The sequence below is a fragment of the Erpetoichthys calabaricus genome, chromosome 1, assembly GCF_900747795.2.
Source record: "Erpetoichthys calabaricus chromosome 1, fErpCal1.3, whole genome shotgun sequence".
Lineage (NCBI taxonomy): Eukaryota > Metazoa > Chordata > Cladistia > Polypteriformes > Polypteridae > Erpetoichthys > Erpetoichthys calabaricus.
The window spans coordinates 276,991,496-277,104,728 of NC_041394.2; the positions used below are offsets into that span (position 1 = coordinate 276,991,496).

The window sequence follows — 113,233 nt, forward strand, 5'->3', positions numbered from 1 at the left end:
CAAAAATAATCACTTTCTCTCTAACTACACCATTCCCAAGCAATATTACACTGTGGCTTTCTGACCTTCAACTGTAAGCAGAGAGTTCAAGTTTACAAAAAGAGAACAGACTACTGTGAATCCAGAAGCAGACAATGCCAGTTGGTTCACAACAGTGAGCAAGTAGCGCAGATCTCTTATGGGTTGGTTGCATACACAGAGATTTTCTATTTTGTTTGCAAACTTCTTGTCACAATCTACTGCAAAAACTGCTGCACAGTGAGAGCTTTGCTAGAATAGGCATGTTTTTACCATTTTAGGCAATCTTTATCTTTCTTTCACTTTGACCCTACAGTGAGCTGAGTTTGTTTCTGTTCTAATCACTCCAATCTTTAGTGTTGTCAAAAGAGTTGACTGAGTTGCTGGCAGAGTAGTAGTCTATGTTCATTTATGTTAAATAATTCACCTTTGTTTTGTATACTATAATTTTATTTTGCGCCAGTATTAAATAATGTCTTCTGAATGCAAGCCAGCTTTTTGGTAAAACAAATAAAAATGGATCAGTCTGTCCCCTTGTCACAATTTTTCTGCTTGCTTGGTTGGTTCTGTTCAACATCAGAAAATAGTCACTGTAAGGCAATACATGTAACGACAGTTGGAGCTGTAGGCAAAAATCTGTAAACATTCTGCATTAATTTTAATGAAAACTATTCTGTCAGTTCATTCGGTGTTTGCTGGTCAGAAGATGACTACTTCATGTAGTGGTTGTCCTTAATTGTCTGGCCCTGGAAAAGGTGGAGCTGGAAACGAAGTGGAAACGACATCAGTTAAATCGGTCCCCATAGGATAATCACCATGCTATCATGGTTGACAGCATACATTCATGCAAACTGCAGTATGCTGATTTTCCTTCACATAGCTTTATGGATGAAACTAAGTATTATTTTAATGGTTCAATGAGAAAATAGCCATGTTTTTTAGCTTGATGATATGTGATCTGTTTCCCTAACCCACACACAATACATTCTCTAGCATTTCCGCTATTTGCAGCCTTCTTAAAAACTACTGAGATCTTCTTTCATTGAGGAGCCACTCTGACCCTTATGCTCTCTTTCTCTTACTCTAGCTTTCATGTTCAAATTCATTCCTCCTGAGTATCAATGACTGGCTCTTCTACATAGTGTCTATTTCTAAACTTGGACTCCCTCAAGCATTCCTGTCTGAATTTAGATTTGCTTTGTAATCTTTCTTTTATTTTGCAGTCTTTCCAATATATTGGCATAATGCAACCTCCATCTCTGCAAATAAATGTAATCACAGGGTTCTCCTGACTTGAGTAAAAAGCAATATGCATATAAGGACTAGGAATGTATTACTTATGTTTTGGACCTGAACAACCTTCAGAACTGGGCAAACTCCAGGAAAATGCAGTTTAATATAGAAAAGTGCAAAGTGGGCAAAAGGAGCATCAATAATAAATATAAGATGGGAGACACTGTCATATAGGAAGCAACCTCTCATAAGGATTTAGGAGTATATGTTGCCACAACATTTTCATGGACTTGGCAATGTGCAGAAGCAATTAAAAAGGTAAATTAAATGTTAGGTTATATCATAAAAACTTGAATGTATGTCAAGGGATGCTATGCTCAAACTACTGTATATAATGCACTAGTAAGACCACATCTGGAGTACTGTGCGCAGTTCTGGTCACCATGTTACAAGAAAGACATAATAACACTTGAAGCTGTGCAGATGAGAGCAACCAAGTGCATCCAAGGACTTAAGGACATGTCCTACTCTGGCTGACTCAGAGAATTAAACCTGTTTATTCTCAGGCAGAGAAGACTGTGTAGGGACCTAATCCAGTCCTCACAGGCATTGACAATTTAGATCCAGCAACATTCTTTCAGCTTAAGATGAATTATGCGCTCGAGGACATAAGTGGAAATTAAGGAGAAGTGCATTTAATACTGAAGCAGGACGCACTTTACTCCTTTACACAATATCACATAGGACTGGATTGACTCATTGGCTGGCTGCCTAGGCTTATGTATGTTTTTTTTTTTATTTTGTTTTTTTTCTTTTTAATTTTGACTTCCTCCATGTTATTTCATCACATTCTCCAAATAATACATTGGACATCCATTAATCTAGAACACAGGTACAGGGCACAAGGGCAAATCAAACTTGAATGGAACATTAGTCCATTATACAGTAGTTAATTAAACATGTAACATAAAAAATTTAAAAATGTGATGGGTGCTCAAAATAATGCTTTGAATCTTTTCTTTAAGCTTTAAATTTAGGGGCCAGAAGTCATTTTTGATTCTTCCCTTTCTTAATCTACCCACATAAACCACATTAAGAAACTTTCTTACTGCCACCTCTGTAACATATCCTGTGTTTGCTCATTCGTCTCTTTTTCCAACATTGGAATACTTGTACATTCTTTTAACACATCCCACTTTGATTATTGTAACTCCATACTGGCAGGTGCCACTTCTAATCTTATATCACAGCTCCAGTTGGTTCAGAATTCTGCTGCAAGAGCACTTACACAGACCCACAATGGTGATCACATAACACCCATCCTGCTCTGCCTTCACTGGCTCCCTGTGTGCTACAGAACAGAGTATGAAATTTGATTAATAATTATAATGATAATTTTAATTGGATTGGCTGGCCCAGCACTGACTCAGCTGTGGAATGACCAATAAGGGGAGGCAGCTTGATGGCCAAGGTCTCCAGGACTCTGAAGAAATCCAAATTGTGTTATGTGATACCATCTACTGTTGAATTCTGCTCTGTACTTGTAATATTTTATTGCACTATTAATATTGTATTGAGGATTACTTGTGTTTTGTTCTGTTTATTGTACAGTAATCCCTCCTCCATCGCGGGGGTTGCGTTCCAGAGCCACCCGCGAAATAAGAAAATCCGTGAAGTAGAAACCATATGTTTATATGGTTATTTTTATATTGTCATGCTTGGGTCACAGATTTGCGCAGAAACACAGGAGGTTGTAGAGAGACAGGAACGTTATTCAAACACTGCAAACAAACATTTGTCTCTTTTTCAAAAGTTTAAACTGTGCTCCATGACAAGACAGAGATGACAGTTCCGTCTCACAATTAAAAGAATGCAAACATATCTTCCTCTTCAAAGGAGTCAGGAGCAGAGACTGTCATAAAGGCAGAGGAAAATCAATAGGGCTGTTTGGCTTTTAAGTATGCGAAGCACCGCGGCACAAAGCTGTTGAAGGCGGCAGCTCACACCCCCTCCGTCAAGAGCACAGAAAGAGAGAGAGAGACAGAGAAAAACAAGCAAGCAAAAATCAATACGTGCCCTTCGAGCTTTTAAGTATGCGAAGCACCTGTGCAGCATGTCGTTTCAGGAAGCAGCTGCACAAAAGATAGCAACGTGAAGATAATCTTTCAGCATTTTTAGACGAGCGTCCATATCGTCTAGGTGTGCGAACAGCCCCCCTGCTCAATCCCCCTACGTCAGGATCAGAGAAAGTCAGCGCAAGAGAGACAGAGAAAAGTAAGTTGGGTAGCTTCTCAGCCATCTGCCAATAGCGTCCCTTGTATGAAATCAACTGGGCAAACCAACTGAGGAAGCATGTACCAGAAATTAAAAGACCCATTGTCCGCAGAAACCTGCGAAGCAGCGAAAAATCCACGATATATATTTAAATATGCTTACATATAAAATCCGTGATGGAGTGAAGCCGCGAAAGGCGAAGCGCGATATAGCGAGGGATTACTGTATTGTATTTACCACCTTATTTTTGACACCCACTGCACACCAAACCTACCTGGAAAGGGGTCTCTCTTTGAACTGTCTTTCCCAAGGTTTCTTCCATTTTTTTTCCCTAAAAGGGTTTTTTTGGGAGTTTTTCCTTGTCTTCTTAGAGAGTCAAGGCTGGGGGGCTGTCAAAAGGCAGGGCCTGTTAAAGCCCATTGCAGCACTTCTTCTGTGATTTTGGGCTATACAAAAATAAATTGTTTGTATTGTAATAACCTGTAAAGCTTTAAATGGCCTTGCATTGGACAACATCAGTAACCTCCTCCATCACTATGCTCCTGTCTGCCCACTAAGGTCCAGTGATTCTGGCAATCTTGTTGTGCCCCATATTGACCTGCTCTCTATAGTGCCCAGACTTTGAAGCAACATCCTGAAATTAATGAGATCAGCCAACTCAATTCATTCTTTTAAAAAACAACTTTAAACTCTTTTGTTCAGAAAAGGCTTTTAACTTACCCTGACATTTTGACTGTTCTTTTAAGTTTACCTCTTCGTCCAGGTGCTCAGGATGATTTGAATTTGATTCACAAATTATTTTATTTTTAGAGCTTTTGAAAATTAGAAACATTTAGACAAGAACAGGCCATTCAGCTCAAAAAAGCTCACTAGTCCTATCTACTGAATTCTTCTAAATTAACATCGGGTCGAGTTTTGAAAGTTCCTTAAGTCCTATTGTCTACCACACTACTTGATATATTTTCTTGTAGTATTTTGGTATTTTATTCTGGTTTATTGCCCTATAGGCTTGTGTTTCTTATATTTATCTTTATTTACTGTTTTATGTAACTTGTATTCATTTACAATGTTCTGTATGCCCTTTTATTCATTTTGAATTTCTGTGAACTGCTTTGAGCATGGGAAAGGTAATATATAAATACATTTTATTATTATCATTATTATTATTATTATTATTACATCCTTGATCAATAGTTTAAAGTTTTATCCAGACAGTATGTATTTGGAGTTTGTTTGTTAGCATCATGTCTTCATGGATTTTAACTTGCCGGATTGTGTTTTTCCCACATCCCAACTTATGCCTTGTTGATTATAAATGAGCTTCTTATGAGGGAGTGTGTCCTGAGTTCTCTTGTAAGATCTGGTCTTGCGCCCAGTGCTGCAGGAGTAAAAGCTTTGAGTTTCTGCAACCCTGTGTTGAAATTAGCATTTGAACAAAATGGGTGAATCGCCTCCAGAGCAGCAGTAGTCATAGTTGTCTTTAAATCAGATGTTTTCTGGCAGACTTCATTGGAATAGGCTGTATTTTACAGCCCAACGTCTACAACGCTTACACAAGACAGGTTATGGACAACACACTCCCAGCGGTTTACATTGTGCTACAGGAAACGCTCCAGGGATTTTATGCTAATCTGTCTTTCCTCCCTTTTGAAAAGATTGCTATGCTGTCCTTCTCAATAAGGTACAGTACATGACAGGAATGTACTGTAATTTTAAAGATTTGTTCAGTATGACTGCACCTATTTAGTAGGAAGATCTGGGCAAATGCTGAGTTATGTTTGCATGACTAGCTTTCACTTCAGATAACGTAGAAGTCTTTAGAGTTGGACGGTAACTTGCTCAAATTCCCATCTGTGTTTTGCAGACAGTATGCTTGTCAGGTCATAGCCACATCTCCAGTGCCCTTATTAATTTGAGAAGTAAAGTCTACTGCATAGTAGGCAGTTTTTTCTGTTTATAATTTAATCTTTATAATTTTATAATCTGTGTTTAACCTGGTAAGTGAGTGGATGACCAATTCTATTTGTAGGGGTGATCTGAAGACATTTGGAGCAACAAACAATTTTTGACAAGCTGAGGATTGCACATAAAACACGGTTATTGCAGAATCCACTCATTATCTTCTAAAAGGATGACACATTGATCTTCCTGGTCAATTATGTTTACAGAACTAAGGTGAAAGGAACTGAACAGATTTCCCCTGAGGAGAAGTAAAGTTCTGTCTATCTAAGATGCATAAAAAGTCCTTTAAAACAACTTTTAAGCTGTCAAACTCCGATCCTGAAGAGCTACAGTGTTTACAAGTTTTCTTTACAGCCAATTTTGTACTTAGTAGCCATTACTGGTGCCCAAGGAACGTGCTTAGTTGAACACCTGGAGGTCTCAAAATCCCATGGAGGATTAACATTTATTGACTGCTTTTAATACAATTCAGCCTTACATTTTAGCTGAAAAGATGACTGGACCCTCACTTGGAGGCTTGGATTCAGGACTTTTTAACTAGTTGAACACAAAAAGTAACTGTGGAGTGCTGTTTACTAAAAGCCTCATATCATCCACTGGATCACTTCAAGGCTGCTGACCATCTCCTCTTCTGTTTATTGATAATAAAAAATAATAATAATTTCTTTATTTGTATAGCACATTTCAAGCCAAGCGGCACAAAGTTATTTTCCTGGAACATGGAAAACACAAAGTAGGTATAAAATATAAAAGGTAAAAAACACATAATACAATGAATAATAATAATAATCATCACAATAATATTAATACCTGGAACACATAAAAAAACTCCATCAATGGATAAGTAAAACTAAAATTAAATAACAAAAGCAGGTAAAATGATTAAAAACAGTAAAATCAAAAACAAAACAAATCTGAACAACTACAGTAATACGTCATTCAGCAACCAGACAAAATTAAGAAGCATGTACGTTATGGAAAGCTATGTAATAAAAATAGGTGACGTCAAATGAGATTTAAAATTGCTACAGAATCAGCTACACTAATTCTTGACGGTAAGCTCTTCCAAAGTCTACAAGCCATCCCAGAAACCTTGAGCTTCAAAATTCAAATTAGAGTTCCTGGACAGTGATTTAATGTTAGGCTGTAAACACTTAAAGGACTGTTTTATGTGAAATGTTTTCTGTTGTGAGATGATTATGATCTCCATTTTCTCAGAGTTCAGTTGTAGAAATGTATAGGACATCTGGTTTCTTATGTCAGTTAGACAGTCTTAAAGACTATATACTAGGGATGTCAAACTCCGGTCCTGGAGGGCCGCAGTGGCTGCAGGTTTTCATTCTAACCATCTTCTTAATTAGTGACCAGTTTCTGCTGCTAATTAACTTTTTTTCTTTAGTTTTAATTCACTTGATTCAGGCCCCTTAGTCGTTTCTTTTTCCTTAATTAGCAACCAAACAATAACGAGACACAAAACAAGCCACCAAATGACCAGCTCACCTGTGCCCATCACATAATATCTGAAAATAAAGAAAGGTGAAGGTCTCAATGAGGTTGATCTCTCATGTCACCAAAACATCTTGATGGTATTCTTGGAAAGAACAGAAAATCAACAGTTTTGGAAATGTCTGCCGTGGCAGAATGAGAGAAGCAACAGGCCAAGGAATTAAATAACGGGTTTAATTAACAGCAAAACTCGTCTTCTCATTAAGAAACTGGTTGAAGTTTGAAGACCCAATTTAGTTGGTCACCTGTTGGCTCGTTTCACATCTCATTACTGTTTGGCTGTCATTTAATGAAGAAAGGAATAATTTCAGAGGACCGAATCCTTAACAACAGGGCTACTAAATTGAAGGGCAAAGAAATTAATTAGTAGTGAAAACTGGTCACTGATTAGGAAAATGGTCCGAATGAAAACGTGCAGCCACTGCGGCCCTCCAGGTATGGAGTTTGACACCCCTGCTATATACGTTTGACAAATTACTAGGATCCAATGAAATATGAAGTTGCAAATCATCAGCATAACAGTGAAAAATTATATTATGTTGCTGAATGACATAGAAAATAAAATAGGGCCTAAAATGAAGGATTGTGGTACCCCACAGCCAAGCACCAAGGATGAGGACATCCATCCATCCATCTATTTTCCAACCCTCTGAATCCGAACACAGGGTCACGGGGGTCTGCTGGAGCCAATCTCAGGGCACAAGGCAGGAACCAATCCTGGGCAGGGTGGCAACCCACCACAGGACACACACAAACACACCCACACACTAGGGCCAATTTAGAATCGCCAATCCACCTAACCTGCATGTCTTTGGACTGTGGGAGGAAACCGGAGTGCCCGGAGGAAACCCACGCAGACACGGGGAGAACATGCAAACTCCACGCAGGGAGGACCCGGGAATTGAACCCAGGTACCCAGATCTCCCAACTGCGAGGCAGCAGCGCTACCCACTGCGCCACCGTGCCGCCCCCTAATAATCCAACCCATTGTTTTAAGCTCCAGGTCACGATGATGTGATTTATAGTGTCAAAAGCTGCACTGAGATCTAAGAACACCAAAATCGAAATGTGCCCATCATCTACACTTATTAAGAGATCAGGGGATGAATTATGAAGAAACAGTGAAAGAGCTGAGCCTTTTCAGTTTAAGCAAAAGAAGATTAAGAGGTGACACTATTGAAGTGTTTAAAATTATGAAGGAAAATTGCACAATGGATTGAGACTGTTACTTTAAAATGAGTCCATCAAGAACAGAGTGACACAGTTGGAAACTTGTTAAGGGTAAATTTCATACAAACATTAAGCAGTTTTTCTTCACACAGAGAACCATAGACACTTGGAATAAGCTACCAAGTAGTGTGGTAGACATTAGGATTTCAGGGACTTTCAAAACTAGACTTGATGTTATTTTGGAAGAATTAAGTGGATAGGACTGGCAAACTTTGTTGGGCTGAATGGCCTGTTCCCATCAAGAAAGTCCTAATTTGTAATCCTCAGATGTGGTGTTTCTGTAATATTTACTATTTTATACACAAATCTCTGTAGGAGATCACAAAAGGAAGAAAAGTGAAAGTCTGAGAAACATTAATTTGCTCTTGATTGTGCTATCACAAAAAAAGAAAATGCACAGTGTGGGAAAACATCTGGTGTGTCAGAAGGAGAGCACCAAGAGGCCACAGAGTTAAATAACACGCTTCATTAATGGTAAGACCTGACCTCTAATTAAGAAACTGAGCAAAAATAATGGCTTTCCAGGAACCAAGTCAGCAGCCGCAGGGGAGTATTCAACGAAGCACACTGATGAAATCGAGACGGAGCTGAATAATTCTCACTTGAATAAGCTTCCTTTTAAATCAGAAAACTGCATTGTTTGCAGATCACAAGCACTGCAAAAAATGTCCACCATGGTTTAGATGAACAATAGCACCCCTATATCAGATCTCAAACAATTATTCGACATTTTCAGAGCAGTTAACCCTGGACAAACAAACAAACTTTGAAAGCCTTTAACAGTTGAGGAACACTTGCATTCCATCATAGAAGTTTCTGTTGATCAGGTCACTTCCAATCACATGAGTTTGTCTTCCATAAGGCTGAGATGGCTGTGGCTGCACAACCTAAACCTACTCAAGAGTGAATTTTTCAAAAATGTGATAAAATGTCCATAGTTCTATCTCAGCTGCATCAATCTATAGGTCAATCTTATAATTCACCTCAGATTTCTGAACAAAAATGTAAAATACGATGGGTCCTGAGGGATCTGTGATGTCCTAACTAGCCCTTTGAACCGCTAAGAAATCAATGTTATAAACATTGACGTCGTTTTATAAATCACTCAAAGTCAAGTACCCATTACTGAGTTTGCAAAAAATATTGTAGTTAAATGCAGAAAACGCTTCATAGTTTGGACTGGGCTAGACGTTTGAGGGACAGAGGCCTATCTAGCAATGAAGGGGGATGTAACCTTTAAATCAGGACAATTCAAGAAAGAAGGCAGAGACTAGCAAACAAATCAGGAGTCTCACATAGGGTTAGTACATACCTGGCTGGGGCATCTTCTTGGTTATTATGTCGGTCCAAAGGGAGAGGTGGAGGGACAGATACACTAGTCTCTAACAACAGGAGATTCACTATTTGCAAGTACAGTACATCACCTTTAGAATATCTCACAATCACTATCTTCTACCCTATTAACATTAATATTTGTTGTTTTTTACCGCCCTTGATATCTGCTAAAGAACGTCCTCGACAAGCTGGGTGTGCTACTCTCCTCTGCTCCAGATGGTGGCAATCCACTTATTTTAATCCTCTGAACATTCACCTGGACAGTCCTTCTTCTACAAATTTTTCTTTTCATTCTTCTTTCAATTTGACCCAGCTTCATACCCCACCAGCTCACTAAGCTAGTAAATTGCTGGAAGTCTTTCTCTTACAAAACTGCATACCCACTAATGCTACTGTCTCTCCACTACATACATCCAATCACTTTTAGTTCATTTAGTTCTCTCTGTTCCCTCTCTCTTTTTCCACTGCCATTCTTTCCACTGTGTCCTACCATGATGTCACCTCCACTCCATCATTGCCACCTACTTCTCTTCCCTATTCTCCTCCTGACCAGTTCTCCTCTCTTGACACAAATGCTGCTACTGTCACCGTATGCTCAGTTTTGTCCTCTTGTCTTGATAATGTGTTGAAGTCTGCACAGGCGTGAGATCTGGGTCTGGACCCAGGGACCCGGCCCTGCCTGACTGGAGCTAGCAAGTCTGAAGCCTGAACCCAACATCATAACATTCTAACTGACCCCGATTTACTTTGCATAACTCAATAAGCTCAGTAAATAAAAATACTGTGCACTTAGAATAGCGGTTAAGCCAAGGCAGTTGGCCCCACAAAAAGCAAAAAGTGCACTTGTTGCTTTAGAATATTTAAAGGAATATTTAAAATTAGCTGTGTAAGCCCATGCTGTAAAAAATTGCAATGTAGAAATGTCAGGTAATTGAAAGGAACTACTCTGGGCATTTCTCTCCTAGGAGGATTCGTTTTGCCGACATGCTCGCATCACTTGTGCATTAGCGACTAAGCGACTGTCTTTCTTTGGAGGTTTTCTTTTGCCAGTGTGCTCGCCTCGCTTGTGTATTAGCGGCAGGAGGAAAAGTAAAAGGGATACCATTTTGCCAATGTGCTCGCCTTGCTTCTGTATTAGCCGCTAAGCGAGTGACTCTTCGGAGGTTTCGTTTTGCCAATGTGCTGGCCTCTCTTGTGTATCCTCAGAGGTGGAGCCCTTACCCCGACTTCACCTCTCACTTCCAGGACGGACAGACACACACACCTCCACACGTAGATGTTTATATATAAGATAAGCACTTTATCACCTTACTTGCACAGTTTTACAATGTGCAGTATTGCATAAGGATAATTACTGTATAAGCTATTTGTCTACCGGTTATCGCTCAGAGTGAACTGGGAACTTTTGTTGGTCTTCCAAATGAACAAAACTGTTGGGCAATCTCAGAACTATTTACAGTCACGATGAAGTCATTAATTTAATAGGAGTTGTGCAGAAACAGAACTGCATCCACCATGGATGGTTTTCTTCTTGTCTATCATTCTAATTGTTGTGTGAAATTCTGCTTACTGCTGCTGCTTCTTGCAGGGATGCTGAACACACTGCGGGTAAGTCTAGCAAACAGAGGGAAAGAAGCCCTATGGCTTTTCCACCAACCCACTACATTCTTCTCATCTTCCACAGTGGGATTACACTTTGTGTAGTCTTGAACGTCATCATCTTAGCAGCATTATAGGTCACATGGCAAAGCAGTGCACTGGGGCCCCTACCTATACAACCACTCAGCAAATCACAACATACATAGATTAGCACAGGGCTCCTATGCTCGTGGGGCCCCCGGGCAACCACCCAGCATGCCAATGTGTTAAGATGGCCCTGTTCATGAGTACATTCATCCATTCCTCAAACTCCGTCACTACAGTTGTTCATCTCTTGGTTGCAAACTCACTAAGTGGTTCTTCACCTGATGTGAGGTAGGCTATCAGACGCCTGGTCTCTTGATGAATATCTTCTCTTTCTTTCGTTCTTTCTCTTTCGTTTATAGTGCCAACTATAATAGCGAGGATAATGTAAATAGTAAGGTGGAAAGATTTAATACTAAAGTGACCGCTGCTGTTGACATAGTTGCACCTGAAAAGACAGTTAAAAAATCTGCTAGCATTGTTATACCATGGAAGACACAAAGAGTGTCTGATTTAAAGAGAGCATGCCGTAGAGCTGAGTGTAAATGGAGGAAGACTAAACTAACTATCCATTATGAAATATTAAAAGTTAAAATAACAGAATACAATAACACAGTCCGTCTTGAGAGGCGCTGTTATTTCTCTAAGATTATAAATAACAATGCTAGTAATCCCAGAGTCTTATTCTCGACGATTGATTGTCTGTTAAACCCAGGTAACTCAAAGGAATGCCTCCTAAGTACTTCCAGTAAAACCTGTGAGGCTATTGCTGTATTTTTCAATCAAAAAATTAATGATATTAGAAATAACATGGTATATCTCCCCAACACTAAGGATCCTCCTAAACCCCAGTATTCCGTTATAAACAAACTAAACTCTTTCACTAGGATAGATTTACCTGATTTACATAAAATAATTTCTCACCTGCATCCTTGACCCAATACCAACAAATTTTTTCAAAGAAGTATCGGGCGTGCTAATTGATAATGTTCTTGACATAGTAAATTCGTCATTAGATACGGGGGTCTTCCCAGACTGTCTTAAGACTGCTGTAGTTAAACCCCTACTTAAGAAAAATAATCTCGACCCCTCGGCTCTTGAAAATTTTAGACCCATCTCTAACCTGCCTTTCTTAAGTAAAATTCTAGAGAAGGCAGTCATTATACAGTTAAATGACCACCTCAATAAACATGCTATCTATACTAATAAAAGGCAAAGCCCTCACTGACTCACTCACTCACTCACTGACCGACTGACTGACTCACTCATCACTAATTCTCCAACTTCCCGTGTAGGTGGAAGGCTGAAATTTGGCAGGCTCATTCCTTACAGCTTACTTACAAAAGTTAGGCAGGTTTCATTTCGAAATTCTACGCGTAATGGTCATAACTGGAACCTCTTTTTTGTCCATATACTGTAATAGAAGTTTCATTTCGAAATTCTACGCGTAACGGTCATAACTGGAACCTCTTTTTTGTCTATATACTATAATAGACTGCAGCTCGATGGCCGTGGGAGGCAGAGTTGCGTATCGCGTCATCATGCCTCCCACGTAATCACGTGAACTGACTGTGAACGCAGTATGTACAAAACAAGGAAGAGCCCCAAAGAGCGCTGAAGAAAACATTCATTACACAATTGAGAAGGCAGCGAAACAATAAGAAGCGAGCAAGTGATGCATACAAGCATATTGATAAGTGCAGCTACTGCGGAAACAAAGCACGGTGTAAACCGTAAGTTTAAATTAAGTTTATAGAAACGCTCCCGCTACCGTTTGCAATACCATATTCGCGACATACAAGTTTAATGAGAAGACACGAGGTATAAACGAGACTTTGGATCACTTTGTAACGGAGTTAAAATTGCTGTAGCGAGAAACTTTTAAGTGCCGGGTCTTAGCTAACATTAAATAAAGCCGTGGACATCACAACATCACACAAGAGAGCGGCTCACGTGAACTGACTGAACGCAGCACAAGTGATCACTTCGATGAATCAAACCTGTTCAAAAAACACATTACACAATTGATAATGTAGGAAAAGAATATGAAGCGACTGACGCATACAGACATATTCACGAGTGCAGGTACTTCGGAAACAAAGCACCATGTAAACCTAAAGTTTAAATTAAGTTCATAGACCTACAAAAGGTTGCCATTGATTTGAGGCAAGATTGCTTTTCTCCTGTACAACTATACGTTGCATTCTCAAGAGTGTGCTTGCACAGCTTGGTCATATTACAACCGGAGTGCTGAACTGACAACGTGATATACAAACAGAACAATCGTAAAAACAGGATTAAATAAAAAGGCTGCTTCCGTTGGCAAAGCAACGAAAAAGGAAGACCTTATATGACATTCGTTTATAAAACAGCGGAGAGGCTGTGTGAAGTCAGCTTCACAAAAAAACAGATCCTTAACAAATTGTTATTGGTAGATTTTCACTCAATTTAAAAAGGTTTTCTTCTTAATAAAAATTTAAAAGCAGTACTTTGCCGCTGCAAAGCACGGGGATGTATATAGATAGATAGATAGATAGATAGATAGATAGATAGATAGATAGATAGATAGATAGATAGATAGATGTGTATGTATGTAGATATTTATATATGTGTATATATATGTAGATATGAAAATATGTATATATATGTGTCTGTCTGTATGTGTATATATATATATATATATATATATATATATATATGTGTGTGTGTGTGTGTGTATGTATGTATGTATGTATGTATGTATATGTATATATATGTTGATACTGTATATGTATATATATGTGGATGTGTATATGTATATATATATGTATATATGTAGATATGTGTATATGTAGATATGTATATATAAGTATATATGTTTATGTATATATATGTTTACATAACCTCTTTAACACACTACTTCTCCGCTGCAAAGCGCGGGTATTTTGCTAGTATGTATATATATGTGGATGTGTATATGTATATATATATATATATATATATATATATATGTGTAGATATGTGTATATGTAGATATGTTTATATATGTATATATGTATATGTACAGTATATATATGTTTACATAACCTCTTTAACACACTACTTCTCTGCTGCGAAGCGCGAGTATTTTGCTAGTTCTTGATAAATTTCAGTCAGGTTTTACAACAAATCACAGCACAGAAACTGCACTCTATTAAAGTAGTAAATGACTTGTGGGTAAATGCAGACAGAGGCTATTTATCTGTTCTCATCCTCTTAGATCTGAGTGCCGCATTTGACACCATTGATCATAATATTCCTAGAAATCGCCTTAGTCAATAGGTGGGCCTCTCTGGCAGTGTCTTAAATTGGTTTGAATCCTACCTGGCAGGGAGAAAATTCTTTGTTAGTTGTGGTAATTACAATTCAACGACACATGATATTCTATATGGTGTTCCACAAGGCTCTATCCTGGGTCTGCTGCTCTTCTCAATCTACATGCTTCCGTTAGGTCAGATTATCTTAGAGCACAACGTGAGCTACCACAGCTATGCTGATGACACACAGCTGTACCTATCAATAGCACCTGATGACCCCGATTCTCTTGATTCACTAGCACAATGTCTGACTTGTATCTCAGAATGGATGAATAGTAACTTTCTCAAGTTAAATACAGAGAAAACTGAAATCTTAGTGATTGGCAATAATGGATACAATGAGGCTATTAGAAGTAAACTGGATACATTAGGATTAAAAGTCAAGGTGGATGTAAAAAGCTTAGGGGTAACTGCTGACTGTAATTTAAATTTTAAATCGCATATTAATCAGATCACTAGGACAGCATTTTTTCACTTAAGAAACATAGCAAAAGTTAGACCTCTTATATCATTGAAAGATGCTGAGAAATTAGTTCACGCTTTTGTTTTCAGTCGACTAGATTACTGTAACGCACTCCTCTCAGGACTACCCAAAAAAGACATAAATCGTTTGCAACTAGTGCAGAATGCAGCTGCTAGAATCCTAACCAGGAAAAGAAAATCTGAGCACATTTCTCCAGTTTTGATGTCACTACACTGGTTACCTGTGTCATTCAGGATTGACTTTAAAATTCTGCTTATGGTTTATAAAGCCTTAAATAATCTCGCCCCATCTTATATATCGGAATGTCTGACATCTTATATTCCAAATCGTAACCTCAGATCCTCAAATGAGTGTCTGCTTAGAATTCCAAGAGCAAAACTTAAAAGAAGTGGTGAGGCGGCCTTCTGCTGTTATGCACCTAAGATCTGGAATAGCCTGCCAATAGGAATTCGCCAGGCTAATACAGTGGAGCACTTTAAAAACTGCTGAAAACACATTATTTTAACATGGCCTTCTCATAACTTCACTGTAATTTAAATCCTGATACTCTGTATATCCAATTCATTATAATAACTATTCATGGTGGCTCTAAAATCTGTACTAACCCCTACTCTCTCTTCTGTTTCCTTTTCCGGTGTCCTTTTGGTGGTGGCTTGCACCACCACCATCTACTCAAAGTACCATGATGTTCCAACAGTGATGGATGGATTAAAAGCCAGAAGTCTGTATGACCATCAGCATCAAGTGACTCCGTGAGAACCCTAACTACAAAAAGGACTATTTCATTTATGTTAGGTAGAATGCCCAGAGGAGACTGGGTGGTCTCGGGGCCTGGGACTCCTTCAGATTTTATTTTTTTCTCCAGCCGTTTGGAGTTTTTTTTTTGTTTTTTCTGTCCACCCTGGCCATCGGACTTTACTCCTTTTCTATGTTAACTAATGTTGTCTTATTTTAATTTCTTGTCTTTTATTTTTCTTTTCTTCATTATGTAAAGCACTTTGAGCTACTTTTTGTATGAAATGTGCTATATAAATAAATGTTGTTGTTGTACTGAGAAACATGCATAACTGTCAGAATTTAGGCCATATGAATATAGTAAATTTGTGTGATGGCTCTATCTTTACCTTTTTGTTTATTCATTCTAGATGTATTTTGTGGATTATTGCTTGATGTGGGCTGCCTGTACCCACAAGTCTACAGCGGCGTTTAAGACACTTATTCCATAATACGACCATATCAATTGTAGGGTACGACTCGCCTTCCATTTCCCTCTGAGCCTGCCAGAATTGGTGAAGAAATTCTAAAAGGAAGTCTAGGACATCCAGGGCTATGTTATCAATTCTTTGGGTTTCAAGCTTTTGTCAAAGCTCGATGTACAGACCCTTGATGGACTGCAAGGTGAGAAAAACTGTACTAAATCTGGTGGCTGACATCTGCCTGTTTTTGTCCTCTGGCTAACTTAGACCTGTTTGGTTCACGTGTTTCACTAATGCCTTCTCTGCTACTAATGTTTCTGCAATTTCTGGGACAATACCTTAAAACTTGTTAACATCTAGTGCATGCTTGAGAATGGTGTTGTATGTATGGACCTGCCAGTTCAGGCGATGATAGGGTGCAAGTGTGGAAATGATGTTTGGTCCTTGATCAGTTAACCAGATGACTTTTTTTGTAACAACATCCTCAAATTCAGCTCATGTGAAATTACAGAGCAAAAATGAAAAAAGTGAGGGGGCCTGTTAAAAGAAAAAAAAAAAAAACCTGAACCCGGCCTAAGCCTGATGTTATATATTGAAAATGGGCAACAAACTTGACCCAAAATCAAATACTGTGTTTCCTCTCTCTATTAAGCCCACACATAAAAAAACCCACCTGCCCATGGCTTTCTGAAGCTCTACACAGTCTACAGACAGAACGTAAAACCACTGAAAGTAAATGTAGAAAGACAAAGGCCCAGGCTGATCTGGATCAGTATCAGTCTCTTCTATCTCGCTCTTTTCTGCTACTATCAATGTTAAGGTAAGTTTCTTTCAAAACAGCAACACTTCTGATACTTGTGAATTGTTTTCTGCTTTTACTTCCCTCCTCAATCTTCTTGATGATTTTGAAACCTTCTGTCAGGAAACATTGTGTGTCATCAGCAGATGGTTTTCATCACCCCTTCTAGCCAGTCTGCTCCGTCTTGATCACACAAATACTTTCTCCTCTTTCTCTATCACTGATGTTTCCAATCTCCTCTCTAGTCACGGCACTACCTGTCCACTTGATCCTATCCCTTCACATTTCCTTAGGGCTCTCCCTCCCTCATTTTTGCAATTACACACATCGTGTAACATCTCACCGAACAAAAGCCCTAATAACACCTCTTCTCAAGAAGCCCACTCTTAACCCATCTCAAGCAAGTAATTACAAACCAATATCATTCATTTCCTTTCAATCCAAAACACTGGAATGTGTGGTTTCTAAACTAGTCTCTTCTTTTCTTCTAAAGAACAATCAGCTTGATCCTAATCAGTCAGGATTGAAGAAGGGCATTCCACTGAAAATGGCTCTGCTTAACACTGTTGACACATTACAGCAGGTTAGAGCTACCAACATGTTATCTGTGCTTATCCTGTTAGATCTCTCCTATGGTTCTAACATGGTCAACCATCAAGCCAACCTCTAAGACCTTGTCAACACTGGGATTTACTGCAGGTGGTTTGAGTCATACCTACTGTGTGTCCAGGTAAGCACCAGTGATATTTCAGTTGTAACATTAATTGTAGTTTTAGTTTTTATTTTATTTTATAAAATTAATTTTTATTTCATTCTAGTTTTCAGTGGAGTCAACCATTTTTATTTAGTTCTGTGTTTAAAATTTTAGTTTTTATTTTATTTAGTTCTGGCTTTTTTACATAATATTAGTACAATTTTTTTTTTTTTCCGTTACAAGACCACAAATGCTGGCCTACACATATTTCAATGCAAGTTATGTTTCAGTCAACAAAATACTCTCACAGTTCATAATGCTGTTAAACACAGCATGACTATCAATGATCAAACAGATTAAGTGGCCTAATGAGTACAGTCAGCAAGATTAAATGTTTCAACCCAAGAAACCAGTCTGTGCAAGCACGTTGCTGTTAAGCTTTGATTTGTTTATGTTGCAACGACGTCCATTGCACAGATAGCCACGCGGTGAAAATATTCTCTCCACGAGTGCCTGTAATGCAGGTGCACAGACAAGATTCTCGGCCACTGGCACCAGCAGACTGTATGTTGCCGATTTCTGCTGCCAGTACTGAAGCAGTGACGTGCGGTGAGGTTCATGACTGGTGAGGCACTGACTCCTTCAGAGTCAGATTTTCAAACATATGAACCCAAAAGAGTAGCTTATTCACTTTTCAATTTGGCAGCATGCACATTGACTACTGGTTATGTTTCATATCGCATCAGCATTCTTGACACACACATAGGTAAGGTACATGTTTGGCTAAGAATGTTACATTTATAGTGGCGAGAGACAGCGAAGATAACGCATTTGCTCTGCACACTCCATATGTTCTAAATTTGCCGTTGCGATTTCACAATTCATACTTATTCAATACAAATGAAAGTATAGAGTGGTGTAAAAAAAAAACAATTTCAATTTTGACCTTAGTTGAAATATTTAGTTGTTTTTAAAAGCTTTTAATTCTGATGCTTTAATCAATTTTACTACAGACAATTCAACAAAAGGATAACAAGAAAAACAAAAGAATATTTTATTTAAGGTCAAAGTGTAGTTTTTAAATATTGGATTTTTTTTTTTCTTAGTCTGATCCCAATTTTTTTTTTTTTTATGAAATTGAAAAACGTTTATGGTCTTACCTTTATTTGTAAATGAAGTTCATGCTCCACGAAAATCTCCTTCAGTTTCTTGTAAAAGTCCTACTTTTTTTCCTTTAGTTTTAAAAGACTTAATCTTCCATTTTGAAAAGTCAGTCAGAATAAAAAATAAAAATAAACAGACCGCTGTAGTGCACTTAACTTTCTTATATCACTAACTTATTGGCGCATTGAGCCTCTGCGTAGAAGAACAGCAGCAACAAGCACCTCACATCCGCCCCTTCAGGGCAGCACGGTACTGTCTGCCTCGCCTTGTGCCATTTCACTGCGGTTTTATGTCCGATCAGAAGACTAAATATGTCAAACACATTCATTAAAGATATTAGTCATACTGTGGAAAGTTGGGGTGTATAATAAACGTGTGTGCAAACATTATATTGGTGACATACAGAGAGACAGCATGCATTAACCCAGTGTGTGAGGGACAGCGCAGTTCGAGGGGAGGCTTGGCTCGTTGCTGCCACACCTCGCATTTCCCCCCTATATTTGTAGTTATTTGTATTTGTATTTACGAGGGCAATCCCAAAAATAAGATCTCCTATTTTTTAGAAATACAAACAACCATTTATTTTCTATAATATTAACATCATTTTAAAGGTTAAATAATTATTTTTCTACATAATCGCCATTTCGGTTGATGCATTTTTGTAAACGCTGTGGTAGTTTTAGAATGCCCATGTCATACCAGCTCACCACCATGTCCTTCAGGAAGCATTGAACCTCATCTTTCAACTCTTCGTCGGAGCAGAATCGCCTTTCCGGACAAATGTTCTTTCAACTTAGGGAACAGGTGGTAGTCATTGGGTGCAGAGAGCATCCAGAGTGATCCGCCGATCTTTACGCATGTTTTCCTCAACCTTCGCGACTGTCTCGTCAGAAATTGACGGGCTCCCGCTCCTTTGTTCGTCGTGAATTTCAGTACGACTGGCTGTAAACTCTCTACACCACTTGCGAATGTTTTTGACATCCATGCACAACTGTCCATACACTTCCGGCAATTGGCGATGAATTTCAACCGGTTTAATGCCTTTTGCGTTCAAAAATTGAGTAACTGCGCGAACTTCACACTTGGCGGTAGCGTTTAACGGGAGCTCCATTTTCAAGGGCTGCCAAGCCAAGACTGAGCATCCCAGCGAAGCCGCGCATGCTTGTTTGGGAGTGGAGGAAACACCAATCACAACAGTGTGGTCAACAGCCGTACGAACAGTTTCTCTACGTCCCCACCGCTTTGGAGACCTTACTTTTGGGATTGCCCTCATATATCAGGAAATGTGCAAATTCAGTGATTTTGACTATAAAAATGATCAAAATTATTGGAATCATACAGAAAACAAATTTATAGTACAGGCCAGTGGACAAATATATTTTATGTTATTAATAGTTTTTTTTTTTTTTTTTTTAGTTCTCATGACAGGTGAGACCACATGTCCCTGTATGAAGTGCAGTCCTAGTGCCAGAGAAGTGCTAGACTTCCACTAAGTACTGATCCAGCTGGTCCTGCACTGAAACTCCATGAATCTTTTCTCATTTTCGCATGCCACATTTGCTTTTATTATCATCTGCGCTGTAATTAAAATATTTCCACACGTTACTTTCTCACTTTCTGCCTACAAACATCTGTGCAAAACTCGGCATCGTCAACCACAAGGGCTTACTGCTACAACCCGACGAGCTCAACAAACAAACAACAGTCCTTTACAGAAGTTGCAGCACGTGACTATAGTAAGCCCAAGTTACAAGATCACCACATAGTAAATGGTGCAATATAACTGAAATCTCAGGGCGACCTACAAACAACCCCCCTGCACAACTGAACCAGACTCAAGGGAAATGCTATTGCGGTTTTGTATTTTCTTTTTTACTCAATTTTAGTTCGTTCAAATATCACTAATTTTTATTTTTATTTAGTTTTAGTTTCTCTGTTAGCCTTAATTTCAGTTCTCGTTCTGTATACCTCCTCACTAGGTCCTATTATCAAGGCTCATGACTTTTCTTATCAGTGCTATACTTGTGATACACAGTTGTACCTGTCAAATCCATGCGACCCTCTGGAGGGAACATCTAGAATCTCTGTATGCCTCACTAGTACTGCAAACTGGATGAAGGAACATCAGCTCACCCTAGCAAAGACATACCTTCTTGTTTCCAAGCTTGTCTGTCTGTTCAGCACCCCATCTCTGTTTAGCTTGGCTCACTATTGCTATCAGCTGCAAAGTCACTACATAGCCTTGGGGTGCTGATCAATGACCAGCTATCTTTCACTCTTGCATGTTCACTCTATACAATGTCCACAAGATCAGACCATATCTGACAGATTAAGCAACATGATAATCTTGTCAGTGGAACTAGTTGCCCTCCTTCATCACTTCCACATAGCCCCTCGCCTTTTAAAGAAAAACCTCTAAACACTCTCCTCTTCAGCAGATTCCCATACTCAATGCAGTTCTGATTTGGGGTTCTGTAATGGAATAAGGCAACAATAGGACATCTGCATTGTACTGTACTTCATCTGGCTGATGGCTTTTATGGGTGAAGCACAAGTATTGTATATATACCAAATTATTACTACAAATATCAATCAAATGTCTTTTTATCCATGCTTAAAATATGTCACACACATACAGTAATTTTGTACAAATGTTGAAATCTAAAACTCAAGGTATCAGGTTTGAACAGGGTAAACTGCCATTCAAAGAGTGGATGCGGTGTAGCAGATTTGTCTATGAAAGTAATAAACCTTTGGTTTCTTTTTGTCATGTAATTACAGGACAATACAGGCATCACTGCAGACAAGATAGCATTTGAGATCTCTTTTAGTAATGACTAGAACCACTCTATTTATGCTGATTTAGCTTACTTACACTTTTTCAACAATAAAATTGCTAAAAATAAAACAGCACAGGCATGTGACATTCCTAGGAGAGCAATATTGTAAGGAACATTTTGCACAATGCAACAAATTACCACATAAAGTTTACATGGATTTCATTGATGAATTGTTCATTCATTCTTTTGGCGATATTCTTCCACGTCATTTCCGTTTCCTTATCTGCTGCTCTTTTGTCAGATTTGCCGATAATCTTCATGCACTGCCATCAGCACCCTCTAGCTTTGATGGCATGAAGGCTGTTTCCACAGTTTCTCAGGCCCTGTCCACACTAATACATTTTCTTTGTTGTGCACAATTATCCCATCATTTTTGTCCTCTGAAAAAGACTTTTAAAAACAGTCTCCAGAGCTGTATACTTCTGAAAACATAATGCCAGCATTTTTCTGTGGACAGGCATAAACAAAACAGTATTTTCCAAAAAAGATATTCTAATCACACTCCGATTGGTTTGTACTTATTTTGTGGCTCTTCCCTGATTTGATCTTGCTCATTACAATGGCTAATTCCCTGACAGGTCACCTTTTCCAGGAAAAAAAAAAAAAAAATTTCCACCATAGCAAAGTATTAAAACGTTGCTTTCTATGCAGTTTGTTGTTCTGCTTACCTGTACACATCGAGTTTTGTACAATATCACTACTGCATACATGGGTAAAAAGCAAATTACTTACCAGCCTCTACAGTTTTACAATAAATCCAAAGGTCAGTGGCGTGATCATTGTAGTGAAAAATTCATAGCCCTGTGAAAATCAATGTAACGGTTGACAACCTCCAATTAACATTTATTACCTAAAATTAATCTATTCAGTAAAGAGAAGTGCATTCAGCAACAAAATTAATAACAAAGTGCTTAATAAAGGGTACAGTTGTAGAATGCAGCCGAGCTTACAAGAATACTGCAGGACAGAGACACAAAAGCATAATGCAGTAAGGCTAAGCTACAGACACACAACACATTTCCTCTATTGCTTATAATCAATTATTGTGGAAATGAATAGGATGCTAAACTTACTGTCGCTTTTAACTTTTGCTTTGTTTTTATTTAATAACAAGACAACCATCACCAGTTTGAAAGACTGTTACTTTATACTGAAATAAGCACATTAACATGACCTGGGGGCAATTCACTCTGGCTCATTAAGCTGTCTTTAGTTTCTATGCTGTGAACACACTATCAAGAGTCCTGTGTGCACCGATAGTTTTGATAGCACATAAAGCACAAGGGAATCCGGTTTTCATAGGCCTCTAAATGTTTCACTACACACAGTCCCTTCAAGGATTTTGCCACCAATGCATACTTGCCCACTGCAAAAGGATTATGTTATGTGTTTTTAGGCATTTCGGTACGGATAGGGATCCTTTTGTAAACAATGCAAAAACTGCAGGGTGGATTGAGATTGTTTTTGTATAACAACTCCATTTTTAAATGAAAATATGGAAGTGTAAATGTCACCTCTGACTCGTGGACCATAGTTGATTGGCTGTTCAGCAAGCGACCCATAAGGGCTTGTAAATTTTGCCAAAAATGCATGTTAATCTGGATCAACCTATTCAGGACTGTATGAGCCAACTGAAATCCGGCATTCTGGCACTAGCTAACCTGCTTTTGCAAAACCACGCTAAACTAGCCAGAAATTGTTCTGAGGTCTACGATGATCTAATCTTGCTTTCTGGAACAGATCCTAAATTGGTAATAGCATGAGACTAGTTGCATCTTGTTCCCAGTTTATCGTTTTTGTGTTTTGGAGGATTTTCTCAGGGCTCTTTAGGTATGGTCCATTAGTACTGTATGATGAATCTGAGGCAGCGCTGGCAAGAAGACTTCAACTCCCATGAAAAAGTCAGCTTGCATGGCTTGTTTAATATTAACTTAAGATTGTTTTAAAATTAATAATTGTTGTAATATAATAACTACACTGAACAACCAAGATAACAGAAATAACTGCAGAATGAAAATTAACGAAGTCTAGCAGTGGCAATCTGAATCAAGCTTCTTAGGGCTTTTGTTGAAAATATCACAACACCAAAACATGAAATAGCTTTAATGGCTTTAAATTATTTAATCAAAAGCCATTAATCATTTAATAAAAATTAAGAGAAAAAAAAAACGACTCCTGAAAAGGTCTTTATTTTTATTAAGATTTAAAGCAGTGGGCCATAAAACAGCATAAACATGTTTAACAATGATGTTCTCTTTGTAAAAGAAAAACAACTAATCCACATATTAAAACCAAATCCAAAGCCCAAACAGTACAATAACAAGGAAAAGGTACAATATTTTGTCTGAGAAATACATGAATATTACTGAACAACATTTGTTTTTTTGTAAATGTAGGTCATTTACGTTGTGCAAAATAAAACAAATAGTGGAATGAACTGGTTATTGTAATGCAATCAAACATAATCAAATTAGACATAACTACGTTTAATTCCAGTGCCCCTTATTTTAGAGTACACTTAAGAATGTTAATTAAATCATATATAAAATCCTTATATTTTGAAAACTTCACCTTACGGCTGAAAAAAAATTAATTTGCATGGCCAAGAACCAATAAATGAAGATAGATGATTTCTTGTATACCTTAATGTATGTGAAGGGTAAAAAAATAATCTGGTCTATTTTGTTGATATTTTCAATAGGACAATGACAAAATTATCAATGAGAAACCATCAACACGTAACATAGCTTTTTACACATTACAGTTTTGGTCCAGAGAGAGAGAAAGAAAGACAAATATGGTTGTAATAATTCCAGAAAAGTAAATACTGTAAACAGTTTTAAAATGAGTACTTAAACATATGTACATAGACACTCAAATATTACCAGTAAAAAACACACTTTATTTTAACTACAAACCAGAGTGTCAACATCCCTCACGTACACTACCATAAAGATTGTGCAACTGACTGGATTTGTGAGACCAAGATATTTGATCAGAATGGCCACTAGATATTGTAGCTGGCTCTTTTAAATTGCTTCTACGCACTGTCTATGTAGGTCTGTCAAGTGCTTTACAACTAATCAGAAACATTTCATAGAATTAGTCCAAATGATTTTTTAATATAACAATTTACTCATATTCTACTGTTTACAGTCCCCACAACCAAACAGACAGAAAAAAAAAAATTAACTTACATGCATATTCTTTGAAAAGTCATGATAGCTCTATCAGTAACATACTGTCAATTTAAGGAAACTGTGATTAAAATATTCTGAAATAAGCACTATGTCTGCAAGGTGGCAAAGGTATAGCTCCTACTGCTGATCATTCTGAGCTGGTCAACCAGAACTACTAACACTTGTTAACTTGAACATACGAGGTCAAAGAGTGCAGGTTTCACAATATAAATAAAATAAAAAAAATTACATTTAACTAAAATTAAGGACTTTCTCATTTTACTTAATGCACAATTTCAGTAACACGTATATGATGTAAAGCTACATGAACTCACAAAGAACTTGACGTTTATTCTTTGTATATCCTAAATAAGTTTCAAAAATGAGAAGGCGCAAAGGTACATAAGTGTCTTCTTTGAAATAATTCTACATATGGAAGGGAGTGTTACTGTGTCAGGAAAACATAAGGACTAACCCAATACATTTTGAGAAATCCCTGTTCCATATTTAATTTGCTCAAGGTTGTGTGTGTTTAAGTGTCAAAACATTCTGAAAACTGAACTGTTTGCCATCTTCTATGTTTTACTACAAAACATTCTAATCACCCCTTTCAACCTAAATCCATATTCTCAAAAGATGGTTCCAAAAAATGTGTTTAAGTCTGGGAGAAAAACTAAAGTTACAGCAATTTAACATGTATTTGAAAAAGTTAAATTTCTGATAAAGTAGACTTGGTTTTAAATATAAGGAAAAGCAAATGACGATTCTTTCAGTATATAGTGATGGGACAGGAAAGTACATTTTCTTGCTTCTCAGGACACAAGATTATCATTGATCTCCTTTACTTTTTATACATAAATACGGCTCAGTTTCTTCTTGTACCACATTTATATTGCTGCATTATTAATGTGCCTCTGCTATAAACTCTGAATTTGAACAGACGGGATAAAAAGAAAAAAACAATTCAAGAAAAACTAAAAATACTCTAAAATCAGTAATCATATTTTAGTTACAGGGCTTTGCCATGTTATCGTATGGCTTTGGGGGCACATGGTTGCTATCAGTTGTTATATATTAGTTTTATCATTCAGCCTCAAAAACAACATTTACAGCTATGTAAGCTCATTGAGGCTTGATTTTTGCAATGCTTGCTGGATATATTTATTTAAAAAAATAAAAATAAAACAAACACACTTTCACACTAGTTCAGACAAACTTTACGGTATGGTTCACTCAATTAATGGCTACGTGACTATTTCAAGGTGTTGTAAAGCAAACATTGCTGCAAATAAAAATGTTACATAAATACTCAGCACTGGCCATTGACTTATACTGATTTTCTATTTATAAATCTATATTAAATATTCCAGTAATTTAAGCAATTTCTAAAATGTCAAAATCCTGGTTATAGCCTATACCACCATTTTCTTCTACTACAGCACCTTTAATCAAAATAACTGATAACTTAGTCTTTTTGGACTTGATTTGGAACAATATGACTGGTCCTAACTATCAAATAATATTTACAGTGCATTAAATAAAGACTATGTGAAACCATATTCTCACTAAATTGGTTCAGAGCAGAGTGATTTGTTTTAATCCATTAGCAATAATAACTTGATCATGAAAATGTTTACATGCAGTGTTTCAAACTGAAGTAGAAGAATTTACAAAAATCATAAGATCTCTTGGGGTTTATTTTTCTAAATATATGTATATATAAATAAAAAAACTTCACACACATATGTATGAATATATGCTATTTAGGGCTTTATGTCTATGTCGGCATCCAATACATTCCACTGAGCTAATGACTGCAAATTTGATAATGCCACACTGCTTTTTCTTATTTTTTTATTTTTTTTTTTTTAAACTTTTTATCCATTTTATTTAAAAACATGCAAATGAAAAATTTACTCTGCTGCAATGAATAAGGGGTGTAAGAAGGGATGATGGGGGAAAAACAACATGACTTTCATTATTACAATGAAGGTAAAAATGAAGGGGAGAAAAAACAAAAAGAAAAAAAAAATCTCAAAAGCAGATTTAAAGTCCATAACTTCAAGTTCTACCAGACAGACAATGACATTTGAAACAGGGTTTAAATGTTGGTAAAATTTTCAGACACACTCGTTCTCTCTCATTCTGGATTGTCCTTTCACATCTTCTCTTAGCGTTTTGACAGCTCATTGGACAACCAGTCCAGTCCTTCGTATAAGCCAGTGCCTTGAGTGGCACAAGTTGCTTGGACGTACCACTGTAGAAAAAGAAGAAAGAAAAAAAAATAGTGGAATAAAACTACAAACAAGAATTGGGTAATTAAAAAGGTGTGACAAATAAATTACATTTAACATCCTAATTCTACTAGTCTTCAATAAAACTCACATGCTGGTTAAAAAATACCAGTAAGGCTTGCATAATAAAAGAGTTATACCAATCAAATATAGAATTTTTAACTACAGATTCTTAAGATTGGCTTTTTGACACTGGTATGAAGCATAGGAAGGTAGCTGAGGAAACTAAATGACATTCTGCTCCACAAAAAGTTCCATTTAAAGTTGAACTCTGCTTACATTTCTGAGCTAGTGGTTTTGGAACACAAACACTGAAAGGAAAAAAGACACTAGTTATCAGAGAAACACTGCTTGTAGCAACAAAAGTCCAAGAATATTATTTTCATTTTGTAATTTTATTGAGTGCAACATAAACAGTGGAACTGTTCACTGGAACAACAACTAAAGACACAAAGTCTGGAAAGTCAGTCAATCATGTGACCATGAATCTGGCTTCTGCACTTCCTTCTCAATCCAACTGAAAATCTGAGATGAAATATACAGAGCTATTCCGAGCATTTTAAGGTGAAATAGTTAATACCAAAAAATATGACATGGTCACACATGATCAAATGATCTTTTCCTTTTGTTTGACCATGTTACTGCATGAGCTAAACATGTATGTACCAATAATGTAACTTATATGCTTTAACTGTATTTCTCTGCTTTTTTCATAACTACTACTGTGCAGAGTTTTGAGGACAGACATTTTAGAAATTACCTATAATTAAAATTAATCAGTTAAGCCGATGTCACACTATGCAACTTTTTTTCATGGGGTGTGAGTTAGGTTTGCTAAACGCAGTCACTGATCTCGTTGCAAAACCATGTCAAATTTCACAACTGCAAGTCAAAGCCCATGACTGAATTACCAATCAAGCACTGATCTTTCAGCACAGTCGTGCATGCCCCATTTTCTGACATCTAATAGCATGCTGTCTGATGGAGCTCGCAATGAACAAAGTGTTAATACATGCAGTGAGTGCAGCTGCAGTCTTGACCCTTTCTTTTTTTCCTATTCTGTTTTACTATGTAAAACACAAGACATGAGTCAGACAAGCTTCTCTTCTATCAGTGAGGTTCAAACCACTCATACTCCTTACTCCTTGTTACTACATTTGCATTGTACTTTCAGATGAGCATTTATTTGTTGACAGCTCTCCTGCACACATAGCATGGCCCTCTGACTAAAGGCAGAACCAGACCTGTTAGATGTTACCATAGTGAGTCGCTGGTTGTCATGTTAGCCGACTGGCTTCACAGAAGTTTGTTGATGACTGCCTCTGACTCACTAAGATTACGTAAATGAAAGCTACGACTGAAAATTGCTGGAAAAGTTGCTCACATGAGCTTTAGTCATCTCTTCTGTAAGACCGATTTTTATTACTCACAAAAATTTAAACAGGCTTCCTCCATTATTATTCCATTAATGTTCAAATCCACATACCTTGTTCAGGGGTGCTGTAAAACTGCACTTAAACTTTATTAATCAATCCCATGTGGAATTTCATCTAACCTAACCCAACCCAGCATTATTAGAAGCCAGGAGCATGGCACACTCACCATGAAGAAATTGGAGCACAGAGGAGGTGAAAATGCAAACTCTGCACAGGGAGACTTCATGTCAGGAACTGAATCTCAGACCATAGGCTACTTTTGCTGTCACTGACATTTTCTTAACCAGCATGCACCATAACGTGGAGTACAGGCAAGACCTGGCATAGCGTTTTGAAATAATGATGTGCGTGTGCGAGAGAGGCAGAGACAGATTCGATCTCATTCATGTGGTTACTGAAATATAAAATTAACACTTTCGCAAAGGTTTAAAGAAACAAATGTGCTTTTATTCAAGAACAAAACTGAACAACAAAAAATTAAAGTGACAACAAGACACTAAGAAGACATGATTCACCAGCGTTTGTGTGTCTGGTTATATCCCTTCAGCGATATCTTTAACAGGTTGTAAAAATTTACACCGGCTGTTACAGACTGAAATCAAAGGCTTCTTTCTTTTGGGTACATACACCGTCAGCACTGTGATGTCAGATCTAAACACTAGCGTAGCAAATTGCTTGTGTACTGAAGTGACTTTAGCTGCAGGTGGAAGTCCCATTTTACTTATGGTGCCAAGCACAGTTGCGTTGCAGTGCAGCAAATCTATTAGTCAGCGAAAGCGCTGTGAAGAAGCTGTCTGTTATGGTTCTGCCTTTGTCCGGTCTGATAGCATCTTTGATTCCCAGTACAACAAACAGTTCTGAGCAGGCATCAGCCACAGTGCTGCTCTTGTGAAAAGAATGGAGATAAATGCCATCAACTCAGAGGGGGAGAGGCAAGTTCGTTGTACCACATGAATGTCACCGAGAGAATAAAACTGAATAATAAAAAAACAAGTGTCAACTTTTACAAGTAGCCAAAATTTACACTGGGTGTTATAGACTCAAATCAAATGTATGTTTTTATTATATTGTAGAAATAATAATAATAATAATAGCAGCTTACTACTCAAAATGCGGAGTGCCCGGTCTTCAACCCGGGACCTTTAGGTTATAAGGCTGCAGTTCTTACCTCTGCACCATTCAATAATATGTGTAAACTCCCTGTCGATTGACATTTGAGCTTGAGTTTTTAACTCATTGACAGCCACATGTAAATCGAATGCTTTTTCTTCTTTGGTTATAATCTTGACTAAAAGCACACGTGTTTATTTGATATTTGGACTAAAGTCTTCACACATTATACACCTTTCATCATTATTAGTATAACATGGAAAAAGTTTCTGTTTTAGGTATGTGTTCAGCATTTCTCACATTTCCTTTCATCCTACACTTACCTACATCTTTGTAAACACGGAAAACACATGAAATGCATGTATTCTAAATAACGATATACTGTATTATTTACTCTATACAACTCCAGGAACCTCACATGCAGATAAGGAGCCTTGGCTTGAGTTTGTTTGTAGGCTTCAGGAATTCTAGTGTTAAATTAGGATAATTTGGGACATAGGGCCAAGACTAGCACAAGAAACTAATGAGCTGCCTATTTTAATTATCATCTCAGTGATTATGAAGAATTTCACAATGATTACTGATAGAGATACTAACTAGCATTATTCAACTTGAACAGTTTCCAGTTTGGGGCATTTCCTGGGACCTTTAAAAGGGAGAACTGTAGTCATCAGTTTCACTAGGCCCTTAGAATATGTTATTACATTTTATCTTTCTCCAATAAACAAGTCTGTTCTTCTGATGCACCTGTGGTGGTGCTAACAGGTTCAGTTCTCCATAGTTAGCAGAAGTGCATAGAGGCCAACAGGAGTTTCCCCCGATCAGTGAATACTTTGAAAGGAGTCAGCATTCACAACAAACAGTGAAGTTATGGAAGCTTTTAACACATGGCATCTAAGCATGCATTGTGTTACGAGAAACTGCTATTCTGCATTATGTGCTCAGAACTACATGGCAGCATGGCTTTTGTTTGCAGACTGCTTATCCATGTATGATGCAATTTGTCTTAAGATATTCATATCCTAACTAATAGTGTTCTTCAGAGTTAAATTATTGTCAAATCAAGTCAATTCAAATCAAGTGGATTTATTCTCATACCATCTGTACACAGTATTGAAACATTTACAGTAGTGGCATGAAATAACATCCCATAGGACAGAGGTGCAATATACAACACAGGACTATAACATATTTAAAAATAAATAATAGGTAAGTGAATAGATGCACATCATAGAACCAGATTTCAGTGTCCATTCAGTACTGGACTACTAGAAGGGACTAACCAAAAGCTTGACTGCCAGAGTATTTTGTAATGACCTACTTTACCAATCCTACACATCCCCCTTTCGGTGTTTGATTCTACCATACTGACTCTTCCTTTTGCCCTTAACTGGAATAAGTGGGCCCATAAAATAAGAACCAAAGTTAAAAACATTTCTGAGTGAATTATAAAGTGCAAATATATAGCTCTTTGTCATCACCATCACAGGGTTGAATACGAAAACAAAGAAAAGGATCTGCGTATATTTATTCTAAGAAACCCATTATTTCCATGACTGTGAATTCAATGAAGAACTTTCTCCTAACTGTTGCATAGTGAAACCACATATGAAGTGGTTCTTCAAGGATGACAGCACTACAAAAAAAATGTATTCCTTTATTTTGAGTGTCATAATATTGATAACCATTCGTATTTTTTCAATCCATGAGTGTCGTAACAAAAGAAGATAGTAACTTTGCAGATTAATCATTTTAAATAAAAGATCACACAGTAAAAAAGTGAAGAAAAAAAACAGTGGCAGTTCATTAAATAAATTGTAATCTATCAACCAGAGTCTTGCAGAAAACTTTTGGGAACCTGGTCCATTTCTGCAGACCAAACAGTTATTATGACTCAAAGAAAGAAAGCAAGAGCACTGTCAGACTGGAATCATTGATGATTACAGTTAATTCCACACCCTCTCTTTCTCCAATGATGTTTTGTCTAGTTTAGCTAAACAATCTAAAACAGCTGTCAAATTTATAAAAGTTAAGAGTGTCACTCAATGTTTAAAAAAAAAAATAAAAAAAATTAAGATAGTGCTAAAAGTACCTAAGTATAAAAAGATACTACAACAAAGCATGTTATGTATGACAATTTGGAGAAGATGTACAGTGGTGTGAAAAACTATTTGCCCCCTTCCTGATTTCTTATTCTTTTGCATGTTTGTCACACAAAATGTTTCTGATCATCAAACACATTTAACCATTAGTCAAATATAACACAAGTAAACACAAAATGCAGTTTTTAAATGATGGTTTTTATTATTTAGGGAGAAAAAAAATCCAAACCTACATGGCCCTGTGTGAAAAAGTAATTGCCCCCTTGTTAGAAAATAACCTAACTGTGGTGTATCACACCTGAGTTCAATTTCCGTAGCCACCCCCAGGCCTGATTACTGCCACACCTGTTTCAATCAAGAAATCACTTAAATAGGAGCTGCCTGACACAGAGAAGTAGACCAAAAGCACCTCAAAAGCTAGACATCATGCCAAGATCCAAAGAAATTCAGGAACAAATGAGAACAGAAGTAATTGAGATCTATCAGTCTGGTAAAGGTTATAAAGCCATTTCTAAAGCTTTGGGACTCCAGCGAACCACAGTGAGAGCCATTATCCACAAATGGCAAAAACATGGAACAGTGGTGAACCTTCCCAGGAGTGGCCGGCCGACCAAAATTACCCCAAGAGCGCAGAGACGACTCATCCGAGAGGTCACAAAAGACCCAAGGACAACGTCTAAAGAACTGCAGGCCTCACTTGCCTCAATTAAGGTCAGTGTTCACGACTCCACCATAAGAAAGAGACTGGGCAAAAATGGCCTGCATGGCAGATTTCCAAGACGCAAACCACTGTTAAGCAAAAAGAACATTAGGGCTCATCTCAATTTTGCTAAGAAACATCTCAATGATTGCCAAGACTTTTGGGAAAATACCTTGTGGACTGATGAGTCAAAAGTTGAACTTTTTGGAAGGCAAATGTCCCGTTACATCTGGCGTAAAAGGAACACAGCATTTCAGAAAAAGAACATCATACCAACAGTAAAATATGGTGGTGGTAGTGTGATGGTCTGGGGTTGTTTTGCTGCTTCAGGACCTGGAAGGCTTGCTGTGATAGATGGAACCATGAATTCTACTGTCTACCAAAAAATCCTGAAGGAGAATGTCCGGCCATCTGTTCGTCAACTCAAGCTGAAGCGATCTTGGGTGCTGCAACAGGACAATGACCCAAAACACACCAGCAAATCCACCTCTGAATGGCTGAAGAAAAACAAAATGAAGACTTTGGAGTGGCCTAGTCAAAGTCCTGACCTGAATCCAATTGAGATGCTATGGCATGACCTTAAAAAGGCGGTTCATGCTAGAAAACCCTCAAATAAAGCTGAATTACAACATTTTTGCAAAGATGAGTGGGCCAAAATTCCTCCAGAGCGCTGTAAAAGACTCATTGCAAGTTATCGCAAACGCTTGATTGCAGTTATTGCTGCTAAGGGTGGCCCAACCAGTTATTAGGTTCAGGGGGCAATTACTTTTTCACACAGGGCCATGTAGGTTTGGATTTTTTTTTCTCCCTAAATAATAAAAACCACCATTTACAAACTGCATTTTGTGTTTACTTGTGTTATATTTGACTAATGGTTAAATGTGTTTGATGATCAGAAACATTTTGTGTGACAAACATGCAAAAGAATAAGAAATCAGGAAGGGGGCAAATAGTTTTTCACACCACTGTATATTTTAAAGGACATTTATAGATATATTAATAAAAACAAAAATAAAAAATATACTCACAGTTCTATGACGAAGAGTTTGAAGACCCAATTTATCTGTCAACTCACTTACTGCCATGGCATTTGGCAAGTCTTGTTTATTGGCAAATATCAATAACACCGCATCTCGCAATTCATCTTCTTGGAGCTAAAGAAAAAAAATATGTTTTATAAACCAAGAGGCAAACCCTGGCACAGCTACTTTAGGAAATATTTTCACAGAATTGCCCACTATAATTTTTTTTTTTCCTTTTTCAATCCTACATGCAGCACGTGATTAATAATATCAAGATGCTTGACTTAACAAGTTTCTGTAGCCAGAAGGGGGTGCTAGCTACTTCAGAATGAGATTCTTTTAACCTCTTTAGTGTTGCATTTTTTCTCAAAACAACATGTAAAAAAACATTGCATTTATTAAATCTCAACTGTCTACAGTAAAACATGCAAAATACTAAAAGTACAAAGTCAGATATGTAAAAAGTATAATAATGACACAAATAATAATGATGAACAACAATAATACGAAATTAATGATGATGCCAATACCATATATACAGTCAAAATATGTCTTTTGTGTGGTATATATAAATTTAAAAAGTGCTTTGGTGTATGGTCATGTGCCAAACACTGTTCAGCAAAACAGTCTCAACAACAATTCTTTCGATCATGTCATCATCAAGAAAACTTCAAGTAGTAATTGGATCTCAGCTGTCAACCTTCATTTTTATTCCTAACTGCCCCACAAAATCAAAACAAAGTGATGCTGGTTTATTTGAAGCAGGGTCAACAAACTAAAACGTGAGCGTCATTTTCAGATTCATCATAATTTCTGATGAGAAGCTCCTCAATATCACTGTTCTTATCACTGTAAAGAGCGTGCAACACATGGGCTGCTGAAAAATGTATTACACAAGACACCATTATGAGGCTAGAAGATGATGCGTCTACACTGTTGCCCAGGTCACACTCTGGCCTGACGCTTACATAAGATAGGCCTATACCACTGACTGAGTAGTGTGCTCAGGACTAACGCTGTTGGCGCTTTTACAACCCGAGTAATAATAATAATAATTCATTACATTTATATAGCGCTTTTCTCAGTACTCAAAGCGCTATCCACACAGGGAGGAACCGGGAAGCGAACCCACAATCTTCCACAGTCTCCTTACTGCAAAGCAGCAGCACTACCACTGCACCACCTGTGAGGACAGTAATGCAAGGGCCTAACGCTTAAGCAAGACGCGTCTATTCACTTGCCTGAGTGACACGCGGAACTAACACTTTTAACACTATTTTCATAGCTCAAGGTAGTCCAACGCTAAGGAGGTTTAAGAATCCCTGCCAACTGATAATAAAAACAAATTTACAAAAGTTAAATGAAGGACTGCAGTGACCTAGATTTTATTTTTCTTTTAAGGTTGATTGCTTCGGTCATCAATAAAAATAGTTGAAAAACATCCATTTGTAAGTGAAAAAAAAAAAAAAAAAGTACTACACAGGACATTTTTTCAGATGGATTATATAGTACTAGATGCTCTTGAGCAACTTTAAGCAGAGAGCAGAAAGAGGAGTGGAAAAAAAATGTCTCACTATGAAGTGATGAAACAGTCATTTTCTTCAAGTAGGTAGAGTGGTTCTTTGCAAGTTACAATGCTTCTTTTTCATTCTATGGTACCTCTACTTTGCATAAAGAATTAACTATATGTTGTGCCTTTTTTCAAGTCCAATCTGTTTCTACCATTTTATTATTAAACTCTTTCATAAGGCTGCTTCTTGGCTGATTGCATAATCTCATCAACATACTAATAAATACAAATTGCATCATACAAAAGAGGGAGTTTCCTGTGTGTGCATATTATCTGTTCTACCAAATAAATCCTGGCCTTCAGGTACATTAACCACCACCAGCTTTGGTGCTTTATCATTGACTCAAGAAAAGTCAAATTTTCTCACTGGCCACACAGGACTGTAGAACAGCATCACCCACAACAGTTGTTCCATTTTCTGCCTTACTTCTGTGCCTCTTTTTTGCGCACTGTATTTTTTTTTTTTTTTAGGTTCTTCAGTTAGTATTAATTTTACATCTTTTCTATCAAGCAGTCATAATATTGCTTTAATATGTCAGTCTGTATATTTTTAACACAAGAATCTAAAATAGCTACTGATGACCTGGTTACTTGGTAGAATATCTAACAAAAGGAAACAGGTCTGTACTTTATAATGGAGAATTAAGCCAAAATAGAAAATGAATCATTTCTCACTCATTTACATTCACATAAGCTGAGCACAAACAACTCTATCACTAGTATCAAGATGCACCTGGACTCTGAGCCCCACTGATGTAAATAATTCAACCATCATACAATAGGATGGGTAACTACAATTTTAATTAATGTGTTTGTATTCCTTTCCTTACTTGTACCTACTAGCAGCACAGAAAAATGTAAACATGTGGCCTTAATGGCAACTTGCATTTTAAGGGTATGTGTTTACATTTCAATAGACAAACTTGAAAAGTTGCTGGGTATGTCTTCAATCAATCACAGAAAATTTCTGGCCTGTACAAACCTGTTTGGGGTCTACGTGAACATTTGTAATTAGGCCCAGGAAATAAAATTTCTTGATCTCAGCAAAAAACTGCACTTCTTCATTTAACCTATTGACTGTCAACCATATAAGGTAACTGCCACAAAAACAAGACACACTCTGCTAACGAGCATTAGGATGAAGAACATTTCCAACACCCTCTTATTTGCCCAAGTGAATGCTTACAGTGCTAATAATGAAGTGAGGTAAATTTACTTGGGGAGTATGACCAAGCTGGTCTTTTTTTAAGGATAAATAACAACCAGTAATTAAGATATATATATATACACATATACACACACACACATTTATGGTACAGAGTCCAAACCCTGAAAAAATATGTCAAAATAATACGAAATATCCTGTGTTCTTAACAGCTTCTTCAATTATTTTCTTTCTATGGTATAGACGGGTACTTTACATGACCAGCACCATAGAAGAAAGGAGCACTTCAAATTCTGAGCAAGCCAGAGACATTTCAGTGGAAGCTGAGCCATTTTACTTACTCAGCGAAACTTTTACTTTCAATCCCAATGAACAGGAAAGTAATATCTCCCTATTAAAATCTGGCACTGTAAAAAAATACAGATTTTTATTTCATTAATTGGATATTTTATAATCCTATGACTAACCTCAAATCACAAAGTAATAGGAATAGTAGATTTGGCTTCATCAATAATCTAAACAGATTTGAAGGCCACCAGAAAAACATTTATAAATGAAAATGCAAAATGAATGTGCTATACATTGAATATACAATTATTGTAATTGAGAAGTTCAATTCAACTACAACACAAAATACACAATCAAAATACAGACTCAAAGTGAAAACAAAATGTCCAGTATGCAGTTTAACCCATTAACTGATACACAAACATAATTTACACAAAAGAAATCTATTAAGGCTGCTAGTTTAATTCAACACAAAGAGCGTAAATGGATAAATGAGGGCTTAAGACGCACAGATTTCTCAGTTCTGGTAGGAATTAGTGGTTAGTAGAGTTATCCGAGTACTGCCAAAGAAAAATTTTTTTTAGATTAAAGTACAGAATTATTACGTTTAGCAACACAGTAAGTCACTGCATGTGTTCCCAGTCCACCTGCTGCTTGTCCACTCTTAAGCTATGCAGTGGAACAGTGAACAATATGTGAAACATTGCTTAGCAGAAGACTCGTTTTGCCAGGGAGGCTAGAGGGCATATTACAGCTAATGCCAAGAAGCCCTTTTCACAAAATTCAACCATTTGCAAACAACAGAGCTACCATTACCTGTAATTTATTTCACATTTAGATGTAGTAGTAGAAAATCAAATTAAAGTGCTGAATGTCTCAGTATTGACTTTTGCTGATTGGTTATTCTTAAATATCAATCTGAAAACTCATTACCCAACAATGCAAGTAAGCATATTTCATAAGGAAGCTGTGGGGTGCTTGAATGAAAACTAAACACAGTTTATATATATATATATATATATATATATATATATATATATATATATATATATATATATATATATATTTCAGCATGTCTGTCTGTTGGTTGGTTGGTTGGTACATTTACATCAGTGTTTTGATTGGCTGAACGAAGCACTGGGAAGCGAGTGACCAATCGGATTAAAAGAAAAGCTGAAGGAAGTCACTCGACTGAAGAAGACGAAAATGCAAAAAGAAATAAGATTTTGGATATTTCAAGTGCTCAAACTACACCTCAAGAATTGCCAAAAACGAAGAAACCAAAAAGAATTTTTACTGAAGAACAAAAACTGTGGAATAAATAGCGACGTGCAGTACGACAAGCAGCAAAGAGTGTTCAAATCTCGCAGCAGAGACAAAATGAACGCCAACGAGTTGCAGCTTACAGAAGCAACCGCACGGAAGAACAAACACAATTGGTTCACGAAATTGACCGTCTGCGATTGCAACAAAAACGTTCTACTGCCACTGAAATTGAAGTTGCTGAAAGACGTGAACATGAACGGCAAAGACAACAAGAAAGTCGGTCAAACGCAACTCAAGTTGAAATTGTTGAGAGAAGAGAACAAGAACGCGGATGCCGGAACAAAGTTAGGACCTAACACCACCTACTGTCCGCCTGGTTTCGAATCCCGATTCGTCGTGTGGCACAAATAACAAAAAACATTTTATTACTAAATTTAATCATGGTACAAATAATTTTGCACTTAATGACTTTTACCCTGCAACACTGATAAAAGTCGCCTGCAGCCCGTCCTTGACGGGCACAACTACCTCGTATATATGAATTGTTTCATAGCTTTGACCATGTAGGTGAACACTGCACCAAACAAACCCAGAAAACAGACATGATAACAGGTACTATTGCTTCTACTATGTAGCATGAAGATGCACAGTATATTATGAATATAATCAAACTACAACAATGCACATATGGCAAGTTTTTGAATCCCAATGGCAGGGCATGAGAGGACTCATAGCCAAGGTAAAACTGCAAAGTGCGTACTTCTTTCCATACCAGTTTCAATTATTATTTCAAATGGAATTTTCCTATCGAGGATATAAAAACTGACTCAAAACAAAAAATAGGAAATAAATAAATAAATAAATGTTTATTTAAGGCATAGACATTACAATCAATGAAATATTAACATGAAAGTAATAATGTGAAAGTCAGGTTTAAATAATCAAACTTATTCACTTTTAGTGTCTTGACAAAAAAAAAAGACATTTGTGAAGCATAAAAACTTCAAGGTATGCAAATATGCACAATGGTAAAACATATACTTGTGTTCTTACCATTTTCTGCAGTTCTTCAGCAGATTCTTGAACTCGTTCTCTATCATTGCTGTCAACTACAAAAATAAGGCCCTGCAACAAGTATAAAAATTAGAACTCAAATAGAATATAGTATTCAACAATATGTTTATTGAAAATCTGTTAAAAGAATACAAGTATACATTAAGGATTTCATTACAATGCATAAAAAAAACGAATCAGTAAGCCGTCCAGTGCTACATTTAATTTAAACTAAATCAGATACCTCATAATTTATTTAGAATTCAAATAGGTTAAATTAACATTGTGCCCAATTTTTGAAAAAAACTTGTTGATATCACATTGTATCATGTTGAGAAAGCGAACAGGTACAGTATTTGCATAATAATTGAGCAAATATGAATATTACATGTAAGAACTGCTGAGAAAACAAAATAAAACTGGTCAAGTGTAAGATGAAATTAAGGTTATTCACAGACCAAAAGTAAAATGCTTTTATTGAAATTAATTTTGAATCTTGAAACTCCTGAAAGTATTTGTAGAACGAATGCGAGTGATAAGGATGGCTCAGAACATAACTATCCTTGTTATCTGCCTAATGAGATTTCTTGCTCATCTCCTTCCAAAGCAAAACCCCACAGTGCTGTTTTAACCAATTTGTTGGCAATATGTTAAGTTGCCAAAGAAAAAGAAAAACAGTGAAAGAATAAGCAAATACAAAAAAATATCAGAATTTATATATACACATAAATTAAAGTTTATGTGTTGGTATACAATGGTTTTATACATTCAAATATATTAGATCTAAATCCAAATTTGTATAAAATCTGTGAATGTGACCATTCAACTCTATCAATGATGCTCCTAAAGTTGCTAGCAAAACATATCTATTAGACTATTTGCCAATTTGTTTTGCTAGATGGCTTATAAAAAAATTAGTCTGTTTTCTCTTGGGGTTTCCAAGTCTTGAGGATAATTAAATGAAAATATAAGATTTTCAGGATCATTTATTTCCATGGAGTCTTTCTCAGAAAATAAATAATCTTTTAGTAAAGTTGAGTCTCCTACTGAATTCTCTCTCTGTAAAGGCTATGCATAATGTCATAATTATAAATTAGCAGGCTATTTCCGACTGCTGACTCTAAATTTGTCCAGCATGGGCGAGTGTGGACATTTGTGTTTGTGAGTTCTGGAGTGAACTGGTGAACCTGTCCAGGACTGTTTCCTGTTTGCACTTGGTGTTGCTAAATTCTTAAGTCTATGAAAATTAAAGTTCCCAATATTTTGTGGAAATTTTGTGGCACTCAAAAATTTTCAATACAGTCAGGATAAATAGCCGCTACTGGTAAATTGGACAAGATATTTACCAAAGATGGATGGAGATCTGTTAAATAGGTATATGATTCATGTATGGTAAACACCATAATTAATAGTGTATGTGCATATTGTTGTAAAACATGCTTGCATAGTTCACTACTTAATAAAATGTGAAAATTTCATTTACATTCTGTCTGCAGCACACTGTTTCATCTGTTTTAATTCATATAAATTTTTTTGGTTTGGTTTCTTTTATTTGGGTCTCACCACTGTTTTGTTCACAGCCATTACAAAGCAGATGGGAATGTGCTTATGAATGTTCAGTCTCTTACTTGAAACTGTTTAGGAATAATTGACAACATAAATATCTTGACAAATACAGGTGCTGGTCATAAAATTAGAATATCATGACAAAGTTGATTTATTTCAGTAATTCCATTCAAAAAGTGAAACTTGTATATTAGATTCATTCATTACACACAGACTGATGTATTTCAAATGTTTATTTCTTTTAATGTTGATGATTATAACTGACAACTAATGAAAGTCCCAAATTCAGTATCTCGGAAAATTAGAATATTGTGAAAAGGTTCAATATTGAAGACACCTGGTGCCACACTCTAATCAGCTAATTAACTCAAAACACCTGCAAAAGCCTTTAAATGGTCTCTCAGTCTAGTTCTGTAGGCTACACAATCATGGGGAAGACTGCTGACTTGACAGTTGTCCAAAAGACGACCATTGACACCTTGCACAAGGAGGGCAAGACACAAAAGGTCATTGCTAAAGAGGCTGGCTGTTCACAGAGCTCTGTGTCCAAGCACATTAATAGAGAGACGAAGGGAAGGACAAGATGTGGTAGAAAAAAGTGTACAAGCAATAGCGATAACCGCACCCTGGAGAGGATTGTGAAACAAAACCCATTCAAAAATGTGGGGGAGATTCACAAAGAGTGGACTGCAGCTGGAGTCAGTGCTTCAAGAACCACCATGCACAGACGTATGCAAGACATGGGTTTCAGCTGTCGCATTCCTTGTGTCAAGCCACTCTTGAACAAGAGACAGCGTCAGAAGCGTCTCGCCTTTGGACTGCTGCTGAGTGGTCCAAAGTTATGTTCTCTGATGAAAGTAAATTTTGCATTTCCTTTGGAAATCAAGGTCCCAGAGTCTGGAGGAAGAGAGGAGAGGCACAGAATCCACGCTGCATGAGGTCCAGTGTAAAGTTTCCACAGTCAGTGATGGTTTGGGGTGCCATGTCATCTGCTGGTGTTGGTCCATAGTGTTTTCTGAGGTCCAAGGTCAACGCAGCCGTCTACCAGGAAGTTTTAGAGCACTTCATGCTTCCTGCTGTTGACGAACTTTATGGAGATGCAGAATTCATTTTCCAACAGCACCTGCACACAGTGCCAAAGCTACCAGTACCTGGTTTAAGGACCATGGTATCCCTGTTCTTGATTGGCCAGCAAACTTGCCTGACCTTAACCCCACAGAAAACCTATGGGGTATTGTGAAGAGGAAGATGCAATACGCCAGACCCAACAATTCAGAAGAGCTGAAGGCCACTATCTGAGCAACATGGGCTCTCATAACACCTGAGCAGTGCCACAGACTGATCGACTCCATGCCACGCCGCATTGCTGCAGTAATCTAAGCCAAAGGAGCCCCAACTAAATATTGACTGCACATACTTTTCATGTTCATACCTTCAGTTGGCCAATATTTCTAAAAATCCTTTTTTCTGCATTGGTCTTAATTGATATTCTAATTTTCCGAGATACTGAATTTGGGACTTTCATTAGTTGTCAGTTATAATCATCTAACATTAAAAGAAATAAACATTTGAAATACATCAGTCTGTGTGCAATGAATGAATCTAATATACAAGTTTCACTTTTTGAATTGAATTACTGAAATAAATCAACTTTGTCATGATATTCTAATTTTATGACCAGCACCTGTATATTGTCAAAATTATCAACAAATGACAAATAATTTAGCCCATATATAGTATTGCCAAAACCTAAAGCACTACTTAAAACAGCACATTTCCCATTTAGAAAAGAGAAATAGGCCATCGTGCACTATTATTCCTGTTATTAATATAAGCCAGAATCAAGATAAAAAGCTAGTAGATGAACAACAGTAAAGTTGCTGATTAATAACAGACAAAAATCTCAACAGTCTATGTATGTAAGGATACCCAGTACTTTTAAAGTCTACAATGCTAATTAAGATTATAGTAAGAGAATTAGTACAACTGTAGAACACAGAATAAAAATGTGTATTATCTATCAAACATATTAATGTTAATATAGCATTAGTAAAGTCAAACTGGAACACTGTCAACTTTAAAGTACATAATTATTTCTTTAATCAACTAACAACCCCCCGACTTTTGCAGAATCTAACTAAAGAAACAAAAAAATATACATAGATATTCAGGAAGGGATTAAAGCCTATCCTAGCAGCATTGGGTACAACTGTCAGATTGTTTAAATAATAAGTACCTCCCCTGATAAATATGATATTTAGTGAAAAACTATTAAATTTAATAATGAAGGTAACTGGAAGGTATTACATTAATTATATGTGAATGTTCCCACTGTTCCAAGACCTTTAAATTTATATAGTATAAAAAAATTAATGGATATGCTGGATTTTACACTTAAGTATCACCAACTGTTATATAGCACTAATGAGACAAGGAGTACTGTTAAAAAAATCTAAATGTTATCCTACTGCTTTCTGTATTTAGTGCATATTCATGCCATTTACTGCAGTAGCTTATAATATTGGGATAATATATTGTATATGGTGCCATCTGATTTATGGTACTGTTATTAAACTTACAGCTTAATTGTGAAAAATTCTAGCAACCGTGTTGCGCTACAGTTGTTTACCACTATGCATCAAATTTACTGAACATGTAACCTAAATTTTCACATTAATATTCATGCTTTGTTTTACCTGTGTATTTTGAAAATAATGTCTCCAAAGGGGTCGAATTTTGTCCTGACCACCAACATCCCAAACTGTGAAGCAAATATTCTTATACTCCACAGTTTCTACATTAAAACCTGGAAACAAAATAACATTTTGTAAGAAAAAAAAATTATCATATGCTAATATGTGCATAAAAGCAGTCTTCTTATGGCTTTCATTTATAAAAAATACAAAATCAATATGAGCAACACAAAAACTAATTTTAAAAATTAGGTTGTCTTCTATAGGGGGGAAAGATCACTAAGTTAATGACAAAAATATTATCGAACTAATATTTAACACATACGCTCATTGTTTCAAAAGAAGAGATGCAACATGTCTGTTAGATGAGCACCTCCTACACATTACCTGCTCCTTAGCGAATGTCACATTAGGCTAATTTAGGCTTGGCAACTGCAGTCTCTGATCTCATCAACAGAGAATGTCAACTTACACAACTGCAAGACAACTTCTCTTTTTCCGAGAGCCAACAACAGGCCACCTGATGGAGCTGGTGCCATGCCACATTAATGTATTATACTTCCAGGTTGATCACTCATTCGTTGTTGGTTCTCATGCGCACAGGCCCTGTCAGGTCGAGTCAGACTATGCGATTAAGGCCATGTTTATGCTTCACGTGATGTGACACATGCTCCAGCGGACGCTACTGCTAAGCAAACATTTTACTGTTCATTCTTGCACACGTACTTTACATAAATCTGGAAGATTCCACCAGGTGGCATTGCGAGATATCATCACGGTGAGAAAACGTTCGGCATCACTGTGTTGTGAATTGTCCGAAACATCCATTAAATTCCGAGGACACCTTGCTGCAATCTCTCTGAAAAGGATGTTTAATGATTAAATCCATCAATCCAGGGATGGGGCATCAGCTCATCGCAAGGTGAATACAAGCACTCACGTACACTAGCATCATTTTAGCGTCTCCAAATCTGCATCTTTGGAAGGAAACCGGAGCACACCGTGGAAACTGTGCAGGAAAACAAGCAAACTCCAGCAGGGAACACCAGTGACGTGAGTCCTTGTGAGAAAGCAGTGATACCCCTTCGCAAACCATGTCACCCCCCCTGTGTGCAATTATTAACAGTATTCATTATTTAAACGAAATTAACGATTTCTGTAAAATGTAACATACATACTTTAATGGATTTCATCATGAAAGTGATATCAAGTATAAATCTTAGGATTCTAAATGTGCAGAGAGTTGGAATATCAGACATTTAATGTGTTTTGTGTGGTGATCTATTGCTGCTTGCCTCTGCTGTCAGTTCAGGAGGAAGCCCCAGAAGCACATAGCGATTAACAACTGGGTCAGTTTCAAGATGACATTTACGATGGTCCACTTTAATGATAAAGTAAACTACGAGATTAAAGTGGACATTGAGATTTAAGCCGAAATTTCCACTTTATTCACAAAATAGACCTTTTCACTTTATCCTTAATTTTTTTCTCAGTGGCTCAAATACAGTGCTGTATATTCTGTTGGTGTTATGAAGGTGCAAAAAAAGACTGCACAGAAGATGGTATGTGAAACTTTTAAAATGTATCGTGTCATTACAATGGGGAATATGTGACGCTTGAATATAAAAGCACCACAAATGCATTTGTATGCCAGCATTTTGCTTCACCACATCGAACCATTCATCAAACATCAATCCTGGAGTATCCTCAAAGCGGCTTTCTGTCACATGTAGATAGTAAACAGAGACTCTGACGTCACATTTTGACTTTTATCATACTGCACCCCCTGACTTTTTGCTGGGACTGCAACTCACGTGCGTCGCATCAATTTCTGAGGACCTGCTAAGAGGACGCGTCGAATGAACGCTGGAAACGGGTGGCAGCCATGATGTGTGTGAGTACGTGTTCTGAGGGTGAAGTATAAATGAGCCCCAACAGCTACAGGACCATGCCAGGATTGCCTCAGATTCATTAGGATAATGTAAATTAAGTCTCTAACTGAAAATCGAAGCAATGGACGTCTACCGCAACATCCATTAGGTACAATATAGGTGACAAAACACATGCATACATTAAGCAACTGTATTTAGCTTGGTTACTCAGTTACTACGTTGCACAAACATGCTGCTCATTCTGTAGAAGTGCTGTCAAACTCAAAGGGTAGACCAGTACCATGAAGAAGGGAATTTATCCCAGAAAGTTCAGCTAAATAACAAATACAAAACACACTATTCTGAATGATTCCATTTGGATAAAAAATTCTAAATGAATAAATAAGTTAAGAAACAATAAGTAGTAACTGGGAGCAGAAAATATAGACGAAGATGTTTGTTGAAATACAAGAAATGAAGGAACAGATGGTGAAGGACACATCCCTAGAGACAGCAGTAACAGAACAGCACAAAAAAGTAGTGTTGAAAATAAAAATTACCACAAAGCTGCTTGAATCCCTTAACACTAGAATCCCCAAAGCCTACAGAAATATTTCCATTGCAAGGCCACTTTAAATTCCCTTATACCTCATCAGCAGCATCTTTGTTTTGCAAATGTGTCAATCAGCATAAGCAGCAAGCAGCCTGTTATATCCCCCACCGAGGCAGCTGAAGTCAGAGGCAAAATTCTCAGAGCTAAAGTCTGTTTATCTGGGAGTAAGGTTTCTGGAATTGTATAGGGTAAATAATATATCATTATTTGGAATACATACATTTCATGTGTATTACATGTCTATAATGATCTGTGCAAATGTAGGATGACAGGAAGTGTGAGGCAAGAAATGTTGAACACATAACCAAAACAGAAGCTTTTTCATGTTAAAGTAATAATGACAAAATGCTGATGAGAAGTTTATAATGTATGCATGACTGAAGTCCAAATATTAAATAAACACTTTCACAAAAGGTATAACAAGAAAAAAGTGCACTTTTATTCAAGAATATAACCGAAGATAAATAGTTCAATATACATGTTACTGCCAATGTGTAAAAACTGAAGTCCAACTATCAATCGATATGAGGTAGACCAGTCTGCTTGGCTGGTGTAGAGGTAAAGACTGCTGCCTCATAATCAACAGGCTGTGGGTTCGATCCCGTGTCCTCCTCGCATTTACCATTTTGACTAGTGAGCTGCTATTATTGTTACTATTACAGTATATAATAAAAACATACATTTGATTTGAGCCTGTAACAGCCAGTGTAAATGTATGGAACTTGTAAAGTTATCGCTGAAGGGATAAAAGCAGACACACAAACGCAGCTCAATCATTTCTTCTTGGTGTCTTGTTGAGCAAACAGACACCACAGTGTCTATGGTTGATGTCACTTTTCCTCGCACATGGGTATTCACATCAACATGTCATTTGAACAATTTTTTTTTATTCAAGAATCTAAGAATAAAACCAAAAAAAATTATTCAAATGACATGTTGACATGAATGTCTGTGTGCGAGGAAAAGTAACACACAGGACGTAACAGACACACATCAAATGTATGTTTTTGTTATAGGATAATAATAATAGCAGCTTACTACTCAGAGTGCTAAATACAGAGAAGACACAGGATTTTAAATTATTACCTCGCTAAACAGTAACTTATCCACTGCACCATCTGCGCAGATCCGTGACGGAGCAGTGTTACCACTGTGACAACTGGTTGAAAATGAAATGCGCAAACACACATGTAAGACAACGCCTTTTATTGTGAACTGACTGATAGGTGGGCTTCACTATTATGTCAATTGAGCGATTTCTTTTTCTTTATTCTTGAATAAAAGCAAACTTTTTGTTACACCTTTTGTGAAAATGTTTCTTGGATATTTGAGCTTCACACATCCGACACTTCATGTCAAAATTATGTTATTATAACATGAAAACGTTTTCTGTTTTAGCAGTGTGTTCAGCATTCCTTGCCTTGCATTTTCTCTGTCATTCTATATTTACACAGATTGTTGTAGACACAGAACACACATGAAATGTATGTATTTCAAATCACGGTACATCATTACTTATATAATTCCTTTCAAATGCATCTCCAGATAAACACCAACACAGACTTGAACTGTGTGGATTTCAGCAGGAAGATGCCATCATCTGACTGAATGGGGGGTGGGGAGTAACAGGCTATGTTCTGCTAAACCACACATTTGTAAAACAAAAGCGGGCTATTAGTGCAGTGATAAGAGGCTACAAGCTCCTTGGCGTATATCAGGAAAATTTAAGGAGGTCAGAGACAACAAGTAAAATTGTAAGCTAGTGTTAAATTCATTGTTTTTGTTAGGACTGAAGAAACACCAATGTTTCTCCTTATTACACTCCTGTTTGATTAACTTATTGCTATAAAATGTGAATACTATACAGTAGAATATAGAAAATTATACTTCATGTGGTTAACCAATTTCTTAAATGTAACAAAACAAAAAAACATGTAGTAGCTGGTCACTTACCAATAGTTGGAATAGTAGTAACAATTTCTCCCAGTTTCAATTTATAGAGAATGGTAGTCTTACCAGCTGCATCTAAGCCAACTAAAAAAAGAAAAAAGTCCACATGAAATCTTTGAAATTTACTTAATGATCTTCAAACATGTAGCTAAACTTTATTCGTGTTTCCCACTTCTGCAACATTTTCAATTACTGCTGCTACAGAATTTTATTAATAATTAAAAATTCATGTCCACTTCCAATGCTGTGTTTAATACTTTTCAAAACTCATGTCACAAAAGCTGTATTTGGAGAAGGTTATTTTATATGTGATGAACTTGTTATAGTTTTTTTGTAAATCCACACATTCAACAGTAACAATCACTGACTACTTTGTGTATTATAGTGGTCCATATAAAATCAAATTAATACCATATGCTATTTAATTATAGTCAGATAACAAGACTTCCTTGCGATTCTCCTCCTCTGATAAACCAATCAAGCTATTTATTACTTATTTACTGTGAAGACCATCAAAATAAGTGAACGTGTTCAGCTCAAAATCAGGTATGAGTTTTGGTAAAGAGAATACTGAAATATTCACACAAATCTTCACACCTAATGCACCTTACTGTATTTTCCAAAACAATTAAATTTTTTTACAGTTTATATTGACTTGTTGCAAGCATTTAAATTACATCATATCTTTATGTCCAGATAGTAACATAGATGAAATTTTGTTATGGTATGCGATTTCACATACAACCCTCAGACAAAACATGAAATATCTTGGGTTCATACTGTCTGCAATTAAATAAATTTAAGAATCACCACTTTTTTTTCTTTTTTTTTTTTTGCATTTCCCGTACCGTCCAAAATTTTTCTGATTTGGGGTTTTAGGTTCAGATTTACACCAAACTGCATGTTTTTGATTTTTTTTTCTGTTACAGAATCGCACTGCTTTTTTTTTTTCCTCTTAGCATTAGCTCTGTTAGTCAGTTTCTGCACCATCATTGATACAATTTTAATCTTTATTTGTTCAAGAGAATTTCTTTAATGAAACTTTCTTTTCTCATTATTATTTATTATTTGTTAACTTATTTTATCCAATTGTGATTTACTTTTAATATTTTATTAAATTTTATTAATAATCATCATAACTATTACGCAACTGATTAAAAATATAGATGATGAATAAACCACAAGAAATATAACTAAACACTAAAATATAATGGAAATGGTCACATGACCAAGACAATGCCATCTCACCCTTCTTCATTCCCCAAAATGCTACATCACATTTCTGTACAAAACACTGCTTTATGCATTTTTTCATTCCTTATAGCAAAGCTGCACAAACATGTTGCACAATGGCAAAATGGTATGGCATTTTTTGGCTTCTAGTATTACCAGAAACATTTCTGTAATAATCATTTTTCTGAGATCTTCACAAGGGAGAAAGTAGATAACTTCCTAGCGGTAACAGGGTCTAATAAGGAGGTACTGAGTGATTTAGAAATTGTAGAGCGAGAAGTACTGCTTAGATTAAATATGCTGAAATCAATCAAATCTCTATGACCAGATAATATTTACCCTAGAGTTATTAAGGAGGTCAGCAAAGACATATATAAACCCTTGACATATATTTTTAGGATTTCACTGTTCACTGGGAAAATTCCAAAGGACTGGAAAATGGCAAATATTATCCAGTTATATTAAAAGGATGATCAAGCAGATCCAAGTAACTATAGGCCAGTAAGCTTAACATGCATCACAAGAAAATTAATGGAAGGAATCAGTAGGGATAAGATTGAGCAACGCATGGCAAGAACAGCAGTTTTAGATGGGTACAAAATTAGCTAAGACAAAGGAAACAGAGGGTTATGGTGCAAGGAACCTTATCAAAATTGGCTGATGTTAAGAGTCAACAAGCTGGTAACCAATAGGGCATGTTCGGCACAAAACTGCAGCAGAAGTGGACTGTTATTGTTTCATGTGCCAACTCAGTACTTTCCAATGAACCCCTCTCATGAGATGCTGTCCAAACCAACTCTTGGTTAAAGTCACTGAGGATGATGAGCTTATCCTTTTTTTGTACAGAGGCGATGACACCGTGCAGTTCTTCATACAACTTGTCCTTGTTTTTATCAGTGTTGGTCATGGTCGCAGCATAGACATTGAGAAGTGTAGCATGTTTCTTCCTGTGTGAGACTGGAAGCTTCATAGTCATAAGACCATTATTTATGTCCTTTGGATGTCCAGATAACTTGTGTTACAAGTAATGTCTTTACAGCAAAGCCAACTCCTGACTTTTCTTCGCTATCTCGACCACTCCAGAAGAATGTATAGCCTGCACCTCTTTGGCACAGGTCATCTCATCTTGTGAACCTAGTTTCACTCAAGGCTGCAAAGATGATTTTGTATCTAGCTAGTTCTTCTGCAATAAGGGCAGTTCTGCTCTGGGGTCTGTCCCTATCTGCTCTATCAAGGAGAGTGTGCACATTCCATGTACCAAGCGGTGAGAGGAATGATCCTTAGTCTTTGTTTTCTTTTTATTTGACTGCAGGTAGATTAAGACTTGTCAGCTACTTTCAGCTGGTTTTGCAGGCCAGTCGAAGCTGTTGCCTGGGCGTAAGCACTAACATATGCTATCAGCTACGTTGAGCAACACATGAGAACTGGGTGATCGCTAGGGACCAAGGTAGAGAGAGTACTCACATGGAACGTGACATGTGTCCTAATCAGAGGTACTACCCCTGCTTAAGTATCTAACAGCAGCTCAATAACTGTATTTGTTTTCATCAATTTTTCCACAGGCTTACTGTAAAACATGCTTGTATGATATAGCGGGTCTGAGGCTTTAAATGCATTGTGTTTTTAAATAAAAAAATCGGCACACTCGATGCTTTAAGGAGAGGGCTTGGTAGTATGGCGGGAGCAGTTCCCGGGCGTGGGCGTTTCCGCACTGAAATGGGATCATCCGTGTCTGTAATTGATGCCAGGAGCTGTTAATTGCCACACCTAATAAAGTATCTATCTATCTATCTATCTATCTATCTATCTATACCACAACCCCATTATAAAAAGGAGAAGCACGAGTGCGGAAGTAAGAAGTAAAGAAATGAGAAAAAGAAACGGAAGGAGGTTAAGGAAAGAAGGCGGCAGAAAGCCGTAAAAGTCGATGCAGGAGCAAGAGAGAGCAGGCTTGCTAAATAGAAGGCAGGCAGCTAGGAGGAGACCCCAGAAAAGGAGTGTTTGGCCGACACTCGGTGGGGGCAGTAGGAAGCGGTTGCTCCAGATGAGTGGTTCCGAGGAGCTGGAGTGACCAGGAGTATGGACGGCTCACAGCATAAGGCTGAGAAGGCAACAGGAGTCGAGGAGGCTATGGAGGATGAGCCACAGCGTGAGCGCCCTGGCTGTTGGAGAACCAGAGTCTCTATCTGGAGAAAACGGCTGTATGTATAGCCAGGGGACGGAAGGAAGCCGGACCAGCAGAAGGTCAGCTGCAGTTAGGGCGACTCTCCTGTTGAAAAGCCCGTTGGGATAAGCAGGGGAGCTGTCAGTTAGAAGGAAGAAAACACTGGGTGTTTGAAAAGGAACTGCTTCCAGCCTGTTAATTTTAACCTTGTTTTTAAAAGAATTTGTTTATTATGGATTTTTAACCTCCACTTATTGCACCCGTTTTAATGGATTATTTATTTATTGAACTACGAAGTACTGCAATATGGACACTGTTTTGGATTTGTTTTTAATAAAAAGCACTGAACTCCTTTTTTTTCACCATTCCCTGGCTCCATGTATGAACTGTCCTCATTGCATAGCTCATCCAGTTATATTGCCAACAGTGTTGGATTCAAGAGGCTCCCAAAACAAGAAGAGGGAGCATGGAGCAGGACCCACACCGTTACAGGTTGTCGCACAATGTTTAGAACATTTAACTTCACACTCTTTCTTGCACTCTCCTGATCTCTCTTCTACAGAATGCGTCAGCCACAATAGTGATTCAGAGCGGCTGGTGGTTGTCTAATCCGAAGATGGGAGCTCAAGCAGGATGACTGCCCGTGTTGCAGCTCCTATTTTGAATTAAGTCTTGAAGCTGTACCTGCCTTCTCTACATAGTAATAAAATTCCTGTATTTTCCATTAAAACCTGGAATCACCTTCCTGTCTCTCATGCAACTCTGTGACTCAAACTTGACAATACCTGTATATATATATAAAAAAAAAAAAAAGGCGATTCTTAAACTGCAAAAAAATATTTTATTTGAAAACAAGTTAAACGTTAAATGTACCTAATTTTTAGCAGAAACACAGGAATGAAAATAATAAATGAAAAGGAGATGTTAGGTGTAGCTTTTAATAGAAACATGAATAGAATGTTGATGTAACAAATTTTTAATAGAAACACAGGTATGAAAATACAGAATGAAAACGATAGCTCAGGTGTAACTTTTTTTTTTTTTTAAATAAAAAATACAAGTATGAAAATAGAATGAAAACAACACATTAGATAAAGATGAAAGTGCGATTCTAAATGCTTTGGCCACATAATTTTTCTTCATTCCGGAATCAACTTTTTCTAGGACTGCCAATATCTCTTCCAGCATAAACTGATGCCGTTTCTCACTGTTTTTGTTCATCTCAAAGAAAACTTTGAGAAGCTCTATGAAATACCAATAGTACAGTATCCACAAACATGACAACTACCCATGCGGAGGCTAGGTGGAGTGCCGACTCTGAAATTGGCTATACAGTCATCCCTCACCCATTGCGGGGGTTACGTTCCAGAGCCCCCCGCGATAGGTGAAAATCCGCGAAGTAGCGACCTATATTTATTTTATTATTTATACATATTTTAAGGCTTTATAAACCCTTCCCACACTCTTATAAACCTTTCTCACTCTCTTGTTAACCTTTCCCACACTCTTATAAACACTTCCTATGCTCTTAAACACTTTCTACATTCTTAAACACCGCAGACCAACACTGCACACTGCACGCAGCGATCAGACGTCGATGTGTCTGCACTCGCTTTGTGAAGGGGGGCAGCTGAACTCACGCTCAGCATAAATGGACTTTGGGCTGCTTTTGCCAAAATGCCCGCTTGTCGCTCTGCGCGTTCGGGAGGAGGAGGAGAAGTGGGGGTGTGTGAGGGCTGAACGCACGTTTACTCAAACCCCCCTCCCCGGAGGCGCAGTACGCTTCTGCCACTTCGCATTGTCAAGGGGGTGGGCAGCTGAATGAACGCTAAGGAGAAGTGGACTTTGTGCTGGCTTTGTGCTGCTTGTCGCTCTGCGTGTCAATAATTTAAAAGCCTGTACAGCACCTATTTTCCTGTCTCACTGTCTTGTCTTGCGTGAAGTTAAAATGTTTTATAATAGTGAGATGTTATTCATATCCTTAGCCCAACATCCACATATCATATGTGTTAACAAAGTGTGTTTTTTAAGTTTACATGTGTTTAAAGCATGTGGGATGGGTATTTTAAGGCTTAAACTATAAAAATGTTTATTTATATGGTCTTTCTATATTGCGGATTTTCTCCTGTTGCTGATGGGTCTGGAACATAACTTCCGCGATAAAAACCCGCGAAGTCGTGAATCCGCGAAAAGTGAACCGCGAAGTAGCGAGGGATTACTGTATCTATATGATGTCGTGTCTGCACTTTCACGAAGTCTGCCGAAGACCTGAAATTTCGCAAAAGACTGTTTGTTTCTTTGAGACAGCCTGTTGCAAGGTTCCTAAAGCTAAAGCGTAGGTATGGCATTAAGTATGTTTTTGCATTGTATTATTATCTTCAGTGACCATTTTTGGTGAAAAAAACCTACACTGCTAAACTGAAATTTACATTTTGTTAAAACGAAATTGGTTTTACAGGATGTTGTAACTGCTTCTCATAGTTTAACATTTACTTTTAAAATGATGCTTATAGTTTAATGTCTACTCTTATATACCTTAATCTGAGGCATCTAAAGGCTTGCTACAAATGATTTCATTTTACTTTCACTGTACAATACAGGTATCATACTGATTGTAAATTTTTTATTGAGTTACATTATATACTGTATTTGGTATTGAAAATGGTATTGAATTTCAATTCTTTTCTTAGTATCGTATTGAAGTTTAAAATTTTGGTATTGAGACAACCCTAAATGAGACAAGAAAATTTAATCTGAGCACAAACAAAAAATGGTGTTGTTTAAATAGATTTTTAAAATCCAGAACAGTTGCATGTTTAACTTTGTAAATTATAATATATCAAAACCGCTCTAAACTTGCAGCTTTTTTCTGCTAGATCCTTTCTTTGTTTCCACTAATGAACCCTGATATCTTCTGGAGATAACTGTACAGTTTCACAACTTCTATATGTATGTAATGCCTGCTAAAACTTCAAAAAGGTCACCGACTGATTTGAGCCTGTGTTGTCTTGTAGGCTGTACTTGAGACACTTAAGTTGTTTGAATTATTTGTACACAAAATTGAGTAATAAGCATGCCGAATATAAGGTACTTGCATTTAATGAAAATGTTCAATAAAGTGTTCATATTTAGAAAATTTTGATCAAAGGGTGAAAGAAAACAAACTGTTGCATCATCACCTGTACAAATTATGGAACAGTACAGAAAGTATTTCATCATTTAGTCTAAAGCAGTGATATTTTCACATTTCTGGTTTTACTTTTCATTCAGACTGCAGAAAAATACATCCGTTTATAATCTGGAACATCAGAGGTCAATTGCTTAATGTTACAAGCCATTACTGTGGATGCTAACAAGTAGAAAAAGACTCTTCACATCAGGATAAGAAGAATTTCAGGATGCCAACATTGGACCATCCTGTAACTCCCAAGTTAGCTTGGTCTTTCTGATGACAAGCAATATCCAAGGTGACATCCACACTACCACATTTTTTTAAAACTGCAGAGATTTTTTTCTCAATTTTTGCCTATCATCCATTACCCAGTTCTTTGTGACCGCTGAAAACAAAGACTTTTAAAAACGCTCCCCAGAGCCAGATACTTTCATAAACATAGCTTCAGTGTTGTGGTGTGGATGGGCAAAAACGATACTCTAATCTCCCGCCGACTGTTTTGTGCTTATTTTGTGGTCCTTCTCTGATCAGATCCTCCTCATTACTACATCTCATTCACTAATTGTTCATCCGTCACAAAAAAAAAAACAGAGCGCTTGTTCTGCTGCTTACGCGTAAGTATCTAACATGCAATTTGAATAGATTGAATGCTGCAGACATACGCAACAGACAAATTATTTGCTGGTTGCTACAGTTTTGCGATAAATCTTGCAGCTGGTAGTGTTACTGTTGTATTACAAAATTCAGAGTCCAGTGAAAATCAGATTGTAAATAACTCATTTGAAATAATCTGTTCAATAAGGAGGAATGCAATCCACAGCAAAATAAGTACGTTTTTTAACGAAGTGGACGGATATGGAATGCAGCCAAGCTTACAATATTGCGAGAGAGAGCGAGGGAGAAAGATGAGAGCACAATGCAGTAAAGCAAAGATATAGACTCGTACATTTATTTATTAATTTTTTTTTTGTTGGGTTGGTTTTACAAATGTTTGGTAAAAGATGTTATTTTGGACTGCTTTTAATCAATCCTCATGTTAAAAAAAAGAATCAGCTCTGTGTTTGTTTAAGTGTCACCTTTTAACATCTGAGGTGCTTTTTTTAATGTCAAGAAGATTGTCTCCAGTTCTGAAGGTCGTTTCCTTCATTTGTGATCAGCACATTGATGAATCACGGGATAAATTCTCTGCTGCTCCTTTAATACTTTCTTTCTTTTAGCATGCTGTGAATCCCCTATCAGAGTCCAGAGAGTGCTGATAGCCTTGAAAGCACATAAAACACAATGGAATCTTCATGGAGCTTGGAATTTTTCACTACACCGCCCTTTCAAAGATTTTCTGCCGACGTGTATATGCCCAGCATAGTAAAAGGTCTAAGTCACATGCATCCGTTTTCATGCGTTTTAGTGTGAACAGTGATACTTTTGTAAAAGATGTGAAAACTGTAGTGTGAACAATGATTGTTTTCTTTTAACATTTAGATGAAAACATGGTAATGTGGACATAGCCTAAACCTAGTGTGACAGTCCTTACCTATTAAATTAGTCTTCTGCCTAGCATCTTTATTAATCCCTACTTTTCATGGAATGTTAACAGATAGTTATACATATTTACTAGCACAGTGTAAAATCTGTTAGCCACTGTGTAAAATTACACATTTATGCACATAGCCTAGTGACAATATGGAATATGCCAAAGATCACCCTTTAAAGTCAAACAGTGTTAATAGGCTGTACTTCATGACCAAGATGAATTTGTGATTATATTAAACAAATAGACATTTTCATATGACTAGCTCTGAAAAATGACTAACGGGTAGCATGCACTGTACTCTGAATATGTGGGAGACAATACTACCAGATGAATTTGTGATTATATTAAACAAATAGACATTTTCATATGACTAGCTCTGAAAAATGACTAACGGGTAGCATGCACTGTACTCTGAATATGTGGGAGACAATACTACCACCATGCTTTTTTGTTAAATATACCTAATTTACAAACAAAACAATCTGACTGCCTAGAACATCATATCTTGCAAAAACATTCTGGACAGAAGCAACATGAACTCCTTATAGTACAGTAATTAATCCACTCCTACTTTCATACACAAAAGGCTAAGACTTTACCAAAATCAGCCCATATTTGTCTGCAGGATCCCTTGGACTACATCCAACATCAATAATAACATAAAACAGGCCACTGCTTTTAGGCATTAGCGTTAGAAAAATGTTTGAAATGAAGATTTAGCCAATGAGTGATATATGTCACAATGAAAATTCTACTGCAGACCAAAATGTCCTAGGTTGTTGTGCTCTGCATAATATGACACACACACACAAAAAGTTTGACTAACTACTGGCTGTAATGGGTTTCAGAAATGTGCGTGTCTAGGTAGGGGCATTGGAAAATACAACTCAAAGGATTCTTCTATAAATACACCTTTCACTAAAGCAATGCAGTTTTTTATTGGTCTATGGACTTTTGAAACTATGCTGCTCACCTTAAAAGCAAAAATTAAGTACATTAAAAGACAATGTGTAAAAGGGGGGAAAAAAAGAGCAGCATGTTTGCAAACAATAAAAATTCATTATTTATAGTAAACAATTTAGCAACTTGTACTGCTGCAGTTGTGTGGTACAATCAAACAACCACCAAGAACGTCTTTTCCATATTTACAATTCAGCCTTGGGCTAGCTCCACCAGCTGAATTAGTAACATTATGATTAAAGAAGCCCCGCAACCAAGTAAATAAAGGTGAGTGTGCCAATTTTTTAAAGAAATAACAAATATAAATTAACCCAAGAAATAAAATCACATTATAATTGCTTAAATACAGTAGAGGGTAGTTGCTCATTTCTTACACTACACCTCTAACATTTTGTTGGTAATCTTAATTAAAAAATAATTAAAATCCAAAAATCCACAAAATGAAAACATTTGGGGGTGTGAATAACTTTATGAAAATTTTCTCTTTTAAATCTCAATTTAATTTCAATTTAAACCTGGAGCTGCTTTGCCACAAGAAGTGTCAAATATTTAGACTGACTATATGATGCTTTGTTTTACACTGTAAATAAATAAGTCTATTCTTGCCAAGGTCATATGTTTTAATATAGGTCAGGATTGGGAGGATTTAAATATGACCTTTTTGACAGGCAGCAAATAAATAAAACAAAGTATAAAATCAGTTTTCTGTAAAAGGGAACATGTCAGTGGAAAGGCCTAAACGGCATTTATTTTTAAAAACACTTCTTAGGACTAACTTTTGTATTTAGAATACAAAGTGGACACAATGTTGTAATTATTTAATTATTCAACCTTATCCCTAGTCGGGGTATGCAAATCAAGCACTTGTCACATGGATGCCAACAAATATAATCTCAACACTAACATCAACACAACACTCATTTGCCCTGAACCCACCACATATAATCAAAACTTGCCCAAGACTAGCCTGTCATGAAGAGGGTACATTTTATAACAGAAAAAGCACAGTATACCCTCACATATAAAACTGTTAAAGAAAACAGTTTGAAAACTAGGACATCCTTAAATGGATGTGAATTTACAGCACAACACAGCAGTGTCAGAAATCACGAAATTCCAAAGACACATTAATGCCAATCATTTCAAAGTACAATCTGACACATTTTTAGGTATTAAATGTACAGTTCCTTTATTTTATTTTATTTTTTTTTTAAACAGGATTCAATCAGATTCATCTGTTAATTACACTTGACCCAAAATATACAGAAAACCCTATTTTTATTTTAAATATTCTAATATTATAATATAACACAGTGAACGCCTTCTAAATATTAGCTATCACACAGGCCCACTTAACACACACCATAAAATATGTATTAGCTTCACCAATTTCAAAATACCAGCAATTCAACAGCCTACATATTTTAGTCAGTCCATTCATCTTATAAGAATCCTTCCCCAGTGTAGGAAGGTTGGGGGAGTTACTTAAAAACATGTCAGGGAACTGTAGCACACACAAACACACCAAACTGATATGGAGGAGTCAGCCCACTTATCTGAATGTTTTTGGTCTTTGGGATGACACTGTACCCACCGAAAAACAATATAGCTGGAGAACTTCGTCTCTTTTGGCAAGTCCTCTCTGTGGTGGACATAACATTTTGCAAATATGGGCTTCTCCTTCTGGGTCATCAGATAAAACACAATTCGTGTGAACACCAAACAGTATTTATGTTAACTTAGAAGTAAACTTCTACTTTAAAGCAGCGTGGATTAAATAAAAAAAAAAGTTTCAATCTCTCTACACAAGAAAAGCTGTGACCACGCACAAATTGAAAAGTAGTACTAACTTCCACTACACATTTCGAATCAGTATACGGTTAATTTCTTAGTCTGTAAAACTTCTTATTTTATATTGTTTAAAGACTTCTCTGAAGAACTCAATGGATGATTTCACAATTCAATCTGCAGTTTCTAACTACAGACCAATGTCTTAGTAATAAAAATACTTTAATGGATAACGATCAATTACAAGACAGTGCATCTTTTCAAATACATATTGGGGCTATATTGACTCAATTGTATTTAAAGAGTTACCAAATATTGATTGATCACCAAATGGCCTAACATATATTACATTCATTTAGTTTGTCCCAGTCAACAACAAGAATTAAATTACAAGATTTAACTTACCTTTGTTTTTGATTGTTTTTCTGCTAAGCGAGAAAAAAACTGCCTCACCAACTGAACTAAATAATTATTTTGTCAGAGCTAAACGTAAATCTCAAACCGGCTAAATAACAAGGGCCAAATGCCTTTAGTCTAAAATAGTCAATTTGTGTGATAACACTGCTTCAAAATTACATATATACAGATACATAATTTAGGAAACATCTAGGTTATCCTTAAAAGCCGCTAATTTATGAGCAGTTTCTTTTGAGCCTTTTAACCATATTCTCCCTTCCTCTCTGAATCAGCAGGGAAACTCACCCATGAGAATCCTCATCTGTTTTTTGCCGAAAAGTCGAGTGAACAAATTGGAGATAGAAAGCCCCATGTTGAGTAGTAATAATCTTGAAAACGTCCACGCAAGGAAAAATGTGTAAAAAAAATGAAAGACACCAGGTTATCTACCCTGATAAATACAAATATGGGAGTATCTCGGTTCCGTTTCCCCGATGGAGCTGCCACGTCCAGGCCAACGCGGAAGAAATGGCGTCATCCGCTTGAAACAACTTTATTAGCTCGCAAGAATTGACAGGAACACGAACCTACGTCATGATATATATGCGCAGCTTGCCGAAATGCTGCCTGTAACAATTTCTTACCACGAATGACTTCTTTATACAGTATGTACTTGCCAAAATGCTCAAATAACTATTACTTTTATACGTGGACTGGGTGCTAAGGAACTGCATTGTTTATAACGAATATGACAAAAAGCGCTGGAATAATTTTGAGCAGGTTATATATGTGATTTCACAGCATACTGCAGTAGATTCATTCACCAGTGCTACTTAACATAACATTTCGACAGAGGAAAAGCATAACGATTTTTTAAAGGAGCTAGAGATGAAAAAGAAAATGCAAGGTTCAAATGACACGGTGAAAAGTCGAGAGAAGGAGACTTGCATGTCCATGTACAGATGCTATACACGAGTCTCGTTTTGACAGCTGTTTTCTACAAGTTAAGATGAGGACACGAAGATTATGTGCCTAAATATGTTTAGTGCGTGGCAAAACTTTAAGTAAAAGCAACACCTTGCAATGATAAACCAAAGGACGATCACGCTAAATAGAATTATATGCGCAGATCATGAAGTGTACCTTACTTGATTCATCGTATCTCCATTTCTGATTTTACCCCGTGATTATCGCATGATATGGTTGAAAATGTGCAGGGATTCGTTTTTAGTTCAATTCCAGTTCTAAAGGGGTGTGGGGTAGGGGAGTTAAAGTCATTTTAAAACTAACAGGAATTTCTATAAAAGAAACCTCGGGATTAAGGCAGGACCAGACGGGGTCTCTTCACGCATACACCACACTTACACTGGGCCAGTATGAAATAATCAAGTAACTTAACAGTTATGAAATGCAGAGCAGAAAAAACAATTATACTTTTGTGTTCATAAGAATAACTTATGAATTCTTTGAAACCTCCCAAATGTGTTATGCCGTCTGACTCGTCTTGATGTTATGCAGGATGTCAAGCATTTCGGAGGTTTCCCTATTTTGTCCCTCTACTCCTGAACAATCCTAATTTTTAGTCAGTTTTGGGCCATCCTTGTCCAGGAAATTACATCCTTGTGATAAACAGTAAACTACTAGGTGCCTTTAGCAAAAATGACCAGGACTTGAAGTTGTCCATGTCACATCGACCGATCTGTGGGGTTTAACCCCTAATGGGACAGAGTGAGTCAAATTTACTCCTTCTCACAAATGAGTCGAGGGTTGATAGTATAGCCATGTTGAGTGTCATATTATGCTATTTCGAGGTTGATGATCATTAATATATTTTTTATATTTAATGCTCCAGCAGACCCCCGTGACCCTGTAGTTAGGATATTGTCCTGGACCTCTAACAACCACTCCCAGATGGTTAAAAATGACAAATTTTAAACATAAACATGCGGGGTATCGTTTTATTTCAAGGTCAGTATTACGAATTTAATGTTATTTTTGATGGTTTAATCAGGGTGTAACCCTCTACTGACCTCTATCACACGGTAAAGACTGACGAACTTCTATTACATTCCAAAATTATTTAGACTTTAAATATTTAAACTGAAGTACACTTTTTAATATTTCAAATATTTGACACATTTATTCCTGCTTACTATGTTCTTCTACGTTATGAAATAAATCATAACATTTCTTATGCCAATTATTTTCTTTTTAAATTAGTCATTCATTTGAGAGATTTTTTAATACCTACTGAATGAGTTGCATTTAAGATATCAGTGGCAATTCTGCTTAGTTGCTAGTCCAATATTCCAGACAAAAACGTATTTCTGTCCACATGAATCAAGGGGACACAGTTTGATTTTATTCAGCGTTGTATACTTAATATGTAATTTCATGGAGTTCAAATAAAATACAATTTAAAAATGGAAAGGAACAATTTTTATATATATATAATTACATTGCCAAACCGGCACAGATACAGTGTCGTGGGTTTGAATCCCACGTAGGGCTGGTGTCGTTCTCCCCGTATCTCTGTGAACCCCCACCCAGGTACTCCAGTTTTCTTCCCTCATCGCTGGTGCATGCAGAATACATGAACTGTCCCCAGTGACTGTGGATGTTTGTTAATGACCCCAGAGATTTACTCTGTCCTTTATTGACCTTTTTCATTATTTATTTTTTTCCAAATTCATTTAAATACTGTATATTTATAACAACAACAACATTTATTTATATAGCACATTTTCATACAAAAAGTAGCTGAAAGTGCTTTACATTATGAAGAAATGAAAAATAACTGACAAAATAAGAAATTAAAATAAGACAACATTAGTTAACATAGAAAAGGTCCGATGGCCAGGGTGGACAGAAAAAAAAAAAAAAAAACTCCAGAAGGCTGGAGAAAAAAATAAAATCTGTAGGGGTTCCAGGCCACAAGACCACCCAGTCCCCTCTGGGCATTCTACCTAACATAAATGAAATAGTCCTTTTTGTAGTTAGGGTTCTCACGGAATCACTTGATGCTGATGCTCATACAGACTTCTGGCTTTTAATCCATCCATCACTGTTGGAACATCATGGTACTTTGAGTAGATGGTGGTGGTGCAAGCCACCACCAAAAGGACACCGGAAAAGGAAACAGAAGAGAGAGTAGGGGTTAGTACAGATTTAAGAGCCACCATGACTAGTTATTATAATGAATTGGATATACAGAGTATCAGGATTTAATTTACAGTGAAGTTATGAGAAGGCCATGTTAAAATAATGTGTTTTCAGCAGTTTTTTAAAGTGCTCCACTGTATTAGCCTGGCGAATTCCTATTGGCAGGCTATTCCAGATTTTAGGTGCATAACAGCAGAAGGCTGCCTCGCCACTTCTTTTAAGTTTTGCTCTTGGAATTCTAAGGAGACACTCAGTTGAGGATCTGAGGTTACGATTTGGAATGTAAGACGTCAGACATTCCAATATATAAAATAGGGCGAGATTATTTAAGGCTTTATAAACCATAAGCAGAATTTTAAAGTCAATCCTGAATGACACAGGTAACCAGTGTAATGACATCAAAACTGGAGAGATGTGCTCGGATTTTCTTTTCCTGGTTAGGATTCTAGCAGCTGCATTCTGCACTAGTTGCAAATGATTTATGTCTTTTTTATTTAGCTTTGATGAGAATTAAAAGTCTAATCACATGTCAACAACTGATTTGGTAAATATGCCAGAAGAAATGAAAGTGTAAAATAATTTGTTTATTCTACATATTATTAGTTTACCGAAAAGACTTTGTAGTTAAATATTTGCTTTCAATTCAGAACTGTAAAAACTGGCTGCAGTTACGAGCAGAAATACAGGATCAGTTTTGCTTATTTGCGGCAGGCGCCTTACTTTATTAGACGGGCTGACCTTCACAATATGGCGCTTACTGAACTTTATTAGCAACATTTTTTCAACAAACTTTATTGCCATAATTCTTTTTCTTTTTGTTTCTGGGAGGTGGAGTGATCATACGTGTAAGATGCGCGGTGTTGTTGGGATTTTTATGTATTTTTCATAATGACGAAATGGAAACGGTTATGTTTTTTAAAAGGAATTCCTTTTTGGAAGTGAGTAGTGACGGTTAAATGTTTTCATTGTATCGTTTTTGTTTCTGAAACGTATATAGTTGTTACTCGTTTCAGGCCTTCAAGTTTAGATTTTACATTTTGACATATGTTTGCAGTGGACACGTCTAAACAAGATTGCTGTGTGTAGTACGTATATTTAAATTTTTGTTTTCCTTTTTAACTTTTCTCTGTGCTCACCAGTTCTTTATCAGAGTCAATATTATTTTGTACTTGCTGATAAATAATTCGTTTTTCATCTAAAATAAGTACTGTACCAGTACAGCTTCAGAGTTGTTGTTTTTTTAACTTAAGAGTTTGTGTGTATGCTGAATTTGGATTTAACAAGATAAGCAACTAACATATACATATATCAGTTTTTTTGTTGTTGTTTTGTTGCATTTATGCTTATAAGTAAACAAGTGTTTTTTTTATGGCAAATTGAAAGTACTTAAAAACATTAATAATAGTAACTTATGTATGAGTTAAGATGTAAGGTTAAAAAAGTACAGTAGGTGTGTAACAGAAGACAACTTGTAGAAGGTGCATAACACTTATATTAATTTATATAAAGAAATGGCAAATTTAAAAGAGCCGAAAATTTAAATTGTAGCTAGGATGAAAAGTGCTAGGCGGTGACCCTCCAAGAATTACGTTTGATACTCCTGAAGTAATAATTAAGTCTCCAGCTTTAATGTAATATGAAAACAATATGAAACAGTTTTGTAAGAATTATCACGAAAATATGCAAAACCAGCTATCCATTTTAAACATCTGATGTCCCATTTGATGTTATGAAAATATCAGCACCTTTCTTGGAAGCAAGGATTGTTGAGCCATTTTTTATCTTGAATAGCATGTGTGTTCTTCATAGAATAGCGATTATATAAGCTAATTCATCCCAATAATGTAATCTGTTAACATATTTTCCTACTGTCCTCACAGGTGTGCTATATAAATGTAATGAATTATTATTATTGTTACTGTGAGTGAGATTTCAAAACTGTTGTGATTTTAGCTTTTGTCATGTTATTAATTGAGAAAAAAAGTTTTTTTTATTTATAATTTCATTTCATTCTTGTCTGGTGGTAGTAGCATTGATTATGCATTACACTGCACAATTTTTTTGAAAAGTCTTGCTTCCTTATTGTGACAGGTACCTACTGGGTATGCACAAATATAGTTTTGGTTTTACTGCATCATGTAGGAACTCTGAGAAACAGACATTTATACGTTTACTGACAATAACGTATTTAGTCACTTTATGTTTCGCATAAGCTATTGAATTCAACAGAATTAAAAATGTTTTGCTCCTGATTTTCTTTTGTATTCAATGTCTGGTGCATCACGTTGCAGTGTCCAACAGTAGTCAGCAAGCATTGACAGATTCCAGTTGCCCTGGTATCGTTTCTCCATCATAGCAATGTCCTGGTGAAACCTTTCACCATGTTCGTCACTGACAGCACTGAGATTTGCAGGGAAGAAGTCCAAGTGTGAGTGGAGGAAATGAATCTTGAGTGATATGTTGCACTTCATTGTCTTGTATGCTTTGAGAAGTTTGTCTACCAGCTAAATGTAGTTTGGGGCTCTGTAATTGCCCAGAAAATTGTCAACAACGTCTCTGAAGGCTTTCTAGGCAATTTTTTTCCTGCCCAACTAACAGATCTTCAAACCGTTTGTCACTCATAACATGTCTGATCTGGGGGCCAACAAAAATGCCCTCTTTGATCTTGGCATCAGTTATTCTTGGGAACATCTGTCTTAAATATCAAAAACCTTTGCCTTCCTTGTTCAGTGCTTTCATGAAGTTCTTCATGACTCCCAGTTTTATGTGAAGAGGAGGCAAAAATATCTTTACCGGGTCGACAAGCTATTCATGTGCCACATTTTTCTGTCCTGGAACTAACTTTTTGCTGAGTGGCCAGTTCTGTTGAGAATAGTGCGACTCTTTGGCAAAGCTGTCCCATTCACAGATGAAACAACAGTTCTTTGTATAGCCGAGCTGCAGTCCTAGTAACAGAGCAACGACTTTAAGATTTTCACAGATATTCCAGTTGTACCTGCTATATTGGACGTGCTTCAGCAACAGTTCCATATTCTCATACGTTTCTTTCATGTGTGCTGCATAGCCAACAGGTACTGAAGGATAAATGTTGCCATTGTGTAGCAGAACAGCTTTCGGGCTTAACATTGACAAATCAATGAAGAGACGCCACTCTTCCGGGTTGTGATCACAACCCAAGGCCGAGAACAATCCCTCAATGTCACAACAGAAATGGAAACTGTTGACTTGTGCAAAAAATTTGATAATATCATGATGTCGCCTCGAAACACAGACATTTTGTACCTGGCGACAGCAAACACCATTCCTGCAGTCTCGAACCCAGCAGCTCGGCTTTTGCTTTTGATAGACCCAAATCTCTGACCCAATCGTTCAATTCCTGATGAGCACGGTTCAAAATCCATGTCCATTTCACTATCAGTACCCTGCATTGCAGTTTCTTCATGTGGTTCGTCTAAGGTCCTATCTTCTGGTGTTTTTGGAATTGGAAGACTGTCGTCATGTGGCACGGGTCTCAGTTGCTGAAGGCAGATTAGGATATTCAATTGACTTCTTGTTTTTGGCAGAGAAACCAGACACATTAGTCAAATAGAAGTAACAGTCCGTCACATGTTCTTTATGTTCTCGCCATATCATTGGAAAAGCAAATGGCATCATCTTTCGAGTGCCTCTGAGCCAGGCTCTCAGACTGACAGCACGTGTCGCACAGCAAATGTGAGGCGCCCATTCCTTGTCTTGATCACCAATTTTGCAGCCAAAATACAGATGATAAGCTTTCTCACAAGAGCAGCTATCGAACGACTCTGAGTCGCAAGTGTATATTCGCCACAGATATAGCAGAATGTATCGTGGTTGTTACGACATCGATGAGACATATCGCCCGACACCAAAACGTCTATAGCATCACGCTTACTTACTGTTATATTACTACAGATACTATACTTTACTATACTGATACTATACATACACACTGACTATCTATATTAACCAAATGAGCAAGATCGGTGTATGCAAGCCACCTTTATAGCATGCCGAGACAGTGTCAAGCTCGTTCAGACCTGCCCAGGATATCAACTTCCACAGAACAGCTTCCATCTTGGCCTGATTCCAAGCCTGGACATGCCCAGGCTGCACAAACCGTTGTTGATAAGTCACTTACGGGAGCGAAAATGTTTGGATACAAATATAAGAAAAAATCACGACAAAACTGAAACGTTGCGTGATGGGTATTTTTGATGTGATATTGGTGATCAGCACCCAAAAATCTATAAGAAACACCTAACAGTGTTCAAGAAGCAAAAGCGTTGTTGTGCAGTGTTATGTTAATAAAGTAGTGCAAAAGTAATGAGAATTAGCTTTGCAATGGTGGGTTTAACTTAACATCAATGCTTATTTCTTCATTCAAAAAATAAAATCATACTAAACCTGAGACTCGTTGAAATGTGGGAGAACCTTAACTATAAGCATCAACCTTTATGCCATTTTAACATAGTTATTATTTAAGACACATGTAAGTACTTGCCTTTCAGTTTTATCTTTTTTTTTTTTTTGCAATTGCACTCTTTTTAAAATATCAAGTTAATGCTTATATTGTGTATTTTTAATGCAATTATTGATTATTTGGTTGATTTTTTTTCCCAAGTGCTTAGTTAATTTTAAAGTGTTTTTCTTTAAAACCCAGTACTCTTTAACAAAATAAAACCTCAATGTTTTAGAGATTGTAAGTATTTCTGTTTTGTATGGTACATTGCAAGCTGAAAAATATGTAGACTTTGTATTACTGTACTCTGGGTTTTGTTTATTTTATAAAATACCTAGTTTTTAATCTGTTAAGCACTAAGATTGGTAGAAGTACATTACCTAGAGTAGTCATTCGAATTAATCATGACCTGTCAACTTCACATCTGTCTAATTACGAGATAATTTTTAAGTTACCTTGTTTAACTAAATGAGAAAGCAGGTAGATGATACACACTAACAAGCTCTTTAAATTTTGTATTGAATACCACCATTATTTCTTTGCTAGTAGAAGAAATAACCACAAATTGGTGTTATTTACCTTTGTTTCTTAGAGAGGCTAATATTGTGTTTTTAGCATGTTAACCAACACTAAACTTGTTTAAGACAATGTCAAAAATCTCTCTTGGCAGCAATAGGTGCAAGACAATAACCAGTACCATCCCAGTGCACATGCACCCGCATGTTCTTCTGTAGTCCTATTCATTCCGTTTATTTGATTGATAAGCAATAAATATTAAAAAAAAAAAAAAAAAAAAAAAAAAGAATTAATACTAATTAAGAATTAGTAAAATTAACCGTTGTTTACTCTTTTTAAAAATGTCTTACTTTAGTTGTGGATTGGCTAGTAAGTAAAGCTTCCTCTAAAACCATAATGTCGTTTTGAAATTTAAAATGAAAACTGAACAACAGAGTGACAAACTGTTTAAATATTCACATATGGAGCATTGTCAGTTTCTGAAAGTATTGTGAAATGTGTCACTAAAGCCCTTCTGTAGGAAGACCCTTTTTAGAAATTATATATTAGAGGTTTGTAAAGCATATCTTATTGTTCCACAATTATTGATACATCTTGAACTATATCTGTTTTTTTAAGTAAATCTTTTTTTAAATTTGTTCTGTAATGTTAAAATTAGTTGTTTTTGTGGATTTGATATGCTAAAGTACTGTAACATATACTACAGTATATTCTAACACCAGTTGATCCATATGCTTTAATAATGTCTATATTCTGAATATTATGTATGTAATCCAGAGTATCAGGCCCAGACTGGTTTCCAAATTAGTCAGTATTTTACGGTACCAAAAAGCAATTATTGATTATATCTGTGAACTTGTGTTCCTGTATTTCACTGCCTATTGAGTGCTCTCAGCATATATTTGAATTGTCATTACTATACCAATTCCTAGATAAACCTGCCTTTTTGCTATTAAAATAAAGTTGACGATACTCACTGTTATTAGCTTATTTGGATCTGTAATACCTGCCTATTGTTATTCTTCTATCCATGCAGATTTTTTTAAACCTGGTAAAGTGATCAGACACACTATACTGTAAAGATAACATTAACATATGTAAACCCCAATCAGATTAAAAATATAATTAATACAACATTTCAAAGAAAGAGTTGAGATGAATTAGATCACAATCAACACTTAAAACACAAATGTAAGGCCTATTATAGAATAGATGCACTTAATGTTAGTTTCCAGGGCAAATCAATGCATGCCACAGTTGTGAAAAAATAACATAGTCTTTAAAAATACCAAACATATGTCTAAACCTAAAAGAAATGTAATATAATGTAACTTTTTTCTTTCTAGATAGATAGATAGATAGATAGATACTTTATTAATCCCAATTCACATTCTCCAGCAGCAGCATAATGATACAATAAACAATATTAAATTAAAGATTGATAATAATGCAGGTAAAAAAACAGACAATAACTTTGTATAATGTTAAATGTTAACGTTTACCCCCCCCGGGTGGAATTAAAGAGTCACATAGTTTGGGGGAGGAACGATCTCCTCAGTCTGTCAGTGGAGCAGGACAGTGACAGCAGTCTGTCGCTGAAGCTGCTCCTCTGTCTGGAGATGATACTATTTAGTGGATGCAGTGGATTCTCCATGATTGACAGGAGTCTGCTGAGCGCCCATCGCTCTGCCACTGATGTTAAACTGTCCAGCTCCATTCCAACAATAGAGCCTGCCTTCCTCACCAGTTTGTCCAGGCGTGAGGCGTCTTTCTTCTTAATGCTGCCTCCCCAGCACACCACCGCGTAGAAGAGGGCGCTCGCCACAACCGTCTGATAGAACATCTGCAGCATCTTATTGCAGATGTTGAAGGACGCCAGCCTTCTAAGGAAGTATAGTCAGCTCTGTCCTTTCTTGCACAGAGCATCAGTATTGGCAGTCCAGTCTAATTTATCATCCAGCTGCACTCCCAGATATTTATAGGTCTGCACCATCTGCACACAGTCACCTTTGATGATCACGGGGTCCATGAGGGGTCTGGGCCTCCTAAAATCCACCACCAGCTCCTTGGTTTTGCTGGTGTTCAGGCGTAGGTGGTTTGAGTCGCACCATTTAACAAAGTCATTGATTAGGTCCCTATACTCCTCCTCCAGCCCACTCCTGATGCAGCCCACAATAGCAGTGTCATCAGTGAACTTTTGCACGAGGCAGGACTCCGAGTTGTATTGGAAGTCCGATGTATATAGGCTGAACAGGGCCGGAGAAAGTACAGTCCCCTGTGGCGCTCCTGTGTTGCTGACCACAATGTCAGACGTGCAGTTCCCAAGACGCACATACTGAGGTCTGTCTTTAAGATAGTCCACGATCCATGCCACCAGGTATGAATCTACTCCCATCTCTGTCAGCTTGTCCCTAAGGAGCAGAGGTTGGATTGTGTTGAAGGCGCTAGAGAAGTCTAGAAACATAATTCTTACAGCACCACTGCCTCTGTCCAAGTGGGAGAGGGATCGGTGTAGCATGTAGATGATGGCATCCTCCGCTCCCACCTTCTCCTGATATGCAAACTGCAGAGGGTTGAGGGCATGTTGAACCTGTGGCCTCAGGTGGTGAAGCAGCAGCCTCTCCATGGTCTTCATCACATGTGATGTCAGAGCAACAGGCCGGAAGTCATTCAGCTCACTAGGACGTGATACCTTTGGGACTGGGGTGATGCAAGATGTTTTCCAAAGCCTCGGTACTCTCCTCTATTCCAAGCTCAGGTTGAAGATGCGCTGTAGAGGACCCCCCAGCTCCAATGCACAGACCTTCAGCAGTCGTGGTGATACTCCATTTGGACCCGCTGCTTTGCTGGCACAAAGTCTCCTCAGCTCTCTGCTCACCTGCGCTGTTGTAATTATGGGTGGGGGTGTCTCTCCTATGCTGGTATCAGCAGAAGGATATATCCTGTTATATATCTATATCCTGTTTTAGATTATATTTGAAAACAGGCTGATGTTTCAGCTTTTTTCCCCAAAGTTTCTTTTGTTTTTGAACATAATTAGCTTATTATTTCTGACCAACAATTTGTACTGTAGTAGAGTTGCTTTTTTTCACACTAATACAGTATTACAACAAGGCTGTCCAGCTTGAATTTACCAAGACAATGATAGGTGATTCCTACTTAATAATCAGTTGTTAGCCTGTTCCATAAGAGATACTGTATGATTTTTATTTATAACAGTGGAGGGGGCACATTCATTATATTCTTTTTACCTTGAATATTGACCAGGAAGCCAAATATATAAAATGATGCATTTACTGGATTTGCTTCTGAAAGGGTCAATAAACATAAATACTAAATAAACAGAAGCAAACATAGCATTTATAACTTGAGGCCTTGTCACATTGTATGATTTTTCCAGCAACTGTCAGTCATAGACTTTCTCTTCATAATCGTTGCGAGCAGTACCGGTGCTAGGTTATTTTGTGCCCTAGGCCAAGTTTATTAGTGCGCCAACCAACTGTTCGGTAGCAAATCCATGCAGCTGGGTCCACCCCCCCTTATTATCTGCGGCCTATTCAAATTTCTATTGCATCTTAATGGTGACGCCAGCTTTGTTAGAGAGTTGGGTTCTGTCATGTATTTTGACAATACTACTGCAGTACCTATGGGTGATACAAATAAATCTATCGCCAAACATAAAAGATTTTAAATCATAACTTGTGTCATGCGGCTGGGGGTGGTACCCAGCCGGGATGCCCAGGAGGACCAGAGGAGGGCTTGTGCCTCCTCCAGACCACGAGGGGGCGACCGCCCTGGTTGTGTTGGGGGCCACGGGTACAGAGCTGGGAAGCTCAACCCTGTAGGGGCCCGTGGTCACCACCAGGGGGTGCCCCGATGCCTTGGGAGCCCTGGACATCAGCACTTCTGCCACACCCGGAAGTGCTGGGGGGAAGAGGATCAGGGACACCCGGAGGGCTTCCGGGTACACAGCCGGTGCTTCCGCCACACGGGGGTGTGTCGATGGAGGCTTATCAGGAAGCACCTGGAGCCAATCCGGGGGTGAATATTCCATTCAAGGCTGGAGTCGGGTGGAAGTGGACGGAGCTCGGAGGAGAGGAGTGGAGGCGGTCTGAAGAGTAAAGGCATTGTGTGTGTTGGCCAGGACTGGAAGGGGTGATTGGTGCTGAGGCACTGGGGTGTGCTCACTATTGTAAATATAATTAGTGTAAATAAACGTGTGTGGTGAAACAACATGTCTACCTGTCTGTGTCTGGACTGGTTCCCACAAACTCTAATTCTAAAGACTATGATTTACCCATTTCTTTACTTTGCACAGTTTGCAATGTTTTTACCAAAATATAAAAAGAAACAAGCCTATATACCAATATTGAACTTATGACTTAAGAGAAAAACTCTTCTAGGAATTTTACTGCATAGCTATATACAATTTCATTTTCAACATCTTGTATAGTAATATTTTAGTTTTATAGAAAATCATATCAAGTCTCACCTTTGCTGTATGTCAATGTTTATTTTTGAGGTGAATGTTCTTTTTTGTAATGTTGTTTTATAAGTGAGCATATAATTAATGGTTTAATATTGTAGTATTTTTTGTGAGATTTCCAAACTTTTTAAAACTCGGAATCACTAATCTAATCTAGTTAGTTTCAAGCAAAATATTTCACTTGTTATTTTTAGTATGTTTTTATGTAATAAAGTATATATTTATGTTATTCTGTTACAGATTTTGATATTTCCTGTTTAAGGAGGTATTGAGCTGAATGTAAGATAATGGAGAAGTTTGGAATGAACTTTGGAGGTGGCCCTAGCAAAAAAGAGTTGCTAGATATCATAGAGGGTCAAAAGAAGCAATTGACCCAGTATCAGACACGTTTTAAGGATGTTGTGAGAGCTTATAAAAGCCTACTAAAAGAGAAAGAGGCACTAGAAGCAAGTCTTAAAGTCCTCACTGTCTCCCAGGAAGCAGATTTACATTTACAAAATGAAAAATGTCAAACAGTTTCTGCAGCTAATCGTTTACTTCCAGATGCTGGAGACGATAAGAGCTCTGTTCACAGTGAAGACAGTCTTGGCACTGCTGCTAGTGCAGATACTGCAACAAGTTTAACAAGCAGCAGCACCAAAGGTGAGGCAAATGATGAAGACAGAAATCTTGTTGATATAATGACAACAGATCCTTCTCAAAAGTTTGAAGAAAGCAATGGCTCAGAGAGTGGTGTCAGCTGCAGCAGTGGTGAACAGCAAGCTACAGGAGAAATAGATAAAAGAATTCTTCAGATGAAGACTCAGCTGTCCATACTAACAAACTCTCTTGCTACTGTGGCACAAGAGAAGTCCAGGATGGAGGCATCCTTTCAAGCTGATAGAAAAAGGATGAAGCAGGAATTGGATGAATTAAATGAAAAATTGGAAGAAGAAAAAAGAAAGTATGAAAGTGAGATTAAATGCTTGCAAGATCAGTTAGCAGAAGCAAAAGCACGTGTAATAACACAACAGCATGAAAGAGCACAAGAGCAAGGGGACCATGCAGTAATGCTCAGAGAGTTGCAACAGCTGCTTCAAGAAGAGCGTGCCTCAAGACAAGATGCAGAGCTGAAACTTGAGGAAATAAGAGAGGAAACTGCAAGCAAAATCTCAGCTGTTGATTTGACTGTGCATTATGAAAGTCAAATAAAACAACTTTCCAAAGAGATGGATGAACTAAGGAGAAAGCTACAGACTATGGAGGAAGAGAGAAACAGACCTGATCCACGTGTAGGTGAAATGCAGCAGCAGATATCTGACCTGAAGTTGCATTTCCAGCTGCAGCTTCAGAGTGAGATGAAGAAGGTACAGTATTTGGTATTGGGTACAAACATAGACTTTCACATATGCAATGGTATGTATGCTTGACAGTTTAGTACTGTTTCAATATGACTCAGTATAAAATAACATATGCTGCAAATAGTGCACCTCTATAGCACTCATTACCTGGATATCAGAAAGGGCTACACTATGGTTTTCTGATTTACATTTCAGGAAGCCTTTCTCCATATTCTGTCTAGGGGAAGACCCAGTAAGGAGTAAGAAAAAAGTGATTATTGGCAATGTAATTCTTGCCAAGGTCAGTTTTTTAAACAATATTTGAATATGACATATGTAGACACAGTCTGCAAATTACTAAGTTATTAATTATTTTATTAGTTAATGTCAAATGATAATTGTAAGAGTACATTTTTTCCTTTAGCTCAATATATTATTAAAGCTGAATTTGGAGTTATTCTTCAAATTTCATTTTGTTTTTCTTCCATACTAGAAGTGCTGGTGAGCTATAGCAGACTTTACATTTGACTAAAAATATAATATTCATTAGTTCATCTTGATCATGCAAAGTTTTATACCCACTCCCGACGGCAATAAGTGTATTATTTACTCTTTTTCACAGAGCACACAAGACAATTTGTTGCAGTACATATTTCACTGTTAGTAAGATAAATCATTGTATTTTTTCAATATTAACATAACAAAGCCAACATCTTGCAAGTTCTGCCTTATTTGAGTGTGCAGATAAGAAAGTAAGACATTTCAAATAAAACATGCTTATTGTATCAGTTATTTATCTGTTGACCCTGTCAAAGTTAAAAGAAATGCAGACGGGTAAAAGAAAAATTTAACCTAAATTATTCTTCTTTATGTATTCTGTAATAACATTTACAAAGTTTCATGATGTTATTTTGGGGACATTTATGGTCTCTACAATCCTATCTGGCTTAGCGATATCTGGGTGATTGGGCTCATCCAAGTAACTGTAGGCCAGTAGCTTAGCATGCATGACAGGTAAATTACTGAAAGCAATTATTAAAGAAAAGATAGAAAGCAGATGTCAAGAACAGGTGTATTAGCAAATTATCAACGTTTGTTTGGACTGGGAAAAACATGTTTCATTAATAAGCTGGAATTCAATGACGAAGGAAAAAAGCATATACAGTGGGTATAGAAAAGAATCGCCCTCTTTGAAATTAACATTTTATTGCTTTATAACTTAAAATGAAAGCAGAAACAGCAATATTTTTCTGCTTTATTTTCTTTATGCAACCCATATCATCCATGTCAAATATATAATAGCAACAGTTCATAAAAATAAAAAACAAGAATCACAGAGATTGATAAAGGATCACCCGCCTCCAAATAATACTTGTAAACTCAATCTGGCGTAAGTAATCGCTTTCTCTGTTGTGCAACATGGTAAATTGGCTTCCACCTGTGATCAACTGTAAACATTGTGATTAGTTTAGCATAAAACCAGTTGTTCCTGGAACATTCCAGTGCTTGGTAGTGCAACTGAAAGCAAACAGTTAACTTTGGGTGGCAAGGCACTTTCAGAAGATCTCAGAGATAAAGTTGTGGAAAGCTTTATCAATCCATAGTAGCACAGAAAAGTGCATAATTAAGAATTGGAATGTGGTTTACTAAGGCCATTCCCAGATCTGGCCATCCCTCCAAACTGGACAGAACAGTGATGAGTAAACTGGTCAAAGAGGCTACCGAGAGGCCAATGGCAAATTTAAAGGAGTTGCAGGACTTTATGTCAAAGAGTGGTCATTGTGTGCATATGACAATACAGTGGGGCAAAAAAGTATTTAGTCAACCACCAATTGTGCAAGTTCTCCCACTTGAAAAGATGAGAGAGGCCTGTAATTTTCATCATAGGTATACCTCAACTATGAGAGACAAAATGAGAAAAAAAAATCCAGAAAATCACATTGTCTGATTTTTGAAGAATTTATTTGCAAATTATGGTGGAAAATAAGTATTTGGTCAATAACAAAAGTTCATCTCAATACTTTGTTATATACCCTTTGTTGGCAATGACAGAGGTTAAACGTTTTCTGTAAGTCTTCACAAGGTTTTCACACACTGTTGCTGGTATTTTGGCCCATTCCTCCATGCAGATCTCCTCTAGAGCAGTGATGTTTTGGGGCTGTCGCTGGGCAACACGGACTTTCAACTCCCTCCAAAGATTTTCTATGGGGTTGAGATCTGGAGACTGGCTAGGCCACTCCAGGACCTTGAAATGCTTCTTACGAAGCCACTCCAGGACCTTGAAATGCTTCTTACGAAGCCACTCCTTCATTACCTGGGCGGTGTGTTTAGGATCATTGTCATGCTGAAAGACCCAGCCATGTTTCATCTTCAATGCCCTTGCTGATGGAAGGAGGTTTTCACTCAAAATCTGACGATACATGGCCCCATTCATTCTTTCCTTTACACGGATCAGTCGTCCTGGTCCCTTTGCAGAAAAACAACTCCAAAGCATGATGTTTCCACCCCCATGCTTTACAGTAGGTGTGGTGTTCTTTGGATGCAACTCAGCATTCTTTCTCCTCCAAACACGACGAGCAGAGTTTTTACCAAAAAGTTCTATTTTGGGTTCATTCCTCTTCTGGATCATCCAATTGCTCTCTAGCAAACTTCAGACAGGCCTGCTCATGTACTGGCTTAAGCAGGGGAACACGTCTGGCACTGCAGGATTTGAGTCCCTGGCGGCGTAGTGTGTTACTGATGGTAGCCTTTGCTACTTTGGTCCCAGCCCTCTGCAGGTCATTCACTAGGTCCCCCTTGTGGTTCTGGGATTTTTGCTCACCGTTCTTGTGATCATTTTGAACCCATGGGCTGAGATCTTGTGTGGAGCCCCAGATCGAGGGAGATTATCAGTGGTCTTGTGTGTCTTCCATTTTCTAATAATTGCTCCCACAGTTCATTTCTTCATACCAAGCTGCTTACCTATTGCAGATTCAGTCTTCCCAGCCGTGTGCAGGTCTACAATTTTGTTTCTGGTGTCCTTTGACAGCTCTTTGGTCTTGGCCATAGTGGAGTTTGGAGTGTGATTGTTTGAGGTTGTGGACAGGTGTCCTTTATATTGATGAGTTCAAACAGGTGCCATTAATACAGGTAACGAGTGGAGGACAGAGGAGCCTCTTACAGAAGAAGTTACAGGTCTGTGAGAGCCAGAAATCTTGCTTGTTTGTAGGTGACCAAATACTTATTTTCCACCATAATTTGCAAATAAATTCTTTAAAAATCAGACAATGTGATTTTCTGGATTTTTTTTCTCATTTTGTCTCTCATAGTTGAGGTATACCTATGATGAAAATTACAGGCCTCTCTCATCTTTTTAAGTGGGAGAACTTGCACAATTGGTGGCTGACTAAATACTTTTTTGCCCCACTGTATCATAAGCGCACCACAAATGTCTCGTTTGTTTTTTTGCCAAAACATACCTTTTTACACTTGGCCTCAGAATTTTAAAGGTATTATAGTCAGATGAAATGAAAATAGCGTCAACACCAAACAGTACACCTGGCAGAAAGCCAATACAGCTCCCCATCCAAAACACACCTCACCTATAGTAAACTATGGAGGTGTTAGCATCATTTTTTGGGGGTGTTTCTGTGCAGCAGGGGCTGGGGCACTTGTCAATGTAGAAGGAAAAATGGATGGCGCAAAATATCATCAAATTCTTGAAGAAAATTTGCTGCTGTCTTTCCTAGAAAGTTGAAGATGGGAAGAAGGTTTACCTTTCAACATGACAATGAATCGAAGCACACTGCAAAAACCACACAGTGGCTGAAGGAGAAAAAAATGAATGTCCTTGCATGGCCTAGTCAGAGCCCAGACCTAAACCCTATTGAAAATCTGTGGAATGATGTGAAGTTTGCAGTCCAGCAACAGTCACCATCCTGTTTGACTGAGCTTAAATAATTCAGTAAAGACAGTGGGCAAATATTGCTCAGTGCAAAATTGGTACAGAAGTATCCCAACAGACTCAAGGCTATAATTAAAGCAAATGGTGGTTTCACAAAGCATTCACACGGGTTGATCATTTATCATTTCAAACTTTATCAGTTTTTTACTTTCTCGTATACGAAGTATAGGGAAATATTTTAATCGTCCAAAAAGTCAACCTTGGGATGTTGATGTGCTCAACGTTTTAGACCTCCCTGAGTTCGAAAATACCATTTTTGGAAGTGTGTGTATATGTAAACACGATAACTTGAGTATGCTTTCACTTAGGTCAACCAAATATTGCATGCAAAGTACCGACTCTTTGACCCAGTTTAATAGCAACAGTTGATGTCCAAGTGAAAAACTAGCTGAAATGAAAATTAGCCTGGAGTTAAACTATTGTACTTTTGTATGTCATTGTAAATATTTGTTTCAAAGAAATTTAACTTGTGTACCATCAGCTTTTCTCCAGTGCTACATTTCCGTTACTGTGTTATACTTTACTAGATCCTCATACCACTATTTTGTTGCCATATGTCTCTATAGTTATCACACCATCTTAGCACATTCATTGGGGCTAAAAAGCTTCTTTCATGCATCAGTTGACATTTTAAAGTAAATGTTTTAAGTATATGTTTAGCTGAGGACATTTGTTATCAGTCCTACCAATTAAATTTTCCTCCATGTATCATTTACAATACTAATATTTATCACATTACATACATTACACACAATTCTGTGTTATTCAATATATGTAAAGCAAACTTAATGTTTTTGTTTCATATAGTTTATATTGTTTTTCTGTTAAGGTTGCACAAGCTGAAGAACAACTCAAGCAACATGCTCAGAAGGAAGAAGAACGTATTGCAAGCCTTGAGGGTCAAGTATCTGAGCTTTCTGAGTTATTAGGCAGTTATGAAAAAGCCAAACAAAAAGACCAGCAAACCATACAAAAACTCAGAGATCGCATTTTGCAGCTAGACATGGAAAATAAAACTTTGGCTATTGCAGCAACTATTAGGAGTTCAGTGGATCTTACAATAGATGAGTCAAACTTGGATGTAAATGTATTAAAAGACAAAATAGAAAAGCTCAAAAAGCTTTTAGTAATAGCAAAACAGAAATCCCCACAATCATTTGATTTTGAGAAGCAGTGTGATTTGGATCTTACAGATAGTACTGAGCTATCAGATGGGGAGAAGGCTTCCGTAATTTATTATCAACAGGAACTGAAACAGCTAAAGGAGGAGTTTGAAAGGTACAAGATGAGGGCACAGGTTGTGCTCAAAAACAAGACTTCTAAAGATGGTAATATTACGAAGGAGTTGGAGGATACTAGAGAGCAAATTTCTGAACTTAAGGAAAAGTATATTTTGCTTCGTCTGTCCTGTGATGAAATGGAGAACAACCACAAGCAAGAGCTTGAAGCCAAGCAACAGTACATCACCAATCTGCAACAGACTCACAAGCAAGACCTGGAAAAGTTACAGGCAGGATACCGTGAAAGATCACTTAAACTAGAGGAAGAACTACACAAACAAAGAGACCGGACCCTTGCCCTTTTGGCTGAAAAAGATCAAGAGCTTGATCGTTTGAAATCTATATCATTTAGTTATGCCTTAAGTGGACTTAAAAGTACCAGTGAGAACAATATAATCTTGGAGAGGGAAGTAGCAGATAAGGAAATTTCAGATGATTCTACTCAGGACATCATTGCTGAGGCTCTGAAACTGGCAGGCCCTAATGAGCCAACTCTGTTACTGTATGCAGAACAGTTGGCTCGAAAGGAAGTTGAGATCATCTCTTTGCGGAAGCAGAAACATCGGTTGGAAGGAGATTTTCATCAACTTCAGAATAAGTTTGTGGCTACAAGGGAGCAATATGAGGAGGAACTTTCTGTGCTTAAAGATCAACTTCAGAAAAGTGCCAGAGATCTGAGTCGAGAAGGAGCCAATCTTGAATACCTAAAGAACATTATTTACAAATACTTGACTCTGCAGGACTTTTTTGGGCGACAGCAAACACTTACAGCAATATTAACCATATTGCACTTTAGCCCGCAAGAAAAGCAAGCTGTAATGAAACTTCAAGGTAATAGCTGGTGGGGTTCTGGGTCCAGGTAGATGTATAGATGTATAGCCTCTCTAATGATATTAACACCTTATTTTGACTTGTTTCCTTTGGTTATGTATTAAATTCCTTTTAAATACTGGTATTGCTTATTTGCAAAATTTGTTTTTTCCAATCATATATTTCACTTTTCATACACATTTATAATGTAAAGGAAAAGGATTATGTATTGATTTGTTATTTATAATGATTCGACAAAATCACGTTTGTCATTTGAGTTATATCTCTTTTAACCTCTAGATGTCATTAAAGCACCATATACAATCAGCAATTGCACCATATTTTCTTGCTTTCTTTTGGGTTAATGATCTTCCAGTTGGCTAGTATAGTGATAGTTGCTTTATTTCTTTATATTTGTATTCTTTGAAATGTTTAAAAAATGTTATTGTTTCTAAAACAGAACATTTAAATATACTCAAGATTATACTGTTTTTATGAGTTGAATTATGATGTCATGGTGCAATATAGTGTATACAAAAACATTTTAATTTATGTATTATGATTCCTTATGCTTTTGAAACCTTTAATTAAAAGAATATATTATTAATCGGAGATAAGTGTTAGTACAGTCAAACCAAAATGGTACTAATTTTTGTCCTAAGAATTGAAAACCATATTAATTATGGGGCAGTTCTATAATTTTTACCATAATGTTTCTTGAGAAGAAGTGCATTTCACAGTTCTATTTTTAACTCTTATTTTTGGCCAGTGTGGATGTGCCAGATGAAAGAATTTAACTTAAGTGCAGTGTTTCCCCTACCACTGAAATCGGTGGGTGGATTGCTAAGTAGTCATGCAACCACAATTGCAGTATAGTAATCCATAGATTTCCCTGTGGGGTGGAGTGAGGGTAAAGCATAGTGACATCCAATCTTAAAGCAGATTGAATTTGTTTATCAAATTGCTGTGAATTTTCAAAGGGGGCAAACCATCGTTTATTGTGTTTGCTTACATTCACAAGATGTTCCTGTTCATACTCATGCGTTCTGTATGTCAAATGGCTCACAATATTGCCTCACGTTACACTACATGTGAGACACAATGTACATCTTGAAATTGGTGTGAAAACCTGGAAATAGTCTTGAAAGTAGACAGCCTCCCCGTGCTAATAGACAGACTGGAATAGAGAGTTTCCCAGACAGTAATTTCATGTGAACAATCCATGAAGTCAAAGTGCCAAGTCAAACAACTCGGAAGAAAACAATGTCTTGAAATTCTCCAAGTTCTTCCACCTCAGTCCATCCATTCATTATCCAACCCGCTATATCCTTCCACCTCAGTCATTGTATAAAATAAAAATATAAACTGGCCAGCCAGTAAGGGTATTTTTGTGGATGAAATGCATTTGGAGTGACGTGATACACCTTTAATGCATTTAGTTTCTCTTTATTTTGACAAAAATAGAGCTTTATTTATTTATTTTTTTTTTTTTACAGACCAAGTAATAAATCAACAGCATCTTCACTTTTCTACCAAAAATCCAATCGGCAATACACAAATACACACTAAAGTTAGATGATGAAATGTCGCATGTTGTAGCTCCAAGAACTCAGTGTCAAGTAAACACAAGATTAGTCAAGCACTGCAACTCATTTATAACAACTCTGGTAGCTGAGGAAAGACCAGGTTTTAGGAACTGCTGCCCTTAAATGTGATATGCATTTAGGCAATAACACAACTCCCACCCCTTGTTCCCAAAATCAAATTCATTCTTGTAGCTCTCACCTTCTTTCAGTAGTTTAGCTTGTAATGTAAAGCAGAGAATAATGTTCTGATTTCCTGCTTACTATGCCAAACTTAGAAAATGTCATTCAGATCAAAATGTGTCTGTCTTTTTGTGAGGCTGCCTTTTTTGAATGCAAATTAATTTAAAACTTGTATGTTCACCTTTGTTCTTTGTGGGTTCCTGACTTCCAACCAGTCTCCACCACCTTGTCAGCAACCAGTACTACCCTGTAATAACATTTTTCCAGGGAAAACGCTGAAGTGCTAAATGTATCAGTATGTGTCAATGTTTTATGTGTATTTGCAATATATTTTCATTATTTGAATACAGTTTTTTATCTCAAATATGTCTATGGTGTATATTCTTTAGGTTTTGAAACATTTTAATATACTTATTGTTGTCAATTAAATATACTCGTGTCGGTTTGTATAAGTTTTACACAAAAAAAAAAACAAACTTGTATTCTATCAGTATAAAGCTGTATGTGTTGAAATAATTGTATTTCTATAAATTTAACAGTTAATATTTTGGAGTAATGCCCAGGCTTCTCTTAGTCTGGCTGACTGAGTATTGTTTGATGTAGAAAGTAACATACTTGCATATTTACCTAAGTCAGGGGTGCCCACACTTTTTCAGCTTGCAAGCTACTTTTAAAATGACCAGGTCGAAATGATCTACCTACATTAAAAATGCTATATATATATATATATTATATATATATATATATATATAATATTATATATATATATATATAATATTATATATATTGAGTATACTTTATACATAAAATATGTTGTTGTACCTTGCATAACTGAATAACCCATATGGCACAATAACAATTCAATACATTTATGGTCACTTCAGTATTTGGATTTAATAATCTTCATGTGGGAAAAGGCTGACTCACATAAATAAGTAGAGCCGAATAATGCAGTCAAGGAGGCAGCACATTTCTTCATGTTTGGGTACTTTTCCTCTGTGAGTAAGTTCCAAAAATGTCCAAGAGCCCCAGACATCAGCTGAATGTCATCCTGTAGTGTCAAAATCTTATCCTCCACTGTAGAGGAGTTTTAGGTGAAACAGTGTTGCAATTTTTGATGCGGGTGAATCACCCTCAACATCTTCCCTAAATGCAGTGTTTCTCAACCTTTAAGTATTTGCGACCCGAGTTTTCATAACAGTTTTAATCGCGCCCCCCTAACGTTTTTTTGAAACCCTAATAAAATTTATTCCTATATTTTTTGCTGTCGATACACCGCTACAAGTTTCAAATTTTCCTACAAATAGCGAAATTATGCCACATATGGCAACATTTGCGCCCCCCCCTTTTGCTTCGGTGTGTCTGCCTTTGCTTTTGAATTCAGCCAACTGAAAAATGACGGCTGTCCGATTAACTGCGATTTTAGTTCCCTCTCTCTTTCTCAAATTGCTTTTCGGAAGGAAGTCAGTTTCGTAGTTTTTATGAACAGTTCGAAAGTGCCTTTCCACATTTTCCTTCTTTGGAATATCAATAGATTGACAGATCAGACAAATGCACTTCGATTGTGACATTGTGAGAAAAAAAAAAATCATCTTCCAATTCCACATCCAGCCCATACACCCTAACACACACATTTTTTTTTTTAAATCCCTTCTTTAGTCGATATAAATTGGAAGGCTAACTCGATCACAGCCGGAGTTTTGCAGTAGCTCGCGCATTTGATCATGCGTTCGGGATGCCCGTTGTGTTAGGGCTCATTTATACTTCACGCTCAGAACGTGTACGCGCCCGCATCATGGCCACCACGCGTTCTGAGCGTTCATTTGATGCGTCCTCTGGGCAAGTCCTCAGAAATTAACGTGTTGCGTGCGCGAGTTGCAGTACCAGCAAAAAGTCGGGGGGCGCAGTGTGCTAAAAGTTGGAATGTGACGTCAGTGTCTCTGTTTACTATCTACATGTGACAGAAAGCCACTTTGCGGATCCTACGAGATCGGTGTGCGCGCTTCGATATTTGATAAATGGTTCAATGTGGTGAAGCAAAATGCCGACATACAGATGTATTCATGGTGCTTTTATATTCAAGCGTTGCATATTCCCGATCGTAATGACACGATACGTTTTAAAATTCTCACATACTGTGCCATCTTTTTTTCTAGGGCTTCCACCGCTCATGACAGCAGCGAATCGTCAGCAATAGATCGCCACACTGAGCACATTAAATGTATGATATTCCAACTCTCTGCACATTTAGAATCCTTAGATTTATACTTGATATCACTTTCATGTTGAAAAGCATTAAAGTATGTATATTACATTTTACAGATAAATCGGTAATTTCGTTTAAATAATGAATACTGTTAATAATTACACACATGGGGTGACACAGTGGTGGAGCGTTAGTGCTACTGTCTTGCAGGGAGTCACGTCGCTGATATTCCCTGCCTGGAGTTTACACGTTTTCCTGCTAGGTTTCCTCAGTGTGCTCCAGTTTCCTTCCAAAGATATGCATATTTGGGGATTTTGTGCCGCTAAAATGACGCTAGTGTATGTGTGTGCTTGTATTCACCTTGCGATGAGCCGAGGCATCGTCCAGGGATTGTTTCTCACTCGTGCCCAATGCTTGCTGGAATGGACACATCCCTGGGTTTAATCAATAAACATCCTTTTCAGAGATATTGTGGTAAGGTGTCATTGGAATTTAATGGGTGTTCTAGGCAATTCACAACACAGAGAAGCCGAACATGTTCTCACCGTGATAATATCTCGCACTGCCACCTGACGGATTCCTCCAGATTTACTTAAAGCGTCCGCTGCAGCATGCGTTGCGTCGCGTGAAGTATAACTCCGGTCTTAGAAGAAAAGAGATCTCAGACTGGCCAGCCTGTATGTCAATCAAGTGGCAAATGCCATAGGGAGGATATATGATAGACGAACATTTAAAAAAAAAAAAAAATTTTTTTTGAATGCACCGCGATCTACCTGCGCTACCTTTCCGATCTACCGGTCGATCGCAATCGACGTATTGGGCACCCCTGACCTAAGTAAATAGGTTAAAAAGCCTTAAAAATTATCATTCTTATCCATTAAAAAATTATGCTTTAAAATGCACTTTCTTTACTATCATTACAGATATAAAAAGGATATAAATTACCAAATGCAGGTCAGCCTGTGTCAAGTGATGATGTTTAGACTATATGAGGCACTTTGTAATGTTGCTTGAAGATGTGTTATTTTGTGTTTTCCTTCGTATTTGTTTTAATGCACGTTTGTCAAATAGACTATGTAGCACATGCCTGATTGCCTATGATGTACTGTTGTGCATTTTATGATATGCAAAAGTCATTGTAAAAAAAAAAAAAAATCCACCCCCAAAAAATAGTTTCCATACATTTTAGCAACTATGCTGCTAGTATTCATTTTGTAATTCAGGTATAGTTTGTGTACAGTCCTTTCCTTGTGTATGTTGTATGAATGTCAGTAATACTTGTCAGATAATTTTTAATAATGTATGTGTGCTGTGTAATGTAAACTATGCAGTGGTTTTTATTTTTAAGTAAATTTGCAGTTTAATTTCTATAGAAAATATTATGTAAGTAATATGCTGAACATATAAAAAATGTCTCAGCTGCTGAACACTTTGCATATAGTTTATTCCAGTTGTAGGAATAAGATACTGCTTCCAGAGTAAGACCACAGGTGTTAGCACTGCCTCTCATAATCAGAAAAAGATGACAGCTGTTTTTCTTTTTGGGTATTTATGTGCATATTTGTTCAGTGTGTTTGTGTAATTAGCATCTAATGAGTATTTTTCATTAGTGATGAGTGAAACAGGTGAGTTTCATTTCACATACAGTTTTGTAAAACTCACGCTAAAATTTGTTTTGCGTGTGAATTATTTATTTACTAGCCAACCCGCGGCGTAGCATTCGCCGCATAATTATGTATTGATGGGTGAACACTTCCTGAACGACACAGTTGTCCAAATGGGGTGGGTTTGTGGATACCACTGTGAGTGAATGAAAAGATAGACCTCTGGAGAGAGCAACATATAATTGTCCGTGACTGAAAGCGGGATCGTCTGTGACGAAGAAGGCCACGCTGGTGAAAGTTACTTCGTCAGTAGGGATAAGTGTCAGTACTTGTAGATTAAGGTGTAGCGAGTCTTCGTTGTTGACGCTTAATATAGCTTGCGTACTGAGATGTTCCGGAGTAACAGTTGAGAAACACTTTTTTAATGTCTTTTAAGCACAGGGGAAAAAATGAACATGTGAAACATCCGTAATGTAATAAGCCACCAAGAAAAGTAACATTGCAACAATACTATCTACGACCTGATCTCTGTAAACAGAAGTGAGAACAAAATCGAGCCCGGTGTATTCTTTAACTGCCTTGTGGCGCTGTAGTAGTGCTGCTGCTTTGCAGTAAGGAGACTGTGGAAGATTGTGGTTTCGCTTCCCGGTTCCTCCCTGTGTGGATAGCGCTTTGAATACTGAGAACACTGCTATATCAATGTAACGAAGTATTAACAGGAAATTGTCTTCGTGTAATAGTAAAAGGCAAATTATCCGCGACAAACAAACTGTTTTACACGCTGCATACCAACCCGTGGCGTAGTATACGCCGCATAATCACGCCGCTTTTTAAATGTTTTTTAAGCAGTGGGAAAAAAATGAACATTTGCAAAATCCCCAACGCTGCTTTCAATAAGTACAATGCACATGTGTTTAATTTGTCGGCCACTTTTTGCCAGCCGTTTTTTCTGGTTTGGGCTGCTTTTGCAGTGTTACCGCTTGTGCATATTAAATCTTGAAATCCTTTGAGTAACTAATTAACTAACACCAACCCACCCACACACACATCTTGTGTGAAACAAATGCGCCCGTACTTTCATAATTTTGTTGCAGCCTATAGTGGAGTCAGGCACAGAGAAGGTCAGCTGCTGAGAGAGCATCTCGACTGTTGCAGGGCCTGCATCGGTGAAGCAGGTGAGACGCTAATGAAACAGAGGCACAGGGCTTATTGGTTTTTAAAGACTGCTTCCTTCATTGTGTTTTAACCTCAGTTTTAAAGGATTGTTTTAAGGATCCCATGGGATACCCCTTGCAAACTGTTTTAGACTCTGCATTCAGCAATTCACATCCACGACAAACATGCGGATGTGACCTGTGGTCCTGCAGCGTCCACCCTTGTTCTCAAAGCATACACACCACCTGGTCATGTGCCCGCTCGCAAGAGCAACTCACGGAGACCCGCCCACCAACTCTAAGACCATGGCGTGTAAAACAGTTTGCGATGGTGGTGCGTGCGTCATAACCGAAAAGAATAATGAAAAGTCAACGTGGCTCAGAGGTGCATGTGGACTCCTAGCACAGACGAAAGCGACTTACGGGGTGGTCGGTGAGTTGTTGCGTACGGGCACATGAGCAGGCAGTGGGAATGCCTAGAGAGTGAAGGTGGATGCAGGTCGGGGAATAAGGAGTGTTTGTGGGCGGGGAAACATTTTCCGTGTTCCTGCAGGACCATCTAAGAAGACTCATGTTTGTCGCGGATGCGGTGGACGCGGGCCAGGAAATAAGGAGTGTTGGTGGGCGGGGAAACGTTTTCCGTGTTCTTGCAGGACCATCTAAGAAGACGCATGTTTGTCGTGGATGCGAAATGCTGTATGTAGCGTGTAAAACAGTTTGTGATGTTGCGCGCGGTCGTGCGTCATAACCGAAAAGTCAACGTGGCTCAGAGCTGCATGTGGACTGTAGCACAGACAAACAGAAATGACAGCGTGTTTTCCGAGGCGTCGCGTCCGAGTTGGTGGGCGTGGCTCTGCGAGTTTTCGTCGTATCCAATGGTCTTACATTTGGTGGGCGTGGCTCCTTTCTGCGTGCTTTCATGGGTGTGGGCGTGGCTCCTTCCTGCATGCTTTCATGGGTGTTATGAGAATTATATATATATAGATTTTGCAAATGTGAAACTCACAATTTTTTTGTTTTAGGTTTTTAAAGGTTTTTTGAGATTGAAAGTGAGGAATATTGATCCTCCCTTAGAATGGAAACTGGCATACCTGGTGAGAAAAAGACACACAGATAGAGCCTGGACTAGAATTCTGTAACTCTACGGTTGCATCACCTGCCACAGCACCATTATGCTGCCCAAGATTACAGGAGGCATAACAGAAAATAAAAGTGTGTTTAACCCTCTATTATTGTGCCCACTGGAGTGGTGGCTTTGAGGCTAGGGCTCTGCGCTGGTAATCAGAAGGTTGGCAGTTCGAATCCTGTAAATGCCAGAAGTGTTTCCACTCTGGTGGGACCTTGAGCAAGGCAAGGCCCTTAACCAGTAATTGCTCCATCCTAGGTATGACGTTAACCTGCATCCAGCCCAGCAAGCAGGTGTTCCAACTAGCAGGGAAAACTCTGGGGTTGGTGGGAGGATTGGCACTCCAGCCACCATAAAAAAAAAAAAAAAAAAAAAAAAAAAAACAAACAAAAAAAACCCCAACCAACTCGCACCCATTCCATTCAAACTAGTGTGGTACTGAGGTGTCACATTGCACAGGTGTGCTCAGGTCCTAATTTGGGATCCTAAGGTGGTTTGTCGTATGGTGGGTACGGCAACATGCTGCATCAGTGCATGCTCCCAACCTCTGTTATTGTACCCATGTGTATAAGCTTGTGATGCCTTGTATGCTGTACACCTAAAGTTGCAGCAAGGCTGAAGCAAGGAACAGAGCATTTCAAATTATACTATATTTTTCTTAAATTGTCCCATACTTTTAAAAAAAGAGTATACATGCATTAGCATGGCAACTGTACATTTATCAGGCTTTGTGCTTTGTGGTTGCTGTCGCCTTGTATACCTAATTGTCTAAGAATGAATTTTGCAGTGTTTATCCTGTCATGACAGGTGAGAAAAGTGTAGCCCTTTATGTTGAGGGAGAACACCAGTTTGAAACTTGAAAAATATTTTTTTGAGCATTCAGAGTTATCACTTTCTATTATGCCAGAAAGCAGTTGTAATCCAATTCCTTTTTTTGGTTTCCTGACAAAACCTTTGGATTTACTTTTGTGTAGATTTGAAAGTGTAACTGTTAAATGAAGAAGTAGCAGTGTGAATGCAAAATATACAGTAGATTTAATATAACGTAATCTTTTGAAAATCTCCACATGTAAATTATTCCTTTCAAGTTAGTAAGAAGTCAAGCAAAATGACAACTTTAATTGGCTAACTAAAAAAATTACAATAGGCAAGCTTTCGAGGCAACTCAGGCCCCTTCTTCAGGCAAGATTTCAAGTTTAAATTTTCATTATTTTCACTCAGCTTTTTGAGTGAACTGAGAGAGCCAGCACATCACTTACTGTGCCAACAGCTCCTGCTGCTCCCGAGCAAAGAGAGAGATACAGTGTCTCCAGCTTAGCCTGGATGTGGCATCTGTCTTTCTTACTAATACATTTTTTATTGATTTTGAAAAACTGTTCAAATGAATGAGTGATAATAAAGGAATCTGACATACAGTATTGTAAAGTATGCAAAAACAATCCAATCAAAAATATAATTATTGTTATTTCTAGGAGTGCATCATAATCAATACTTAAAGCCACACCATTATAAAAGAGTCATATAAATTAAAATTACAGAAGAGAAACAGAGGCGTTAGATATATTTACAATATTATTAATGCATTTTTGCTAAATTGTGAAAATCTTTTTTTACATTCCACACAATGTAAAGTTTTTCTTACTTTAGAACATCTTTCCTATTGGATTCTTCCAGTTAAGCAAGGTCAGTTGTTGCACAAGCAGTGTTGTGTTATCACTATATAATCTTTACCCATCATATGTTAACAGTGCCATTTAAAGAGATAATAATTGTCAGTCTGACACTATCTGATAGATACCTGAATATCTTCCTCCAAAGTGATTTTATTTAGGATAATCCCAGATCATTTGATCTACCTGGTGCTAGATGGCTTTGTTCACAGTTAGAGTCCATTCACTAATATACTTTGTATAAGTTTAATGTTTCAGTCTTCTTGAAGTGGGCCATGCCTGATCCACTGCAGGTGGAGATTCTGACCACTTCTGTTTATTAAGAGCAGCAGTGGTTTAACTTTGAGTTCCTTTCACATTACTGAGGTTGTAATCCTACTATGGAGAATGAGCCCAGCAACTCTGAACACAAATTTGGCTGCTTATACTGTAGATCGTATTTTTTTCGGTCTCTTTCCAGAATTCTTGACATTAGGGGAGAATGGGTATGTACATGAACCCTAAAGCCTTTGTCAAAGAATTTCACTCACACTTCCCCATTGGCACTGTGCCAACACATTCGGTCGTACTCCTCTGCCCACTCTCAACAACAACAACAATATTTATTTATATAGCACATTTTCATACAAAAAGTAGCTCAAAGTGCTTTACATAATGACGAAAAGAAAAATAACAGACAAAATAAGAAATTAAAATAAGACAACATTAGTTAACATAGAAAAGGAGTAAGGTCCAATGGCCAGGGTGGACAGAAAAAACAAAAAAAAACTCCAGATGGCTGGAGAAGAAAATAAAATCTGTAAGGGTTCCAGGCCACGAGACCACCCAGTCCCCTCTGAGCATTCTACCTAACATAAATGAAATAGTCCTCTTTGTATTTAGGGTTCTCACAGAAGGACTTGATGATGATGGTCATGCAGACTTCTGGCTTTTAATCCATCACTGTTGGAACATCATAGTGCTTTGAGTAAAAGGACACCGGAAAAGGAAACAGAAGAGAGAGTAGGGGTTAGTACAGATTTTAGAGCCACCATGAATAGTTATTATAATGAATTGGATATACAGAGTATCAGGATTTAAATTACAGTGAAGTTATGAGAAGGCCATGTTAAAATAATGTGTTTTCAGCAGTTTTTTAAAGTGCACCACTATATTAGCCTGGTGAATTCCTATTGGCAGGCTATTCCAGATTTTAGGTGCATAACAGCAGAAGGCCGCCTCACCACTTCTTTTAAGTTTTGCTCTTGGAATTCTAAGGAGACACTCAGTTGAGGATCTGAGGTTACGATTTGGAATGTAAGACGTCAGACATTCCAATATATAAAATGGGGCGAGATTATTTAGGGCTTTATAAACCATAAGCAGAATTTTAAAGTCAATCCTGAATGACACAGGTAACCAGTGTAGTGACATCAAAACTGGAGAAATGTGCTCAGATTTTCTTTTCCTGGTTAGGATTCTAGCAGCTGCATTCTGCACTAGTTGCAAACGATTAATGTCTTTTTTGGGTAGTCCTGAGAGAAGTGCGTTACAGTAATCTAGCCGACTGAAAACAAACGCGTGAACTAATTTCTCAGCATCTTTCAATGATATAAGAGATCTAACTTTTGCTATGTTTCTTAAGTGAAAAAATGCTGTCCTAGTGGTCTGATTAACATGTGATTTAAAATTCAGATTACAGTCAACAGTTACCCCTAAGCTTTTTACCTCCGTCTTGACTTTTAATCCTAATGCATCCAGTTTATTTCTAATAGCCTTACTGTATCCATTATTGCCAGTCACTAAGATTTCAGTTTTCTCTTTATTTAGCTTGAGAAAATTACTATTCATCCATTCTGAAATACAAGTCAGACATTGTGTTAGTGAATTAGGCACTCTCAACAACTCTGAGGTGCATGGCTTAATCTTAATAATACTACCCTGAACAGTGATTATAGCCGCATTATGCACAGTACTGAGAAGACAAACATCTTTTTTGCCCTTCCATTTCATCGCAAGCAGTTTACCTTTTCACCAGGCTGCTAGTGCATCTTGCTGTAGTTTTCCTGTGGCATAGTCTTCAGGCAAGCCATGACGATACCATATGTGTCAGACTTTCTTTGCAGCAAGATTTCAAATAGCTTTGGTGATGAAGAAAAATTGTCCATGATTACACAGTAACCTTGATCAAGCAGAACATCCATCAAAATCGGCACCAACGATATAGCAACTATGTACTGATTGTATTTATCATCAAACTTCGTTCCTTTTCCTGTGTACAGAACCAAATTCCAAATGAATCCAGTCTTACAATTCTACATGCTCTCTGAATCTATCTAAAATCCTGCTCTTTCTGATGCAATGTACTGTATCCATGACAGCTTGCCCTTATAAGCAATGAGACTTTTGTTTATGCTGACATCATGAGCCAGAATATACACGTTATGGAAATTTGCCAAAATGGCCTTTCATATCTCCCAGAATTTTTTCAGTTTTGGTGCTGGATGGGTATTTGCATCAAAGTTTTCGTTGTTGGTAAAGTGGGGGTATTTCATGATCAGTGAAAACCTACACTCTGACATGATCGCTACAAAGAATGACGTTGCCAAAATTTTGTTCTTGGACCAGTACCACTGCTGCTCAAGTTTTCCTATAAGTCCCTGCAATATCAATAAGCTTCAAAGGTCCAGATTTTATCAGGGGATACTGGTTCCCATATTTTTGAACAAGAAAACTGCTTATGTACAGTATGTGGTCATTTATCTGGCACTGTTCAGCATAGCGGCTCATATCTACAACAATTCTTTGGATTATGTCATCATCCAGGGATAACTTCAGGTAAGTAATTGGACCTTGGTTGGCAAAATCCACTTTTATTCATAGATGCCCCACAAAATAAAAACCAGGTGGTGCAGGTTTATTTGCAGCAGGGTCAACAAGAAAACAAATGCAACCATGATTTCAGATTCATTAGAATCACTTTCGCTCCCACTATTAGTTTCTGTTTCACCCCTGAAGACAAATTTATTTCTTCATCACTGCTGATGAGAAGCTCCTCAACATCTGTGTCACCAGTAACAGCATGTAACACTTGCGCTGCTGAATGATGTTTCGTCCAAGACGCCATTGTCAAGGTTGTTAGTAGGAGTTTGCTAGGTGCACAGCTGCGATTTGTCTCAGATTGTGCTCAGATGTACCACATATGCAAGATGCTTGGGTCTAACGCTTATGTGAGACACATCTAAACCATTGTCCAACTGACAAGACTTGAGACCAACGCTTTTGGCTTTTCTTTTACAGCTGGAGTAACACTTGGGTCTAACGCTAAGGGGGTTAATATTGTATCTTTGAATGTTGTGAGCCAAAGGCAAGACGTGGCAATATTAACCATTTAAATCATAAAACACGTACCATAAATGTCCATACTGAGTGGTGTTCAGTAGCAGCCCCAAACCTTTGAATCACCTCCCACAAGGTACTGTATGGTACTTGGTTTAGAAACCTTCTTCAAATTTACATGAGGACAGTGTTAGCAAAATCTCACAACTCTATGCAATATTTGTGTAAAGAAAAGATGCTAATGAACGTGACTCCCTTGTTAATTGAAGCACACCCCTCCTGTCACTGATTTTAAAAATGAAGACCACTAACCCAGGCTATTACATCAAATGTGCTATTACCAAGACTGAAGTACACATGGAAACTCCAGTAGAAGAGGGTAATACATGCAGTCCTCTGCTGATATTGGCTGGTGCCATAAATCCTGATCCCTTTTGTTGTCAGCTCAGAAGAACATCCATCAGACATTTTATTGATAATAAAACTGTTAAAGTAGAGGGATGATTTTTCACAACAGCCAAAATTTACAGGTAACCTGGTGCACATTTCATAGATTCCCAGAAATGAGTTATGCAATTATGAATTAACTAGAAACATGCAGACCTCCATTGCTGGCAAGATCAAGGTTCCAGCTTTAGTTGTTAGTGAGTACCAGCAGGTTGCCGTGCCACGTGTGCTTGATTCTTAGTGAATTCTGGAGCTGTAATTTTTCTTCTTCCTATCATGTGATCAACTAATGCAATTCACTTTATTCTCAGCAGATGTCACCGCTGTTCTTTTTCTTTCTGCCATGTCACCTTCTTGATCAGTTTCCCCATCTAGTTTGCCGTAGGAAAGATGCAAACCCTGATGAGTTCGTGGAGGTTGCCACTAACCACATTTGTTTGCTTTGATTAAGATCAAGGTTGTAGCCCCAGTGGTTTGTGAGCAGTCGCATGGGTATAGATTTCCATTTTGTCTCCTTCAACTTTTAAATTCTTCTGGTTGACTTGTAAAAGAAAAATCAGGTAGTGAAGGTACTTTTGTGGAATAGCCAGGGTCTCACCTTGGGCTCTAGTATCTTTTCTTATTTATTTATTTACTAACCAACCTGCGGCGTAGCATATGCCGCATAATTATGTATTGATGGGTGAACACTTCCTGAAAGACACAGTTGTCCAAATGGGGTGGGTTTGAGGATACGACTGTAATTGAATGAAAAGATGGAATTCTGGAGAGAGCAACATACAATTGTCCGTGACTGAATACTGGTTTTGGCAGATACAGGCATATCTTTTTGAAAGATTGACCCTGCGCCTTATTAATTGTCATTGCAAAGGCCAATCTAACAGGAAATTGTCTGCGTGTAAAAGTAAAAGGCAAATTTGAATCTGATGGGGTCAGGGAAATCCAGGGAATATGGACAGTTTGTGAGGTAGGAGCTGCGATTGTTTTACACCCCAGTACATTGCGGTGAATGTTGGTAACAGTCAGTCTAGTGCCTTTACAGAGACTTCTTGCTGGCATGAGATTTCTGAGAAGCATGACGACTGAACCAATTTTAAGTCTGACTTTATGCGGAGGCATGCCAGTGGGAGTAATGGCTGCCCGGCGGGTCATGGGAATAACGCCGCCGGATCGCCAGTCGGCATCATTTACGGTTGGAACTACGACGGTATGTGATCTTCTTCGAACCTCCGACTTTTGTTCTTGAATAATGAAAACATTCTTGGCAAATGCTTTCGCTCTTGTGCAAATTGTTGGCTCTGTAGTGCGTGTGCCATGGTCGGCTGCTTATTGAATTGTTGGTGGGTGGGGCTCGGTCTTGCTTGCCATGGACTTAGTGAATTATATATATAGATTTGTCCATTGTGTGTTCTTTTCAAATTTGTTTCTGTACTATTTTTGTCTTCACCCTTTTACTATTGTATTACTCTTTAATGAGTGTTTTGCATGTCTTTTTTATGTACTTAATTATGCATTTCAATTTAATTGTGAAATCATATACTAAATTTCCCATATCATTTGTGTGTTTACCTTGACTGGGTGGGGCTTTTTGACGCTGCAGTTGTAGAGCCACCCCAGATGAATTTAAGCTTTAGAATACTTCAGTGTCAACACTGAGGCATTTGCATTCACTAACGTTTGTTTGTCTCATTTTAGATTTTGGATTTGGATTTGAATATCTGCTGTGTAAGTGCCTTTATTTGATTTTCTGGGTTTTGAAATTTGGATTATAATTTTTGGATTGTGAATTTGATTTTGATAATTGCCCTTGAGGCAATCCTTGTCTACACATTTTATTCTTGTCCTCCCTTTTTGAAATTTTTAAATAAATCCTGTGGAGTATGGCCCGGACACAGACAGGCGGACATCAACAGTTCACCCAACACACGTTTATTATACACTAGACAAAGAGCCCGTTTCGACAACGTAAGATGAAACGGGCACGAGTGGAATAGTAATAAGTATAAGCACCACAAACCTGATATAGGTGTATTGAATGAATGCGTAATTAGGCCTTGAGCAGTAGTCGAAATCGCCTTTCAGGCCTCTAGAGCTTTAATCAAAGTCGCCTTTCTCTTTGAATTTTTGCAGCCGTAAATCCGCCGCCTCCCGCGATGTTGGGGTTGGATGTCGGTCGAAGTCGCCTTTCTCTTTGAATTTTTGCGGCCGTAGTCGTCTTTCTCTTTGAATTTTCGTGGCCGTAAATCCACCGCCTGCCGCGATGTCGGTCTCATAAGGTTTTTCGGGCAGCTGCGCAGAAGTCGACTGTGCATTCGGCTTCAGACATGCGTAGAAGGCGACGTGCGCAGAAGGCGACTGTGCATTCAGCTTCGGACAGACGTGAGTGAGTGAGTGAGGAGACTGGCGAATTATGTATTAAGATAATATTTACAATTAGTGCACACACAACCCCAGTACTTCCCCAAAGTCCAGGCCTTCCTTCACTCTGCCTTGCTCAGGTCCGCCTCCACTCCTCTCCTCTCCTCCAAGACTTCGTCTTTCTCCACTCCTGACTCCAGCCATCGAATGGAGGGAGGCGGCCCCTTTTATATCCACCCGGATGTGCTCCAGGTGCCTCCCAATGAGTGACTGCCGGCACTCCCCGGTGTGGCGGAAGTGCCAGCTGTGCGACCCGGAAGCACTCCGGGTGTCCCTTTTCTTCTTCCCCCCAGCACTTCCGGGTGTGGTGGAAGTGCTGAGGGCCAGGGCTCCCTAGGCATCTGGGCTCCCTGTACCATCCAGGGTGGCTGCCCTCTCATGGTCCGGATGAGGCGTAGTCCCTCTTCCGGTCCTTCTGGGCGTCCTGGCTGGGTAACACCCCCAGCCGCTTGCCACAATTCTTTATATGTATATTTAATGACTTTTGTTTTGTTATTTGGGGCCAGGGGTTTACGTGCTTTAGCTCTCTTTGTGAAGAATTTGGTCTTGGCTCCTTTTGGCCTGTGCAGGCCACAAAGCCTGCTTTCTCAAGTCTGGAGACAGGCTGATTTTGTCACTAGATCTCATAGAAGGCTTGAGGCCTAGTTTTCTAATTGAGACCTCTTTTTCCCCCCTTTTTCCCTCTTTTACAGGGACCTTAAAAATAAATTTAGGTAACAAACCTAGCTAATAATGCATTTAGAAAGGCCATGTTGACAAAGATGCACCAGATTGTACTCTTTAATAAGCTGCTTCTACAAAAGAGCTCTTTAAAAAAGTGTTTTACTCAGCAGATTTATGTTTGCTAAGTAGTAGCATGGTTTTATAACCAAAGAAAAAATATGTATAAAATTGTGATAAAGATGTGCAGTAATGTTGCTCTACAGTGATGAAAATCACATGTAAACTGGCTTATTGCTTCATCATCTATGGGGGGAGTGAAGGCTTTAGATTCATCAAAAATTTCGTTCTCTGGTTTTTCGACGAATCTCAACATTTTTGGGTCCCCTGATACTGAAAACACAGATATCTCTATGATGGGTGTGTGTCTTTGTGTCACAGTTTCTTGAGGACGGTCTAGAGATAAAATGTCTGGATGGAAAAATACCATACTTGAAACTTAAGCTTGTTATGAGAGAATGATGTGCCGATTTAGTTTTTGAGCCAAATCGGGTAAGAGAAAGAGGCACTCTGAAGGAACCCTCAAATACCTAATTCTGCAATTAATTATGAATTCTTCTCATTAGTTGCTATTGTAATGACCTATTTTATGATCAGAAAGATCAGCATCAGAGCAGTAAATAATTACTGAAATGTTATAGAATAGTTTGGGCAACTTGGTTTTTAGGGTGCAAAGCCTACTGATGCTCATGTCCGAATTTTTTCTTTGTCATGAATAACTCCATCAATTACAATAATTATTTGATTGAAAACTTTAAATTGGATTTAATGTCTCCATTAATGAGGATGGCTTCAGTTTCCTCTTGTAGAAAACAATAAAAGGAAATTCTGTACATTATACTCACAGACAACTTATACATATTGTATACAAGTTGTGACAGAACCACTAGGGGGTGTGCCAGCCACCCAACCCAACGCAGACAGACTTGGGAAGCACACTTATAAAAACACGAGTGCTTTTATTTTTCTTCACTTGTGGAGAATGTCTTCCCTGTTCCCACAAGCCCACGACACAGTCCCAATGCACAAGCACACTATTCCTGTTTTCCTTCTCTTTCTCTCTTTTCTCCTCCACTTCTCCAGAGCAAGCTTCGTTCACCTTCCACCCGACTCTGGCTCAGCGAGTACTGTCCGCTGGCCCCTTATATAAGGCATTCGGAAGTGTTTCAGGTGCTTGTTGCCCCACTTCTGGCTGCACTTCCAGGTGTGGCGGAAGATCCACCCACATGGACTCAAGAACAGCTGCAGCACCCCCTGGCGGCAACTCCGGATCCCATTAGGGCTATAGACAGCTGTATCTCCCATGAAGCTTTGTGGGAGTCTGAGGCACCGCTGCAATCCATGGGGGCGGCTGCCATTTAGCGTCCCGGGGAAGGTACCGCTTTGACCAGGCTTGCTTCCCTGATCCTACCAGCGAAGAGGTGTCCTGGCCATCTGTGACAAAGTATATGCATGCTATAAAATGGAAGAATTTACAGATGACAGTTAGTGGCAAGTGGGGTACAGTATATACTAACATTAGTTATTTCTTTACAATCATTGAATATATTAATATATCACATGCAAATTGTGTTCTAAAGGGAAGCATTTTTATTAATATTAAAACACATCAAGACTGTACTTGAGATTTAAAATACATTTCAATGGACACAGGTCCAAACATGAAAAGAAAAGCTTAAAACATAACCAGAAACATCCACTTTGAGGTGGCAAAGGTTTCAATTTAAAGCAATGTGCTTTCTGTGTTTCTGAGCCATGCAGCAAAGTAAACTACAAGTACTAAATTTTATCTCAGATTCTTGGTACTATTTTCTTAAGGTAAGGATATGTTTCCTGTTTTCTTATCCACTCACAGCAGCCATCATAGGTGGCATTTTACATTTCCTACATGTGCAACGGCAGTCACCAGTAGCCTCTCCTTAGCCTCAAGCTGCATATTTTCCTCTTCCTTTTGTATCTCCAATTCAATTTGCAAAGTTGTCAGTACATTATAAAATGTAAAATGTGTGCCAGTGACACATTTACTCAAATCTGATTTTTTTTTCTTATGCCATATATACTCAAATAATAATTTTTATGTGTATTGCTGCTGTACATAATGAATCGCATACAGAGGTTTGATGGCAGGTGCACTTAATTCATATGATTTTTTTAACAGTCAAATTCAACTTTTCATCGGTTCTTCTGGCTACAAGTCAAGTCAGGGAGCATGCACTGGTACAGTGCGTTGCCGCACCCACTACACAACGAAACAACTCGGGATCCCAGTTGGCAACCCCCCAGGCAGACACGCGGTCCAGTCCCACCTTTCCGGAAATGACCCTCTATCTGTCGCAGCCAGGTGTTACGTGGGTGACCCCTTGGCCTGGTCCAGCCACTCGGGTCCCCAACAGTGAGGATCTTACGAGCTGGATCACCCTCGAGGAAACACGGCACATGGCCATAGTGCCGTAACTGACGCTCCCTCACAATGCAGGTAATGTGCCTCATTCGGGACTCCATGAGCAACCGACACAAAGTCAAACCAATGGTACCCAAGGATTTTCCGGACAGACACAGTACCAAAGGAGTCCTGTCTTCGTCTCAGATCACTGGATAGCGTCCATGTCTCACAACCATACAGCAAGACAGGAAGCACCAGGACTCTAAAGATTTGGACCTTCGCCCTTTTGCAAAGATATCGAGAGCACCACACACCCCTTTCCAGCGACCTCATGAGCCCCCATGCTCTCCCAATCCGTCTACTGACTTCATATGAAGAGTCACCAGAGACATGAATGTCACTGCCAAGGTAAGTAAACCTCTCAACAAGGTCGACACTCTCTCCGCAGACAGACACACTGCTGATGGCTGTGGCCAAGAGGTCATTAAAGGCCTGGATCTTGGTTTTTATCCAGGACACTTGCAAGCCCAGACACTCAGACTCCTCGCTCAGTCTCTTGAGCGCCCCAATCAGAGCCTCCATTGACTCCGCCAAGGTTAGTAAACCTCTCGACAAGGAGTGCAATTTCAGGAGCATATCAGCTTTATGACATTGTTCAGTCTGCCTTGTCTGTGAGTATTCTGCCTTCCAGTTTTCTGCTCTTCACCTGCAGCTTACTCATCTTCCCTTTTCTCCATGTGGAAACTGGAGCAGGCGGTGTGCTTATTAGTGTGTAGAAAACATTGAAATGCCATTCCCAGTAATTTTTATATATGGCTTTACTTGACAGAAATCATAAACCAAAAAAAAAAACCCTGCAAGGTGGGATGATGATGGCAGAGGCTACTTTTCTCTTTTCACATTCTGTATTACTATTTATTGTAGCCTGTGGAGAAAGATTTGTGCACTGGCTCTTATGTGCTGGTAAAGTGCACATGAAAATAAATAACTAAACTGATACACCACATTACTTTTTTTGTCAAAGCAAAAGATTTGTGAAAGTGTCAAGGCTGCTTGTGTGTTAATGCTAAGTTCCCAATGTCAGTCTGTACTCTACATTATGGACTTTCTGTGCGGAATAATCTATCCACACATTAAAAAAATAAGGTGGAGATGAAAAGATCATACTGTGCGATAAAGCTAAACTGCAATTAAACACCGGTGCTGGTGCCATCCAGTGTTAATATGGAATCCAGCAGCAGTGTCTACTGTGTATACCCATAGTTACCCTTCTGCTGCAGAATTGTCTTCATCACACATAGTGAAGGATTGTAAGGGCGACATTTTTCAGTGATTGCTGTCTGATTGTCTACAGAACAATGACAACAATTCACATCTGGGCATTGATATTCAATAATGCCAATAAACAAAAGGAGTTTCAATTTGAAAAGTATATGCTAGAGGAAACCACACCCCTTATCCTTTAACTGCATATTTTGGGATGTTGGCTCATTCTTAGTATAACGTTTGGTTCAGCATGAGTCAGATCCCTGACCATATTGTATATTGTCCATTCTGTTTTGAAATTGCCAAAACAACACATGCCATCTGTCTTTAAGTGGTATGATTTGTATCTTGGCACCAGTTTCTGTCTGGTCTTTTTTTTTTTTTATTTGAGATTCCTCAAGCTTTTACTATTACGTCTATAAGCTTCTTATGAAATTGTTCAAAAAGCTTATGACAAGTGACTGTTCCACATACATTGAACAGCAGCAAAAGGTCAAATTTTGTAATGCTCAAATAAACCACTGTTAAGGGAACAGAAGAAACACCGCAAACACTTAAAGGAATTTATTGAAATTGTTGTGTACAAAAGGACTGGTGGAAATTATGAAACTCTTAAACAAACAGAAACTAAATATGAATAAGTAAAAGAACCGTAGAAACCATTTCACAGAGGTTATAGTTACAAAATGTAAACTTTGTTTGAAAGTTAAATCCATACAAAGGAGGTAACAGTGAACTTTACATCTACAGTAAATAAGTAAAAAGAAAATGTAAGCAATAGCATCTGACTGGGATTACTTTTTCTTGGTGTTGCTGTAATGGAGAATGACATTAGTTTATCATTACTCTTGAGCTGTGGTTGAAATTTACTGTATTGGAATTTAGATTTCATTCTTTATACAACAAAAATTTTTTTTAAAGAAATATAGTAAGTTTGACTCTGAATGACAGAATGTTAACCCAAGCTAGAAACAGACATCATAACCTTAGACTGTAAGGTTAGTGGTTCAGTCACCACCACTGGTTCACTGTGCAACCCTGAGAATGTGGAATAACATATATTGTGTTAAATGTGTATGTAAATAGGTGGACACTGTTTACTTTATAAAGTGCCTTGGAATGATGTTTACTGTAGAAATATTGTTTGTGTGAACTGACGTTTCTTCCCTTGGCGAGAAAATCTCCTTATCTTTGATCCTTTTCACTGTTACTTACAATAGAAGCCTTTGCAGTTTGCTTGCAAAATTGGCCACAGATTTGGAGATTTGTTTATTATTTGTCAGTTGTATTTTGTCTCTTTCCTTGTGTTCTGTGGAGCCAAGAGACGGGTCCATCCTAACATGACCACTTTGGGAATCTCCCTTTGGCTATTTATGAAGTAAAACCAGATGGATTCAGTAATGGTGCATTGAAGTGTGAAGGAGTCAATTGAGAGACATGTTCAGCTTTGTTTTTGGATTTTTGATTTTTTTCTTTTGGCCATTTTTATATTATGTTTGTATAAATACCTTCATTTATAAAGATTCCTGGCTTCCTTAAGAAACCGTTTTTCACTGCTTTTCTCCCTTAGATAGATAGATAGATAGATACTTTATTAATCCCCAAGGGGAAATTTGCATACTCCAGCAGCAGCCTACTGATAAAAAACAATATTAAATTAAAGAGTGATAAAAATGCAGGTATAACAGACAATAACTTTGAATAATGTTAACGTTTGACCCTGAGTGGAATTGAAGAGTCACATAGTGTGGGGGAGGAACGATCTCCTCAGTCTGTCAGTGGAACAGGATAGTGACAGCAGTCTGTCGCTGAAGCTGCTCCTCTGTCTGGAGATGATCCTGTTCAGTGGATGCAGTGGATTCTCCATGATTGACAGAAGCCTGCTCAGTGCCCGTCGCTCTGCCACAGATGTCAAACTGTCCAGCTCCGTGCCTACAATAGAGCCTGCCTTCCTCACCAGTTTGTCCAGGCGTGAGGCGTCCCTCTTCTTTATGCTGCCTCCCCAGCACACCACTGCGTAGAAGAGGGCGCTCGCCACAACCGTCTGATAGAACATCTGCAGCATCTTATTGCAGATGTTGAAGGACGCCAGCCTTCTAAGGAAGTATAGTCAGCTCTGTCTTCTCTTGCACAGAGCATCAGTATTGGCAGTCCAGTCCAATTTATCATCCAGCTGCACTCCCAGGTATTTATACTCTGCACACAGTCACCTCTGATGATCACGGGGTCCATGAGGGGTCTGGGCCTCCTAAAATCCACCACCAGCTCTTTGGTTTTGCTGGTGTTCAAGTGTAGGTGGTTTGAGTCACACCATTTAACAAAGTCCTTGATTAGGTTCCTATACTCCTCCTCCTGCCCACTCCTGATGCAGCCCATGATAGCAGTGTCGTCAGCGAACTTTTGCACGTGGCAGGACTCCGAGTTGTATTGGAAGTCCGATGTATATAGGCTGAACAGGACCGGATAAAGTACAGTCCCCTGCGGTGCTCCTGTGTTGCTGACCACAGTGTCAGACCTGGAGGTCCCAAGATGCACATACTGAGGTCTGTCTGTAAGATAGCCCACGATCCATGCCACCAGGTATGAATCTACTCCCACCTCTGTCAGCTTGTCCCTAAGCAGCAGAGATTGGATGGTGTTGAAGGTGCTAGAGAAGTTCAGAAACATAATTCTTACAGCACCACTGCCTCTGTCCAAGTGGGAGAGGGATCGGTGTAGCATATAGATGATGGCATCCTCCGCTCCCACCTTCTCCTGGTATGCAAACCGCAGAGGGTCGAAGGCATGGTGGACCTGTCACCTCAGGTGGTGAAGCAGCAGCCACTCCATGGACTTCATTACATGTGACGTTAGGGCAACAGGCTGGAAGTCATTCAGCTCACTAGGACGTGATACCTTTGGGACTGGGGTGATGCCAGATGTTTTCCAAAGTCTTGGGACTCTCCTCTGTTCCAAGCTCAGGTTGAAGGCACCTTGAGAGGCACCTTAGGATAGCTTGAGAAATAAAAAAAATTTCAAAAGTCACTTCCCCCATTTTAGAGCTGCTTTGGACAAAACCTGCAGGTAGAAATTGGTGGAACTAGCTAGACTGGGGTGAGCCTGTTCTGGGCTGGCCTGTGAAAGTTCTGGCTTGCTTTATGGTTTTTGTAAGGCCTCGTCCATCCTTTTTTGCTAAGTTGGAGTTTTCAAATCGTATCAACTGTCATGTTTTAGAGTTACAGACATGATGAAAAAGGGACTGAGGACACCAAACAGAACATAAAGGCAGGCCAGGAATTCTACTGGGCAGCCTTGATGAGGCTAACCCAGTCCAGCTCGCTCCCAATTACCAAAGGTAGGTTTCAGATTTACTAGACCCTAAAAAGGAGAGGCAGGATTAAAGATAAAAAATAAACTTAAATGTTCCAAAATGCCTCCAAAGAGGTATAAATCCTTTTTAAATTAAAAATATTTAGCATAAAAGGAATAACAAAAGGAAGCTTAAACAGAGCAAAAACTGAACAAATCCCAATACACTTACTTCTTTGTGTCTGTCACATGATTACTTGTGAGGATCTGGGACTAGGACCTTGATCTTGGTTTTAACTGAAAGCTTATGACCTGATACGTACTGCAAATTTAAAAAATGGAAGCCGCAGCACTGTAGTGGGTTGGCACCCTGCCCGGGATTGTTTCCTGTCTTGTGCCCTGTGTTGCCTGGGATTGACTCCAGCAGACCCCCGTGACCCTGTATTCGGATTCAGTGGGTTGGAAAATGGATGGATGGATGGAAGCAGCAGCAGCAATCTCTGAAAAGTGACCTTTGCTTCTGGGTTTTTTGTGGCAAAGTGATCAAGAAAGTGCCATGGCAGAAAGAAAATGAAGAGCAGCAACATCTGCTGAGTGTCATGCAAATCACAGAAGCCGATTATGTGACAAATAACACCAAAATAGGAAGACGAATAACAACAGTGCCATTTGCTGGGCATCACACACATCACAGAAGTCAATTAATTGACCAAAACCAAAAAAGAATGAACAGACGATGATGAAACACACAGACTAGCAAGAAACAATCCTGAATATAGCGTGATGTGTTCTGTAAATACAAAACATTTTAGGTTGTGAGAACCTTGTGGCCACTTTATGGTAAACAGAAAGGTTTACTGTAATAAAAGCACAGTCCCTGCATGTCAATCTATTGGTAATCATCCTTGACACAGTATATACCTGTATGTGTTCTGAATCCATAATCAAGTGTAAGTATTGTGTTTATTGGTCATAGAAATGATGAAGAACTCCATAAAAGAGAGACAGAAAAAATTGAGTTTCACACACATCGCAAAAGGTTCTTAAATTAGAGCATTTGAGTAGCATGCAGACACAAAGGCTCACAGGCATGCAGAATAAATTCTAGGATACAGAATGCAAGAACGCATACAAGAGGGAAATACTTATCGACAAATGAGTGACTGTAGATCTGCATGTTTCACTAGTTCAGAAATAATAATCCAATAGCATAGTAAAATGGCTGAAGAATTAGCACCAAGTATGGAAATGCTGATACCAACAAATAATATTTAAATAGAACATATTATTGTTATTGTTAAATGCTTCAAATGACTTCAGTGAAAACACTGCTGGTGCAAAATTTATAACTGGGGGAGCACTCAGCAGTAGTGACATCAGGGTGGCCTGCCTCTTTGGGAGTCCACCCACCAAGAACAATAAATGTCATGGGGGAGGTCTTAGCAGTATTGACATTAAGGTGACCACTGCCTCTTGGGGAAGCAACCCACCAAGAACAATAAATGTCTGTGCATTTAAAGAGATGGTACAAAATAACACATAAATAACATGAAAAAAATGAAAAATAACAAAAACAACAATAAAACAAAAAAAACTACTGTATATAAAAAACCCCTAAAGCAACAACATCAATACGTACTGACTCACTGTCTCATTCTACTCAATGACAAATCGTAACCCACCTCCTACGTTATAATTGGAAAATGATATGCTGTATAATTTAAATTAGAGAGAATTATATTGATTTTAGAAGTAACAAACTTTTCTAACTTTTTTAAAGAAATCAAAAAATTGTCGTTTCTGAGTCACTGCAACCCTTTGGCTCTATTGGCTATGTTGTTATTTCTGACTACATTTTATTATCCTTTCTTCCTTGACAGTGTGATAGCAGATTCAGTATGTCACTTTGAGTGGTTTATTGTACTGCCTATGACAGCAGAAATGGCGGTTCTTTAAAGTACGGAACCATCATTAAAAACTGGCAAAGCCAAAGCAAAATTATAATTTGGTTTACTTCTTTTATTTTAATCCTATGTAAGAATGTTCCAGAAGTTGTTTGCTTTGCCTTATGCACAATACCTTTTTCTATAAAAATTGTTTCTCTATAAAAATTGTTGTTGCCTTGTTAAAAAATCAGAGTGGAATTATGTATTTTATCTTGTATATTCATTTATTATTTTGTAAATCCTCAAAAAACAAAATGGTGTTGTGGGAGAACAAGCTTAGTTTTTAACATTGTATAAACGTGAAATATGAAGTCCTTCAAAACTCAAAATTAATTAAAGAGAGCAGCTGATCATAAGTTTATTGACTTGCTGTACAATGTTTGTGTTGTACTGATACAAGACCAATAAAACATGCATTAAAATGGCATTCTTTAATGTATTATATGAGACAACTATGCTCTGTGTGATAAAATATGTTCTGTTAGGCTTGTTTATGGGGAGAAGATCCTACAAGTCTTGATGACTTACGCAGGAAGCTTCTGGATAGGAAACTGATGATTCTGTAGTGCTTGTAATGGTTTTCATCAACTATCTAAAATACAAAAACAATACCAGTTAGCTTCCAATCTTGAGGATCACACTCTTCATTCTACACAGCTAAGAACAGACTTTGAAAATTGAAAATGATCTATAATATTCTTTTTTTTTTTTTAATTGCACATGTGCAAGGCATGCAAAAATAGATGCTCCCTTGCATGTGTCACACTGGTGCTTTCATTTATTCCTGCTTCTTCTACATACATTGTTTGATGTGCTACTTCTGGAGGTGAGGAGGCAAGTGTCTTTTACTGTGTGAATTGTGAAGTTAGTCCTGCGCCAGGGGATCATCTTCCTGGCTTTGTTAAGGTAAGAGATACCACTCCAGGAAAAGGAAGGGTGCTGCTTCTATCTCCTGTTTTGTCTGCAGTTTAAGCAGTTTGACCCTGCCCCTTCCAGTCAGACACGATAAAAGCAGAAGACTCCAGGAACGTGGTGTCTCACAGAGGACAGAGCTCCTGCATAAACTCAACCTTACTCTAGACAGATATTTCAGCCTTGAGCCATTGCTGGATGGCTTTTTTGTTGTGCAGCCACTCACTCCATATTGCCTTTTACATTAAACAGTGTTTTTGCTGACAATTGGTGGTCTGTCCTGCCAGTCACAACCCCAATCACAGAAGCAGTGTCAGTTCTGACAAGAGTGAGCACTACAATGAACATCTGAGATAGCTTCAAGGCATGTAACATATCTCTTGTAATTATCATTTAAGAAGCCAACTTACTAGTGATGCAGCTCTCCACCAGAGTAAAACTAGTACCTGTATATGTGCTGAATGGAATCCAGATAGCAGAATTCCTTAAAGCTAGAACCAGGCATTCTTAGCTTGGTCAAGACGGTGAATCTGATGTTGTTAAATACTGAAAGTGCACTATATATTTTTTTTCATTTTATCCATCTGAACAGCATTTTGCACATTCAAGTGGCAAAGTATAGGATGTTTGTTGGTATCATAATTTGTATTGGGGCATTCAGTAGCTCTGACCAGCTCAGTTTCCTGGTGGCCTCCAATGCCATGATGGGAGTGCGTGCTCAGTTTCTTGTTTCTCACTAGTGCCCTGGTAACCATCCGCCCCTGCATGTCAGCTGCACTGCATGCAGTAGCATTTTTTGATAATTTTTTAGGACATAGTGCCATGGACTCATGCCAATAAGATTCACATCTCTAGGCAGACAGCAGTTACAATTCTGGGCTCTGCTATACTTAGACATTCTACTAACAGTCTTTGCGACTTTTGGACAGCAGCTCTCCAAACAGCTGCCAGTCTAGCCACTGGTCGCACCCAGACTGACCCTGCATGTGTTGTTATTCCCTTGCACAGAGCCAACTGTGGACAGGGAGAAGACTGTTAACAAGAGTACTTTGCTCCCTCTATGTATAATCATTACCTAGAATTTTCATAACAAGACCTTCTGCAGTGTTGGTTGCTTAAATTAGGAAGAAAATAAATATAAATATTTGATCATTTAAATCAAAGTCCGAGTTGGAAAGGCTTCATATACCCAAAAGGCATTGGGTAAAACCCTCATTCTAATCATTTTATTCAATTGTTACTTAACAAGTCTTTCCAGTAAACAATACAGTTCTGTATGTTCTTCCTTTTCTCTCTCAAATCAAATGAAATTTTATGTGTCACATAATTATACACAGTACAATATGTAGTAAAATGCTTATTTGCTGAACTCCAAAACTGTGCATTAGAAGAATATAAAAATAAAAAAATCTAAATGTTCAACTCTATAAATATCAATATGTACCATGACTGCATTATTTTATAATAATATTTTAAAATTACTGTATATCATAAGAAAATAAAGTAATATAAGAGAAAGACACTTTTCTTATTCTCTATGCAGATGGTCTGTGGGGAGAAACCCCTCCTCAGTCTCTCTGAGCTAGTGTTTTGGCAGTGCTAGAGTTTACCTGACTGCAGCACATAGAAGAGGCCATTGTTGGGATGACTGGTGTCTCTATACTCTGGTCCAACATCTTTTGGTATAGATGTCTTGGAAGTCAGAGAATGTATACTCAGTGATGCATTCAGCTCACCACACTCTGCAGAGCCTTGTAGGTCTGCTGTGCTGTTTCTAAACCAGGTGGTAATACTTCTATTATTATATTTTCAATGGTGGATATGTAGTAGTTCTTTAGTAATTGGGAGGTCAGCCTGAAATCCCTGAAGCATCTGAGGTGGTAAAGCTGTTGTTGTGCCTATTTCACCAAGTTATCAATGTGTTTGGACCAGGTCAGGTCCTTTATGATGTGGACCTTCTCCACTTGAGTCCTGTGCATATTGATGTCCATCCATCCATCCATCCATTATCCAACCCGCTATAACACAGGGTCACGGGGGTCTGCTGGAGCCAATCCCAGCCAACACAGGGCGCAAGGCAGGAACAAACCCTGGGCAGGGTGCCAGCCCACCGCAGAGCACACACGCACACACATACACACCAAGCACACTAGGGACAATTTTAGGATCGCCAAAGCACCTAACCTGCATGTCTTTGGACTGTGGGAGAACACCGGAGCACCCGGAGGAAACCCACACAGACACGGGAAGAACATGCAAACTCCACGCAGGGAGGATCCGGGAAGCGAACCCAGGTCTCCTTACTGCAAGGCAGCAGTGCTATCACTGCAACACCGTGCCGCCTCATACTGATATAGCGGGAAAAAAACAGGGTGACTCTTTGCCTATACTGCAGTACAAGTGAATTACAGTCAAAGAAAAAAGTATGAACCCTTTGGAATGATCTGGTTTACTGCATGAATTGGTCATAAAAAGTGATCTGATCTTCATCTAAGTCTCAGGTACTGATACACACAATGAGCTTAAGCCAATGACACACAAAAATTCTACTCTTTCGTGTCTTTATTTTACAAACGCATTCAACTTTCACAGTGGTAGTGGAAAAAGTAAGTGAACCCTGGGATTTAATAACTGGTTGACCCTCCTTTGGCAGCAATGACCTCAACCAGGCGCTTCCTGTAACTGCAGATCAGACCTGCACATTGTGCGGGGGGAATTTTAGCCCATTCTTCCCTGCAGAACTGCTTTAACTCTTCCATATTCTTTGGTTGTCTTCTATGTATGGCTGTCCAAGTCATTTCACAGCATCTCAATAGGATTGAGATCTGGGCTCTGACTGGGCCACTCCAAAAGGTGGAGTTTGTTCTTCTGAAACCACTGTGCTGTGGATTTGCTGCGATGTTTGGGGTCATTGTCCTGTTGCATCACGCAGCCTCTTCTGAGCTTAAGTTGACGGATAGACACCCTCACATTATCCTGGGGAATTTGTTGATAAACTTGTGAATTCATTTTCCCCTCAATGACGGCAAGCTGTCCAGTCCCTGCTGCAACAAAGCAGGCCCAAATCATGATGTTCTCTCCACCATACTTTATTGTATGGATGATGTTTTGATGTTGATAAGCAGTATCCTTTTTACACCAAATGAAGTTCTGCTTGTTCCTCCCAAATAGTTCAATTTTGGTTTCATCACTCCACCAAACATTTTCCCAGTACCGTTGTGGAGTGTCCAAGTGCTTTTTTGCAAACTTCAGGCATTCAGCAATGTTCTTTTTTGATAGCAGTGGCTTCCTTCTTGGTGTCCTGCCATGGACTCCTTTCTTGTTCAATGTTTTGCGTGTAGTTGACTCACGAACAGAGATGTTAGCCAGTTCTAATGACTTCTTCAAGTCCTTTGCTGTCACTCTAGGGTTCTTCTTTACCTCAATGCTGACTTTGCATTGTGCTCTTGGGGTCATCTTGGCAGGGCACCCACTTCTAGGCAGAGTAGCCACAATACCAAATTGTCTCCATTTATAGACTATTTGCCTAACAGTAGACTGATGAATATCTAAAATCTTTGAAATGACTTTGTAACCCTTTCCAGCCTTATGTAGATTAACAATTCTCGATTGTAGCTCTTCAGACAGCTCTTTTGTGCGAGGCATGATTCCCATCTGGATATGCTTCTTGTCAAAATCTCAAACTCAAACTTTATAGTGTTTTTTATCAATCAAAGTAATTCTAGGCCACACCTCTGAACTTGTTTCATTAAATGGTCTCCAGGTGTGCTAAATTCTGACTGCAATGAGCTTTTCAAAAAGTCATTAGCTTAGGGTTTGCTTACTTTTTCCAACCTTCAGTTTCACAGTTTGAATGATTTATTCAATATGGTCAAATGTTCTATGAAAATCTGTGTATCTTTAGTTATAGGAGACTGTGTTTGTTCATTATTGTGACTGACATGAAGATATAACCATATTTTATATGGGAATTAGGCATAAATATAGATAATTCCTAGGGGTTCACATACTTTTTACTTTGACTGTACTAGCTCTTTGGCATGCCATTTTAAAATATGCACACATACTGCTCAAATAATTAAGGGAACACTTAATCATCACAGTCTAACACCAAGTCAGTTAAGTTTCAAGGATACTCAATCCTGTCTCTTGGTTTCTCCTCCATGCTCTTGAGACCTTCTTGCAATGGCACATATGGAGTTGCCATCCTGGAGGAGCTGGACTATCTGTGCCACCTGAATCGGCTACCTCATGCTACCCCTAGTGACAAGGAGACTAGCAGGAAGGATGAGGAGAGAGCAATAGTCTGTGACCACCACCTGCAACATCATGCCCCTCTTGGCTTGCCATTGCCCCTCCAGTGAACCTGTTGTAACTTTCATTTGCACCAAAGCAGGTGAAGTTGATTCATAATTGCTTATGCTTCCTAACTGAACAGATTGATATCAGTGTAGCTTAATTGACTTGGTGTCAGACTGTGATGAGTAAGTTTTAAGCAGTGTAAATATATACATACTGTATATGCAGCATATACTGTATATATATATATATATATATATATAAAAATAAATAAATAAATAAAATATATATATATATATATATATATATATATATATATATATATATATATATATATATATATATATATATTCCTCTGCCTTCTTTTATTCTGTGGCAGTACACAAATCAGCCATATGTTTGCTTCTATGCAGCTTTTATTGAAGAATTATTCAGATAGATCCTTGGCATACAGCAGTGACTACAATGACAGCAGGTACTGGAATTTTGAACAGTGGGACTGTAACATTCAATTGCTTCATGACATTAAAATGACATTTACTTGTCAGCCAATTTCTCACACACAGCTATAAAAAACTTTTTTGATACTTATGCTAATTACTTTTTGTATGGACATCCACCTATTCATTAATTTTCTGAGACACAATACCAGCTCAGGGCTTGAATGTCCTACATACTATAGAAATGTATTAATCATTATAAAACAGATATTAATCAAAGTTTCAATGCATCAAGTAGTCTCCTAAATTCTCTTTAAATGGAACTTTCACTCAAATCTCCACATATTCCCCTTGGTTTGTGTTTATACTGCTCAGTTTTAAAAGCCTGAAGATTTATTGTCAGCCCCCTCATAATCTAATCTGCAGAGTCTAAAGATATTCAAAAACTAATTTCACTTCCTTTGGCAACTTCTCATTTTATTACAGGAAGAAAGGTTTTAGTGGTTTTATACCATTCTTGCTTTATTGCTTTTTCTGTAACCAGAGATTATTTTGTCAGTTATTGCAGGTTTCAAAACTCATTATACTGTATTTCTGTTTACTACTTGGTTATAAATATGTAAGCACAATTAAAACATTCTGCATTTAGGGAAATAATTTTCTGAATTACACAAATGGGATACTAAATTTATATTTAAAATAAAATAATATACTATGAATGACAATGATATAAACCTAACTGGTAGCACTACAGACCGTATTTGAACCAAGGAAATAGTGTGATCAATAAGGGGTGCTTAGCAAACTTGCTGGACTCATTTATTTGGCAGCTTTCAAATTAAACAGAATGAGTTATCACTCTCTCTGTGTTGTTAGCAGAGCAGGGATCTTTGAATTATACAAATGTATTCCAGAGGGTTACTTACATAATATCTCTCCCTAGTTACCAAAATGTAGTTTCTTTATAAGAGCAAAGTGGAGCTCTCATTCTAGATGAACTTACCATCCTCTTTTATAGATCCCCTTTACACTTCCCTTCGGTTAAATCATAAATACCATTGATATCTGTTGCCCTACTGTTGTCTTGGAAATGTCTTCAACGTCACCAGTGCACCTTACTTGGTGAGAAGTGTGGCACAATAATGGAAAAGATGGAACTGAACCTAGTAGGTCACTGGTTTTAACATGTCGACCTGAGCATGTAAAATTTCTTGCGTCTAATCTTTCTTCAGTTATGTGCACTGCATACTGCAATGAATTTATGCAAACATACTTAATTTTTACACAATGTCTTCAATGGCTAACATCTCCTCTAAGGTACTTTATACAAAGTCATTTTTAGAGATACATTTTTTCACAGTTGAAGTGAACAAAAGAGGGCCATAAAATGCTAGACCTTGTGTTTCCTGGTCCTGCTCTGTGACTCAGGCCACACCTCTTGCCACATACAATGCCTTGAAAAGTGTGATACAGTATATAATAAAAACTGCATCTATTACTCATATACTGTCACCAAACAATTTTAGTAGAGTAAATAAGAGTAATAAATATAAAGGAAATACCAATAGTCTTTTCTTGCAATTATTGCAACACAACTCGCCGTGGTCTCTAAAGTCGTAAATGATATATTTTCTCATATACTTGTCATTTGTTAGCGACTGTACATTTACAGAAAAGTGCCATCCTAAACCTGTAGTTCATTTGACATCCTGCCATAAGTAACCTGTTAAGCATAATGAATTTCAAATGCCATGTCAGGGAAAACCCAACCCTGGCAGTTGGTAGATACAAGAAATCAGGTGACATAAGGTAAGGAGACTTTACTCTTTAAGTGAAAAGCATCTGACTTGCTGTTATTTGTTAAACAGTAATCCATTAATGTAGGTTTTGGTTTCATATTCTTGTTTATCAAAACTGCCTGATAGTCCTTGCTTCTTTATAGAAAACCAGCTTATAAGTAACTGCTTCCATTTCACAGGTTCAACTGCAGACATCAGTATTCAGGAAAAGTTGAAGCACTTTGTTAAGTGTCCTTCATACATAAACACACACAGTATATACTGTATATACACATTTTTCAAGTTCAAGTTCAAGGCTATTGCCATGTGTACACAATACAATGAGATTCTTGGTTCCACATTTCTGACAGATTAGTGACTGTACTACAAAGCCAACAGTGGACAATAAAGACTATATCATATATTTAACAGGGCATCACATGATATACAAGGTAAGTCAGTAAATATCCACACCTTTGTAATCATTTTGTTTGGAGTGGATGTACAGCTTTCATCCCCATGGTCCCTTTGGTGTCTATTTGCACCAAAGGAGAGCATCATTGATTCATCACAATCATTGTATGGACTTGCTCAATGTTGTCATCAGTAGTGGATGTGGAAGATTGTTCTGCTCCTTCTGTGTGCTTAACACTTGTCTGAGCATTTTTGAACTTCTTGATCTATTAAACACTGATGAAATGTCTCCATATTATGCAGAAAGCCGCCTATAGTTTTTGGCCCCTGGTAAACCTTCAGCACATAAAATGTAGATTACTTCTCACTGCTCTTCTTTGGTTCAAATGCAGAGTATGGAAGCCATGTTTACTCCTAGAAAACAGCAAGAGAAACTTAATGATCAAAACTGTAACTTTACCATTGTGACCACAGACATGCCACATTCCCACATGTGTGCAAGGAAGGCTGTACATACAGACAACCCAAACAAAAGTATCATAAAAGTGCAGATAAGTATTGACTTACCCTTGTACTTAACAATCATACATCCACTGAATTACATTTTTCTCTGTTATGTGTGCAAGTAAGCTTGCCCTGCAATGGACTGGAAAATTGGTCAAGGGTAGAAGCCAACCATGCATCCTGTACTTTAGAAATTAGTACTGGTCTGCACATCCTCGAACTGGTTGAAGTAGATTTAACAATGGATGCATAGATGGATAAAAGAAGTACTAAATGAAGTTAAATAACAGTACTGCATTTTGGCAAGATACCTGTACCACAGTTGCCATACAAAATTAGAATATATTACAATTGTTTAAATTTACATTTCTGTAAATTACATTGGTGTCCTTCAACATCTGCAATAAGATGCTGCAGATGTTCTATCAGACGGTTGTGGCGAGCGCCCTCTTCTACGCAGTGGTGTGCTGGGGAGGCAGCATTAAGAAGAAAGACGCCTCACGCCTGGACAAACTGGTGAGGAAGGCAGGCTCTATTGTTGGCATGGAGCTGGACAGTTTGACATCTGTGGCAGAGCAACGGGCGCTCAGCAGGCTCCTATCAATTATGGAAAATCCACTGCATCCACTAAACAGTGTCATCTCCAGACAGAAGAGCAGCTTCAGCGACAGACTGCTGTCACTGTCCTGCTCCACTGACAGACTGA

General features: G+C 37.9%; 2 protein-coding genes across 2 annotated transcripts; one reads left to right on the forward strand and one right to left on the reverse strand.

Annotated features, from left to right (window-relative positions):
- Positions 1–23,926: 23,926 nt before the first annotated feature.
- On the reverse strand, positions 23,927–59,418 carry LOC114662062 (ADP-ribosylation factor 4-like). Its single transcript, XM_028815379.2, has 6 exons — positions 59,182–59,418; positions 47,635–47,715; positions 43,201–43,310; positions 38,939–39,010; positions 33,603–33,728; positions 23,927–27,189 (listed from the first exon to the last, which is right to left on the reverse strand). Exons 1-6 carry the CDS (start codon positions 59,246–59,248, stop codon positions 27,103–27,105), a joined length of 543 nt encoding a protein of 180 aa, XP_028671212.1. The 5' UTR covers positions 59,249–59,418; the 3' UTR covers positions 23,927–27,102.
- Positions 59,419–62,832: 3,414 nt separating this feature from the next.
- gcc1 (GRIP and coiled-coil domain containing 1) lies at positions 62,833–80,336 on the forward strand. The gene is made up of 3 exons (XM_028815366.2): positions 62,833–62,975; positions 71,757–72,862; positions 77,608–80,336. The coding sequence occupies exons 2-3, from the start codon at positions 71,804–71,806 to the stop codon at positions 78,919–78,921; spliced, it is 2,373 nt and encodes a 790-aa protein (XP_028671199.2). The 5' UTR covers positions 62,833–62,975; positions 71,757–71,803; the 3' UTR covers positions 78,922–80,336.
- Positions 80,337–113,233: the final 32,897 nt, after the last annotated feature.

Coding starts and splice junctions, on each gene's coding strand:
- LOC114662062 (XM_028815379.2), bottom strand. CDS start 59,248: ATGGGGCTTTCTATCTCCAATTTGTTCACTCGACTTTTCGGCAAAAAA. Junction 43,311..47,634: donor TACTACTATTCCAACTATTG/GTAAGTGACCAG, acceptor TTTTGTTTCCAG/GTTTTAATGTAGAAACTGTG. Junction 39,011..43,200: donor ATTATTTTCAAAATACACAG/GTAAAACAAAGC, acceptor TACTTGTTGCAG/GGCCTTATTTTTGTAGTTGA.
- gcc1 (XM_028815366.2), top strand. CDS start 71,804: ATGGAGAAGTTTGGAATGAACTTTGGAGGTGGCCCTAGCAAAAAAGAG. Junction 72,863..77,607: donor TTCAGAGTGAGATGAAGAAG/GTACAGTATTTG, acceptor TTTTCTGTTAAG/GTTGCACAAGCTGAAGAACA.